Genomic DNA, 144,179 nt, shown 5'->3' with positions numbered 1-144,179 from the left:
TTGTTAAATTTAGAGGAATTCCATGACATCACAACTACCTAAAGTTCTACAGCAACCTCTGCTAGTCCCCCAAGGGTCAAGTTTCTCTCATTATCCAGCTGTTCTTTGATAGCATTAATATTTTAGGGAATGATTTGTTGGCACTTACCTCCCATTAATTACATTCTCTCTGCCACAGTGGGATTCTTTTCCTTAGGACACGAGCTATAATTAATTCCCTCATTCAAAGTCCTGTCTGTTTGACTCATTTAGAAGACATTTTACTCAAATTTAGTTGGATATTTACTAATGGAAAATAACCAAACCTCCAAAGTACTTGATACTCCTTAGATCTGATGTGTGTGAACATTAAAGCAACTGTACGCCATGCTTTCTTATCTAGGTCCTGATCTGAAGCAACTTTATACCATCAGAACAATCAGCTCTGGGGGCTTGCATGGGGTTGGGGCGGGGAGTGTGTCTGGTTCATTGTCATAGAAGATCTCCTCAAGTTCTACACCGACAGATTTATGCTGCAGAAGTGATGCTCTCAGAATGCTGTTTGCAAACAGGAAGAGAACATACCCTTCTTTTTAGGTTTATAAACATCCAAGGATGCTGTTATTGTGTTACTACTTTCATAGTAAAGGAAGATTAAAAAGTTCTTAGAGACCCCCCTCAAAGACTCTAGGGAGAGGACATGGAGATGGAAAATACAATCTGCACCATCTGGGGTATTATGCCGAGGTTTTAAGAAATTCTATATCTTCCCTTATCTCAGTAACACAAATTCCATATTTTGGTGAAGAACGCAATCATAAGAGATCATTTCCTCAGCTTACATTCTCTTGTGGCCCTCACGGCCTCCGGGAAATGCTATAGGAAATGAGTTAAATGATATGATGTCTGGGATTTGCTTTAATAAACACCAGAAAAAGAGAGAGAGTGGGGGGAGGGGAGAGGGGGAGAGAAAGAAGGAGGGGGAAGGAGGATATGGAGAAGAAAAGAGAGAGAAGGAGAGTGGAGGGAGGAAGAAAGAGAGGGAGGGAGGGAGGGAGGGAGGAAATGGAGATGTGAAGATAGGATAGAGAAACTGAAGCACAACTGACAATATGTTGATAATTGTCACTGGGTGAAGGGTACTGGCAAAATGGAAGTGCAATTCTTTCTATTTTTATACATGAATAAAAATTACATTTTTAAAAAAATTTTTAGTAGATGGGAATCGGTAGCAGGATAAAACTGGCACCGGACCGTATTTCTCAACCTTGTCCCATTCACTTCTCTTTGTTTTATGTTGTTTGGAGCAGAGTGAAAGACTTAAGAAAAGCAAATGCAGAGAAGTGAAGAAAAACAGGACCAAATGGATGTATCAGAAAGGGTGGGGAACTAAAATGCCCTAAGGAAAGGGGGAGAAAAGGCCAATGGAATGCAGTAGGGAATAAATAAGTAAAGAAAGGACAATTAACTTTGGCTATGGAAATCTCCTCCAGCCTATGTGCACTGGATCCAGAAATAAAATAAAAAACAAAAGTGTCTCAGCCCTCCCTCCAGTTTCTTCCTGGAGTGAAGTATTATCACTAACCTTCCTTTAATTACTTCGCCTGTGACGTAATAGAATCCTCTTGCTTGGATCACTCACTAGAAATCTCTTAATCCAGGAACCTGTCAATCGGAGTTACTGAAAAGGTATTTTTTCTCAAATTTGCTTTGGCACTTATTCAGCACTAGAGGATACAAGGTGCCCAGATGTGTACTCTCAGACCCCAGCAGCCCAGCCCCAAGCTGTGCCCCTCCCTCCGCCCTGTTCCTTAGCCCCAGACGCTTCGTTTGTGAAGAGGGGATTAGACATAGGGCCCTTAGAGCAGTGTTTCTCAAACCACAAGTGCACAAGGATCACCTGGCGTGTTAAGATGCAGATTTTGATTCCCAGCGTCTGGGGAGGGGCCTGAGATTCTGCATTTCCAACATGTTTCCAGGTGATGCAGAGGCTGCTGGTCTGAGGCCCATCCTCTGTACCCCTCCGGGCCTTCTCTGCCCTTGCCCTTACCCACAGGAGAATGAATGAATACAGCCAACGGGACTGGCCCACCCAAAGCCCGTTTCCTCCCTTTCTTTACCACTCTCTGGGCCTTAAGACCCCAGCACTCCCTACCCAAACAGACCCAAGCTGGCTTCTAGTGTTCGCAAAAGCTTGTTCCAGGTCATAAGTGGTTCTAGGGGGAGATGGTTAAAAACTTGTAAAGGCAGGCTAGGATGTCCAGACATGGACATGAGAGGCCCCTGCAGTGCAAGATGGAGTCTGGGATGGGATGAAGGAGGGGGTGGGCAGATTCAGGCTGGTGGCCTCCACCAGAGCCCCAGCTCACACATGAGAGAGTGGACCTGTTGCCTGGCACATCCCAGGGACTCAGAAAATAAATAGTCATAAAGGGAATAGTTGCATAAATGATGAAATGACTAATTTCCTTCAATAATTCTAAGCACTTACCATACCTCATGGTAATTCTGTGATAGGGCATCTGTCTTCTTCTCCATTGGTTTCTCCTTCTCCTTTTTCATTATTGTATCCTGGGACCTAGCAGAACACCTGATACATGGTGAGTGCTCAGTAAATGTTGAGTGTAACTGACTGTAGACAATAGACAACTGGCGGAGGACTTGTGACAATCGAGACACCCGCCTCACTACCATACAAAGCTGCAGCAAGTTGAGTATCTCGGAGCTGGGTCAGTGGCGAGCAGGGTGAATTTCCAGGGCAGGGGATATTTGTAGAGTGAACTCCTGGTGATTTAACTGCAAACGTAGCTCATCAAGAACGGTCCAGAGTATCAGCACTGCCTAGAATAGGGCAGTCGCCAGCCAGTCCCTCATGGAGACAGTGGTGAAACTTGTCCAAGAGACTAGAACTGTGATGTAGAGAAAATCAGCCAGCACAGTAGAAAGAACATTCCAGTTTTGAGTCAGACAAGTCTGGGCTTGCGTGTGCCTCTTTTTGATCACGTGACCTTCAGCAGGGTCATTTCCACTGCTGAAACCTCAGCTTCCCTGTCTCTAAAATGAGGGGAGTGGGAGGGAGTAACCCCTACCTTGCAGGATTTTTGGAAGGATTCAAAATAAAACATATAGCAAGTCTGGCTCAGAGCAAGGGCTTCAGAACCAGTAGATATTACCTACTACCAGCTGGTTTGAATCTATAGTGAAATAATCATGGCACGTTTCCTGCTAACGAGTATAGGCCTCTACCCTGATTAATTTGAGGGGGTAATTTACAGTTCTCCATCATCCATTGCCCATTCATAACCACCGGCAATTGAATATTGATTATTCATTTTTGGAGTCGTTCTCCTGAGACACGCACTAAAGCTAGGAGAAGAGGGAATAAGGGTGGTGTCAGATGATCACAGGGTAGGGACCGGCCCTGCTGGACAGACCTTATTGCAGCTAGATTTCTACAAGGTGTAGCCCCAAGCACAGGTGGGCATTTAATAAGTCTCCGATTAGTCTGTGATCCTATATTATGTCAGTAGAGATGTAATTTATTAACCTGGGCTCCTGGCCTCCTTTCCGTGCATGTATAATAGAATGATATTTTTCATGCAGAAATATAAATTAAATTAATTGGCGTCCGTATTTAACCGAAACTTACTTGACAGTAAATGGATTCCTCCCCCCACCAACGTGACCCCTTTCTCAGCAAGGGGCGTTTCCTTCCCAGTGCTTGCAGACTGAAGAGAGGCTAGCCCCAATTCCTGGGGCTCCCCAAGGAGCTGGCTTTCAGCAGGGTTTAGAGCAGCACGGAAAGCGAACTGATCCTGGAAAAAATGGTGAGTTGCTGCTTGGCGGCCATGTGCTCTTCTGGTGGGGGGAAGGTTTACAGAGGAGAAAGAAAACACAGAGGGTGCTTGTCTTCTTTTCTTACGCCTCTTCTTATCCTTACCAGCCACGCAGAATGTTTTGAAAAATTTTGTCACCCTTAAAGTTTGTAAATCATACGGAATTCTTTTGAGAGCTGCTATACAATGGCTGTCAAAGGTATCTTTTAAGTTTTCTCCTTTATTTAAATAGCCTGTAGTTTGTTAGCTCTGTGGGTAACATAAGGGTCAATGAGGCAAAGGTTCTAATTTCCAACCCTGTGGGTCAACTAGGTTTCCACTGTCTCAGGAATACAGAATGCACACTTGACCTTGGCTGGCAAACACCTGCTGTGAGTTGTTTGAGGGCACCAGCCAAAGCAATTGGATGTAACAGACACAATCCATATGCAGCATGGGAGATGAACTCAGTGTTACACGCTCCTACAGCAAATGGGTCAACACTGTCATCTCTGTAATGTGCCCTTCATCTTATCCTCAGAACTGTGCTTTGGAATTCTTTCTGCTTTGTCTGTCCCGCCATCTGATTTTATGCAACCATTCATTCTGTACAATCCCTCCACTTTATATTTCTTTAACATATTTTTTGTAATCAAGGACAAGAAGAAAACTCATCCTTGGCATCTTTTTTTGGCTTCTCCACATGAACTGGGCTTGAAGTAGAGACGACATTTGTAGCAGTCTGCATGGTTATTCCAGTTTAGTATTTAAAAAACTAAGGTTCAGTATTTCTTTAGTTTATGTGCCATTCTGCGTCTTCTATCTAGAACTTAGCTATTTGGCAACCTCAGCCCTCTTGAAGACAGGGGAAATCCAGGAAATAATCTTCACTGCTCCCACCCTGTTACACAGCAGTCTTGTCTTCCTAAGAAGACATAAAAATTTACGGGGCTTCCCTGGTGGCGCAGTGGTTGAGAGTCCGCCTGCGGATGCAGTGAACATGGGTTCGTGCCCCCGTCCGGGAAGATCCCACATGCCGCGGAGCGGCTGGGCCCGTGAGCCATGGCCGCTGAGCCTGCGTGTCCGGAGCCTGTGCTCCGCAGCGGGAGAGGCCACAGCAGTGAGAGGCCCGCGTACCGCAAAAGAAAAATTTACAGAGTCTGGTACTAAATTTAGCTTATTTTATTGATGAGAGTGGTTTACACCCTCACACAGGGCCTATCTTCCTATATGTACTCTATCTATCCTCTTGATTTTTCACTTTGCCTGAGTAGAATTCCTCCCCCTAGTCTAATAACGTAACCCACTTTCCCCCATTCCATGTGAGCCTGGAAGAACTGTCAATCATGGCACTCCACTCCTGGCTAAGGGTTGGGCATGAGACCTTAGTGAAGCAATAAGAATTCCTGTCTTCCTGGACTTTGTGATTGGTTCAGGGGTGTGCACTTGACTCAAGCATGGCCAATCAGAATCGTTCCATGAGATTTGCAGAGGGCTTCCCTTATTTGTAGAGGGTGAACACTGGAGATGTTTGCTTGAGGCAGTCGAAGACATGATCCTTATCTTGTAGAGAAGGCCTAACTGAGAATAAGGCCAACTCACAGAGGCAAGAGAAGAATCAAAGGGAGATACCTAAAATGTTTGAGTCCCGGATCCAGCTGTGCTTGAAACTTGCCATATCCTGATCTTCTCTGTTAACACGAGACAATACATTCACTTTTGGCTTAAGCCAGTTTGGGTTGGGTTTTGATCATATATAATTGAAAGCATCTTGACTACTACAATAAATATTATGGAGACAGCTTTAATAAATGACTGCTGCCTGCAATTAGGGGGGCGGTAAAATTATCAAAATAGAATGATATGAAAGCACAGCACCTGTGGCTATATCGTGAAGGGACAAATATTTTATTTACCTCATTAGGCCTTTAGGACTGTACATTCCAAGCTGTCTGTCACAACATATTGAGTGGATCATGAAATCAATTTACAGAGACATAAATGGCATTTGTTAAAAGATAGAATAGAGGGCTTCCCTGGTGGCGCAGTGGTTGAGAGTCCGCCTGCCGATGCAGGGGACACGGGTTCGTGCCCCGGTCCGGGAAGATCCCACATGCCGCGGAGCGGCTGGGCCCGTGAGCCATGGCCGCTGAGCCTGCGCGTCCGCAGCCTGTGCTCCGCAACGGGAGGGGCCACAACAGTGAGAGGCCCACGTACCACAAATAAATAAATAAATAAATAAATAAATAAATAAAAGAATAGAATACAAAATAGAGAGTATGTCACCATAGTAAAGGTAAGTTTGATTTCCCACCATTTTATTTCAGGCATCTGTGTTAAGTATATATGTTCTAGACAGGGATATAAATTTTTTTTTTTTACAGAGGGGTATGATCAAAACATTTGAAAGTCACCACTTAGAACAAAACTGCATCACAACGCTGAATAAAACAGAAGAATCAAAATATTTAGCACATTATTACTCCTGTGTTCTAAGTAAAGGTGGCTGCCCATTTTCCATAACTGCTCCTTCAGTCCTGACCTTGCTAGGAATGCATGCGGCGGGAGGATGGGTAGGAGTCATGCATGGATTTAAAGCAGTTAAGTAAAGGCATCAGGCTCTTCCAGTTTAAGACTGCTTCCTCTGAGTTATTTATTCAGTTGCAGTTCATCTCTTTCTCAGGGTTGTTTTGGCCCCTGGTCCTCCCCCTTACTGTAAGGGGTGGAGGAGAGAAGCAGCTTGCCTCAGCGCTCCAGGACAGGAGAGAGAGTCTGGAATGCACATAGTTCTCCAGATCTTCACTGTTACCTTTCGCCGGGGCGCTGGTCCACTGAAGAAGTGTGTAGTTGGGAAGCACATGAGGTATTCTCCCTTTCCTGGCCTTGGCTCTCACTGGGGCTATGAATATCCCCACCCTGCCCCCACCCCTGCTACCCCCTGCCTCAGGTCTAGCTTGTCTTGGGCCGTGGTGCACCCCTGGCCCTTGGCTACAGGGTAAATCACCCTCAACACAGAAAGCCCGCCAGCCAGCATCATCAACCATTTTCCATGTTGCTCCATTCAGTATGAGGGACCTTTTAGATCCCTCCACAATACACAGGCACCCAATAGAGTTTCCGGGATGCTGGCTCAATCTCTCTCTTTGCCTGTTCACCCTCACTGCCATTTTAACTGGCTTCGTCACATTGGAGCAAAACCACACATCATGGCTGTCTCTCCCAAGAGTCCCAAACAGAGAAAGGGGCAAACCCTACTCTGCTCTTGACCTTACTCTGAATTTTCTGACACCTTCCCATCTCTCTGTTTTCTCTGGGACTTGGGTTTGGAAAGGAGCAACCAGAACACACCTGTCTCACCAGTTGCTTCTTAAATGTGTACCCTGCTCTTACCCATACTCCACTGGGGCCCGATGGGGGATGCTTTCCCTTTTTCCCATGGGTCAAGGTCTTTCCTTACATGATTTACTGAGTTATTTCTACCAATGACTTACCATAAGCCTGAAGTCACACAGACATAGCTCTTAATGAGTAAAGGAGAGCTTAAGGAATTTTAAAAATCCTCAGGATTCTCAAGACCATTGTCTCTCTATGGACTTAAAAAGAAAAATGCCATATTGGTAGTCTAAACCAGGACATTGACCTTTGCTTTCTCTTTTTTTCCTGTTTTAACAAACTCTGAATACCCTGAGGAAAATGGATGCCCTTGGCTGGCTAGGGGAAAGGCTACAAAAATTGAGATATGTTGTTTAAATTACTGACATAATTTAATAAATATTATCCTTTTACAAGAACAATTTATGTTCATAATTATCATCACATGTGGTGGTCAGCTTGAAATACACTTAGGTATTTTAAATACTTAGTTTCTGTACACATAAACACACATATACATTCTTGGTATTTCCCCCCTGAGATTTTGGGATAATTCTTCATCATTATTTACAAGAGTGGGTGGGCTTTTATGAGTATGGAAAGCCCTACTTCTCTGTCCAATAAAAGAAATTTCTAGGCAGAAGACAAAGAAAATTTATTCTTCTAGACCAGTGGTCAGCAAACTTTTTCTGTAAAAAATGCCTGACAGTAAATATTTTAGGCTTTGTGGGCCATATGGTCTCTGTCATAACGATTCAACTCTGATGTTGTAGCACAAAAACAGCCATAGATGAACGTAAATGAGTGGACATGGCTGTGTTCCAATAAAACTTTATTTATGGACACTGGAATTTGAATTTCATGCAATTTTCAATTGTTATAAAATATTCTTCTTTTGACTTTTTTTCAACCATGAAAAACATAAAAATCATTCTTTAATTGTGGGTTACATACAACAGGTAGCAGGCTGGATTTGGCCTCCAAGCCATAGTTTGCCAGCCCCTGCCTTAGATCCCCTCTTTAAATTTAGATTTTTTCATTTCATCTCTCCTCCCATTTAGGATGCAAGTTCATGCAGCAATGGCAACAACCAAGGCCAGTTTTACTAACTTTACCACCCCCTCCTTACCTTTTGGCACGTAGAGGAGAAAAGCTATCACGCACCTTCACTGACAATGAGTTTGTGACCTGGACATTTTGAGGGACATCCTTCTGGATTTGCAAACTACAGTCAACTGACCCACAGAAACTGCTAAAGACAAGGGCCATGGTTCTCAATGCCTCCTCACGGGTCCCCTGAGTTCCTTTCCTGGTTGCCCACTGAATGACAGAGGCCAGATCACAGAGGACTCTGCAAAAATGCAAGAGGCGAAGGTGGTGCAAGATGAGTCTGCTGAGACCTTCATCTTTGCTGATCTGGAGAGTATCCCTGCCAAAAACAGTGTCCCTGTGGCTGGTCATTGGAATTTTTTATTTATTTATTTATTTATTTATTTTTGGCTGCATTGGGTTTTCGTTACTGCATGGGCTTTTCTCTAGTTGCGGGAGCGGGGACTACTCTCTGTTGCGGTGCACGGGTTTCTCATAGCAGTGGCTTCTCTTGTTGTGGAGCAGGGGCTCTAGGCACGCGGGCTTCAGTAGTTGTGGCACACAGGCTCAGTAGTTGTGTCATGCGGGCTCTAGAGCACAGGCTCAGTAGCTGTGGCGCACGGGCTTAGTTGCTCCACGGCATGTGGGATCTTCCCGGACCTGGGCTTGAACCCACGTCCCCTGCCTTAGCAGGCAGATTCTTAACCACTGCACCACTAGGGAAGTCCCTGGAATTATTATATCTTGTGCTTTTGGCCAATTCATAAGAAGAAAAGTGAATCCAGGAGTAACATGGAAGGAATCATTCAAATGCCAAGATCTGGATCTGATTCCTTAACATCCACGTCACAATGTGTCATGAAGAAAAGTTTGCATCATAATCCTTATGCAACCTGTTTAAGAAAAAAGTAAGTGTATGACACAATTAAAAAATCTTCCAATCCAAATAGTTGAAATGTTCACATCCAAATAGTTGAAATGTTCACTGTTTTGTTATTTTAAATCAGCTGTCTGGAATATTCAGCTGTCCAAAAGAAGTCATTCTGAGCAGGTTTGGGATAGCCCTACTTTACTGTAAAATTGCCTTCTGGGAGACTTGTCACTGTCTCTCAGAGTGTAGGATTTGCCAGAGTCATTTATGGCAGTGTGTGTGAGGTTAGATACAACTAATTTTTATATAACACTATTTTTATTACCCAAAGAAAATTCTAACTAAATAAACCAATGCGTGAAACATAATTCCTCACCAGAATTACACTGGCCATCAGCCTCCTGGCCATCATTCATTTTCACATTACATAATTTAATTGAATGAAAATATTCGAACATCTTGATGGCATAGCTAGACCTCAGAGGCTTCATTATAAGAAGGAAAAATAAGAAAAGGAATAAGAAAAGAAATAAGGAAAAATATTCACACAAGAAACACTCTGTTTAGGAGATTATATAAAATTGATGATAACTAGTGAATTTGGGGATTTTGATTCACTCAGGGTAACTTTGTGATCACCTTTTTGTCAATGAAACATTAACTTATTTGCATTAAGCTTTTGCTGTAGATTTTTTAAAATTCCCTTGAATATAAAGGTCACAAAGTGACAGTTAATTTTATAATACACTCTTTGGTGTGGAGGGTCTTTCTGAATAATGCTTAAGTTCCTATTTTGTGTTAGGTACTGTGGTACCTGTTTGCCATGTGCTACCTTGTTTAATGGTCACATCAACCCTATGAGAAGATTCAGGATTTAAGTAAGGTGCCCAATGTGCCATGTTCTCACCTACTCCAGAGTCTAAATTCATCCTCTGGGTGGTCTACTCACTATGAGTCTGCTGCAATGAGAATAGGGAATAATTTAATTAATTGGCTGTTCTATTTATGGGATACAAAAATTCAAGTTGATTCCTTTCTTCCAATAAATAGAATATCTCTTTTGTTTTTACTCAATTCACCCAACATAGTTTGAGAGTTAATATATTGATTAGCTTCTACTTGGGGAGCCCAGGCCCCCGCATAGTTCTTAAGTCACAGGGCAAATTTGCAGAAAGCTAAGAAATTAGACTTGTCAAACAGCCCCTTCACACCGAACATTATGCATACCTTAGGTTGGCTGACAGTCTAAAACGTATTAGTGTTGGAGGAGGTGTCTTTCCATAGTTTCATTTTTTAATTAAAAAGCTCAGATTTCAAGGATCAGAACTGAATTAAGTTTTCATCCTTGGATATTTCTTTCTGCAGTTAAAAACAATTTTTTTTCAGTAATAGATTGGTTATATAGTATATTAAAGTTGACTTTGGGAATTTCTTCTTTCATTCACACTTGTGTAATATTCAACTCTCACTAAATGTTGTGGGTTGAAAAATTATTGGCCTCTAGAGGAGAGTTGTTATGTAGGAAGAAGAAGAAATAGACTTCCAAATAAAAGGATCTGATAACTTATGTCTAGCTAGAGATGGTTTTTCCCCAAAAGAGGGCAGAGAACATTCTGTGGAAAGGCCATGAGCTTGGTCATGGAGGAGCAAGGGGTAAAGGGGCATCTGAGAAGCTGGAGAGAGAGATGGAGACAGGTGTACAAGGATAAGGAATTTCCATTTTATTCAGAACATGCTGGGAAGCCATTAAATGATGTTTATCAGGGAAAAGGCGTCTATGAGATTCACATTTTTAACAGGTCACTCTAGGCACTAAATCTAGTGATTCTGTAGGGGCTACAGTAGAAGGTATGGAGTTGGAGAAACAGAGACTGGGTGGGAGGTTCTGAGTAATCCAAGAGAAATTACTCAGGCCAGACCTGGAAAAACTGAGGGAGATATGTTTGAAAGTATATTTAGGGTAACAGCCAGGTCTATTTTAGTGGCATTTCCACTAAAAAGCAAATACAAGTCCATGTCTAGATGCTCTGCCAGGTCCTACACTATAAACCAAGAAGATCATGCATAAAACATAATTTTCAAAGCATTACTGGGATCTCAAGATGAGGGAAAATTTTTGAGAGAAAAAAAAGAAAGAAAACTGTAGCAGGAACACATGCAAATCTTGCCATCAAGTCCTGTCTTGGTGAGTCCAAGCCTTGGACTAGTAGCAAGGCTAGAGAGCTGAACTGCAAGCCCTCACATTAGGTTGGGAAAAACCAGATGGGGGCTAAAATTGCCACAGGTATTTTAGATCCCCTGGCAAATGAATATCCTCTCAGAAAAAAAATGTATATTCAAGCAAATATGACCTCACCATAAAGACAAAAAACACACTTAGGAGGGAAAATGCCATAAGTGAGAGTCAGCAGATACAACAAAATATAGATTTAGACCCCCTAATACTTCAGAACTTGGAATTATCTGATACAGAATATTTTTTAAATGTATATGTTGGATTTTAAAAAAGGAAGGTGGAATTAAAAATAAGCAGTCAAGAAGAGACAAGCATATTAAAATTAACAGGTAAACTTAAATAACCAAATATAATTTTTTCAAAGTAAAAATTATTATAATATAAAACATAATAGATGGGTGAAACAATAGATTAGACACAGGTAAAGAGAGAGAGAACTGGTAAACTGGAAGATATATTTTAAAACATTTTCCAGAATGCAGCAGAAGAGGGATATGAAATGATAATATGAACAAAGGATTAAGAGATATTAAAAATAGAACAAGAGGTCTCACATGCACCTATATTGAGTTCTGGAATTAAAAAAAAACCTAGAAATAATGAAGGAGAGGCAATATTTAAAGATATAAAGGCTGAGAATTTTCCAGAAAGATGATGAAAGATGCAAGTCCACATATATTGAAAGCACAACCTGTACCAAGCAGAATAATAAAAAGAAATTCACACCTGCTCACATAGTCATAGTGCTGCAGAACACCAAAGAAAAAGAGATGAGCTTAAAAGCAGGCAGTGAGAAAAGACAAATTACCTACAAAGAAATGACAATTAGAATATAGCCAACATCTCATAGCAATAATAGAAGTCAAAAGACAGTAACATAAAATCTCAAAGACACTGAGAGAAATGACTATCAGTCTAAAGTTGTATAGCCAACAAACTATATTTCAAGAACTGAGGAAAATAACATCTCCAGAAAAAGAAAAATTGAGTGACTGAAATTAAAATGTTCTAAAGTAATTTTTTGTTCAGGAGGTGGGTCCAAGACATGAACTTACTTACTTATTCATACTTTTAAAATATGAATAACGATGTTTCAAATGTACTGATGGAAGAATAGGAATAGCATCCATACATTCAATCCAGTAGGTGGAAGAAAGGAAATAAGAAACAATGATAAACACAATCAACTTTTAAAAGAAAAGGAGAAAAAAATTAATGATAGAAATGAGTTCCTATATGTCAGTAATCACAATAAATGTAAATTAAATAAAACAACTGAAGATTTTTTTGACTGGAAGAAAAGATAACTAATTATAGTCTCTTTACAAGAGACGCACTTAAAACAAGGACTTACAAATGTTGAAAATAAAAAGATTTTTTTTTAAAGGCGAGGCAAATATTAACTTTATAAAGCTGGTAAGGTTATAGTAATAGCAGACAAAGTAAACTTAGAGATGAAGGCATTAATAGGGAATGGGATGGTCACTCTATTTTGATAAATTCACCAAGGATATAGAATAATTCTAAACTTGTATGCACTCAATAATGAGACCTTCATGTACCTAGAAAAAAAATCAATAGGACCACAGAAGAATATTGACATATAACATATTAGATTTCAACACATCTATCTCAATTATTCAGAAGTAAAAATATAATAAATCTTTGTGAAAATCTGGAAAGTGACAACTTGAAAAATATACAATCAGTTTGATTTACCAGGCAGTTAAAAAAAACCTATCTTTAACAGTTAAAGAAAACACAAAATTAAAAAAAAATTACACCATCTTCCTCAATACATATAAAATATTTCAAAACTCGACCACATACTAATTCAAAACTCATCTCCGAACATTACATATTTCAAAGACTGAGTATTATATAGCCTATAGTCTATAAAAATTTTTTCATGAAATTCAATAAATGTTACTGGGACAACTGATTATCCATATAGGAAAAAAATTACATTGGATTTTTTACCTCACACCATACGTATTAATCAAAGACACCAGGAAATAAATGGTTATGCAGCAGGTCTGTAATTCAGTCTCTCCAGTTGGGGAATGAGGAGAAATGACTCCAGGAAAAAAGGAACAGGGTCTAAATCTCCTTGTAAACATACTCATGACAGACACCTTGGCAAACGAATTAATGGAATTTGTGAATGGAAAGGTCCTTATCCTGCTTTTTAGCAGGATATATCTGTTGTCTAGAATTGATCATGGTAAAGAAACTTGAGATCTGTGGATTGGTGGGGCATAGATGGAGACATTTTATTTTCAAAATGACCTCCCCCTGTATAAGTGATGTGAATCTCACACACTGCTTAGAGACTTCTTATATTAATCTGGGCCCAGGGTGCATCCAATGTGGTAAGAAAGGATGTGAAGAACGATGTTAATGGTCTCAGACCTCCCGCTGCTTCACCTATGCTTCAAAGTTACCTGTATCCTTTAAATTATCAGTAAAGCTTAACAGTGGATGAGATTTCGGATTCATATGAGTCTGATTTGAGAATCTGATCCTTTGTGTTATCTCAGACAGCATATAGAAGGGAGAGAGAGAAAGATTTGAAGGTGTTACCCTGCTGGCTTTGCAGATGCAAGAAGGGGCAATGAGACGAGGAATGCAGGCAGCCTCTGGAAGCTGGAAAAGGCAAGGGAACAGCTTTTCCCCTAGAGCCCCCAGAAGGAATGCAGCCCTGCTGATCCATTTTACACTTCTGATCTTCACAACTGCAAGACTTTTTTTAAGTTGTTTTGAGCTACTAAATTTGTGGTAATTTGTTACGGCAGCAATAGGAAATGAATACACTATAAGAAGGAGTCAAGAAGTTGGGACCGTGAAGTCCTACACAGATGCAACACTATTGGTTAATGTGTTAATTCCTAAGTTAAGCTTCATGAATATGTATTTTATAATTATGCTTCATAACTTACATAACTCATGTTCTTTTTTTTTTTTTTTTTGCAGTAAGCGGGCCTCTCACTGCTGTGGCCTCTCCCGTTGCGGAGCACAGGCTCCAGACGCGCAGGCTCAGCGGCCATGGCTCACGGGCCCAGCCGCTCCGTGGCATGTGGGATCTTCCCGGACCGGGGCACGAACCCGTGTCCCCTGCATCGGCAGGCAGACTCTCAACCACTGCGCCACCAGGGAAGCCCAACGCATGTTCTTTTTTAAAGTATCAAGTATTATACTGAAAAACTGAGACATACACAGAGGTGAATGCAGAAGGGCAGTAGGTTAAGGAAGAGAATAATGAGGTTTTTTTGTTTCCCTACATGTTGTCTTTGAGGTACTGAGGGAACATTCAAGAAGAGAGGTTCAGCAGGTGGAGAGAGGAATCAGGAGCTTGGGAGAGATCTGGAATCCTCATCCTCTGGGTGGTAATTGAGTCAGAGAGTGAGTTACAAAGCCCTGGGATGAGCCTCCATTTAAGGATGGAAGAAACCCACAAAGGCAACTGAGGAGCATGCTCAGATGGAAGAAAACACAGGGAGAATAATTGATGTGTCATTTAAATATTTAGTAATTCATGTGCATGTGTATATATGTATATATATATATATACATATATATATATATATATATTTTTTTTTTTGTGGTACGCGGGCCTCTCACTGTTGTGGCCTCTCCCGCTGCGGAGCACAGGCTCCGGACCCACAGGCCCAGCGGCCATGGCTCACAGGCCCAGCCGCTCTGCGGAACGTGGGATCTTCCCGGACCGGGGCACGAACCCGTGTCCCCTGCATCGGTAGGCGGACTCCCAACCACTGCACCACCAGGGAAACCCATCATGTGCATATATTTTTAAGTTCATAGTGGTGCTATTATCAAGAAACACAGTGATAACCCTCCTGGCAAAGTATTGGCCATTTTAGACATACCAGCACCTGAGTGGTTCTTACTGATATTCCAAGAGACCCAGACTACCCCTGCTTGGCCCTTCCTGAAACCTCAGCCAGCAGGCTCCCGGGGGAGAGGGGGCTGGCGGTGCTGGGCATTGCGGGCATCTGCTGTCCTGCTCCACTTACAGCAGAACCCAGTCACTTTGAAAGTACCCACTTTCTTACCTTTGACCCATCGCATTTCTCTGCAAGGATGTATGCACATCTGAGATAGAGATTTCTTGACGAAAAAGTAATTGTGGAAGTAGTCACTCTTCTCAAATTTTAAGCAAGTGACTTAACACTGTGAGATCATCCGTGCTGTGCTGCTGTCCCATCTGTCTTGTGTGTGAGCAGGACTCCAAGCTTCCAGGCTTGGCTTTTCACAACACTATTGTCTTAGGACACATCCATTCACTTCTCAGATCTGCGGGCGAAGGAATAGGCATAGGGAATTATGAAAATTACAAGCAATTCTACAGAAAATCAAAATAATTGTGGGTCATGATGGGAGCGCTGTTTCCATATGGCACTCAGATGAATATTTTACACTTTGGATATGCAGACCGTATGGGGTTAGGAGTTGTTTCATTTTGTTTTGTTTTTAAAGCACACTGTGTGTTTAGTCCTTGTCACTTTCAGTCTGAACACACTGGGACTGCAAAATGCAACATCTGCTCTCTAAAGCATCAGTGCCAGTGCTCCAAAAGGCTACAAAACATCCTGGGTTTCACTGCCATTGAAGGATATTCATCTCTGAGGGGGAATAAATTAGCAGCTTGACTTCTTAGCATTCACAAACATTTTAATAGTGATAGCCCGTGGATGTTTTCTTTCTCTTATCTACAAATCAATCTTATTTGCTTTTCTTTCAAGGTCTGACCTAAGGAAAGTGTCTAAGTTAGAGTAGGAACATAGACATTTGTAATAAATAAATACATATGAACATGTTTTAATAATTCAATTATAAAATTTGAAAGAGCAAAATACATTCCCCAGGGACTTCATTTTTCCCCCTTAACCAGCACTTGAGATTAAGAATTGAATGTCGTATTAACACTGTCTCTACATAAACTCATATAGGAAACAGCATGGGGCCATCTGTTGGCGAATTCTCGGGTATTGCTGGTCCCTTTAATATTTCAGGATATTGAGATTATCATTACTCATTCATTCAGTTATACTAACACTTACTATGAGCCAGAACCTACACTAAGTACTATGGAAATTAAGATAAGACATGATGACCAAAATTTAATACAAGTTCGGCATTTGTGTTCTATTCCAAAGTTAGAGAATTCCACACACTTCTACTGCAACACAGATGATGTCACGTATTATATTTTAGGGAACTGTGTACAGTCCATTATGTTAGTCATTTTAGTAACCCTAAACACAGATTTTGGTAACCCCTAGACCTTTTTGTTCACAATGATTCTGTGGGCCGAGCAAAACACGGGTACTCATTTAAAATTTTTAGCATTCCTCAACTCTGATTAAATAAAATTAGAATTATCCTGCTAGCTAATAGATATTTACAAGATGATTTATTTAGGTCAAAAGCTCAATAGAGAGTAAAAAACAAATAGCTGTTATAAAAATATATTTCCCATTAAATTAAAAAAATCCTTCCTTGAGCCCCCATTTCCAACATCTCAATTATTTTGCTTCTCTGCAAATCAAAATTTCTTGAAGGAGTAGTCTATAGTTGATTTTTAAATAATCTACTCCAGTCAGCTTTTTGTGCCCCCCTACACCCACCCCCCCCCCCCACACACACACACACACACAGAAACCATCAAGTTCACTAACAGTCTCCATGTTGCTAAATCCAACTGCCAATTCTCAGTCTACATTGTACCTAACAACCTCTCAGCAGCCTCTCATACAGTCACTTGCTCTCTCTTTCCTAACACATTTTTTTTCACTTGGTTTGTAGAACACTTCACTCTCCTGGTTGGTCTCCCTTTGAGGCTACTTGTTTTTGAGGCTTTTTCAAAGGATTATCCCTCTCTCCAGAACCTCTAAGTCATAAACTATTTCCAAGGGTTCAATCCCCGGACATTTCTTTTTTATTACACTCTCTCCTAGTCAATAGAAAGCAAATGCAAGGCACATATGTAATTTTTAATTTTCTAGTAGCCACATTGTTAAAAAAGCAAAAAGAAACAGGTGAACTTAATTTTCATGACATTTATTATGTCAGTATATCAGTATTATCATTTCAGCATGTAATCAATATTAAAACTGTTCAGTTATTTTATATTTTTGTACCAAGTCTTTGAAATATGGTATGTATTTTACATTTATAGTACATCTTAATTCAGATGCTACACTTTCATAAAAAATGTCTGGTCTCCACTTCATAGGAAATGCCCGATTTTATTAAATTTACAGTTAAAAATTATTGCTAAGTTTTTCTGAACATACTTAAAAGTTTTCCAATAACTGAATCAAGTGTTTATTTTTACATTTACATTTAAATTAATTAATACTAAATAAAATTCAGTTCCTTGGGCTTCCCTGGTGGTGCAGTGGTTGAGAGTCCACCTACCGATGCAGGGGACACGGGTTCGTGCCCCGGTCCGGGAAGATCCCACATGTCGCGGAGCGGCTGGGCCCGTGAGCCACGGCCGCTGAGCCTGCGCGTCCGGAGCCTGTGCTCCACAACGGGAGAGGCCACAACAGTGAGAGGCCTGCGTACTGCCAAAAAAAAAAATTCAGTTCCTTGGTTTCCTAGCTACATTCTAAGTGCTCAATTGCCACTGTGGCTACTAGTAGCTAGCATACTGGAAAGCACAGCTCTAGATACGATGTTTGTTTTATGGATTTAAATCACATCTACGTGCCCCAAATTAGATCTCCAGCATGGAACTCTCCCCTGTCCAAATGCTTATTCAACATTTTACTTAGATATCTAACAGGCAAACCAAATTTAATATTTGACTTTGTTTTGGCATCCCTCCCCACTTGTACCTACCCCTGACAGGGGAAATCTTTGATTTCTCTTTTTCTCTCACACTGCCGCAGTCAGTTCATCAATTCTACTTTTAAATTATATTCAGAATCTGACCATTTTTCACTCCTTCCATTGGGCCTCAGTCAAGCCATGTCATCTCTCTCCTAGACCAGTGCAGTCGTTCCTAATGTCTCCCAGCTTCTACTACCCTTGTCCTCCTACAAGCCATCCTCCACATGGCACTATAATGAAGGTATAAAATGAAAATCAAATAATCTCTTCCTGATTCAAAATCCATCACTGTCTCCCTGTCACTCTTTTAACAATATATTCAGGTCCTGCGTGATCTAGCTCCTGAATCCGTCTCCAATCTCACCTCTGGCCCCTCTGCCCCTAGCCCATCACTTTCCAGTCCCACTGGCTTTCCTGATCACGTCAAGCTCATATGAGGTTCCAAGAGCCTGGAACTCTCTGCCTCTGCTGTTTGTGTGGCTTACTCCATCATTCCAGGCTCTGCTCACCTGTCCCCTGGCCATCCTACCCAAGTAGCCACCCTCCTGCATCCCTCACCCCCAACCCACTTGGTCCTCTTCCTGCCACTTTATTTTTCTTGCCAATAGCCATCACTACCTGAGAGCCTAGCCTAGGTTTGGTTATTATCTGGGCTTCCCTCAAGCTCCTTGAGGGCAGAGCCTGAAATGTTTCCTTTGTTGCTCTGGAGATTTCTGGTTCCACATGTAAGGAGCTTAGAAGTTGCCATTGTGTCATAACAACAAGTAAAAAGCTGAACAGACTAAAAATCAACAACTCCTCTTGGACCCATAAGAGAGGGGAGCACCCAGGGTAAAACACTGTCCCCAAGACTGGAAAGACCAACAGGTGAATACAGGGAGTCACAGCTTAGTGGAGCAGAGACTCAGGAGTGGAAACCATCATGGAAACCAGGGCCAAGGTAGGAAAACTGGGACTGCAATTGATGAATTGCTGGCAGCTATATGCAGAGAACTCTACCAACTACCAACTCGGTGAGGGGCAGTAAGCGGCAGTCCCTGGGGAGGAGGGGCACAATAGACTGGATGGACAATGTCGAAATGCTTATAGCAATTATTTCTTGTTGATACTTAAAACCCTTTTTTAAGTATTTTTAAAAATTGGCATGGCATACATGATTTCTAAATCAGGGAGAAATATGATCAATAAATATATTATTCTTTTTAAAAGGGACAGCCTATTACAATGGCTCTCAACTGGGACAATATTGTTCCCTCACCCCACCCTAGGGCTCTGGGAAATGTGGGTGGGGATTGTCACATTGACTGGGATCCACATTGGCATTAGGGCCAGGATATTAAAGTCCTTCGGAACAAAGAATTATCCCACCCAAAATGCCAAGGCATTCCTATTGACAAAATTGCATCTAACTCATCTATTTTTACAATCAAGCATATTGAGGCCCAAAGAAGTGAGGTGTCCAAGGTAACACAGCAAGTTAGTTCTAAGTCAAAATTAAAGTCTAGCTCTTCTGGTTCCCAGTTCAGAGCTCTTTCCACTTTCCTACTTCATGGAAAAGGTGGGATTTGCGATGAGTTAGAAGAATGGGTAGTGCAGTAGGCAGGATAATGGCCACCCAAAGATATCAGGTCCTAATCCCTGGAACCTGTAAACGTTATAAGCGTGAAACTGAATAAAGGAAACCTCATTTAAAATGGAGTTGGGGACTTCCCTTATGGCGCAGTGGTTGGGAGTCCGCCTGCCGATGCAGGCGACGCGGGTTCGTGCCCCGGTCCGGGAGGATTCCACGTGCCGCAGAGTGGCTGGGCCCGTGAGCAATGGCCGCTGGGCCTGCGCGTCCGTAGCCTGTGCTCCGCGGCGGGAGAGGCCACAGCGGTGAGAGGCCCGCGTACCGCAAAAAATATAAATAAATAAAATAAAATGGAGTTGGGAGGCCAGAAGGGGGAGCTCTCACAGACTACCTCTCAATGTCAGTTACAGACTCCAACAGGAAGAGAGGTACCTGTCATTCCCAGCAGGAAGGTTCCTACGTTACTACCTGAGCAGGAGGAAGGAAGATGATTTGCTCACCCAGCAACAGCCCAGCCAATGAGAGACTGTCACAACTCAGCCAATGGAAAGCCACTATGCTTTGAACTCCCAGTTTTTTCCAATGGACTTTGTTTATAACAGCCCCTCCCAATGGTTGCTCTCCTTTATTCCTCCAGACTTGCCTGTAGTCTTTGCTATAGCATGCTTGTCCGGAACTGCAATTCTCTGCTAGTCCCAAATAAACCCATTTTGCTGGTCAATTAACTGGTAATAAAACTGGCTATTTTATTTTTAAGGTCAACCTGAGGAAAAAGGCCCGAATCCATTCACAAGCGTCCTTATAAGAGAGAGGCAGAAGGAGATGAAACACACAGAAGAGAGGCAATATGACCATGGGGCAGAGGTGGGACTGACATGGCCACAAGTCGAGAATGGCCAGCAGGGGAGAGATAAATTGGGAGATTGGGATTGACATATACACACAACTATAGATAACTAATAAGGACTTACTGTGTAGCACAGGGAACTCTTCTCAGTACTCTGTAATGACCTATATGGGAAAAGAATCTAAAAAAGAGTGGCTATGTGTGTATGTATAACTGATTCGTTTTGCTGTACAGCAGAAATTAACACAACATTGTAAGTCAACTATACTCCAATAAAAAGTTTTTTAAAAAAGCGACCAGCAGCTCCCAGAAGCTGAAAAAGCAAGGAATGAATTCTCCCCTAGAGTCTCCCAAGGGAGCATAGCCGTGCTGACATCTTGATTCAGCCTAAAGAAACTGATTTCAGATTTCTGGCCTCCAGAACTTCGAGAGAATACATTTCTGTCGTTTTGAGCCACCATGTTTGTAGTAATTTGTCACAGCAGCTTCAGGACACTAATATGGGTTAGATTTGACAAGACCCCAGGAAGCACATGGTGAGATGGAAATAGGTTCTGAAGAGATATCATGAGCAAAGAAATAATGGTTGGAATGACTGCTGTCAGGGAACAGTGAAAAGACCAGTTGACAGCTGAAACTGCTGTCCATGGAGTACAGTGAAGACACAGCCTTCCTGTAGTGTTTCATAATTCCTCGGCATTTGTAAAGGTTAACAAATGCAGGGCACTAAAACTATCAGAAAGCTTGATGCAATGTGCTGGTTTCTATTGCTTTCTTATATTTGCTTTCTGTGAAATATAAACTACACACACTAAATATGTAAAACATAACAAGTTGAAATCTTATGTATACATTTCTTCTCCACTGAAAGGCAATTTACATAAAATGCAAACATAAACATCTGTGTATATCTCCAGTAATATATTAAGTGACACTGATGTTCTCTTTAACCAAAAATGTACTTATGTATTCAAAATTACCATTTACATAGAATTTGGGGCAAAACACACATTTTTCCCATGGAAATTACCCTAATATGTCTTAAAATGTGTAAACATAACCTAGATATATCAGAGTGATATTTCTGAAATATCACACATGTTCAGTGCTTACCCAAGTAATTATGTCTTACAGCTTTTAAAATGGCATATATCTCTGAACGAACACACACACACACACACACACACACACACACACACACACACACATAGGTCAGAGTTCAGATTTGAATATAACGTTTTTCTGGTTCCTTCTTTGGATAATTAAGACACTGAGAATTTTAATCAACTTTTCCAAGCATAAAACTTGCATCTTTTGGTGGTAGAAAAGCGGTACAGGTTTTATCACATATCATTTGAATCCCAGGGACTAAATAGCTTACTCTTTCGGGTTCCTGTGACCCTTCTACAAGGATATAGAAGCAGTGTGCTCAGAGTCAGCAGCGCTACCATTCACAAAACCACCTTCATGCAATAAAACCCCACAATTATAGATGGTATCAAAACTTGAGGGTGGGGCTTCCCTGGTGGTGCAGTGGTTGAGAGTCCGCCTGCCAATGCAGGGGACACGGGTTCGTGCCCCGGTCCGGGAAGATCCCACATACCGCGGAGCGGCTGGGCCCGTGAGCCATGGCCGCTGAGCCTGCGCGTCCGGAGCCTGTGCTCCGCAACAGGAGGCCGCAACGGGAGGCCGCAACAGTGAGAGGCCCGCGTAGCGCAAAACGAAACAAAACAAAACAAAACAAAACAAAAAACTTGAGGGTGAGTATTTTCCTTACCTTTACTTTCTCCTCTTACTTAAAATTAATTTTCTCCATTCGCTTCCATCTCCTCCTCTCCTACCAAGTCCTGTGAATCACCAACAGTAGGAATTGTCCGAAGGCTGTCTTGGTAGAGTCAGGGTGATGTAATGGTTAAGCGCGTGGGCTCTGAGGTCACGTGGACCTATGCTTAGTTACTGACCTCCACACTTATTAGCAGTGTGACCCTTGGCAGATTATTCACCGTGTTTGTTTGAGCCTCGGTTTCCTCATCTATGAAATGCGGAGGATACTCTAGTGCCAAATGTACTGCGTTGTTGTGAGTCGTGAATAAGTCCTGAGCACATAGTGTGAGGGAAGGATCCAACTGTAGCCCATCACCTCCCCCGTGTTTCCAAGAAGAACCTGTGCTCTGTACAGGACGACCTGGCAAGCTCAAAAATCTCACTGCATGCAAAGATCTCAGGGCACAGTTGGAACACCCCTGTTCTCTCTATATTACACTCAGGCAAACTTTTCTCTGGACTGCTTAGCTCTGCGTGCATCCATGGCCCTCAGATATGCCCCCAGCTTTCTGTATTTCAGACCTCACAGGACAAGGGTTGGGGTTCTCTTTTGCAGCACCAAATGGTGTTTGTGTAGCCATATCACCCATCTGGACTACATCATATCTAAATGGCATCAATTGTAAGAAATGCCACTGTTTGGGTACCAATGAGAAAGTAAAAACACCTCCAATTAAATCATGACATGTCATGATTGTAAGATACGCACTGACTTCAGAGATAATAAGTGTAAAAATAATGTGCGGTCTAGAATCCATGAAATACGAAACTATTAGAAGGAAAATGGATGTGTGCGTAAGAAGGTCCTTGTGCCTTCTCTGATTAGATAGAGAAATGCTTTTTTATAGTTGCCAAAATGAATTTAAATGTCAGTATGCATGAGCTGATACATGACATCCAGTTCTTAAATCCCCTCTAAATTACCGCTACAAAGTCACTTCCCACCGTCACATCCTGTCATTTTTACATATTTCCATTTGGTATCTGACTTTTGGTGCCATCAGTGGTTAATTTCCTTTTGGACACTTTTTATTTAAATAAGCATTATTGCTCCCTTGCTCTCCTACCTGTACCTTCCTCCTATTTCGATGGTATTCAAAGACCAGAATCTCATTTTTTTAAAAATCCTTGCAGTAAAGATGAGTTATCAAATGCTCAGTTTGCTTTTTAATGCTGGAATTCGCTATACATGATTATTAATTCCAGGGCTTCAGCCTTAGTTTGAGCTCCTAAGCAGAGTGGACAATATCCCTATCTTTTCTTCCCTTTCCCTGGGGGGGGGGGGGGGTCCCTGCCAGCTTCTCTTGGGGCTGCTTCTTCTCAAAGGCCCTTCATTAATAGGGGCTTTTCTGGACAGTGGATTTGCCTGTGATTAATCATCATGAACCAAGTTGGACCTTTGGCTTTCTGGCTCTTAGCTGAGTAGCCAAGACATTTCTGTAGACTGAGATAGTTGGCTTCAGTTCTAATTAATGATCAGTTGTTATCAGCTTAGTTTAGACTTTTTGCTCTCTGACTTTTTGGCTGGGTAGCCTAAACACTTCCCAGATCCAAAGAGCTGGCTGAAATTTATGTTCCTTTTTTTGGCACTGTCTTGATCATTCTGATGCTTTCCCGGATCTGGAAAGAGATTTTAATTGTTTACAGTCTTGATTAATGGGTTTGCTGTTGCTGAGATAGTCCATCATTTATAACGATAAGAAACCAAAAAACAAATGAGCGTGTTATATTGCTCTTCTGGGATATTTTGGTCAATCCTTTTTAAGGAGTTACTGTTTTCTTTCCTTCTCTATTACTATTAACTTACTAATAATTTCATTATAATTGATCTTTAAACTATCATTATTTCTAACTCCTTTCTCCCTACGGTATTTATTAGGCTGTAGGATTTCTTACTGTTGTTTCAACAGAGTATTTCTTCAGAGCCTCCTGGCAGTCTATCTGAAGTTAACTGCTCACAAGAAAGTTTGGTATCAGTTTGCCTGCAGGCATTGGCCATCCTTATGCTTCTTTAGCATCTATCACAAAGCTCAGTGAAATTGGCTTCTTACTCTCTACCCAATAAACGGATCCCTTAGACCCCATAATCACTCTTTGGTTAATTACTACATTTAACCAAGTAAGTCATCCCCATTTAAAGTGGAACCCCAAGTTCATTTTCACTAACGAGCTTCACACTGCACTCCCAGCTTTTCATCTCAGTTCTAATTCATGGCAGGGGCCCGTTGACATCTAGCTATTATTTATGAAGCCTGTTGCTGTCGTGAATTAATACATTGTTAACGGAGCCTAGCTGTCCTCTGCTTTCCAAATACTTGGCTTAGATGAAAATATATGTTTTCTCTGCAGGAATTCTCTATAGCTGCTTTCTTTGTTTCCAAGGGAAAAAGAATGAAAAAAGAAAAAATACAGTGTATTTGAGGGAGGTGACGGTGTCTGATTTTCTATTTTTAAAATGATTTTTGTGCATCTAGTTTCATAAGACATTTTCTTGATAATGACCCTAGAAGCCAAAGTTGCTCTCAGTTATGTTTGGTGCCTTAAATCAATAGACCTCTGCCTCTACAGTTTATTGATATCTATATGATTTCACCTATCTTTATATCTTTTCTCTTGGACGTTAATAGAAATTTCACACATGATAGAAAGCACCTCTCTCTAAGTTGACCGATGACTGCCTTGGTCAGTCATTGGTCAGAGAAATTCTACGTTTCTTCCCCAGTCTCATTCTTTTTGACCTCTCTGCTGGGATAGATATGATTGACCCTTGAAACCCTTCCCTCCTTTGGTGTGAGTGACCCCACAAGGCCCTCACCCTCCTCCACCCTCTTTAATCATTCTTTCTCTGTCTTCATCACAGACCCCCACTAAGCCCCCCCCATCCTCTAATACTGGACCCCCAGGAACCTGTCATTATCTGTTTGCTTCTCTGTCCCTACACTTCTTCCTCGGGATTGTGCAGCCTCTTACAGCTTAACTATCACCTCTACACTAATTGATTCGTTATATTAAATTCAGTCCTCTCAGCTGAGTTCTGATTCACGTTTCTGTTTAGAGAATTTCCTCTTGGATATCCTGTTATCATCCCACTTTTCACTTATTCCTTTGTTTAACCAATATATGTCATGTGTCTGTGATGTGTCAAGTACGATGCTAGGCCCTGAAGCACAGGGACGATCAGAATACCACTTCTGTTCTCCAAGACATGATCGTTCAGTAGAACTTCAGGTAAGGACACTATCAATTACTTATAAATCAAATCAAAACACAACAAAAACCATGCTACTCTTCTTGTCACCCAGATCTGCTCTGTTTCTCTTTTCCAAGTCTCTATTTACAATCAGCCCCTCATTCTCCCAGTCATTCAAGCTGTAATTCTCTGCCCTACCCTTTGAACATTAGTCAGATCTCTTCTGTAATAATCGATGTAAGAAACATCCTCAAATTTCAGCAGCTTACAAGCATTTATTTCATAATTAGAGGTCCGCCAATGAGTTGCAGCTCAGCTGATCTCCCCTGGGCTTAGCTGGACTGGGCTGGACTTTGGGCTGAGGTCTGCTGTTCGCTCTTTGACGGGACTAAAGTAGTAACGGCTACCTGGGGCATGCTCTACTGGTGGCAGGGGATGGACGTTTCAGGACGGTGGGTGGAAACTTGCCAAACCTCTTTTCCCCCCACCTATATTGAGATATAACTGACATATAAACTGTGTAAGTTTTAGGTGTACAACATGTTGATTTGGTACAATTATATATTGTGAAATGATTACCACCACAGTATTAGCTAGCACCTCCATCCCCTCACATAATTCCCATTTCTTTTTTGGGGTGAGAACATTTAAGATCTACTCGCTTAGCAACTTGGAAGTATGTAATACAGTCTTGTTCACTATAATTACCATGCTGTACAGTGCTGTTGTCCTCACTGGTCAGTGAACTTTGGTAGCTATTGTTGCTGGATTACCCAAAGAATGCCAAACAGAATGCTTTCCTGGGACTGTAAAATGGGCATTAAAAGAGTAACGTTTCTTCCCAGTGGAGTTGCTGAGCTAAAAGGACCAAATGAAGGAGGAGAGAAGAAGGTCAACCCGTAGAAGGAAGCGATGACTTGGCCTGACAATAGACCACTCGCCCGGCTCTAGGGGTGGGCATGTGACCTGGTGTCACCCTAATGGCTGTAAGGCTGGGGAGATCTAGTCCATTAGCAGACAGTAGATCTTACTGTGAGATACTCAGGCTAAACACAAAATCCAGAAGATGGTGGAAGAGTTCTCAACTCTTCCCCTTGAGTCTAACCTTGTGTCTCCTCTCTGGTTTCCCTCTGGCCTCCCTTCTCCATAGTCCCTTGGGATTTGGGGGCTCTCCTCCTGCATCCCTGGCCTTGCTGTTATGGCTGCTGCTTCAGTTCTTACTTTGGCTTCCATTCTGGTTTCCCTGAGGGAGCTGGAGCAGGGAGCTACATAGCCTGTGCTTCTGAGGAAAGACTGGAGGGAAAAGCCCTCTCCTGGTCAGGCTTCAGAGTGAACCATCTACACACAAATCTAGAGACAGAAATAAATTTCACTCAGCAGCACATTACTTTAATAAATCAAATTAAATCTGACTCCCACACCACATGCTCTAAGGTGGTGAGAAATTTAATTAGAACACTTTAATTAAAACAGTGGAGGACAATGAAGTCTACGTTGGCAGCTTCTTGAGAATTTGGCTTGATTCAAGGGCATTTGGAAATTGTCAAGGTGGTCTTCAAATGTACTGGGTGACTGGACTCTGATGGCAAGACAGACTCCAGTTTGTTGCTGGTGGAAAAGGTACATAAAACAGGACTTGGGGAAGCCCTGATTCTCACCCTGATCACACTGCTCCTTCCTGAGCCCCACCATCTAATGTCTGCAACCACAGTGGAAACTGACTGTGGCAATTTCTTTCCTATATATGCATCTGGTTGATGAATAGCTGGGAGAGGATTACTGGAGAAGAAAGCCCTATTCTCCTTTCCTCCTGACCATTGGTGAAATCCTCCCCTCCCCTGCTCGGGCCTCCCATCTGCTCTGGCAATCTGAGCTTACCTCATTACAATCTCCAATGAGGACCCTGCTGTTTGTTTACAGAGTCAACATACCACATGATTGACATCTTGCCCGGGTCAGAGTAAAGAGATACCCTTTTCCTGATAGCTTTTCTTTTCTTCTATTGTTGTATTTAATTTGAAAACTCCTCTCTACACTTACGCCCATGTGAATAATCAGACTGCCCCATACACGGTCTTCTCAGGACTCTGTCTGAGGGGACATTATATGAAAAGACCCCCTCCCAGCCTCCCTTCCATGGAAAACAATTTTGTTGCTGGGATTTCAATGGAAGTTGACATGAAACGTATTTCTACGTGTGGAGGGAAGAAAAACAAGACAAAACAAAACAATAGATTAAGAGCTCATGATTGTGATTTACTTTGGATTTTTAATATGAATATTTTAATTGCTTAATTTTCTTAGCTTTAAGAAAATAAAATAATAAGATAAAGATTTGTAACTTTGAGTCTCCTTCAAAGGGCTGTGCTTTGTGATTTCTTCTAAGAAGCTATATTCCTGTTTCCAACTATTCTTTCCCGCCTTCTCTCCTCACCTCCAATTTTCTGTTCATCCTTTATCTTCCTCTTTTTAAATTAAAAATCACTAAAGGACCCCAACTTGCATCTATCTGCTTATCCCAAATAAACCCATCTCTGCTGGAGAAGTTTCTGGCAGCTGATTTGTTTCAAGGCAACAGCTGACATATATAAAGTCCAGAGGATGGTGAGAAATAATCCTTTTACTTATGAAGTCAACTTCCAGTCCATGAAGAGCCCCTGTTGGGTGGGCATCTGAGAATGACCGTTTCTCTGGTCTTACCTTCCTTGATCCCCCCACTGTCCTTTCCATCTTTTCTCCTCATCCCTTCCTTCAGGTCTGTGCCTCACCCTAGAGAATAACATCTCATCTTCACCATGTGTTGCTGGAGAAGGCTTTTAGCTCTTAATATTTTTCAGGGTAGTACTACCAAAGCAATTCAAAATACAGCTGATCCTTGAACACAGGTTTGAATTGCATGAGTCCGCGTACATGCGGATGTCTTTCAATAAATAGGTATTACAGTACTACATGGTCTGAGGTTGTTTGAACGTGTGGATGAGGAAACCCAGAGAAGGAGGGCCAGCTGTGAAATTAAATGCAGATTTTTGATTACTGGGTGTCTGTACCCCTAAACCTCTGCATTGTTCAAAGGTCAACTGTAATATAAAATGTATCAGGATTGGATTCAGCTGCATACAGCAGAAAACCACATGGCTTAAACAAGACAGAGATTTCTCTCCCTCTCTTCTAAAGAAGTTGAAGGAAGGCAGTTCAGGCTGATACGGTAGCATCTCGTCATCAGGGGCCAGCGCTCCTTCAATCTCTCTTCTCCACTTCCCTTAGTTTGTCACTTCCATCTTCAAAGTCACCTCATGGTCCAAGACAGCTGCTGGACTTCTAGTTCCGGGCAGAAAGTAGAAGGAAGGAAGCAAAAACAGCGAGGCTATTTCTGCCCATGGAGGCAGCCCCCTTTAATGAGGTTTCCAAGAAGCCTCATCTAAGGACTTCTGCTTACATTACATGGAGCGACCTTATCAGCAAGGATGATAAGGAATGTTACCTTTTAGCTGAACACACTGCTGCCCTGATTGTTCTATTATTATGGGGGAAAAAAAAAGAGAATGGATATTGTCTAACCCAGTGTCTCAGAGCAAGTGTCGGGATCATCTGGATGGCTTATTAAAATACAGACCATTGTATCCCCGGAGTTTCTGATTTAGAAGGCCTGAGGAGGATCCTGAGAATTTGCATTTCTAGCAAGCTCCCAGGTGATGCTAAAGCTGCTGGTTTGGGGAACACACTTGGGGAACTTGAAGAACTACTAACATTTTCTTCTAAGCAAGACAAACGTTTTTTTCCCTCCAAATATTGAGCATCTATTTATTTTAACCTCAAGACACTATTTTACGAACAATGTCCCAGACTCTTTACCAAAGAGAGCCTTCCCATCCGAGATAGGTAAGGGGAAAAGGAAGTCAAGTCTTGCCATAGGATCATGGCTGGAAATCTGCTCTTTCCCGCCTTTTGCAAACCAGAACATCTAAACTGTTGTGTGGAACTGAGGAAAAACTGAAAGGGATGGGATTTTAATGGCATCAATTATGAATGCTCAGCCAATGAAACAAGAGCTATAAATAGAAGCTAAAAAATAATTTGGTGCGAGGTCCCTGAGGCCTAGGGAACTTCCTAAAGGTCATATAACTGGTCTTTGCTATTGATGGTTCAGGTTTATTAAGTGGATTCATTTTAAGCAGGGAGATGGCAGTGTAGAACAGCGGCTGATGGGAGTAGGGAGAAAAGGATCATGGGTCTATGGCCTCGCCAGCAGTGCCTGCCAGCTTGGGGTAGGGGTTTAACCCCCCTGGAATCAGAGACCCATACACTGCATTCTCAGCCCAGTGATACTTCCTTCCTCTGCCCTCCCTTCTCTCTCTTGATTTCTCTTAGCTGTTTGTTTTCTTAATTTGCTGAGTGAAGGAAGGAAAAAAGAATTTTTGTCTCTGCCTCTGCCTAAAGAAATAATGGTCTACAAATCCTTGGAGACTGGTAGGAAGAGTGGAGGAAAACGTTAAAGAAACCCAAGGGTGAAGTGAAAAGTTGGGCCAAGAAAGTCAGAGGCCACTTGTACAGAAGTACAACAGCCCCTTCTGGGGCTGTTTACCACACAGGCTCTTTTTTCTTATCATTTGGGGAATTTTGTGTTTTGTTTTATTTTATGGTGTAATTCCCACACAAACCATTCTCCTAGTGAGGTCTGATTTGAACATGATGCTCTATGGTTCCAAGCTGGCTGTGTGTGTCTGCATTTCTTTAAAATTGTTCATTGTCGAAAGGATGGTGATGTAGGTTCCTATGCCTTCACCTCCTCTTAGGGATTTAGGCCCCCAGAAGGCAGTGACTAGCACTTCTAAATTCTATGTATTTGGAAAAGCTCTCCATGGAAAACAGAGACTCAAAATTCATGTTAAGTTCATTTTAATTGAGTTGCAGTGTAATTTAGACCTTGAACTTCCTCAGCCAGCCACGTAACTAAGGAGGCACTTCAAAAAGAGGAATCCTGCAGAACTCACCAAGAGCTTTAGGGAGGTAAAATGTTCACCATTGAGCAGACCTTTGCTAGATCAACACTTTCGGGGATAAAGAAGCTGAGGTTTGAAGCAGGGAAGTGAGTTGGCTGGAGGTCACCAGCAGTGACTTTCCAACATAGGCACTTAGCTATTCCCAAATTCGTAGCCATCCTTTTTCTACTCACACTTCACTAACCAGTGTTTTATGAGTCTTCACAAAGTTCTGAAACTTCATAAATATTTTGGTAGCTGGAGTTGTCAGTTTTAATTAATTAAAATAGTTCCGACTTTGTGTCAGACATTGAGCCAGAGGTTAGGTTAGAGGGACAATAAATGCAAACACCAGTTTCCCTGTCCACAGGGAGCTCTTAGTCTAGCATGAGAGAGAAAACATACCCACTAGCCAGCATACAGTGTAGATAGAGCCTGTGCCATAAGAGATGCAGAGAGAAATAGATGGGGGATTTATAGAATTGCTTCCTAGTGGGAGGAAGTGTTCATGGAGGAGGTGGCTTTTGGGCTGCCATGGGGAGTGACTGGAGATGTGACCGTGAAGTGGAGTGATGCAAGGAAGAGCCCACCACGTGGAGGAACAGAAGAGAGACCTGCTGTGACAGGGTACATGAAGGGCAACAGAGAATACAATGTGTGAAGGCAATTAATATGAGAGAAACACTCTTCCAGTGTCATTGAAAAGCAAATTTCTTAAAATATAGACCCATGTATTCATTTGTTGCTGCCATAACAAAATACTACAGACTGGGTGGCTTAAACAACAGAAATTCCTTTTCTCACAATTCTGGAGGCTGGAAGTCCAAGATCAAGGTGTGGGCAGACTTGGTTTCTCCTGAGGCTTCTCTCTTTGCCTTGCAGTTGGCCACCTTCTTGCTGTGCCCTCAGGTAGTCTTTTCTCTGTGTGCGGGCACCCCTGGTGTCTCTTCCTCTTCTTATAAGGACGCCAATCATATTCGATTAGGGCCACACTCTTATGACCTCATTAAACATTAATCACCTCTTTAAAGGCCCTATATCCATATACAGTCACATTCTGAAGTATTGGGGGTTAGGACTTCAACACATGTATTTTGGGAAGACACAATTCAGTCCATAAAAACCACTACTCTGTATAATTACATTACTTCAAGACAAGTTACCGGGTATTAAGAAACCTTATTAAAACAAGTTACCCATTAACTCTCCCACACATTTTCTATGAATCTTTTATTCAGATATAAAGGTTAAAAGTAGAGATTCAAATACTATCTAAAAACTAAAGAAAACAACCCTGCATTTCTACTCCCAGGAATTTACCCAAAAGAAATAAAGAATATATGTCTACATGGAGACTTGTACATGAATGCTCATAGCAACATTGCTCATAGTAGCTAAAATGTGGAAACAACCCAAATATCCATCAGCAGATGAACAGAGAAACAAAATGTGGTAAACCCATACAATGGAATATTATTTGGCCCTAAAAAGGAATGAAGTACTCATACATAATGCAACGTAGATGAACCTGGAAAACATTATGGTAAGTTAAACAAGCCATATGGAAAATACTACATACTATATGATTCTCTTTACAGGAAATGTCCAGAAAAGGCAAATTTATAGAGACAGAAAGCAGTGGTTGCTTGGGGCTGCAGGGGAGAGTGGAGAATGAAGCAGGTGGGCACAAAGGAATTTTTTAAGGTGAAGGAGAAGTTCTAAACCTGGATTGTGATGGTTGCAGAACTCTATAAATTTACTAAAAAGCAATGAATTATACACTTGCAATGGGTGAATTTTATGGTATGCAAAGTAAACTTCAGTAAAGCTGGAAAATGTTAATAGAAGAAGACATAGGAGAAATAGAAAAAATTACAAGAAAATAAACTGAACTTAAAAAACTTCCTGATTTAGGCAGGAAATCCATCTGTAGTCTGCAGAAGGAAAAATTCTCCCCCCTATCCCAAGTGAGTCCTCGGTTCTCCACTGTGTGGGGTAGAAGGAGGAGGAGAATTTTGCATCTCAGCTGTTTCTCATCCACTGACTAATTCCTGGTGAAGTCTGGCAAGTGATAAAATCCTGGAACATTCACCCTGGGAGGGCCCTCAAGGACCATCTTGTGCAAACCTCTCTTAATTAAAGCTGGAGTGGAGGCTCAGAGACCTTTGTATAACTGACTTACTCAAGACACCACATGTGGTAAATGGCCAGATGGGAATCTATCCCAGGTGCCCTAATTCCTTATCCAGAGTCCTCCTCCACTGGCTCTCCCCACATCTCTTAGCTTTCCTCAGCCCCAGTTATCTCACCTGCAGATGAGGACAGTAATATCTGCCCCTGCCTGTTTCACAGGACTGTGTGGACAGCAAATGAGGTCAATGATGTGAAATACATGCTCTCAAAAAGCAGAAAGCAAAGTGCTGCTGTAGTGGTATTAGCACGTCAATTGTGGGTCAATCTAGCTCAAAACCCAGACCAATGATCTCCAAAAATACGCTTCTAGGAAAGGCATTCGTCTGTCCTGATGTGAACATGAATTTCTGGTTAAGGCTGCTCCCCAGCATCACGAGGGGGTGGAGGTGGGGCAGTTTGGGCATCATTCCTTTAATTTTCCAGAACATTCTCACATTCCAAAGCATCATTATCTTTTTCTTGTCCATTCATGACACTTTAATGTATTAGATGACAATGAGATTTAGTCTGTGCGCATTCAACTATGATTCCTCAAGTAACAAAGATGAAAATGAAGACCAAGTTTAGATATCTATAACCTAAAACTTATTTATTTTACCCCCCTCCTTTGAAAATGAATCCATTCCTGTTGGGATAGCATAAAGGACCCTCCGTGTCTATAACACCTGAAAATCCCCAAGATGGTACACTAAGTGTATTTTGGGATGTATTAAATCTCTGATAAAGAATACCCTCAATCCACTCCCTTCCCTGAGCCTCTTCCCACCCCACAAAGGAGCAGATCTCACTAGGAACCCTCAGCGAAATGAGAGCCCAGCAAACCAGTCATCGCTGCTGGCCCAGGGAAAACACCAGGTGCAGAGTCCAGCACAGAATGTGATCTGGGAAAACACTTATAAATCAAAGAGGTCCCAGGGAGTGAAAGTACAAGTTAGCAAAAAATAACAACAAAGTGGACATGAAATGTTAAATCAGATCAACCCAATAGCAAGCTAAGTTCTGTGGCCTCTGTAGAAAACCCAGGGTGAAGACGGAAGGATAAGCCAGGGAAAAGCCTGAGAAGCATCCTCACTTCCCACATCCAGTTACTTTTCATGTATTAGGAAGATTGGCTCCTTAACTGTGATATATGTTTCAAATGTTTTCTCCCAGTTGTCTTAGGACTTTGTCATGATTTTTTTTATTTCCCATGCAAATATATTTTATTTTTAAGGAGTTCTAATTATCAGTCCTTTTTGTTGTTACATCTGGATTTTGAGTTGTATTTACAAAGCATCTCCTCACACCTACGTTATAGAGAAAGTCACCCACATTTTCCCCTAACACTGGTGGTATTAATTCTTGATCCATCTGGAGTTTATTCTTTTTTTTTTTTTTTTTTTTTTTTTTTTGGTACGCGGGCCTCTCACTGTTGTAGCCCCTCCTGTTGCAGAGCACAGGCTCCGGACGCGCAGGCTCAGCGGCCATGGCTCACGGGCCCAGCCGCTCCGCGGCATGTGGGATCTTCCCAGACCGGGGCACGAACCCGTGTCCCCTGCATCGGCAGGCAGACTCTCAACCACTGCGCCACCGGGGAAGCCCTGGAGTTTATTCTTGTATATGGCTATCCAGTGGCCCTCCCAACAGTTATTAAAAAGTTCAAGGTACCATCTTTATAAAGTACTAAATTTCCACATATATTTGGGTCTATTTCTTGACTTTCTATCCTACTCCATTGGTATGACTGTCTATCCAAATGCCGACATCACACTGGTTTAATCAGAGGCTTTGTAGTGTATGATTATATCTGGTAGAGAGCTCTTCCCCTGTGTTTTTCGCAATTATTCCTGCATACCTTGTTTTGTTTTTCTTTATGGACTTTAGTATCAACTTGCCTAGTTCCAGAAAAAAAGCTTATTGGTGTTTTTGTTGGGAATCACATTAACTTAAGAAGAGCTTATACCTCTGTGATACTTGTGATACTGAACCATCCTATCCAAGAACAGGGATTTCTTCCCATTTGTCCAAGTCTACTTTTATGTCTTTCAAGAGTGCTTTAAAGGTTTTTTCCATATAAAATCTGTACATTTATTTTTAGTTTATTCCGAAGTGTTGTATCTTTTTTGTTGCTACATCCCATTACTTTTTGAAGCCGAGCTTATCCAGGCACTTGATCTTGGGTTCTAAATAAGGATAATATATTCTTTTGCACCCCATTTTGTTTTCCCTTTCCCTAGTCTCATGACTTGAGGGTCTCTCTATCGACCATGTTGGGAGAATAAGAAACAATAGTAGGTCTAAGGTTTAAGACAAGACGACAGAAGACAGTGGTGAATAAGGTCTTCAGGTCTTAGCAAGAAAGAATTCACATCTGTCTGGGGGCAAAGATAAGAAGTTTCAGGACTCGCACATATTTAAAAATCTTAAATTGGATTTAACTGGTCTGTTTTACTCAGTCAGGTAAACTCTATCAATCTTTGTGACGTCTTAGACAGTCTTCTAAATCCTCTTTCCTCTTCTTGGTCTGATATAATACAGTATACTTATGAGTAATAGTATTGAGTAGATAAATCCCTACTATAAATTCTCCTTTCTTAATATTTCCCTAATACTTTCATAATCCAAACTCCATGTGGCCAGAGGAATCTCTGATAGATCGTTGTCTCCAGGGCTATCTGTAAAAGCAGGTCAGAGTTAGGCCCCATGAATCGTGGTACGCATCTCAGACTGGACATTTTTGTCAGATTTCAGACTCAGGGGTCTCTAGCTGTTTTCTCAAGTAGTTGGTACCTGCTCCTGCTGAGACCGAGATCAGTGGTTGGATTTTACAATTTTACTCTAGGCCAGCCAGTTCTCCTCTCTTCCAGTGCCTCTCTTCCAAAGGTACTTTAATCCCTTAGACCCAAAGAGGACTAAGTGAGAAATCTAGACAGGTCATAGGAAGTGCAATGTTGAAAAAGCAACTGGAGAATCTAAGCCTTGGCAGGAATGAGAAGAAAGACCCCTGCTGGGCCCTTCGCTGTAACACCTCTTCCTCCATCAGTTTAAATGTTGAACTCCTAAACACCTTTCAAGGTCAAGCTTAACCATCACCTTTGGTACATAATTTTTCATGACACCCCTCCACCTCTCAAAGATGTAATTGCTCCCTCATTTGTTTCCCCAATAAATTTTAAACATGCTTCTATTATCATTTTAGTCACATTTTACTACAATTCTTTCATTATTTATTTATACTCCTGTCTACCAACTAGGCTTTAGATTCCTGGAGGACAGAACTGTGTTTCATTCATCTCAGTATCCCCAAGATCTAACAATTGAATTGAATTAAATTGACCAGAGGAAGAGATTTTAACTGATTTTTTCTGTTCACTGTTTGAGATCTATTAGTTACAGTCTCAGCAGGAAACAGTGCTATGAGTATAACCCAGCTCTCATTTGTACCATGAGACCCAAGAGAGAGCTCTTTGATGAATGTATGCAATGGGCTCCAAAGCCTGGCTCACTTTCAGCCTACTGGTGAATTTTTAGTTGGCAAAATGTGAATTGTTATGAGGATTAAGTAAGATAATAGATCTACGATACTTATTAGTGAAATATTAATGAAAATATTAGTAATTTTTATACTGCAGACTGATGAGAAAAATCATAAGACAAGGAATAGAGCTGCTAAGTCAAAGGAATTCCCATAATAAATGGCTATGTGACCCAAGAATAGTCCGCCTCCCCTTTTTTTCTACCACTACACATAAGCTGAGTGATATCACATGTGGGACATATTCCCAGGGTAATTCCTATGGACTGGCATGCAGTTAAGGATACATGCAGATTACAGGTCATTTCAGTTACATTTGCTGGAACTCTCTATCTCCTTTCCCTGTGTCTCGAAAAAGCATACTGGAATGTTATGAATAAAATGGCATAATGATGAAAATAATGCATCCACTCATTAATTTTTAATGCACAAAACTCAGTTATTCATTATTACTAACACATTACTCCAGGATACATCTGTTTTGACGCACCAGAATTTTGTGAAACCCAGTTGCTAAGGGCCATTATTATAGGTCCTGAGGGCTTAAGGCTGACCACTGTCACAATGTGAGATGTTTGCAAACTCTTCTACAAATCATAGTAATTATGAAAAGTTGGCTCTGTCCAGTGTACCATCAGAATATTCTCATGTATAGTCATGACACAGAATGAAGTTGCACTGTCCCCTAAGATGTTTTTTGTTTTTTGTTTGTTTGTTTGTTTTTGTTTTTGTTTTGGCGGTACGCGGGCCTCTCACTGTTGTGGCCTCTCCTGTTGCGGAGCACAGGCTCCAGACGTGCAGCCTCAGTGGCCACGGTTCACGGGGCCAGCCGCTCCACGGCATGTGGGATCTTCCCAGACCGGGGCACGAACCCGTGTCCCCTGCATCGGCAGGCGGACTCTCAACCACTGCGCCACCCGGGAAGCCCCCCTAAGATGTTTTAAAGCTCAGGGTCCTGGCAGGAAAGAGATGGCAAATTCAAAAAGGGAGATTTAAAAGAGTTTGATGAAGGCACTGTTTAAAAGGCTTGAGCAGGTTTAAGGGAAAGCAGCAAAGATGGTACCACACCCAGGGGCTAGCACCAGCAGGAAGTTGATACTACCTACTTATTGAAGGAGTGAGCAATCAGCCACTGGAACCCAGAGAGATCTGTAGCTGTTGGAATAAGCTGTCCCAGGGGTAGGGAAAGGGAAGGTGCGGGGCAAGGGATGCAGCTGCTGACCCAGGGGAGCAAGTTCTTTAAGATCTTTGTCCTTCTCTTGCCTCTGACTCCCATTGGCCAAACCTAGGTGGAATTCAGAGGGTGCGGACCATCGATGCAGTCCTTCATGGTAGTCCTCTCAGACGGGGAGTGTGCTGAGAGATGCGAAGAATGTCTGGAGGGACACATGGAAGACATGCAGCACAGAAGCCAACAACTAGCTTTTTTCTTCTTGATTGTGCATTGTGATTTGGAGCCTATTTTTCAGATGTACTAGACAAGTTTGAGTCATTTTCTTCTTGGTCTAAAGGAGAAAGCCTCTTTCTCAATCCGCAAAACTAGAAACAACTAGACTCACAAGTGTGCCACTATACCCTAGAAACACACCACCTCATCTCAAACCTAAATGAAATCTCAGTCATACCTTTCCCAGGCTACTTTAATTAACCTTGTCAGGAAAATTCCCAACGTCTCAGTTCCTTTATTTCCATTTTCAGATTATCTGTTGAGCAGAATATAACAATAAAACTTCACAGAATTTATACTGAAGGGAAAGGAAAAAACCAGAAAAATAACAGAAATATTACCAGGGGATTTTTTTTCACCCTCTTCCTCTTTAATTCTTGTCATACTTACTCAATAGGATTTTGATGGTTGACGGAACTAAAAGGCCCGTGTGTTCCCTTTGATGACACATCTCCTGCTCCTGGAATCCTTCTCAGGAAGAGCAGAGGTCAGGCTGACCCTCCTTGTTGGGCAGGTGGAGGCTCCACTGTCAGCTCAAGCTGTCTCAGCTGTAAGTTTTGAGAGGATACCAAATATTTACTCTTTTTAATACTACATTTTTATTTATTGTTAAAATATTACTATATATTACTTACTTATATTTTGGAAAGTACAAAAATATTTTTAAAAGAAAATAGAAGCCGAAAAAATAAAAATTAAAAAAAATTAAAAAAAGAAAAGAAAATAGAAGCCTTGTATATCCTTACCTAACAGGGGTAACTATTGTTAACATTTTCTTATATTGTCTTTCACTTTTTTCTATACATAGATTTCCCAGATAGGCATTACACACTGGGTGCAGTTTTGCATCCTCCTTTATTATAATTAACATTATAGAATAATATTCCCCACATCATTAAGCAAATTTCAAAATAATAAAATTTAAAATATTTTCAAAATAATAAAATAACACGTGATATATGGATGGTGTTTTAGTTCATTTGGTCTGCTGTAATAGAATACCACAGACTGAATGACTGAAACAACAAACTTATTTCTCACAGTTCTGGAGGCTGGAAGTCCAAGGGCAGGATATAGGTCCCCCCTCTATCAGAAAGTAGACCATTCCTATGAAAACTTTTCATAAGCCAAAATGGCGTAAAGCGAAGAAGCGATCACCTTTTTTTCATAAAAGTGAAAAGCCTGTTAGGATTTCTTTTGGTTAGCAAAAAACAGGTACTAATGTAGGTCTTTTGTAAAAGTGAAGTGACCTAAAGTGAACTTTTGAGAAGCAGAGGATACCTATACCGGTATGGTTGGGTTCTGGTGAAGTCCCTCCTGGTTCACAGATTGCTGTCTTCTCCTGCATCCTCACATGGTGGAAAGGCAAGAGCTAACCCTCCTCCTCTCCTTGTAAGGGCACTAATATCATGGAGGCTCCACCCTCATGACCTAATTACCTCCCAAAGGCCCCACCTCCCAATACCATCCTACTGGGGGTTAGGGTTTCAAGACAAGAATGGAGAGACACGAACATGCAGGTCATAGCAGATGTCTATACCCCAGCATATGTAACTGTTCTCCTATTATTGAACATTCAGGTTTTTCCAGTTTCCCTCATTATGAATAAGATTGCAGTGAACTCCTCTATTCATAATTTTTAAGAAATCTATGATAAATTCCTTAGAACAAAGTTCTTGAAGCAGAATTGTGAAGTTAAAGTTTCACTTTAGATCTTGCCAAATTATAATCCAAAGAGATTGTACTAATTTACATTCCCAACCATAGTGTACCAGTGCCCATTTTTTATAGAACCTGGCTGACACTGGCTACTGGAAATTGTGTTTATCTCTGTCAATGGCATTTTTGTTGCTTTAACTGGCATTTCTTTCTTCAGTGAAGCTGAACATTTTTTTCACATGCTGTAGGCCATTTAACTCCCTTCTTTGTGAATTGTCTGTTCCTGAAGTTTGGCAGCTAAACTTACTTCCAAATTTTTGTTCCTCTCTGGAGGATCACAAAACTTTGTACATCTTTATTCCAATTCATTGAGTGTTTTCAGATGGCTGGTTGCTTTTAACAGAGTGAGTTGATTCCATATATGTCATTTCAGTTTGGTTTTTGACAGAGAAAGGCTATATGTTCCACTGAATGCTGCCCGGACTGTTTTCCAAAATCATAACTAAAGTTGAACAGTTTTGTCAAGCATAGGTCTTTGATGTGAGTTCTCACCTTGATAGGAAGCCCAGAAAAGTTACTACAAATGTGTTCTTGAGAGCCTGGGTGCTTCCCTACCATTTCTACGGTAGGTGATGATAAGATAATGTCTATGCTTGGGCACACCTGTCAGTGGCTACTAGAAGATAGTGATCCTAAAGGAGGGACCGAGAAAGCCCGTGGGAGTTAAGTGCATAGAATCATATTCCATTGCAAGTTGACCAGGAGTAGCAGGTAGTATTTGCTCACTGCTTTCTGTTTGACACGGCACTTTCTCACACACAATCTCATTTGATACTCACAACCACCACATGGGGTGTTTGATACCATCATCCTCATTTTGCAGGGATAAATAACTTGCTCAAAGTCACACAGCTAACAAGCGGTAGTCTGTGCTCAAACTCCTGGCTTCTGCCTGTGGACGTGATTCCAACTATAATCTCCTCCTGCTACTTTGTTTCCTCAGAATTCTATAGAAATGGAACAGGATCATCGAACAAGAAAAGGAAAATGAAAAACAAAAAAAAAAAACCCCACACACACGAGATACAGCTGTGGTCACCATCTTATTCAACGGTCTGGAGAGAAGAAATAAGAGAGAGTTGTGTAATCTTTTCAATGAGCAGTTACATTCTTGGTCTTTGCATATGCCTCTCGTTACATGATTATCATGAGAGTAATCATCTACTCTGTGTCCTGTTGAAGACCTTGACATTTCTTTCTTTACTCTGTCAATCGAGCTTGAACTTTTACAACGTTACGGTCATTATTAACTCTAAAAAATGCTGTAGGAGGGGCTTCCCTGGTGGCGCAGTGGTTGAGAATCTGCCTGCTAATGCAGGGGACACGGGTTTGAGCCCTGGTCTGGAAAGATCCCACATGCTGCGGAGCAACTAGGCCCATGAGCCACAACTACTGAGCCTGCGCGTCTGGAGGCTGTGCTCTGCAACGGGAGAGGCCACGATAGTGAGAGGCCCGCACACCGCGATGAAGAGCAGCCCCCACTTGCCGCAACTAGAGAAAGCCCTCGCACAGAAACGAAGACCCAACACAGCAAAAAATAAAAATATATTGATTAATAAACTCCCACCCTCAACATCTTAAAAAAAAAAAATGCTGTAGGATTTGCTTAAGCCAGAGCATGTGTGTATACAGCTAGATTAGAAAACTGGAGTAACCACATTGCAGTGAAATGTGCCATTTCTCCTGAAAGAGTCTAATTTCCCTCCTCATCAGCATCACACTTGCCAAATGTGAAGAATTTCTGAGGCAGAAAACAAATGTAAGAGGATAGTTTTGCTGGACTTTAGGCCAATGGTGGCCCCAATGGTGGATTTGGGAATCACCTCTCACAACTTTACCCTTTTCACTGGGAACTTAGATGTTTGATGGTGAATGAGGATGAGTGACATTATTTTTTAATATATATGTACGTGCCTACACAGATTTCCTAAGCGAGGTTGAACTTCCTGGAGAAAAGGAATTTAAACTCTGAATCCCTGTCCTTGTTCCCAGGAAGATGCAAAGCAATAGACTGGTCTCAGCCCTACCGAGACCAGACCATTGGAAGATACCATGTGGTTTCTATTCAGAAAGCCTCACTCAGAATGTCAGAGTTCCCACCAAAGCCTAGGTGAGTGGAGGCCTCTGAATAGCCTATACTGAAATCCACAACAGCCACCCAGGCATGGGCATTTGCCCTGGAGTGATTATCCGTGGGTGTGTAATTTTTGAAAGACTGGTCAGACTTTCGACAATGGCAGCTTTCCTCTGGTTACCCATTGGCTGAGTATAACATAGGAGTGAGAGAGTCTTGTTACTACTACCCTTAACAGGACTGCCGAATCACCTCAGTGCCGTGACGATCAAGCAAACACAAGCAGAGATGAGATGGAACCTTGGGCAGCTCTGCTGTGGATGTGGAATGGCATGATTCCCTCTTGCACCTCCTCCTATGCTTTCTGCCCTGGTGAATGGCATCACCATCCTTCTAGAAAAGCCTCCAAGGTGATGGAAGAATGGAGATTAGAACCAAGACTGTTGTGTTTCCTGGCTCCCATTCCTGCACTTCTTCCATGTCATGCCACTGTCTCCCACTAGCTAGTAAAATTTTTATCAACCCTGAGCAAAATATTTGCAAAATGGAGTCTTTAGAATGTAGCTTTTTTTAAAGTTCCATGATTCTAAAAAAAGAAAATATCTTTACTTGAGAAAGGCATTTCTTCCCCCTTCACACAGCAAGATTTACCTATTAACTCACGCCTCCCCATTTTTCAATCTACAGCATGGAAGTTAGGTCTTGCCCCAGCATGTAGGAATATGCGTATAAAACTCATATCACATTAATGGGACATTAAAGGTAAAACAGAGAAGAGGCATTCTCCTAAAAGCTGGACACTTTCAGGCACATGATGAAGGTCAAGTACTATCTGGGGATATACTGGATATTTTATTTGGAAGTGCTAGAGTTATTCAGTTAACTTGATACCCATTTCCCATTCTTCCTAACATTTAAAGATAAAATAACACCATCAAATTTGAATTTTTTCAAAATTAAAAATGCCTCTCTAGGCATTCAAAAGCAACCAACATATTTATGGTAATTAAAAAATTACATGAAATTGACAGTGTATCTTTAAGCTGCCATTCTTCCACTGACGTTGCGTGGTTTCAAACTCATAAAATCCAAAGATAATGTACAGAGAACTATGAAATTTAGGTTTACATTCACACCACATTTTTATTAGCAACAGGTGAGACTGGTTATTTAGGAGGTTCATATGTCTGTCTTTATTAAGTAACAGAGATTACACTAGAATTTTCAATTAGGTAACTTGATTAATCCCACTTCCTTCCTCCCCATGCACATTTTTTTAAGTTAGTTTGACTTAAACTTCTTAGACTTGCATACCATTAAGATCTGATTAATACAGTATCTCCCAAAATGTGTTGACCAAGAAAATTAGCAAATCATTTCTTAACTATCTATCAGGTATCTTTTTTTTTTTTTTTTTTGGCGGTACGCGGGCCTCTCACTGTGGTGGCCTCTCCCGTTGCGGAGCACAGGCTCTGGACGCGCAGGCTCAGCGGCCATGGCTCACGGGCCTAGACGCTCCACGGCATGTGGGATCTTCCAAGACCGGGGCACGAATCCGTGTCCCCTGCAGCGGCAGGCGGACTCTCAACCACTGCGCCACCAGGGAAGCCCTATCAGGTATCTTTTATACCTAATCAATGTATATACCAACTTTATGATTAAATTTTTCTTAGGTAATTCTCATTATGGGGTTTCTTAAGTTTTTAGAAAAAAACATATTCTGTACATTAATTAATGATGATTATACTTCTTATTCTGTATAAAATGTTTATGGGGAGAAAAGGGAGTGAAGAGGGCCATCTTCACCAATCCAAAAAGTGTGGTTATTTGATTTCGTGGGAACAGTCTTTCTTGCCGCTCCTATTTTTAATTTGTAAATGTCAGTGCTGTATGAACTAAAACCTTGCACCCTTCAATTTAGTTCCCGTCCTGCTAATCTGTAATCAGATAATGCCATTATCACTTTGCTTCATCCAGTAGGGAGAAAAAATCTATTTTAAATCTTCTGCCATTATTTAGCAAAAAAATAGAGCATACGTTACGTTTGCATATCTTTCAAAATTCTGAATAATTGTTACAAGTAATGCAACATTTCAACTTAGTGAGTCAGGCAACCTATAAGAAAACCACAATGAGCTAATGAACATGTTTTAAAGATTCATTAGTTATATGAAACTCAGAATATACTTTCCCAAACATCTGATCTTATTTTTGGTGGATAGATTCTTGGGCCAACCCCCTAAGACTCCTTTACCATACGGAATATGACAAATGGCTCTCAATCCTTCAGAGGTCCAGAAGCCAAGGTCCTGGCCCCCTTAGTATAGTAGTTAAAACTCAAGTCCCATCGCTAATCAGATGGGTGATCTCAGTTTACTATCTTGCAAAATGGATATATTGTTATCTACCTTTTCAGAAATAAATGAAATAATAGAAGTAAAGCACTCAATGCAGAGCTTGGCACAGAGTAAATAGTGATAATGACTATGATGACAGGGATGACAAAGACTTCCGAGTTCTAGGACCCTCTGAACCTAAGGTAAAGGCAGGTCTAAGAAGTTTCTTGTCCCAAGTATGTGTTTACATTATATTTATTGAGAAAATGCTTGGTAAGTGTGTCAGTTTCCTAGGACTGCCGTAACACAGTACTGGGTGGCTTAAACAACAGCAATTTATTGTTTCAGAGTTCTGGAGGCTGCAAGTCCAAAGTCAAGGTGTCAGCAGGGTTGATTCTTCTGAGGGCTGTGAGGGAGAATCTGTTTCATGCCTCTTTCTTAGCTTCTGGTAGCCTCAGGTGTTCCTTGGCTTGTAGATGGCTTGGCGTGTAGACTCCCTGTAACTTCACATTGTCATCCCTCTATGCGTGGCTGTCCCTCTGCCCAAATTTCCCCTTTTTATAAAGACATTGGATTAGGGCCTAACTTAATGACGTCATCTTTTTTTTTTTTTTTTTTTTTTTTTTTTTTTTTTGCGGTACGCGGGCCTCTCAGTGTTGTGGCCTCTCCCGTTGCGGAGCACAGGCTCCGGACACGCAGGCTCAGCGGCCATGGCTCACGGGCCCAGCCGCTCCGCGGCACGTGGGATCTTCCAGGACCGGGGCACAAACCCGTGTTCCCTGAATCGGCAGGCGGACTCTCAACCACTGCACCATCAGGGAAGCCCATGACGTCATCTTAACTTGATCATTTGCAAAGATCCAATTTCCAAATAAGGTCACATTCACAGGTAATGGGGCTTAGAAATTCAATATCTTTTTTAAGGGGCACAGTTCAACCCACAACAGTGAGTAAGTGAAAAAATTCACTGAGCCTCTCCCAGGAAACCTTGTGATTGGCTTCACGAAGGAGTGGGAGAAGTCTCAGCATCTCTAGGTCCATGGAAGGGGAAATGGGGGCCCCAGTGTCCCCATTGTCTTCAGCTGTGAACAGCAGCTCTGGGAATTATCCATGTGTAGTGTTGATAAACCCAGGAACTGTCTGTACTTCTCAAAGGTAAGGCAAATCCCCCACCGCTTTACCCAAATATTTTATCCAAATGTAAGCCTCAGATTTCTTTTTGCTTCAGTTTCCCTTATTGCAGATAATTAGATTGCCTCCCTCCCTGAGATACATAAGCATCTTAGGAAACTAGTTATTCTTTCTGGCTTTTAAGGTCCCGAATGAATCATTGCATTATTCAGTTCTTAGAAATGGTTTTGCAACAATTGGGGTTTCATCAGTTTCTCAAAAATCCTCAAAGTGAAGTGAATTTTATATCCAGTTAAATATTTAAAACAAGCACAAGCCTCAGAGCACTTGCAGAGCATGAGGTAACCGTGAACTCTAACAAATGACATTAGGACGTCCCAGATCTCCGCAAGTTGGGAATCTCCGTACTCAACAGCAAGCCTGACCTCTGGAAGGAAAACCAACTCCCCCTGGTGACTAGTTTACAACCAGGAAGTAATCTCTCCACCGGGAGCCTGTGGATCAACAAAGTTCGTTCTTGGTGTTCTCCCTGGGCTGCCGTGAACTAGGCAGGGGGTGACCTAGGTGCACCCTTCCTGGGGGCAGAGCACCCACCAGCCTCCAGCAGGGGGTCTGCAGAAGGGGATTCTTCTCTAAAACTGCTCAGTTACTCAGGAAAATGCTTTGAATCTCCAAATATCACAACTAGCAAGTTTCAAGCAGTATTTTAAGCGAGACAAAAATTCAGGTTTCCAATAATCCAGTGGACAAAGAAACCATGAGTGATCACTATCTAGGAATACTAAGATGAGGAAAGGGTCCCTTACTGGCTGACTTCTCCCCTCTGCCGCAGCTGGCCCCTTCTCATCCTTCAGGGTGAGCTGAGATGTCTTGTGACAGAGAAACTTTCCTTGACGTTCCCCATCTTCACTATTCCTTATTACATCACCCTAGTTGGTTCCTCCATAGTTCTACTACCTATCCATAATTGTTTGGTTTACTTGGTCCATCCTCTCCATACAAATACAAGACCAAGAGCCTGCCCACCCTTGTCTCTGCCTTAGCACAGGGTCTGATACTGTGCCTGGCACAGAGTAGATGTTCAATAAATACGTGTTGAATGACTAATGTTCTAAAAGACAGGCAGACAAACCTATACCCTCAGAGCCCCTGTTGACTGGTGTTCAAGGTGTAGTACATATTGTAGGCTGGAGCGAACAATAAAATATTGACCTGCAAAATATTACTTCCCTGAATATTCACTCTGGCCTAAATAAACAGAAGGAGTCCTGAGGAATTACCCTGCAAGGCTGATTTAGTAGCATCATTGGCGCTTGTGTAAAATTTTGGAGAATAATGTCCTAAGCACAGATGCTATTTTTAAGAACTTAACACCAGGCAAAACCTTCTGGGGCTAACTCCGTGGGAATGAGGCCCTTTTTATGTCATGGGTGATGTATGAACTGATGGCTCATGAAAGGTGAAGCTCTGACTAAGTTATCGGGCTTTTTCCTTCTGTGTTACAGCTCAGCAAGCACACTTGACCGATTACAGTCACCGACAAAAGCTGAGCAGTCTTTGGGCTTGTTTACATTACCAAAGAAAAGTGACAATATGGCCCGATGTAGTGCCTACAGCCCAGCATAACTAAACAACTTCTCTTTCCAGTCCACGTTGAGGTTCACCTAAGCTGGGCTAGATTTATGGGAAACAAATGCCAAAGAGAGCCAATCAGTCTGCAGTGCTTGTTCGGGACCCAATTGCTTTAAAAAGCCACAAATTAGGACCCTTTGGAAGCTGAATAAGATGAAATCTCTTTAAATGACGCAACTAGATTTCTGGCATCTGGAGCTCACGCGTGTTGGGCAAGGCTGTTTGTGGTAGTACGAGAAGTTCACAGAGTCACCCAGAGCCACCTAACCAGTAACCATCTGACAGAGGCAGAAAGACTCAATAACTCAGGGTCCAGGAGGGCTTCTGCTCGGCTGTGGACATTTTTTTTTTTTTTTTTTTTTTTTGCGGTACGCGGGCCTCTCACCGTTGTGGCCTCTCCCGCTGCGGAGCACAGGATCTGGACGCGCAGGCTCAGCGGCCATGGCTCACGGGCCCAGCCACTCCACGGCACGTGGGATCCTCCCGGACCGGGGCACGAACCCACTTCCCCTGCATCGGCAGGCGGACTCCCAACCACTGCGCCACCAGGGAAGCCCTTGGCTGTGGACTTTTAATGACAACATTCTTCACTGAGTTAAGGGTTACAAGGACAAAGATCTCCTAGAAAAGGCAAGTTTACCTGGCCTGTGGGCGAGTCCTGAGATGGGGGTACTCTGGGCCAGAGACACAGGACTTCCTCCCCTGAGGGCAAAAGTAAATACTAGGGGGGAAAGAAACTGCACAAAAGATTTAGATCTTTTTTACTGCTACAACTTCTGTGTTAAAGGGAGTGGGAAACGTTCCAGTGAAATCTGCCTCCCATCCTTTTGCAGAAATAAATGGTGTTTAGGTCCCAAATAGGGTAGCATTTCTGCATCCATCTTCCTTCAGGACAGTGTTTTTAGCCTTTGTCGGGAAGGGGTGTCATGGAGCCTCACGGAAGCTGTGGATCCTCTAACTGGAGAAATGTAAACCAGTTTCAGGGGTCCATGCACCCCGTTTCAAGCCCATTCATGGACCCACTAGAGATTCTTGTATTATTGGAACAGAAGTGCCCCACTTTGTTGTCAAGAAGTGATTTTATAGAGGAAAAGATAGGAGAGAAGGAAAGAGAGACATGCCTGGCTCTGTCCTCCCCAAAACCTGGGTCTCCCAGTCCTTATACAAAGGTTAAGCGTATGCCATCAACACATAGGAATGACTTTGACAAGAGGGAAACTGGAAAAATTCCCCCAATGTTTGGTCGCTAGAGTGGCCTCTGATGAGGTCTAGTCACTGTGTGTGATGCCCCTCCCTCCTTCTGCAATTATAAGGGGTTCAACAAGGTTTATGGCTAAAAATAATAGCCACGATAGGTACAATGAACACTGGGATAGGTGCTTTTCTGCTCTAAACATTCAGAGATGATATTATTAGTTATTTTACATGAAGCTATAGACCATAGGGTCTGAGAAAATTAGCATTTTTAACACCCTCTACATTCATTATTTCATAAAAGTTGACAGCCCTGAGAGGTGTGTATTAACATGCCAATTTTATTAATGAGAAAACTGAATTTAGAAAGTTTGGAAATTTTTCCAAGGTCACACAGTTAGCAAGTAGCAGAGAGCTAGGAGTTGAACCCAGAAGTGGCTGGCTCCCAGGTCTCTCCTCTCTCCTTCAACTGCACCACCCAGCCAGCGAACTCAGCTTCTGCTCTTAAGGGAACGTTCCCGTCCCAGAGTGCATCTCCAGATTCCCAGTCTTCTTATGGTACATCCTCTGGGAACATTACCTCTCCCAGTTGGCTGTCGCAGATCTGTTGGCAGATCAGCCATATATTACCTCATTCAGTCTGTTCAGACACACCTACTGACTCCATTCTGTGACAAGAAGACAAGGCTTACCGAGATAGGGTGACTTACTCAAGGTCACACAGCTGGGCCTCTATCTCCAAACTTTGTTCTTCTTATCACATCATTCGGCTCCTGCAAGAAACTGAAGTCTCCCTTTAGCAGTCAGTCTCTCTAATGAGCATTAATCAGGTATTTGCCACCTGGGGGTTGAGGGTCAGGCTTGTGCTAGCCTCCGCACCATTCAACCCCATACAGTCCTCCATCCCCAAGATGCTTGGCTGTTGGCTCCACCAGAGGCTGACCAGAGCAGAATATGCTGGCTCCGTTTTTCTCAGAAGGAGGACTTAGAGTGTGTCGAGCCTCAGAAAAGTAAGCCTTCAGTGCTGAAGCTGTGGCTGCTTTTGTAAATCCCAGTGGATGTGTCAGAGGGAACCAAATGTTGCAGCTCTTAAAGACAGAGCCACAGAAGGACTTCTGCCGGACTTTCCAAGTCTTCCTCCCCCTGTATTATAGCTGGTTGTCCAAAGGGAAGGGCAGTAGAGCATGGTGGCTAGGAGAATAAATTTGACATCAGGTTTACCTGGCAACACTTCTTACAAGCTGGGTCACCTTCAACAAGTTACTTAACCTCTCTGTGCCCCAGCTTCCTCACCTGTACAATGGGACAGATTCCTCATAAGGTTGTTAAGAGGATTATAAAAGTTAACATTCATAAAGCACTTGGGGAGTGCTAGGGAAGGGCTGGTTAAATAAAATATGCATGAACCCGGGGCAAGCCACTGCAGCAGTGTATCTTTTCCTCCCAGAGTCTGTCAATCTGTTGTCAAGAACTCTCCTTGGTCCTAGAGAGTCCTAAAGGGAAAGTCTAGAACTTGGCGCCCACAGAAGCAGAGGCTGTACGCCAACTTTCTCAGGCCTCCTGAAATGCAGCCCAGGTGAAGCCCACCTTCGCTGTGGACCAAGCAGTGGATGCAAATCTCAGCCCTGCTGGTCTCTTCCAAGGGGTCAGTTCACCCCAAGCACCCGCTCATGCTAAGCCCCACAAAACCCATCTTATCTTGAGGGAAAATTGAGGAGACTCAAAGCCCGGCAGCCTTTGAAGCCCTGGTTTCAGGGCCCACCTGAGAGATGCAGTAGGTTCTGGGCCCCCGCGTGCAGCCCCTAGGAAGGCTGAGTGAGGGTCCAACCTTCTCCAGGAGGCTGGCCTCCTTCCTCAGCACATCTGCTGTTTTCTCGCTGACAGACCTTCTCCAGAGCAGGGTCCTGACGACCTGGGGGAGAGCTCTGCTTCCACGTTTGGGTAGAAAATGAGCATTTCCACACTCGCACAGGGAAAGGTCACTGCCTCGGATTAACAGCTTCTCATCCCCCCACCCCAGCCCTCTTGACCCCACTGTGGAACCTGGCGTCTGCAGGCCCTGTACTGGTTCCACGTGCACTGAGATCCGGACGGAAGAGAGAACCATTCCTGCTTGTGGATGAGCCTAGGCCCCGAGGCCGAGTTTGACACCAAGCACACCAACCACGAGGGCGCTAACTGAATCTTCTCAGGTGTGACCCCAGGCTCATCCCTGCCCTGTGAGCAGCCCTCTGAGAACGGGGAAAGAGGGGGGTAGACTAACCCGTAACCCCTAGGTCTAAAGGGACGTCTCCCAGGGCTCTCCTTTTCTTTCTGGTTGTTGTTAAACGTGGCAAAATACACATAGCACATAATGTAGCATTGTAACCATTGCTATGGGACAGCTCGGTGGCATTAAGTACCTTCACATTGTTGTACAGCCGCCGCTTCCATCTCCAGAACTCTTTTCATCTTCTGCAGCTGAAATTCTGGGCATTAAATAATAACCCTCTATATTTCCCCTCCTCCCAGCCCCTGGCAACCTCTAGCCTCCTTTGAGTCTCCACGAGTTTAACTGCTCTAAGTACCTCCTATAAGTGGAAGCGTACGATGTTTGTCTTTTGGTCACTGGCTTATTTCACTTAGCGTAATATCCTCAGGGTTCATCCATGTTGTAGCATGTGTCAGAATTTCATTTCTTTTAGGCTGAATAATATTCCATTGTATGTACATAACATATAATGTTTACCCACTCAGTGGCTGATAGATATGTGGGTTGTTTCCGCCTTTTGGCTGTTGTGAATAATGCTGCTATGAACATGAGTGTACAAATATCTGTTAGAGTCCCTGCTTTCCATTCTTCTGGGTGTATATCCAGAAGTGGAATTGCTGGAGCATATGGCAATTCTTCTTTGTTTTTTTTTTGCGGTACGCGGGCCTCTCACTGTTGTGGCCTCTCCCACTGCGGAGCACAGGCTCCGGACGCGCAGGCTCAGCGGCCATGGCTCACGGGCCCAGCCGCTCCGCGGCATGTGGGATCTTCCCAGATCGGGGCACGAACCCGTGTCCCCTGCATCGGCAGGTGGACTCTCAACCACTGAGCCACCAGGGAAGCCCTCTTCTTTTTTTTTAATGCAGATTTTTATATTGCAGCTCTCTATTTTTATTTATTTATTTATTTGCTTACTTAATTTATTTTTTTTTTGGTCACGCCGCAGGGCATGTGGGATCTTAGTTCCCAGAACGGGGATTGAACCTGCGCCCCCTGCATTGGAATCGCAGAGTCTTAACCCCTGGACCGCCGGGGAAGTCCCCATATGGCAATTCTACGTTTAATTTTGGAGGAACCACTGTACTGGTCTCCACAGTGCTTGCACAATGTCACATCCCCACCAACAGCACACTCAAGGGCTTCTTTTCATTTTTATTTATTTTTTATTAATTTATTTATTTTTGGCTGCATTGGGTCTTCGTTGCTGCGCACAGGCTTTCTCTAGTTGCGGCGAGCAGGGGCTACTCTTCGTTGCGGTGCAGTGGCTTCTCTTGTTGCAGAGCACGGGCTCTAGGCACTCAGGCTTCAGTAGTTGCAGCACATGGGCTTCAGTAGTTGTGGCTCATGGGCTCAGTAGTTGTGGCGCACGGGCTTAGTTGCTCCGCAGCATGTGGGATCTTCCCGGACCAGGGCTCAAACCCGTGTCCCCTACATCGGCAGGTGGATTCTTAACCACTGCGCCACCAGGGAAGTCTCTGAAGATGGCAAATTCTGCCTGAGGAGTCTGAGGAAGGAGAAGGCAGAGCCCTTGAACGAGTCCCTTTTTAAAAAAGTTGCTCACTGAGCACGTTCTGTGCTAAATATTATGTGATATCTAATGCCCACAACAATCCTCTGCTTTTCTCATTCGCAAGTGAAAAAAATGGAGCTCAGAGAGGTCAAATAACTCTCCTCAAGTAACACAGCTGGTAAACAGCAGAGCTGGCATCTGAATCCACGCCAGGACCATCCCTTCACCTGTGCTCTGTGTGATGTTTCCCCACGTGAAGGCTGGATGGGGTGAGTTCTGTTGAACGTCGGAGGAAAGGCCAGGCACAGCAGGAGCAAAATCATGACACTTAACCAAAGGAAAGGGCTTGTATTGAAAAGCAGAGAAGGCTTAAGACTGTCCAGCTAGCAGGAGTCATCTGATTTGCATGGATCTTAGAGTCAAGTGGAATTTCAATATTTCTCTCTCCTTTCAGCCCCAAGCACTGCAATATGTTTGTAACAATACAATTCTGAAAGAGAAGAACAGACAAGAGTGGGTTACGAAGGGGAGAAATATTGCCGCTGTTATTGGCGGTGACAGCCAAGCTGTGAGCGCAGAGGGAAGGGTGGTGTGGACAGGTTTGGCAGACATCACACTGTCCCACGTGGCCCACCGACGCTGTTACACAGCTTGCCAACAGGATTTCACAGGAAGGTTTTACTACACCACTATCCCCCTCCCCGATGGATTCTTGGCTCAGGTTACAAAACACAAGCAGTGACAGGCTGGGCACCCCTAAGACGGCTACTTAGAACTCCCTCACTCATCCTTTTGGAAGGAAAACGTTTGAGAAAAAGAGAGAAAGTAGCATGGAAATCCACACAGGTATTTCATCAGCTCTTCCCTTTCAACAATTTCTCTTTGGTTCCATTTTTTTTTCTTTTATTACTCTTTTTCAGTTTATGGTGTCTTCCAAAGGCTAAGCATCACTTTGCTCCTATGAAGTCCAAATGCAAAGGTAAGCTTTTATTTTCCTAAGAAGACATACCAATGAAAATCTCGAAGGTTCAAATTAACTGTCTAGACAATGTTCCAAATCAGGACTTAATTCCTAGTCTCTATAGCTCTAACTTGGCAAGCCGCCCTTTAAGAAAGCACTCATTCCTGTATCTAGCCGTTTGCTTGGTCCATAAATATTTATTGAGCATCTACTGTGTGCCGGCACTGTCTGGGCTCTGGAGGCACAATGGTGACGTGACCCTGCTCTTCTGAAATTCAGTCTAATTGGTGAGAGAAAGAAACAGAAAACAATGACAAATGCTCTGGGAGGAAAATTTTAAGAGTTTTGCCAGCACATAGGAGAGATTCCTATTTTTATGCTGGAAGCAATGCCAGATGGAAGTCCTTAATTCTTTACCCCTCCCTGTATCCAGACTCTTGTCATGGTTTCATCATGGGTGTCCCTTGGCTTCAGGCTTGACCGTGTGACTTGCTTTGGTCAGCAGCAGGTGGGCAGAAGTGATGGTGTGCTAGTTCTGAGCCTAGGACTTAAGAAGTGTCGCATATTCCCACTTGCCTTCTTGCACATCTATCATTTTGATGAAAAGAACGGGGACCAGGGGTCAATGGTCCAAGGAAGATGTAAGACACATGGAGCCGAGCCTATCAGCTGAAGCCCAGTCACCCCACGGACATGTGAGCAATAATAAATATTATTGTTTTAGCACTAAGTTTGGAGTGGTTCGGTATGCAGTAATATCAAACCCTTGCAGACATTGGTGCCTCAATAAAATCCTAAAATACATGGTATTAGCTTTGGGCTTAGAAGACAGACAGAGGCTGAAAAAAATAGCAAGGAAACAGTTATAAAGGCTAGAAAAGTGTCACCTATATTATGCAGTGACAAAACATCTGGTAAAACTGTCACCTAAGTTAACTTAGAAATTGTATCTAATGAACTTGAGACTTGAGCAAGGAGACTGCCAGGCAGAAGATGACATCCAGTAGTTGGTTGCTTTCAGCTGTCTATGACACGGTACTGCTCAGAGAAGAACTGGTGAGATTGCAAGCAGAAGTTAGAGGGCTTGTCGAGAGCTCAGAATTACCTGGGTGGAAAATAAAACTGTTTTTCATTGCCAGACTTTTCAGCCAGTTAAAGATTCTCAAGTACCATACAGCCTGGAAACAAAGATCAAGTCGAGGATATGGTCGTCAACACAGATGTAGAGAACAAACGTATGGACGCTAAGGGGGGAAAGCGGCAGGGGGTGGTGGTGAGTGGTGGGATGAATTGGGCAATTGGGATTGACATGTATACACTGATGTGTATAACATGGATGACTAATAAGAACCTGCTGTATAAAAAAAGAAATAAAATTAAATTAAAAAAAAAAGGATAGGGTCATCACGATACATCTGGGAAACACAAACCAATCCTGGGCACTGCCAGTTAAGCCACGTCCTCAGGGTAATGACCAAACTCTAAAAGAAAGAAGCTGGCATCCTTACATGGTAGAGTGCGCACAAACTTCAGCAGGCTCCAGAGTCACCTAGAAGGTCTGTTAACACGGACACCTGGGCACCCCCCCCCCCCCCGGAGACTCTGAGTCAGTAGATCTGGGGAGGAGCTTAAGAACTTGTATTCTGGGGCTTCCCTGGTGGCGCAGTGGTTGAGAGTCCGCCTGCCGATGCAGGGGACGCGGGTTCGTGTCCCCGTCCGGGAGGATCCCACATGCCGCGGAGCGGCTGGGCCCGTGAGCCATGGCCGCTGAGCCTGCGCGTCCGGAGCCTGTGCTCCGCAACGGAAGAGGCCACAACAGTGAGAGGCCCGCGTACCGCAAAAAAAAAAAAAAAAAAAAAAAAGACAGAACTTGTATTTTGGACAGGCTGCAGATGGTGCTGATGCTGCATCTCTGAGTAGCCCTGGTCTAGGATGAGATCCTTTTGGCTGGACAATCAGGTTCCTAAAAATCTTAAGGACACGGCCCCACACGCAGCCTGATATGTCCAAATTAACAGCAACTATGGAGAGAGACAGACAGATACAGAGAAGATGTCCCCAATGAATTTTGACACATGGGTGGACTAGAATAAAATACATTTTAAAAACTTCATAATGTTTTTTCTCAATTTTATTCATTTTATTTTCTTCTTTGTTTATAACAGATATATGTGCTGAGAAATGGTGCCCTGAAATGTACATTAATGGGAATGGAAGGAATTTGGTTAGACCCATGTCATTCAATTCTTTGAACTTCTTCTGAAGTAAATGCTAATGGCTTACAGAGTAAGCCACTATCAAAGTTAAATTTAAAAGTTCTATCAATTGAAAACCCAATTAAACTCTATTATAATTTTCTTAAATGCAAAGAATTACAAACCATCAGATTTGCATAAAGATTGGACCCCAACATTAGTCGTTCACTTTCTCAGTGGTTATGACGTACTCTAAAAAGACTTTCTTAGGACTTACATGTTAACCACTAATTATACAAATTATACTAAACGTACAAATGCTTTCAATGAAGGACACCTTGTTTAATCTGACACACTTAGAAAGATTTGGGGAAATTAACATACCCATTTCAATACACTGCCACCAAGATATTTGCTATAAATTGTTTTATCAAATATATACTTTGGTCCAAATCTTGAATTGCTCATATCCCTAAAACTATGCATGGGGAAATACGTACAGAATAAAATCTTAGTTGGTCTTCCTGACCATATCTTCAACAGTCTTCTTTCATTTAGTCAATCAAGAAAATTCATTCCTGTATCTCATCTTTCTATGACAAAAATGGGTTTCCCTGCCACTTCTTTGTTTTCTGTTTGTTCGTGTTTATCTGTAAAACTCAGAAAAAAAATTTGAGCGAATCACTGGCGAAAGCATTCCTAGCCTTGATTTTGTGCTCAAGGAGGCTGACCCTGAAAACTGTATCTCAGGGGCTCCCTCAGCACAGGGTTGCAGTTGGGTTTGGCCAGTAGGAGGTGCCAAGAGGAGAAAGGAGAAGAGGAAGAGAAAAGGGTGGGTGTATCTACGGCCTCCCCGGGTCCAGTGCCGCATCACCTCAGCTATCCCACTCCTCAACCACAGCAGCTTCCTCGGGGCTCTCCCCGGGCTTTGGGAACACAGCGTCCTCCCATGGCCCCTTGGCCTAAGAGTGGTAATGGCATCCAACATTCCTGCTCCCCGGTACCTCTCTCCCTCGTTTGTGTCCTTAGCCCTGACCACACACCCAGAGATGGTCTCCCCATTAAAGTCTTTATTCAGACCATATGAGGTGAGCTTATTTTCCTATCCAACCCAATTGATACTGTTGCCTTAACTTAGGTAGTAGTGGTAGGAATAGACTAAAGGAAATCCCTGGAGAGATGCTTAGGGGATGAACTTGACAAGAGAACTTGGACACAGCAGGGACAGGGAGGGAAGTGCAGGTAGGAGAAAGTTGTGGGCAATGGCTAGATTTTTAGCCTAGACCCCTGGGTGGGTGGTGATGCCATTTTCTATCATTATCTTAGTGCTGCTTCTTGATGCTGTTGGATTTAGGACAAACCACAGTTAGAGTGACCATAACTTGAACAATTAGTAAAAATTGCTTTTTGCTGGCACGTTACAGTCTTAAAACATACAGTTCAATGATTCACTTCGCTTAAGAGTCGGTAACTCTCCAGGCCTATTTAAAAGGTTTCTGAAAACATCTGTCCTCGATTAAATAACAGATACCACTTACAGACCATGTCTGTTTTCAAGGGTTTCAGAGCAGTAATTAATCAGACAAATGAAAAAGCACAGACCTCATCTTTTTATCCAATTAGAGAAACCTCTGTAAGTCTAGGGCACCAAACTGTTTAGTTTTGTTGAAATGCATTGTGAGGAGTGACTGGTTTTATATCTTAGAAAATATCAATATTTACTTTAAACTTACAGCTAAATTAAAGAAAAACAGAATTTATTAGGTAACTGTCACAGGATATATGGAGACTGCCATTGGGTGGCTACCACAGGGCACCATGAATGAGAAGATGGACCCCCAAGCCCTTGGGCCTCCCTCCAGCTAGCGACATTTCAGGCTTCCTCCCTGGGGTTTTGCCTTTCTGTCTCCCATCCTTCATCCACACGTGATGGGCTTGATGCCACCACTACACTTTTACCCACAAGTCCTAGGCTGTCCTCCCTCGTCCATATCCATCCATGTCACCCACGACCTTAAAAATATCACTTCAAATACCAATTCCAGGAAACCCTGCCAGAGGGCCACCACCGGAGTTTACTTCCTTTACTCAGCAGTAAGAAGAGCTACTCTCATACTTAATTTGAACCACCAAATTCCCAGGTAATTAAATCGCTATAAGCTGACAAAGTCAGCTGTAGGCTAATGGTTGCTCTATTTCCCCATTGACTCCATAAGGCACCAAAGATTCACTGAAGCTTAGTCCTGGAAGGGGTAGTAGACTACTCGTACACAAGGAGGCTGAGGCCTCAGGGTTTGGTGGCATCAGAACTTGAACTCACCCTTGAGACTCCCAGTCCAAAGCTCTTTCCATTCAACTCTCAGATGAGAAGCTGGCTGGGTCTGTACTTTTGGTCATTAATCTACCTCCATCCCAGCTGGACAAATCTGCCATGGAGGAATTCTCCCAGGAGTAAAATGAAGTACAAACAAAAACATCATACCTACTCGAAATAAAAGTTGTCAGTACCCTACTGAAGGAGACAACGGATCTCAAAATTTTAAAATTTAAAAAAACACCCACACATACAAACCAATTCCTCTTCCTTTCCTATTACAAGAGCAGAACATGCTTACTGAGAATAGAAAAGAAAATTAACATAACCCTTAATCGCATCGCCCACAGACTTGTTAGCACTTTACTATTATTTTCTCCAAGTGTTTTTTAATCCATGCGTGACAAAAAACATTTTAACATCATATATAAAGGAGAAATGTCATTTTAATTTTGATAATCCCAAACATATTAAAAATAATACTGTATACACTCAAAAAGTTATAAAATAGAGTAACGGAAAAGAGAGAGAGCATCTCAGTGTCAGGGACATGGGTTAAATGGTTTTCTGGGAAGAAAGGAATACAAGGTACTTGCTAATTCGTGGTTGTTCATACGGGATTCTGTAAAACCGTCCTTTAAGGCTCAGGATGGTGGCTCTGGGGCTCCATGCACATGGGCGGTATCTGGTCATTGCTTTACATGTTCCCAGGGCCTTGGGATCTTCTGGAAGGCAGCCAGAGACCCCAGCCGATAGGCAGTCAACGGCCTTCTCTGATGGCCTGATGCCAGGGGACAATTACTCACTCCCTGGTCTCCTTCCAGTGCCCTGTGGAGCTCAAACCAGGTTACAGGAGAGGACAGGCTCAACGAGAGGCCACAGAGGGCACTGGTTTAGTTAAGAGCGTTTCCATGTTCTCACCAATCACCCATAACACTGAAAAGAGACCCCTCTCCTGAGCTGTAAGTGTGGGCCAGGTCCCAGGCAAATGTACAGTAAATCCAAAAACACAGAGGGTCCCTAGGCTGAGGGACGAGATGGGGTCACCTTAACACAGATGGCCAGATTTCAACGATTTTCCTGATCACCGGCTCATGCAGGAATTTACCTCCTCCCCACTCCAGGGCTCCCCAGGGGTAGGGGTGGGACCCTCACCAGGGCTCAGGAACTGAGCCAGTTTCCCTGATGAGGAGGCAATCTGGGGTAAGAGCTAAGAGCAGTGACTCTGGCATCTGACGGCCTGGATTCAGATACAGGTTTCCCCTGCTCTCCGAAAGCAGAGCATTCCTATGAATTCTTTCTTAAGCTGAAATGGTGTAAAGCGAAGAAGCAATTACCTTGGGATACGTCTTGCTAATGGATGCACAAAGTCAATCAAGATAAAGCACAGATGCTCACAGACACAGTCCAAAGCGATGGTGGTTTGATGCTGAGATGCTGAGCGTAGTTCCCGGAGAAGGAGGCTGGCGGCTGACGGTGCTGGGGTGCATGCTGTCTCTGTAACTGCTCAGTGCAAAATAAGCACTGGATGCTATTTTCACTGTTTGCCTTTTTTCTTATAAACGAAAATCCTCTTCAGATTTCTTTCGGTTAGTGAAAATGGGTACTAATGTAGGTTTTTGGTGAAAGCAAAGTGGTGTAAAGCAGCGATCCCCAAGGTGTCTGGCACCAGGGACTGGTTTTGTGGAAGACAATTTTTCCACGGACCAGGGAGGGGGCGGGGGGCGGGGAGGATGGCTCAGGCGGTGATGCGAGCGATGGGGAGCGATGGGGAGTGGTGGGGAGCGATGGGGAGCGATGGGGAGTGGTGGGGAGGGATGGGGAGCGGTGGGGAGCGATGGGGAGCGATGGGGAGCAGCAGATGCAGCTTTGCTCGCTCTCCCCGTCGCTCGCCTCCCACTGTGCTGCCCCATTCCTAACAGGCTGCAGCCCACCAACGGTCTGTGGCCCGGGGCTTGGGGACCCCTGGCTGAAAGCACACTTTCAAAATGCGGGGGAGTTCTGTACTGGCCCTGACAGTTACTCTCTGTGGCACCGGAGGAAGTTGTTTCATCCCTCTTTGCCTCTGTTTCCCACCTGCAAAACATGGATGATAAAAGTGCCAGTGGTTGTTGTCACAGGCTTGCTGTGACCACTAAACGTGAGCATGTGTGTAAAGTGTCGGCAGAGCGAGGGGGCCTGTGATGTCCAGCTGTTACAGTAGCTGGACGCACGGCCTCCACCCCACAACACTCACTCACTCCATGTCCCGCCCCCAACACACACCCCCCCAGGTCTTGAAACTTCCTGAGAATGCTGATCTCCAGGCACAGCCCTCTTCCATCGGGGACGCCAGGATCCAGGGCAGAATGCCACAGCAGAAGGGGGGTGGGACAGGGGCCTTAAAACAGCCCCCCTTGTGCCTAGAGTTGCACGATCCTTCACTTACTCAGGTCCTTCAGCCATTTGCTATCTCTTGCTACTGGATCTCAAGCCGGTGGCACGAGGCCTCTCTCATATGGCTCCCCCAAGCAGCTGTCAGGGCCCCTCTGTGTGAATTAGACAAGACACCCCTCCCCAAAACTGCCACAGCCCTGTGTCGGGGCGTGGATTTCCACCCCACCTGCCCCTTTAGCCAGGCCCACTTTACAGAGAACACCTGTGCCTTGTGGCCCGAATAGGAAGATGGTGTCCATGCCACCAACCTCTTCATTCTTCTCCTCTCCCTTCTTCCCCTCACCAGCACCCTACCCTAAACTACCCCTCCCCTCTCTCTGAGCCCCCTCATTGAGCAACATGAACAACAAAAGCTTCAATGCATATCAGCTCACGCCAATAGACATTTGGACGGGAGTAGGGAATATCACTTACACACTGGAATTATCTAGAATGCCAGGGCCCAGCCAGTTTACCCTATTAATATATATTATCTTATTTAATCCACTTATGAGTATATTTTATTATTATCTCCACTTCACAGATGAGGTCAGAGAGGTTAAGTGACTTACCAAATGTCACACAGTGGTAAGTAGCAGGGAATATCAGCCCCAGGCACGTTTTACTGCAAAATGTATGCTCATAACCACTAGTCAGATATATCATAGCTAATATGATCCAACTTCCCAATGGTTAAAACAAGAGCTACTCAAAGCAAGCACATATTAAGATGTAATCAGATATTATCAAAGCATGGTTATACAAAGAATTCTGTGAAGTCAATAAAATAGGAATCAATATATTTATCAAAAGTGATCAAAGTGTAGTTAGGATGGGTAATCAAATCAATTACATATTACTATGCATTAGTATTTTGAACATTTAATCACAGAGCACATAATCAAAATATAATGGCAACAGGAGTCATAAGTCACTCTTCAAAGTTTTTCACCTAAAAATCCAACATTCTTCTCCAACTAGAGCCAGCTCCAAACTCTAATAGACCCAGTGGGTACTGCTTGGGACCCTGCCCTGATCCCATAAAGATCCCTATAATTAGGGCGCCCTAGAATTTATACTTTAAGTTTGAGAGTGAGAGACGACTTTATTGATATTTACAAGATATCAATAGGTTCCAGGCAAAATGAATATATGGACACCCTCCCTATAATCAGCGCTGGTCCATTCTATTTAATTCAACTCATCCTAAAGTTTAAAAATAATTATTAAGTCCATTTTTTTGCAGAATGATGCTAGATATTAGAAATCTAATAGCAGAGTGGCATGGACATATATCCACTACCAAACGTAAAATCGATAGCTAGTGGGAAGCAGCCGCATAGCACAGGGAGATCAGCTCGGTGCTCTGTGACCACCTAGAGGGCTGGGATAGGGAGGGTGGGAGGGAGATGCTAGAGGGAGGAGATATGGGGATATATGTATATGTACAGCTGATTCACTTTGTTATAAAGCAGAAACTAACACACATTGTAAAGGAATTATACTCCAATAAAGATGTTAAAATAAGTAAATAAAATTTATAGTTTTAAAAAAAGAAATATAATAGCAAAACATCATTTCTGGCCTCATATTTTCTACTAGGAAAGACAGATAGGTAGCTACTGGGAAATTAAGCTACAGTATGGTGAACTCCACAGCGGGGATAAGATAGAAGGCTGTGGAAGCATAGAGAGAGAGAATTGTTGCAGCTATCTACTGCTACGTAACAAACCACCCCTAAACATAGTGCATTAAAACAACCACTGTTTTATTATAGCTCATGGTTTTGTGGTCACAAATGCACTCAGTTGCGTGATTCTGTTAATCATGGCGTCAGTGGAGGCCACTCACTGGTATACATTTGGTGGGTGGGCTCCTCTGGAGGGTACAAGACAGTCCAGTCACACGCCTGGCCCCTTGGCAAAGATGGCCAGGAGGCTGGGTCCCGCTGAAACTGTCCACTGAAGCACTCACATGTTACCTCTCCAGCACGGTGGCCTTGGATACTCGGATTTCGCACATGGCAGCTCAGGGCTCCAAAAGTGAGTGTTTCCAGCAAATAAGGTGGAAGTTACATCACCTTTTATGACCTAGCTTTAGAAGTCACTTGCACCCTATTCTATGGGCTGAATCAGTCACCAGCGCACCCAGACTCAAGGGGAGGTGACATCGTCTCATCCCTTCCATGGAACAAGTATCAAAGAATTTGTAGCCTTCTTTTAAAATTGCTTCAAGAACCAAAGCCAGTCTTTGCGGACAGAGGCGGGACCCTTTCCCTCAAAGAGAGAGGAGAGAGGGGTGAGTGAAGTCTGGCAAAGACCCCTAAGAAGAGAGACTGTGGATGGTGCAGGGAAGTGAAAGTAGTGAAGAAGGAAGAGTAAGGAGAGAATGGAGACGGAATTTGCACTGAAAGAGATGCGCACCTGAGGGTGATAGAGAGTTCAGAATCTGGCACATAAAAGGTGTTGAATAAACGGGAATGAATTAACAAGTAAATAAAAGAAAAAACAAACTTATCACAGAGTGGGAAGAGCGGTAGGATGGTCCAGTGCAGTGTTTTCAGACTTCTTCAAACAGACACCTCAGGAAGAAACATATGTGATATCACAACCTAGTACACATAAGCATATAGGGGTGTGTGTGTGTGTATGTGTGTGTGTGTGTGTGTACAGAACTGAAATGAGTTTCAAGAAACAATATCTACCCCTACTACAGGTAATAAACGCTGAAATCTTCTAATCTATTCTCTTCCATCCTATTTCGTTATTGTTCCAATGCAGGTCATAACCCACTGAATGGGTTTAAGGCTCACCAATGCCTTGGGACCCACAGCTTGAAAGACACTGGCCCAAAGCAAAGAGAAGAGTTTAGAGACAGAAGGTCACATCAAGGCCTGATTCCAGTACATAAGATTTGAGCAAGAAATACTTATCAACTTCTGTAATATGTACTTTACAAAGTTGTTGTGAGATAAACAAAAGGTGCAAAAAAATCACTGAGCTCTGTAAGGCGGAAAAGATAAAGGTGTCCTCTATTTCCTTTCTTCCTTTTTCCTCCCTAATCCTGCAAATCTACTCCTGCAGAGCATCATGATTTTCAAGCTGTGGGTGAGGCTGGGAGTCTCTAAGAACCAGTCAGGCCGGGGGATGCCAGCTATTCTCTCTGCCATCAGATCCATTCCCCACCCCGCTCTTCCCCTCACCATCTCTGGGCCCCGGGAGGTTGACCTGTATGGATGTGTCACCCAGCCTCCCCGGTCTCTGGCTTCCAGTTGGGTTTGCCCAAAGGATGGGACGGAAAAGCAATAGAATGATCTAGCCCTCTGCTGCCTCCCCGCCCAGCCAGAGTTTTGGCAGTGACTGCATTCCATTATGGCCACAGTTCCTGTAACATGGGCTCAGTAACATCATCCCACCCCAGCTTCTTCAAGCCTGGGGACGGTAATGGGTCCCACCATTGCCAGTTCTGGGGAGCGTCACCATCCATGTGGGCTCCCTTAAGTAACCTCAGTAAGTAGCCCCTTCACTAAACCCTCCCTAACTAGACCTTCTGAGTGTGCCATGCGTCCCCTGTTGATCCTGACTAATACAAGAGGTTTGTGAAAATGCGTTTAGGACCCCCTGCATTTGTGGACACGGAAACCAAGGGAGAGGATCAGAGGGCTGTGTGACACCGTAGCTGGGCATCCTAGACCTACCAAAGTGCATTTACCCCGTCGTCACCTTACATAAGCTATGATTTCAAAGCCAAGGGTGAGGCCCGCTCCTAAAACCCACACTCTCTCCCACCTCTGAGCTATTACCCGAAGTTACTTTCACCAAAGAGAGAGTGTGCGATGAGGTGATCGGACATTAAAAACTTAAAAACAGAGGAAACCTGTTGAAATGATCACAGTTTGGTTTCGGGTGGGGTCAGACTCGGAGGGTCAGCTCCCTTACACCCTGAGACGTTGAGAAGGAGGGGGGTGTGTGTCGGGGGGCGGTTAGGGGAGGAGAGGAAACAGCATCACCTCTGAGGATGAAAGAGACAGCAAAGCAGAACTGCACGAGGGGAAGACAAGCACAGCTCTGCTCCCTGCCCTGGGTAACCTTCTCACCCGTGAGGAATGCAACTCCACCTCTTCCTGGCCACCTGGGACCCCCTAAACCCCCAGGACTCTAAGTCCTTCTCACTAGCCCTGAGCCTAGCAGTGGGGACCCAAAGCTCCTCCAGGCCATGAGGCCCCCCGCTAGCCCTTGTTCTCTCCCATCCTGTTCCTCCTTCTCTCCTTCCCCCTCTCCTTCCTTCTTTCCAAGTTCTTATACTGACTGTTACCTTTTAGGCGCACACATCCTGAATATGCAGTACTAAACGAACTAAAATCAAGTCAATTTTCCAACAGCTGTTTGGCAGGGGCAACGCTGAGCTGGATCTCAAACATCAGTCATTTGCACACCATTTTTACAATTTTTCCTACGTCTGAATCATCAGTATTTTTTTTTCTTTAAATCCATTAATTCTTTAACTTCAACTTTGTTTCAGACTCATTCTAAACAGTGAAATCACGGATGTGGAGTGCCTGCAGTATTTTTTTTTCTTCTTAGACATTAAAATAAAAATATTTGTAAAACATTATACCATAACATAAATATATTAAGAGAAAAATCTTTGTTAGCGTCCTGCTTAAACTCGCTGCACTTACCAGCGATGGGACATACAGCATACTTGGAGACATGCCGCTAAAAGAGAGGTTTCCTTAGGAGTACGAGGCACAGCCCTCACAGTCACAAAGCTTTCCATCTGCTGAGAGATAAAAGGAGAGGAAGATTTCACAGGAAGCGGATAGATGGTGAACAAGGCAGACTGTAATTAAATCCCAAAGCATGTGGCCAAGGCAGGGAAGAAATGGAGAGGTCAGAGAAACAGAGAAGCCGGTGGGAGAGAGGGGCTGACTGGTGAGGAAGCATTAAGCCACACTGAATATATTGACTTGGGGGTGATATTTAAAATCCTCCAAAGGCCCCCAAAGCTGCAGGACAAATGACAAACTCCTCAGCACACCCACCCCTTCATGAGCAGCCTCTGTCCATCCTGTGGTCTAGTGTCCCAGAATTCTCCCAACTGTTTGTTGTTCCTCCGATACACCGTCTTCTCTCCATCCCCACTACATCTGCACTCACTGCTCCCTCTGCCAGGAAAGGTCTCCTGCGCATCTGTCTTCTGGCCAATTTCTATCCAATCTTTTTTTTTCAAGGTAAATTTTCTTTATTGGAATATAGTTGATTTACAATGTTGTGTTAGTTTCAGGTGTACAGCAAAGTGAAACAGTTATACATATACATATATCTACTCTTTTTCAGATTCTTTTCCCATATAGGTCATTACAGAATATTGAGTAGAGCTCCCTGCTCTATACAGTAGGTCCTTATTAGTTATCTGTTTTATATATAGTAGTGTGTATATGTCAATCCCAATCTCCCACTTTATCCCTCCCCCCCTTCCCCCTTGGTAACCATAAGTTTGTTTTCTACATCTGTGACTCTATTCAATCTTTTAAACTCAGTTCAAACGTCCTTTCTTCTCTCAGAATTGCGTGGAAATCATGATTGTGCAAATTAGAAAGGAGTTACTTCCTCTGGGTGTATGCAGCCCCTTGTTTGCATAAAAATACAACCGTTAGGGCTTCCCTGGTGGCGCAGTGGTTGAGAGTCCGCCTGCCGATGCAGGGGACACGGGTTCGTGCCCCGGTCCGGGAGGATCCCCCATGCCGCGGAGCGGCTGGGCCCGTGAGCCATGGCCGCTGAGCCTGCGCGTCCGGAGCCTGTGCTCCGCAACGGGAGAGGCCACAACAGTGAGAGGCCCGCATACCGCAAAACAAAAAAAAAAAAACAAAAAAACAACCCTTAGCTGGGTGTATGCAGCCCCGTACCAGGGTCCTCGGACTGACTTTCTGTCCCCCTGGCTTGGCACCCTTGTGCAGTGCACATCCTGCACAACATAAATGGCAGACCTGCCTTCTCCCCACCACACAACTCAGGCAGAGGTAGCTGCATTCCCATTTCCATGTTTATTGATTTGTTCATGTCCCCCAATAGACAGTCAAAGACTGAAGGTGGAAAGGGCCTCATCTACAGCTGTATCTCTGGCAACTGAGCACCTATAAAGTGGGGCAGAACAAATATTTGCTGGGCAAGTAATGATCAATCAACAAATACATGTTGGAATGATTCAGAAAGCATGAATTCCAACAAATTCGTGTTGGAATGAATTTTAAACTGGAGTTTTAACTCTGCCTTCCCACATTGCCCAATATATAAATTGTACTACTTTCTAATATAGTGTGGTCAGAAAATACCTCCAAGTGGCCTCAGTGTGCAAAGAACAATGACAAATCTTCACCCAGATAGAAGAATGACCTGCCCCGCCCTCTGTTCCAAACCAGTTACTTAGGGAAAGGACTATCCCTGTGCCATCTGGTTCTACAAGCATGAAGTCACTAGCCACTGCAGTCACCGATCTTCAATGCACCCTGAAAGGAGTTCAAGGGGAAGATCAGGAATGAGGCTCTCTGTGCTCTGGGGAAAAATTGGCAGAATGGGCCTTCAGATAGTTAGATATTTTCAGGAGAAAGTTTTATGAGCCCAAATTCTTGCATATTCTCATACCTAGAAAAGCGTTAAAATCATTAACAGAGACATCTGTTCCTTGTGACTAGCAGTAGCCTTCTGAAATTGCGGAACGCGTCTCAGGACTTAGTAAAGCATAGGTTCTTCTGTCTGGGTGCAGAAAGAATTCAGCGAGAGGCAGAGTGACAGGTAAGGAAAGAGTTTACTAGTATAGGATGCTTGCGAGAGATGCAAACAGGTGGGCAAGGGAGTGCCACCACCCCAAGAACTTAGTGGGCTATAGTTTTATAATCAAAGGAAAAGTGGGGAGGGAGAGAAGACCACCTTCTTCCTCGTTCTTGAGTAGACATCAAGCTTCCATTATCAGTTCCTCCTCCACATCGTCAGGCAGGGGAGTTTTCTTGTCCCTATAGGGTCAGACTAGGACTGTCATGGCACTATTAAAATCAGCAGAAGGGTGGTAATATACACTAAAAAATGGTAAATCATCTCAGGTTTCAGTATAATGTCATCTTTTCTCTATGTTTTTGTTTTTAATGTGCACAGAGGAGCATGTCCTAGGAATTATTAACTGACTGACCTCACTGGGCAGGATGTGGGTCTCACTCCACCATTGTTTTATTGTTTTGGGGGCATGTCTCATGCTTCTGTTGCTTGGTTTTGTTGTTAAGCAAAGCCTGCTTTCTTGAGTAATCATTAATTTACAGGAGTCTCCCATAGTTTTTCCCTACTTACAATCCCCTAGTGGGGTTAACTATTTAATCACCTACTTTGTCCCTTTACAAAGTAAAGGTTGCATGTACCCCCTTCACCAAAATCACATATATACTGACCTACCCCCCCACCCCACCCCCCACCATCTCTTTGGAGCAATTCCTCAGAGCTAGCTGAGAGGCTGTCTCCTGAGTCAGTGAGCCCCAAATAAAACTGAACTCACAGCTCTCACACTGTACTTTTTTTTTCGGTTGACACCTGTCTCATTCCATGCTATGCTCCTACAGGCAGCACATAGTACTTGTTCAACAAAGATTGATTGAAAAAAGAAGTCAGAGTACACACTCCTTGCCTAACCCAGTATGTATATTTAAATAATGATGGGTAGAAGGATTTGGGTTTAGTAGACCCAACACTCTAATAAAAGCAAAGTTTACAGGGTGACTCAGTGAAAAAAAATAATCTGTTTTGTCTCTTTTACTGTTCATATCGTGATCTTGAGCCCCTTTCCTATTGATTGTAGAAAAGAAACTTGCAAATTAAAAATAACTCAATCCCGGGGCTTCCCTGGTGGTGCAGTGGTTGAGAGTCCGCCTGCCGATGCGGGGAACATGGGTTCGTGCCCCGGTCCGGGAAGATGCCACATGCCGTGGAGCGGCTGGGCCCGTGAGCCATGGCCGCTGAGCCTGCGTCCGGAGCCTGTGCTCCGCAACGGGAGAGGCCACAACAGTGAGAGGCCCGCGAACTGGAAAAATAAATAAATAAAAATAAAATAAAACTCTCTGTTCAGATCACCAGTTCGAATGCATCCCCTTTTCTACTCTTGATATGTAAAAGAAGCTTTTGTAATTGACAAATCCCTTTTTTCTCTCAACAAAGCCTGCCTTTCAAGACTATTGTTTGATTATGGAATTCAAGATCTTGTTTTAAAGTCAAAGCTGAACACTGATTCCTTCTTTATATGTAGATTCCGCTAGGGTGCGTCTGGCCAAATACAGGGGAAGGCCCGTTCAAGGGGGTGAAGAGGAAACAAGACATTCATATATTCTAACAAGTAGAATCCCTGTTACGTCAGCAAATTTGACTATTCAAGTCATAAAACCTTCACACTCTGCTGTCTTCTGCAACCATTGCTGGGAGGGTAAAGGTCAGGTGACCCTAAACCCCTGAAAGATAGGATTGGACCAAATCCCTTTCCAGCCAGCTTCTACTGGCTGGTCACTGACTAATCAAAGTTTCTCATGAATATGAACCAAAGACATGGAGATGAGAGCCAGACCACAGTAGATACTGGTCCCCAGATGTCGGGTAAAGTCAGGTCCAATGTCAGCATCCTAGCAAGATGCAACTTCAGGCACTTGCCCCAGAACCACAGGAAGTGGAGAAGGAATGGAACACATGCTGCAAGAAAAGCAAAGCCCAAAGACCACGTGCTCCTGGTGGGTGACACATGGCCGGCACGGCTCTTTCGTAACTTTCCAGGTCCATGAAGGCTGGCTGTCCTTGGTTTGCAAGAGGTTCCCCTACCCCATACTTTCCATAAAGCTATGTGGATGAATTATTGCCCCTTACTAAGATCTCTAACTGGAACATTTAAAAAATTGCAGGTATAGTAAGCTAGTGAGTAAGTAGAGAACACGCTTCTGAAGGTGACAGAGACCATACACCCTTGGCTTCACCAGATTATTATTTCCTGAGCCATCCCTTGGGAGCTCTAGGTTCAGAACTCAAATGCCCAAATCCAGCCACACTGCTTTTCAGAAGCTCAATAGGGCTCGTTATCCTTTCTTAAGGGGTAAGCACCCAACCCTCCCGATTACAGAGGTTTGCCCAAAGCTGGCTCCCCAGACATCACTAACACAACCTGTCAATAAGACAAAGCTGAGTTTGTCACTTCCACACGAAGGGAGAATGTCATCTTGCGACCGTTTGACAGTATTTCTGAGGGAGGAAGGCGCGGTAATCATTTATTGAGAAGTAGAACTGGGAGGCGGGTCTCCCAAAGCAGGGAGCTTGTTAGGATTGGATAAGGATCACGACACAACAGTCCAGAATTGGTGGAAACAGCAAGGCAAGAGTTTTGAGGCAAGGGATACAAAGACTCTCAGGGCACTACCTGTCTGTTGATGTTTTCCACTGAAGAGTTGGAAGACCTTTTGGGGAAGTTCCTGTGGTGAACAATCAATATATTTGCCTGGACAGGAGACTCCTGGAAAAATAAAGTCATGCTAAGAAAGGCAGAGGAGTAGTACAAAGCCATGTTCATGGAGATAGGAAAGAGTGGCTCCAGTTCTCAGAGTCCGGGCTGAGTGCAGGGGTAGAGAGTTTTGGTTCGGAGGTAGCTAAGAAGACTGTCTGAACTTTGCTCTGGAAAGGTTTGAATATTCAGAGAGCATTATGAGGCATCCTCGCAGAAGCCCTTTCAGCTTCTGCGGGCAAACCCTATATCCACAGTGTTAAGGATAGAACAGAACGCAAAGATAACAAAGGAAGCGGTATCCAACCCAGTCTTCGAGAGTCAGTAATGTTAGGGAACCGTTGACCAAAACTGCCCGCCTTGGCCAGACACAATGATAGCCACTTGCATGAGTTGTCTCACAACAGGAGGTCCCGATAAGGAAGATGGTGCTGCTACTGAAAACTAACCGGGAGAATTCGGGAGGGACCAAAAGGAGAAAGGATATGCCAGCCCATAATATGTCCTGCCAACCTCCCAGAATGCTTCATGCTGAAATCCATCTTGGCTGAGAGATGTGCGTGCCACCAGGAAGGACCCTGAGTCAGACCAAATACAGGCCAAGCAAGATGACTGGCCAGAGACAATCCGGAAACTAACCCCATTACCATAAAACCTGAGACTGCGAGCCTCGAGGCAGAGCAGGTCTCCTGGGTTCCCTTACCCTGCTGCTCTCTGCCCGGGTACCCCTTCCCAATAAAGTCTCTTGCTTTATCAGTACGTGTGTCTCCTTGGACAATTCATTTCTGAGTGTTAGATAAGAGCCCACTCTTGGACCCTGGAAGGGGTCCCCCTTCCTGCAACAGTAAGGCTTCTTAGAGGAAGAAGCACCCAAGCTGAGACCTAAAGCATGGAAAACATCGGCCAAGCTAAGGAGCGTGTATGTTGCGGGGGGGGGGGGGGGGGGCGGGCTGTGGGGCGGGAGGGTTACGTTCCAGGTGGAAGGGACAGCACGGACCCGGAAGAGAGAGAGAGAACAGTGCACTGGAGAGCTGCCCGTCATTCGAGAGGAAGGGCTGAGGTTGTAGATCATGAAGATTCTTGACAATGGTGTGTGCTAGGGAGTTTGGGCTTTTTCATGAAGGCAGTATGGAGCCACTGAAGAACTTTAGGCAGAAAAGAAAAGCACGATCCGTATACATTTTTTTTTTTTTTTGCGGTACGCGGGCCTCTCACTGCTGTGGCCTCTCCCGTTGCGGAGCACAGGCTCCGGATGTGCAGGCTCAGCGGCCATGGCTCACAGGCCTAGCCGCTCCGCGGCATGTGGGATCTTCCCGGAGCGGGGCACGAACCCGGGTCCCCTGCATCGGCAGGCGGACTCTCAACCACTGCGCCACCAGGGAAGCCCCCGTATACATTTTTAAAGGCTCATCCTTGTTGCTGGAGAATGGTTTTGGGAGAGGCCTGACTAGAGGCTAGGAAAATAGTCATACCATTTATAATGTTGAGGTCACCCTGACGCATTTGTATGTTCTCCTCAGTTCAGAGTCTGCAAATTCATGGAGCCATAGACCTGAAGGGTTGAAAAGAACCCTTCAAAACCATCCAGACCAAAACTTCCCTTGCAAATTATACTGCAGACCCACAGTGACTCACCCCTGTCCCTGACCCTGAAGGGCAGGGGGCAGAGGGGATGGAGGAGCTGAGCAGGCACCCTATCCCTGGGGAAGCTGAGAGGCAGAGCAGGTCTCGGGAAACAACATTCTTGTCCATCCACCCGCCCAAGCCGTGACTGACTCCCCTCGACACTGATCTGATCCAAGGAAAACACACGCCTTTCAAAACACGGAGAAATGCGCACCCAGAATGTGCTTCAACAACTCAAAAGCCAATTACGGTCCATCTAATCTAACCAAAGCTGATTTCCTCAGGTGGCCAAGTGAGAGGTCAAAGGGCAATTCCTGAGGCTTTCCACAGAGCTCTGCCAGAACTTGAAGTTCCCCGCGTGTCCCCAGGGCTGACAGCTCAACTGCTGAAGAGTTAAGCAGTTGAATCTTTCAATTTCCCTCCCTCTCCTGATAATTATAAATATGACACAGCAGTGAACTACAGCAAACTCCCTTAGAGGTGAGGATTCGGTATTCTTTCACAAAGGAAACCAAAAGAAATTGTCCATATTTTACATTCCCACACGTGCATGATTTTCACTGATGCCGATCTGAAAAAGACAAAGAGGTATTATTTGCTAATCAAAAAAAAAAGAAAAAAATCTGCACAACCACGTTCATCTGTTTATATGAATCTCGTTTTGCAGTCTGTGCCCGTTCTGTAAAACTGCGATTTCGAGAGCTCTCGATTCATGGAGAAGCTGTGAGTGCCCTCTAGAGGAAGTTTGTCTCCATTGCCGCTACACACAGGAGAACTGGGTACATTAGAGACGCTCTTGTCCGGCCTAATTTCCAGAGAGCATCAATTTCTCACGATATGTGTGCAAAGTTTAGGTCCATTTTCGGCTTCTTTTTTTTTTTTTTTTGTAATTCAAAGCTGAATCCAGTACAGCTGATCATAGTAAGACCTGGTCTGTATGAAGTTTAATGAGCATTAATAACCATTGTGAAGATGCTTCTCTCTCCTGGGACGACCCCAGAGCAGAGGACAGCTCAGCCCCTGCGGAGGAATTCAACCAGGAAAAAGCCTTGCAAACCCACGGTGTGGCTGGTCCTCACTTCCGTGTTGGTAAGAACCATTATTGCCCAATAGGTGAATCTCTGTAACCCCCACAAGACCACCTCACTCCCCTTACTCCGAGGTTGCACAAACCATGGCAGAGAACCAATCAATGCCATTTAGGACCAATGCCACCAGCAACCCGCAGGACCCTGGGCAAATCAGGTAACTTTTTAAAATGAAGGCTGAGGATATCCTGGAAATGTTGCACCAGCAGCTTGGGGGTTGGGGGGCATAAGCCAATAAAATCCTGTTATGAATGACTTTTGAACTCTTCCTTGCGCTTGAATATGATGCTGAATTTTGAGAACAATTGAATGACACTAAAGTGTGAAAATTCACTTCAAATAGATGAATCATTCTTATGTGAGAAGCCCTGATGTATGGTGTGATTGGAAACTATGTTTTATCTTGAAGTTATTCATGTCTTCATGGGAAAAAAATATTTTTTACTCATAGAGAGTACCTCTTTTTGTATAACACACTAAAAATATTTTAAGAGAGATTCCTGGTGATTTGCCTCTATAAAATACTGAGTAAAATCTCATTAAGTTGAATGGAAATGTGGACTTCCCTGGCAGTCCAGTGGTTAAGACTCTGAGCTTCCATTGCCAGGGATGTGGGTTCAATCCCTGGTCGGGGAAATAAAATCCCACATGCCCCACGGTGTGGCCAAAAATTAATAAACAAAAATTAAGTTGAATGGAAATGATGTGGGGAAAATGAACCTTGGATTGACTTAGTTTGAACTGTGGAATATTTTAAAAATAATATTAGGCATCTAGATAATTCAGAGATAGCAGTTGGTTCTGATTATGTCAAATCCTGGATCTGTCAATGCTGCTTCCTGCTTGAAATGACCCGTTCTCGTAGTCAGAAAACCCTGGGTTCGATGCTGCTTGAGGGTACAGATCCCAGTCCACAAACAGGAAACGAACTTTTTAGTTGCTCTAATTTAGCTTAATTTCTGTAATGAGCTCCGGTTCCACCAGGGGGCAGAAACGTGATCTGAGTAAATTACAGCTCCTCCACGTTGGCACCTGATGGGGACGGAAAGGGGATTGTGTGGTGTCACAGCATGGCAAGCTGGTGGCTGGTCTTGATCGTTACCTCTGCCCTCTGGCACATCCACTGAGCCTTCCCCTTCCCGTCCAGTGTTCAGTTGCGTCACTACACAGTCACTGCTGAACATCCTCTCTGTTCTCGGAGACTCCTTCCGGTCTGGTCCTCCCCTGCAGGACCCGTGCCTGTCCTGAGCCCGGGAGGTCACCGCTGCTGAGGAATCCAGCGAGGCTGCCCCAGGCCCAGATGCCAAGGCACACCACAGCCATGCTCCTGGGGGTCTCACCCCTATCTGGAAAGGGGATCACAGATCGCTCTGCACTTGGACCCTGCCCCTCTGATTGGGCTAGGGGATGCCCAGAAAGCTAGTGAAGCATTATTTCTGGGTGTGTCTGCGAGTGTCTCCTAAAGAGACTAGCATTTGAATCAGTAGACTGAGTAAAGAAGATCATCCTCACCAGGATGGGTGGGCACCACCCAATCCCTATCTATCTATCTGTCTATCATCTATCTATCCTCTGTCTATCTATCCTGTTTCTCTGGACAACCTTGGCTAATATACCCAGAGAATCTCTACATAGCCTGAGAGGACTGGCGCAAGGGTTTCACCTTGCCCTGAGTCATCAAGTTTTTCGATGCTCTGAGACCCTGTCCAATTCCTGTAAAACCCTTTCCCGAGATCATGAATGTTCATGATGCCAGGGAATCTCGGTGCCGCAGGAATTGGTGTAAGGATCAAGAAACATTGAGAGGAAAAAAAACACGTTACAGCTTCAAACCTTACTGTGGACCATAGGCAAGCTCCTTATTCTCTCCGAGCTGCAGTGTCATCAGTCAAAAGGGAAAATGGGATCTATCACAGAGGGTTGTGAGAAGGGTGGACATGAAACTCCTAGCTCAGCACCGGACACACTAACTCCCCCATCCTCTGCTCATTCTATTAGCACTTTTGGACAGCAAAGAGAATAGAGGTCCAAGTGTCCAGAGCAACTGCTCTCCAGTAAAGAGAAAAGGCTGGAGGGAAACTACATAGATATGCCCAGGGGACCACATGGCTGGCAGAAGAATCTTGGGAAATGGAACAGTGGGAGAAAGAGGAACGTGGCTTACATTTGGGAAAAGGCAAGAACAAAGGTGCAGAATGACCAGGCCCGATAAGAGCTGTTCCAGCCTGACACATGACGTTCATTATCTTAGGAAGATGGCTCCAGAGGCTTGCTCAGCCAGACCCCACCGCCTGGATAATGCATCTGCAGCCACAGGGACAACGTTCAGAAGACAGATCCTGGCCCAGCAGCACACACACCTGGTCCTGAAGTCTCACTTCTGCCACCTGCTGGGCAAAGTCCTAAGATGGGGATTCTCTGATATTCTACTCTGGTCCAATTGACCACCTTCACGAAACTCTGCCATACATTTCACAGTTTCCCTACCCAAGCTTGTTTCATTTTTAAATGAGAGCTCTTTGATTTCATGTACCTTTGGCCACACTATCTCATCCAGCCAATTAGATGGTAATTAAAGAATTTCCCAAAACTCTGGTTCCTTGATGTCAGAAAGCCATTGGTTTTTCTCTGATGCCTCTATTAGCCTATTATTTCCATTTAGCTTATTTGTACACAGTATTCTACTTCTCCGGACTCTCAAATTACTGATTTTTATGTTTTTTCCTTAGCACTTAATGCAGTTCATAAATTTTACTCTTAAAGTTTAGGCATAAATCATGCTAAAAGCCCAAGTTGCTGAAGAAAAGTAGCAGCAAATCAAGCTTGGAATATCAAGCCACCAGCATCAGTTATCAATTCTATATTCACACACCTCAAATTAAAGGTTGTTTCCCTGTTGTTTAAATATCATTTAAAGTTTTCTTAAAACTTTCCCTGACTTTATATCAAGCCCCAAACTTTAAAAAAAAAAAAAGGAAACTCAAAATATTCACTTGTTTTTTGTTGTTGTTCTTTTTGCTGTTATCCAATACTGGACTTTCTGAGGTATATGCATAAAAACCACCTCAGAATAGAGATAAATGAAAAAATGAATTAGAACACTGGTTCTCAACCACTGTCCTGTAGTGACCTAGGGAGGTTTAAAAAATACTGATGCCTGAGTTCCGCCCCAGAGATTCTTATCTAATTGGTTTTGGGGTTTGGTGAGAATTTAAAGAATAAGTAACCAAGATGAGAACTGCATTAGAAGTTAAATATAGTAGAAGGATATAACCTTAAAGTGCTAATTAATTAGTGGTCCATAGAAATAATGTTATCTTTGAGAGGTAAAAAATTTTAAAACTCAAGTTTGCAATTTCTGTTTTCATCATCTCAGTATCTGTAAATAGTCACCTCTACATCTAACTAAACTATTACATGATAGCTCTTTTTTTTTTACATGATAGCTCTTAAACATAAAGTAAATAAAAATAAAATGTAATAAAATTTTTAAAAAGAGAAGAAAAAAGATGTCCCTGAGAAACCACTATTCACTCCTGGCCAAGGTGAAAGGTTGTATGTTCAAAGTGAGAAAAAGTAAGTTCAAAGTGAGAAAAAGTAAGTTCAAAGGTTGTAAGTTCAAAGTGAGGTTGTAAGTTCAAAGTGAGAAAAAGTAAGAAAAATTATATATACATCTCTGAGACCCTATATATGATTTAGGTTGATGTCAGTAGCATTTGAGGTGGCAGGTAGCTGACAAAAGGCAAAGCATCAGTGCCTCTGGATAAGATGGCAAACCCCTTGCTGACAACAGCTTGGACGTTGACCTTAACCAAGTCGCCCCAATGACATTCCACAATGGCAATTTGGTCGCGTCTTTTAAAAACAGATGAACAAGCTTCAGGGAGCTATTCTATGTGGAGATATTTTTCTCTATTGATAAATAAATATTCCACGTGTGAGATGCAGAGCATTCAAATGAAACGTCAGTGACCATTCTGCAGCTCCCTTTAAAAGGCAGAGAATTTCTCTTAGACAACATAATAATAACAATAATCGGCACTTTTCATCCTCAGAGCAATTTTTGCACATTAACTAATCAATCTGTCCAACATTTGTTTGAGATGGATGAATAAGGATCATTATTTCCATCAGGGAGAGAGAAATGAGGAAAAAAGTTGAGTGGGGGAGGACCACCTGAGGTCAGGAAAATCCTGGGCTGAAAATCAGGGGACCCCACTTCAAGACCAGTCTGGCTTTGGGAGTGTAAGGGAATAGAGTCTGTAGGAGGATATTGCAACATTCCACTGAGACTTCTGCTCTCCCACGTGACGGGAATGGTGGTAGAAATTAAAAAGAGAAGCCAGAATGCTCTGGGAGACCATCAGACCTTACCAAGAAAGCAGACTTTCATTTAGTAACTCACCCACTGATTCATTATCTGACTCATCCTCTCAGTACCTTGCTGAGGATGTGTTGTTTAAACAATGGAATTTATCCATTTACCATGTATTGGGTATCTGCCAGGAACTGTGTTAGGTTTGGGAGATACTTCATGTAAAAGACACAACCCCCTGATCTTAATTTCTTAATCTATGACACTGAGATAAAAAGAGCTGTCCTCTCCATCACAGAGATCACTAATTCCTATCAACCCCGCCTCTCCGGCCTCCTCAGCGGTCCACCCCATCCTCTTTATCATCGTCTCTGCAATGACCCTTGCTCGGATCCTTGTCATCTCTAGCTACAGGTCTCGGTCCTCAGATTCTGTTTCTGTTTTGTTTCTAGAGTATTTTTCTAAACTTCAAAAGTGATGCCAACACTCTCTTGCTTAAAGGCCTTCAGGTATGGTCCGTGTCTTCCAGAATAAAGTCCAAACAAAGCCCTTTTCATTCAGATTGATGCCACTTTTTCCAGTCTCATTTTCCTTTTACCTTACCCTTCAGCAATATGGAAATATTTTCAGTTCCCTGAACACAGTATGATGGGTTTGGGGTTTGGTTTTTTTTTTTTTTTTATCCTTTCTGACTTTGTTCATGTCTTTCTGTCTAAAATGCCTTGCCCTGGACCTCTCCACCTGGCCTGTGTGCTGAACAGCCATCCTGCAGCTCTTCCTTGGCCCTGCTTCCCTTTGGAGCAGCCCTCCCTGACCCTCCCAGGCAGAGCCCATCACTCTCCTCTATGTGACCATGTTACCTTATACTCACCCCTCTTGAAATTACAGGTATGCCTTGTTATCTGAGGACTCATCATATGAACGTTTGCGGTAATGACTTGCAAAAATGTTCACCCATAGGTCTCTACCCAAATCAGAAACCCATCACAATAAATCTGCATATTTAGCTTGCATGGAAATGCAGGCAAAAGGGAACACAGTGCCCTGTGGTCATAGGTCCACTGTTCTCCCAAAACAACCTTATCACGACCTTCCAATGCTCTGTACTATGCATTGTTGTTCTCAGGTATCCCCCAGTCTTAAGTGAAAATGTCACCAAAGACGTATCAGAGAGAGTAGATAAATGTAAGATGCCTGGAAAAGTCCATACATTAGAAGTGACAAAGAACATTGAGAGAGGGTAAACACAGAGGACCCAGGTTTGGCCATGAATACATCCCCATCTACTATGCATACTATTCTTTCTATGCATGAAAAATACAGAAAAAAATTTTCCCTTTTATTTTTTTATTGAAGTATACTTGATATGCAATGATACCATACAAAGATATTACAATATTACTGACTATATTCCTTATGCTGTACATTATATCCCCGTGGTGACTTATTTATTCTATAGCTGGAATTTTTTACATCTTCATCCCGTCACCTATTTCATCCAATCCCCCCACCCTTCTCCCCTCTGGCAACTACCTGCTTGTATGTATTTATGAGTCTGTTTCTGTTTTGTTTGCTCGGATTTTGTTTGTTTGTTTTCAGTTTTCTTGTTTGTTTGCTTGGGGTTTTTTTTGTTTTTAGATTCCACATATGACAGAAACCATATGGTATTTGTGTTTTTCTCTGACTTATTTCACTTAGCATAATACCCTCTTGGTCCATCTGTGTTGTTGCAAACGTCAAGATTTCTTTTTTTTATGGCTGAGTAATATTCCATTGTCTACATATACAACATCTTCTTTATCCATTTATCTATAGATGAAAATGTAGATCGCTTCCATGTGTTAGCTATTGTAAGTAATGTTGCGGTGAACATAGCAGTGCATATATCTTTTCCAATGAGTGTTTTCATTTTCTTCAGACACATACCCAGAGGTGGAATTGCTGGATCTTATGGCAATTCTATTTTTTATTTTTTTAGGAACCTCTATACTATTTTCTATAGTAACTGCACTAATTTGCATTTTCATCAACAGTGCACAAATGTTCCCTTTATTCCACATCCTCACCAACACTTGTTATTTGTTGTTTTTTTGACAATAGCCATTCGGACAGGTGTGAGGTGATATCTCATTGTGGTTTTGATTTGCATTTCCCTGATGATGAGTAATGTTGAGCATCTTTTCACGTGTCTGTAGGCCATCTGTATGTCTTCTTTGGAAAAATGTCTATTCATGTCCTCTGCCCATTTTTTAATCAGATTCTTTTTATATTGACTTGTGTGAGTTCTTTTTTGTTGTTGTTAGTTCTTTATATATTTTGGATATTAACCCCTTATTGCACATATTATTTGCAAATATCTTCTCCCATTTGGTAGGAGGCCTTTTCATTTTGTTGATGGTTTCCTTCACTGTGCCAAAGCTTTTATCTTTATGTTGTCCCATTTGTTTATTTTTGTTTTTTTCCCCCTGGCCTGAGGAGACAGATCCCACCAAAATATTCCTAAGACCAATGTCAAAGAGCATACTGCCTATGTTTTCTTCTAGAAGTTTTATAGTTTCAGGTCTTACATTTAACTCTTTAATCTATTTTGAGTTTGTTTTTGTATATGGTGTAAGAAAGTGGTCCAGTTTCATTCTTTTGCATGTAGTTGTCCAGTTTTCCCAACACAATTTATTGAAGAGACTGTCTTTTTTCCACTGTATACTTTTGGCTCCTTTGTCATAAATTAATTGAACATATAAGCATGGGTTTATTTCTGTGTTCTCTATTCTGTTCCACTGATCTATGTGTCTGTATTTGTGCCAGTACCATACAGTTTTGATTACAATAGCTTTGTAGTATAGTTTAAAATAAGTGTGCATGATACCTCCAGGTTTGTTCCTCTTTCTTAAGATTTGCTTAAGCTTTGGCTATATGGGGTCTTTTGTGGTTCCATACAAATTTTAAGATTATTTGTTCCAGTTCTGTGAAAAGTGCCATTGTTATTTTGATAAGGATTGCACTGAATCTGTAGATTACTTTGGGTAGTATGGACATTTAAACAATATTAATTTTTCCAATCCACGGTCACAGCCTATCTTTCCATTTATTTGTGTAGTCTTCAGTTTCTTTCATCAATATCTGATAGTTTTCAGAGCATAGGTCTTTTCCTTACTTGGTTAAATTTATTCCTAGTTATTTTATTCCTGTTGATACTGTAAATGAGATTGTTTTATTAACTTCTCTTTCTGGTAGTTTGTTATTAGCGTACAGAAATGCCAAAGATTTCTGTATGTTGATTTTGTATCCTGTAACTTTACCGAATTCATTTATTAGTTCTAATAGTTTTTTGGTGGAGTTTTTAGGGGTGTCATGATCCTACAGCCTCTATTCCCTTATAGTCCCAAAGCCAGACTGGTCTTGAAGTGGGGTCCCCTGATTTTCAGCCCAGGATTTTCCTGACCTCAGCTGGTCCTCTACCTTTACTATATATTTGCCTTTACAAAGTGAGAATGTTTTCTTTCATAATTTTCTTGCTTCTAGTGATGGCTTCTTCTTTTCCATTTAAAGAAGTCCCTTTAACATTTCTTGTAAGGCCAGTTTAGTGATGATGAACTCCTTTAACTTTTGCTCATCTATTAGACTCTTTCTCTCCCCTTCAATTCTGAATGTTAACCTTGCCAGGTAGAATATTCTTGGCTGTAAGTTCTTCTTTTCAGCAGTTTGAATATATCATGCCAGTCCCTTCCAGTCTGTAAAGTTTCTGCTGAAAAATAAGCTGATAGTCTTATGGGGATTCCCTTGTCATAAATAGTTGTTTTTCTCTTACTGCTTTTAAGGTTTTCTCTTTAACTTTTGACACTTTAATTACAATGTGTGTTGGTGTGGGTCTCTTTGGGCTCATCTTGTTTGGGACTCTCTGTGCTTCCTGGACTTGAATATCTGTTTCCTTGGTCAAAGTTAGGGAAGTTTTCAGCCATTATTTCTTCAAATAGGTTTTCCGTCCCTTTCTCTTTCTCTTCTCCTTCTGGGACCCCTATAACATGAATATTAGAGCACTTGATGTTGTCTCAGAGGTCCCTTAAACTATCCTCATTTTTTAAAATTCTTCTTTCTTTTTGTTGTTCCAGTTAGGTGATTTCTACTACCCTGACTTCCAGATCACTGATCCATTCTTCTGCATCCTCTAATCTGCTGTTGATTCCCTCTAGTGTATTTTTCATTTCAGTTATTGTTTCTTCACTTCTGGTTGGTTCTTTTGTATGTTTTCTGTCTTTTTGTTGAAGTTCTCACTGAGTTCATCCATTCTTCTCCCAAGTTCAGTTGGCATCTTTATGACTATTACTTTGAACTCTTTATCTGGTACATTACTTATCTCTATTTCATTTACTTTTCTTCCTGAGGTTTTGTCTGGTTGTTTTGTTTGGAAAGTATTCCTTTGTCTCCTCATTTTGCCCCTCTGGGTTTGTTTCTATGTATTAGGTATATCAGTGATGTCTTTGGTTTGAAAAACTGGTCTTATGCAGAGGCATCATGTGGGGCTCAAGGGTACAATCCCCCTGGTCACCAGAGCCAGGTGCTCTGGGGGCTATGTGTGGGCTATGTGTACCCTCCTGTTGTGGTTGGGCTGCAATTGCTGCAGGTGTGTGGATGTGCAGGACTGGCCCTCAACATGACTAATTACAAGGCCCAGCTGCAACTGTTGTGGGTGTGCTCATATGTGGGGCTAGGCTCCCAGAGTGCCCACTTTGGAAGGGCAACATTGTCAGCCAGGGCAGCCCACCATGTGGAGTAGGGCAGGAGTGTTTGTAGGGGCCAGCTAGGGTGGGCAGGTTGGAGAGGGTGGGTCCTCAGGGGAACACTAGGATGGGGCACACAGTGTTATCTAGGTTGATGGAGAGTGTTAGAAATGGCATTCACCAGCACCAGGACAAGTAGGTGGAAGGAGAGTGAAAAGAAAATGGTGACTGCCAGCACTTCTATCCCTGGAGAAAGTTCCACCAGATCCCTGCCCCTCCAGCACATGCACTAAAATTAACTAATGAATTTCCTTTTTGTACGACCCAGGTACTTTTCAAGCTACTGCCTCTGTGATGGGACTTGGAGTGAGTGAGTTTGTGCAAGAGTCCTTCAAGAGCGGAATCTCAGTTGCCCACAGCCCTCGGCTCTCCCAGATATAAGCCCTACTGGTTTTATAAAGCCAGACATAATGGGGTTCATCTTCCCAGTGCAGGTCCCCCAGGATGGGGACCCCAACGTGGGGCTCAGACAACTCACATCTCAGGGGGCACCTCCGAGGTTGTGATAGCCCTCCTGCTTATGGGTCACTGCACTGGGAATGTGGGTTCTGATGAGACTGAGTCTCAGCCCCTCCTACCCATCTCAGTGTGGCCTTTTCTTTATATCCTTAGTTGCAGAAGATCTGTTCTGCGAGTCTTCAGGTTGTTCTCACAGATAGTTGTTCTGTACGTAGTTGTAGTTTTGGTGTGTCCATGCGAAGAGGGGAGCTCAGAATCTTTCTCCTCCACCATCATAATCCCGACCAGTGCAGAAAAATTTTGCAAGTGTTGTTGTTTCTGGAATGCTTCACTGGACATGGCAAGATTCTTTTAAATCTAGAGAAAGACCACATACAATGGCCTGATGGCCACAATCTGAATGGGATGCACTGAGGATCTGTCCTTTGCAATAGAAGTAAAACATGATTCATACCCAGCGCTCTTCCATGTCACTGTATACTACACAAAACCATAGGGAGTTCATTAAGTACTAAAAAATTAGATGATTGGTGTTTAGATGTTTTATATTAAATCAGAAATCTTTAGTGCATAGTTGTATAGGTGTTTGCAAGTGTTTTAAGAGATTTTTGGAGAAATTAATTGTTTTTTTGGTTTTTTTGCGGTACGCGGGCCTCTCACTGTTGTGGCCTCTCCCGTTGCGGAGCACAGGCTCCGGATGCGCAGGCTCAGCGGCCATGGCTCACGGGCCCAGCCGCTCCGCAGCATGTGAGATCTTCCCAGACCGGGGCACGAACCCGGTCGTGCAGGCGGACTCTCAACCACTGCACCACCAGGGAAGCCCTAATTGGGGTTTTTGAACAGGATGGGGACACGTCATTTTTCCAATTTAAAACAATAGCATATATTGAAATATACCTTACGTGAAAATATGCAATCCAACACTTTTTTAAAAAATTAAATTTGGATAAGGAGGATGCCTACATTTGCTTACACAGTTGTCTTCCCTTCTTCCCTACGAGAGTGTGAGCTCCCAAGCCAGGGCTTTGTGTTTTGTTTATCTATGTATCTCCAGATATAAACACAATGTCTGGTAAATGTATAATGGATGCACAGATGAATGGATGGATGGACAGACAGATAAATGGATGTTCCAACTGCAATATTACTAAGTGTCCCTTCCCTTGGAATCCATCGAGGGACTCTCAGCCTCATTCTGCTCTCTTACATAGCCAAGAATATGATTTTTCCGTCTGCCTCATGGCATGATGGTGACGGAAAAAAAAGAAGGAAGATCTTGGAAGGCTATTTTGAGAGTGCCAGACATTAAATAAATGCAAGTGACTTAACAATTGTGTGTGACTGAGTAGAAAGAGAAGCAGAATCCCAGACATATCACATTCACTCTTGATCCTGGTTTTTGCACTCGATCCAGTTTAGAGTGAGGTAGATTCTTCCAGGAAGAATCCCCCTCCTTCAGGAAGAAAAAATCAACAGGGTTCCTTTCCAATAGGCACTCCCATTAGGAGAATTCCTTTCTGCATTATCAGTTTCCCAAAAGGGAAGCATGTTTGCTCTCTGCTCAGGATCGCCTCTGTAGCCACCTATCGGTTTTGAGGCTCTGTTAATTAGGCCTGTAAATCAATAACCACAAAGCCACAGGCCACGCTGCATCCTCCATCAATTGAGTATTTATAAACAAAAATCAAAAGATCCCCCAAGGGTTTATTGGGTTTAGAAAAAACTATTCTGTAGCCTTAATTATAAGTAACCCTTCCCACCTATTATATGAGCTAAGAATCCAAGCTACCAGGAATCAATAAGTACTCAAATTGGTCCATCGATATGCACGATCATTTATTCCCTTCAAGGTTATCTCAGCTCCTTCAGGGCAGATGCTCATTTTCTCCATTATAGCCAAGCCTTTTAGGTTAGGTGACACAAGTGGAAGGAGGAAGCCTCTCGTACAAGGACATCAGCTTGTGTACTTGCAGCCCTGGGAATCAGACAGATTTCACCTGTAAGAGTAGTGGGAGCACATGGCCAGTATCTCCAGTTGCTTTTCTTGTTTCTCCAGGGAACTTGTCTTCCTAAACAGAGCGTCTCTAGGATCTCCCCAGATAGACATCAAGGTCACCAACCACACAGGTAAGGTAAGAGCACAACCATCTTAACCTGTTTTGTATCAGAGCTTGGCACTTATGCACATAATAAATGTTCATTGCGTGAAAAAAGCATGCTATGCGGAGAGACAGTCTGGGTTCAAAATGAACCTGTGCTGCTTACTAAATTCATGTTATTTAATTTCCTGCAGAAGTTTCTGTTTGTGGGTTCCTGCTCTGGTAAGTTGTGATTCTCCGCATCTGCCTGTGTCTCAAATTTTGGGGACTGTGGCTTGCTCTGTGACCTCACTTCTCTGACAGCCCTAAGAAGAGTTGTTAATTTCCAGTTTGTTTAGTTTTTTACTTGTTAGGATGGAGTGGTAACTTCTAAGCTCCTCCATGCCAAGAGGAAACTGGAAGTTGGAGGCATAATTTTTACTTCATAAATTTGCACAGGCAAGAAACATCCCCCCAATATATATCCATATATTTAATGCTTACTACATGCAGGACACTGTTTTAAGTGCCTTATAATCATAAACTCATTTTCTTTTCAAAAGAACCCCAAACAACCTTCAAAGGCAGGTTTCTTATTCATCCTCGTTTTATAGGTGGAGAAGCTGAGGTTGAAAAAATTAACCAAGAGGACACAGGATTCTGGCTCCAGACACTACGCAGGCAGCCCTTTTTAACTCAATCTAATTTGATCTAAGCCCTCATCCTGCTAAGCTGGAGGTTCCTGTTCCTCCTGCTTGAGGTGTAGGGAGTCATATTCTGAGCAGACGTGGGAAGCGGGTGAGGGGAGGGAGGCCACCAGCACGTCCCTGAAGACGAGCTTCCTGTCTAACTCCCTGGGGACGAGCATCTCTGCTCGTGTGTGTCCCTGCGTGGGCCTGGAGTTTGTTAAGGACTCTTAGTAGTGGGATAAACATGAATCCATTTCATTTCTTCCCATCATTACTCCAGCTGTGCTATGTCAAATCACCTTCCTTTTTCTTCTGCCAGTGACGTCCTGGGCAGATTTTTATAACTTGCAATCCTTTTTGATTATAAAAGCCCAGCTCAGTTTCGGGCTTATCTGAAAGGTGCTTTAAATCCCACTTCTTGCCCTTTCTTCCAGCGCTGGCAGGGGGAGAGCATCAGGGTGCTGGCCTGGTGTCATTCTGAAACATTTCCAGCCTCCTCTCCCTCAAAGCTGTCTTCTCTGGTGGGAGAGTGGTACCACTGTAGGGCGGCTCTCAGACCTCATTCTGATTTGATTTTATACGGTGGTTTCCTTATAGACGATGGAAGTAGATTTCTTGGGGTGCTGCTCAGTTTCACCCCAGCTCCTCTGTCCCCAGGACTATCTCAAAGAGGCGGTCGTGACCTGGCCCAACCAGGAATCCATGCCTCCAGCCAGTTCTCTGAGTAAAGGCACTGACTGGCTGGCCCCAGAAGCCACCGGGGCCCCTCCTCTACTTCCCGCCCCTTCCTGGGGGCCGTGGGCAACGGCGTGGTCCTGTTCCATCTCCTCCAAACCCTCTAGAGGCCCCTGGGAATGCGAGTGGGCTTGCATTCATCCTTTCCCTCCCAGGTTTACTCGCAACTCTTCCTACTTCGTGAAGAGAGTGGCACTAATTTCCATGTTTGAATACATCCCTCACCTTCAGGTTCCCCTGAGGACTCCTTCAAACACCCCATTCTGCCCCAGTAGTAGCTCCAGGGCAGGCAATGACAGCTCAGCTGGGCAGCGAGATGCCTTCCTACCTGTGGTGCTGACACCCCCAATCTAAACAAGAGTTTCTCAAAGCCCCCTGCCCTCCAATTAGGCTTAGGGGTGGGCGAAGGCCCCCTCTTCCTATTTCCACGGAGAAGAGAGGAAATCTTCTTGTCGCCAACACCACTCTCTATAGACTGAAGAGTCTGGCCACTCTTTCTCTCACCCCCAACCAGTGCTGCCTTCGGCTGACTGTGTCGGGGCTGGCGCTGGTGTCACCTGTAACCCTGGGGAAGGCGTGGCAGGCACCTGGATCGTTGGGAACTTGCTTTAGCACAGGCTGTACTTAGTTCGTCTAGAAACTAGAAGAAGAAAGAGAACAGGAATTGAGAGTTTTCTACCACCACTTCTACCTGCTTTTCCACGTTTACTCTTCCCAATATTTCTATGCACACTAGATACAAGTGAAGCAACTGAAGCCAGTAACTTGCCCCTGTTTTCGAACACCAGCTTATGTCTGAAACCCCTGTCTCTCTAGCACAGCCTGGCTTGCTGTGAGGGTGAACCCCGAAAGCCAGGGAGAGCCAGGAGGGATGGGACTTAATCGTAGGATGTTTGTTATGTTATAAGTTCCTGTTGCTATTAAACTTCAGTGTTGATGTTAAGCATGTTACATCTGTGTATTTTATCTCCCAAGCTAAACTGGAATTTTTCTGAAATCAGGAACATATTGACCTCCCCTGTCCCTACCACCATGGCATTTACAGCAGTGTCTGATGAACTCATGCGAAAGTGTGACAATGTTTGTGGAATTGAGAAATGAAGGATTCAAAAACAGAAAATATTGTATACAAATATCCAGTCTCTGTGATCTTATCGCAGTAATGGCACAGTGTGAGTAGAAAGTATTCAATACACTTTGTGGAACTGAGTAAGTTGCATGGCGCCTTCTCTGTGCAGCAGGTTTATGTCAATGACGAGAGTCTCCAAGGACACGGGTGTAGATTTCACTGAGAAACAGAATTTGAAAGTTAGGACATAGGAATAAACCAGGTAAAGTTATGATAGAAATGAAATTAAATCCTATTTGAAAATCTTTGCCAGCCTGATTCTTCCCAACAATTGTAATTGAAACTAGTAAGTTTTATACTAAGCAAAGTTATGATTCTTGAAGCATGTGTTCAAATCTGAGTGCAACTCAATCATTTCAAATTTTCTTAGTCACTTACAAAGGATGATTATAAAATAATGAGACTGATATTTATGTGTGGCTTGTAGAATCAGTTTTGTTGTTTTACAGCTGCATATCATATTTTCAAAAGACCTTTCCTTAAAATATGAAGCAATGGCAAGGGATCGATATTCAATCAGTTTCTGCAGAATATGATGGATTTGAGATCACTAGGGTCTGGAATGGTTTGATGCCCCCCAAAGTCAATAAATCTCATTCATTCATTCAACAAACACCTACTGCATATTTACTGGACACTAGGCATCGAAATATAAAGATAAAAGATGTAATTCCTCTTTTCAAGATGTCGTAGTTATTGGGAACTCAGATGGGTGGGCAGTCAGCCTAGAAAGGCAGTGGGTTGAGCGTCACGGCAGAGGCAGGCAGGGCTGTCACAGGAGCATGCAGGCTGGGACCAAATCCAGACTTCAGGGGTGTCAGAAGAGGCTTTCTTGAAGAGGTGATAGATGGGGAGTATTTTGAAGGATGAAGAATTAGCTAGATGAAGAAGGGGACAAAGCGTACCCCAGGCAGAGGAGAAAGACACAGGAGAGAAAGCTAGTATGCAGTATGAGGACACGCTTTTCCCCCTGGAATCCAGGCAGAGTGATAGGGAAAGTTTCAAGTGAGTGGCACCTGTTGCTCATTGTCAGGAGAAGAAGCAAGGATCCGAAAGAATCACACTGCTTCTCGGCACTTTTTATTAAACAGTGTGTAACTATAATAGGTATATTAAAAAGTCCGGTTTTGGGCTTCCCTGGTGGCACAGTGGTTGAGAGTCCGCCTGCCGATGCAGGGCACACGGGTTCGTGTCCCGGTCCGGGAGGATCCCACGTGCCGCGGAGCGGCTGGGCCCGTGAGCCATGGCCACTGAGCCTGTGCGTCCGGAGCCTGTGCTCTGCAACGGGAGAGGCCACAGCAGTGAGAGGCCCGCGTACCGCAAAAAAGTCCGGTTTTGAACTATAAGACAGGTGCACACACTACGTGTAATCACAGGAACCACGAGAACAGGAGTGCTGGATATCCGCAGAGTTTTTGTTTCTGTCCCTCCTACCTGAACCACTTGGGGACCAGGAAAGCACCATCACCACCATCACGGCTCACCAGCTCCCAGGGGGCATCACCCATGGCTCCGGGCCCATGCCCACCCTCAGCCCTCGGCACCCTGGGCAGGTGGCTCCTCCCCGGGCTCGGTCCTCCTGTGCCCGCGTACGTGCCTGTTCTTGTCCACGTAGACCTCAGGAAGGTAAAGCCTGGGTCTAGGTGGTCTTGCGTCACCTTTCTCAGTGCGCAGCCCCCGGGCTGTGTGTGAGGAGAGCAGTTAGGGAATCCGCCAGGAAGCCCATGACAACACACTCATTCTTGACACCAGGGATCCCGCGACCTCAACAGTGCCCGGTGAGGAAGAGAAGGGCAGCGCCCGAGTTTGGAGGCAAGCTCAGTCATAGGTCTGCTTTCTATAGGGAGGCAAAAGGCGCCACTTGATCTTAGTGCCCGAGGGTGCAGAGACCTCGGCTCCATCTGTTCTGGAAGGATCTGGAGGTTAAGGTGAGCTAAAAGAGTTGCCGCACAAGAGGGTGATAGTTTTCTAAAGTCCAGGCTGTGCATTCAGGAGGGAACAGGACCCCAGTCAGGGACTGGAAAATGGATAGTAGGATCCAGCCCTGACAGGGAGAGAATTGGCAGGTCTGGGCCAAAGGGTTCAGGGCATAACAGTAGTACCAGGGGTGGGAGGTGATTCAGCATGAGAGCCCTCCTGACAGCTTCCCTCTCTTGCTTGAGTCTGCATCAAGGTCCCAGGTACAATCCCTGTTGACAGGCTGTCTCCATCTCCAAGTTGCCACAAGCTCTGATTCCCCTTTATTGAGAAGCTACAAAGAAAAGGGACTTGAAGGATGCCTTTTATTGCACCATTGTGCAAATCGGTGTCAAAGTTAGGTGCCAACCCATTGGTAAAGTTCTCTTGGCCAGTGAGCAGGTCTGGGGAAGGGAGCTAGTCTTAACAGCTGTTGGTACCATTCACAAGCAGCCAGCTGAATGCTGTGAAACCCAAACACTGGTACTTGGCCCCAAGTCTGGAAACAAATGGATAAAAAGGTCCATCTAAAATTAGAAGGCCACTTGACCCTTTTCCAACTCTACCTGCACTGTGCTGGCTCACTTAGTGTCAGACACAAAGTCCAGGTTCAGGGGTAGAATTTTAAGAGAAACCTGTCCGGGACTTCCCCGGTGGCACAGTGGTTAAGACTCCGTGCTCCCAGTGCAGGGGGCCCAGGTTCAATCCCCGGTCAGGGAACTAGGTCCCACATGCATGCCGCAATGAAGAGTTCACATGCCACAGCTAAGGAGCCTGTGAGCCACAACTAAGGAGCCCGCCTGTGGCAACTAAGATCCAGCACAGCCAAATAAATAAATAAATATTAAAAAAAATAGAGAGAGAGAAAAACCTGTCCTAGAGCATCCAGACCTGGTAGATTGTGGCTAGTGCAGGAAAAACAAGATTTAAAATATAGCTAGTCTGTGGAAAAGCTTTCTAATTGTCAGACATGTCTAATTTAAGCAGGGCATTCAGTTCTCAACAGTGCCTAGTCAAAATGGGAGTCCCATTCTGTTAGACATATGCTCAATAATGCAGTATATGCAATTATAAACACAACATACATAGTTCTATCTTTTGATGGGATCTCATTAAACAGAAGTTAATAGAATTCCCGTGTTCGCAGGGTACAAGCTTATAGTGGTACGATAAGCAGTGAGTACACCTGTGTGTGAAGTCACATGTTGCACGTACCCCAGTGTCTACCGGATCAGATCTTACCATACCTGATACATCCTGTCCCCATGAGGTCTGGCAGCTCCATATGAAGTGGCACACAAATCTGCCTCTAGCACAGCAAAACGGCAGAACAAGTGCTCCAGTGACAAAATTCTTAAATTACTACATGTAATAAGAATAATTTGGTCACACAATTATGTAGCTCAAAACAACATAGCAGGGCTTCCCTGGTGGCGCAGTGGTTGAAAGTCCGCCTGCCGATGCAGGGGACACGGGTTCGTGCCCCGGTCCGGGAAGATCCCACATGCCGCGGAGCGGCTGGGCCTGTGAGCCATGGCCGCTGAGCCTGCGCGTCCGGAGCCTGTGCTCCGCAACGGGAGAGGCCACAACGGTGAGAGGCCCGTGTACCGCAAAAACAAAAAACAAAAAACATAGCAGCCTTCTAAAAAATGCATTTGTGTTCCGGTTTTGTGTGCCTTCATTTCAGATTCATTTTTTATATTTCGTAGATTATTGATAAATATGATGAAATGAAACATTCTGGTGGGAGCCAAAAACATATTTTAGAAATTCATTGTCATTGTCTATCATGTTAAATATTATAATTTGTAGTAATTTATTTTCTTATTCTAAATAGACATTCACTCTCATGGCTAATTTTATATGTATGATTTTGTATTCTTTCTTTTAAAGAGGGACCCCCTAATTGGATAAGCTTCAGATTCCATAAAACTGGATCTGACCACTACTTAAATATTGTGATGTTAACTTGTCATACCCAATTTGCTTGCTCTTGTCTATAAGTATTAAATGAGTTCTTATTATGTGCCAAGCACTGTGTGAAATACTTGGAAATTTTTATTTGCTTTTCAGGACTAGTCTATAGGAAACTATCAGAATATTTTCCTGGTACATGTGAGAAATAATGCAAACATCTTAAATTTAGTACGTTAGAAATATTTTTCAAATGTGTGGATTCCTTGGAAACACTTTTAACTATAGGAAAGTATAAAGTGGAGCTGTATGGAGTTTGTGTTTTCTTCAAAGTTGGAATTTTCCTAGGTCATATATGCTAAATTTGCTTTTTTGCAGATCAGTTTTAATTTGGTTGATCATGTATAACAGCCTACAATTCTCTTGAAAAACTAGATGAACAGAATTCTGGGATTGTGTGATAGTTAAATATTACATTTTTTAAAAGAAGCACGTGCAATTCCATGGCATAACCTGTATTAGTCAAATATAACTTCCATGAAAAAGAAATTTTAATTAGAAGTTTGACTGTATTTACATGACATCCAGTAGTACTTAACAGTGGCAATACAAAGGGTAAATAAAGTCTGTGTTGCTTTTTTACAAAGTCAATCCAGCTTTCACACAACGATATTTTTATCTCACTCTCTGTGGCTTTGCTGGACCCTTAGCCCTATGATTCATCTTTTTCACTAGTGTATTTCTCACGCCTGGAATGGTGCCTGGCACATACACACACTCAATAAATATTTGTTGGACAAATGAATGAACCATTTCATAACTTTCTATTCAGGAAATAGGAGTGTTTTCCACCGCCCCGGCCAGAAACCTTTGCTTGTTCCAAAACACTAACTACCAGATCTTTTAGACTATTTGCTTCTTTTCTTCATGCCTAATGTCAGATTTATAAGCGTTATCCCAACACGGGGGGCCTAGATAATGTATGTACATTACGATGTTTTTTTACTCTCTGTTGACATTCAATTCGGAAATGTCAGCCTTACAGTTTTGTAAACATCCAGCCAATTTGTCCTTCCAAATTTGTGAAGTCCAGCAGGCCTCATTGTGCAGTATGATACGTTCTGATTGTGAAGTTCCAGCCATACAAACAATGATGGAAGTGATCAATTGCTTTAACAATGCCTAATAGCTCTTTCCTAGTGCTCAGTAGTTTCTAGCTGAAGTACATAGAGTTTGATTATAGTAAGTGATTATTACCTTATCAAGAATCGTCTTATGTCTGCAATGGTTTTCTTCTGGACAGAAAAAAGGCCCGATTAATCTTCAAATCACCCACACTTCATTTTTCTTTCATTTCCATTCACTGTGACTCCTTCTTGGCTCCATTCTTTCTGGTCCAGAACACTCATATGGTGACCATATTTACAACAAGCCCCAAGTTTGAGTTCATGTTCTGACAAATCATGCTTTTTATTTGTAAATTTATTTTTAGAAAGTCTCAAAAATTAGAAAAATTAAATTTTGTAAGTTATATATTTAACCAGTCACCTTTTACTGACAAGAGTAAATGTACATGAGAATGAATACAAAATTCTGCCAAAAATTACAGTTGGGTTAATACAATTTTTGTCATTTTCATCATCCCTGTTGAAGCTGATTGACAGAGTTTTCCATTTTTACGCTCATTTGTAGAATTCAACTTGTGAAGTTGGAATTTATTCTTTACCTTTTCAAACATCTCTTGGAAAGTCTGAGTAATTCACTTGGATTATCAAGAGAGATTTTATATCAATTACTTTAGTAATTCCCAAAAGTTGTTAGCAACAATGATCTGATGAACTGGAGTCATACCAGGTAGTGTGAAATCTTGAAGTATTAATATGTTTTTCCATGAAAATATTTCTGAGGAATTTTGTTTTCTTCTGCTTCTACTCAGCAAACAAGTATTCAAGCAATAATTTAAGATAAGGATCTCATTTTGAAAAGTGTTCATAATAATAGAAAATAAAATATTCTAGAAATTATTCCGTGCTTTCTTCAGATCATTCTTTTTACAAGTTTTTGTTGTTTTCTCCAAATAAAACAAAATTGTTAAAGGCTTTTCAATATATCTCCTCTAAAGGTAGGTAATTTAATTCCTATTCCCTTATCAGTCTCACTAAATCCACATCACGATGATTATTTAACATTACTAGTAATTTTCTTATAAAATTCTTTTATTTTTAGAATTAAACCATTCACTTTTTTTTTTTTTTTTTTTTTTTTGCGGTACACGGGCCTCTCACCGTTGTGGCCTCTCCCGTTGTGGAGTACAGGCTCCGGACGTGCAGGCTCAGGGGCCATGGCTCACGGGCCCAGCCACTCCACAGCATGTGGGATCTTCCCGGACCGGGGCATGAACCCTTGTCCCCTGCATCTGCAGGCGGACTCTCAACCACTGTGCCACCAGGGAAGCCCAACCATTCACTTTTTATCTTTCTCTTCAGTTCTGATTAAAATGCAAAAATTCACATGGAGAAATATTCTGCCTCTTCATTTTGAAAAAAGTGTCACGGAAAATTGCAATGGCATTGTTTTGATTTAGGGTCTTTGGAAAATGTCTTGACAATGGAACTCTTTCAACTGATAAAAACTAAGCCTCTGGTAGTTGAAACATTATTAGTATTCTTCTGAGAACAGGCATCTCTATCAGAAATCTTATGTTTGAATAGAACCAAATTTGTCTTTGATAAAATCACATGGTTATTTCAGTATCTTCACTCGTATTATAGAAATGTAACAAATTTTGAATAATTTTACAATAAAAACTTCTACATCAATTGAAAAAATCTGATGAATTATTAATACAATTGTGGCAAATGTGTGCCACGTAACTGATCCTTACTGAGATTCTGATATTGGCATTATTGGAAAAGCATCTCAAAGCTGGCGTTAGAAATATTGGATGACATGCTGACAAGCTAATCAACAAGCCTGCTGAAGCTTAGACAAGAGGGAAGATGGTCATTTAATTGGCCACTTCAGTCACCTGGCAGGATGTCACCTTCAAGAACTTTCACACTAATTTCAGTATTTTCATTAAAATATCTTATTAATTATTTGTATGCCACGAATTACATCAGCATATTCCAGAAACATTTAAAAATTATTATTATATGCTGGAGAAGTAGCATAGGATAGTAGTTGAGAGAACAGACTGTGGAATGAAATTGCTGGGGTTCAAATCCCAGGGCAGCCACTTACTAAGCAGGAGATATTGGTCAAGTTACTACTTAACTGTGCTCTGTGCCTCTCTTTCCTTATCAAGGATAATGACAATAATAATACTGTCTTCAAAGGGTTAGTGTGAGGCTTAAATAAAGTAATATCTGTACCATGCTTAGAACAGTGCCTGGCACACAGTAAGCACCTTATAAACATTTGATAAGTACATTTGTGGTTACACCAGGATATCATGATTCTAAGATGTAATGTTTCCCACAGTACTATTATAGTTTTCTTGAGCTTCTGCAGCAAGAATGTTTTTCACATCCTTAATCTTTTGGTTTGTGCAGATGAAAATTTAGATTTGAACAATATGAAAATTAGCCTAGATGTACAACCCAACTATCTGAAACTATAATTGTGCCTTGTGATGTGAAGAGCAAATGATTGTTTCCTATGCCATAAATTCCATTTCAGCAGAATTACATTTTCAGCAACACTAAAAAGCATGCTGCTCTTTGATTGACTGTGTGAAGCTGTAGTAGCCCCACAGAGGATTCGATCGGGCACTTGAACAGAAAAATGCAAAGAAGCTATAGTTTGCATGGATAAGCACAAAGGAGACACCTTCATAAAGCAACTGGGCGATATGGGGCTTCGGGGTGTTTGGTAGCCCAGCTTCTCAGGTTTCCTCATGTCCTCATATGGGATGTGCACTTAGGGCAGTGGCTCTGGTCTTTGGTCTGTTCAGGCGTAGATCTTTCCAAGTCACAGGAAGAACAACCTCTGAGAGAAGGGATCCAGCATTTTATAACCCAGCAGGTCACCCTTAAACTCCAGCATTGCTCCCACACATTGCAAAGCCATACCCTCTAGATCCAGCATCTGGTTCTAGAAACCATTTCTTAACCAAGCTACCAGGGCTATCTTACTCCATTTTACAGATTAATATCAGAGGATGGCCAACTATAGCCCACAGGCCAAATCCAGCCAGCTACCTGTTTATTGGCTTTTATTTTTTCTAGCCCACAAAAATGGTTTTTACTGTTTTTAAGGGTCGAAAAAAATAATCAAAAAATATTATTTTTGTGACAGAATATCAGAAATATTATTTTCTGATATTCACATTTCAGTGTCCATAGGCTGTTTTACATTATTTTTGTTTGTTTGTTTGTTTGCGGTACACGGGCCTCTCACTGCTGTAGCCTCTCCCGCCGCGGAGCACAGGCTCCTGACGCGCAGCCTCTGCGGCCATGGCTCACGGGCCCAGCCGCTCCGTGGCACGTGGGATCCTCCCGGACCGGGGCATGAACCCACGTCCCCTGCATTGGCAGGCGGACTCCCAACCACTGCGCCACCAGGGAAGCCCCCATAGGCTGTTTTATTTGACCACAGATGTGGTAGACAGAATTCTAGGATGGCCCCCAATATTCCCAACCCCCTATCATATACATGCCTTGTGGAAATCTCTCCTCCCCTCAAGTGTGGGTGGGACCTGTGGATATGATGAGGTATCATTCCTATGATTATATTACTTTAGATAGCAAAGATAAAAGGATTTTGCAGACGTAACTAAGGCCTTTAATCAGCTGATTTCAAGGTAACCAAGGAAAGATCACTCTGGGTGGGCCTGTCCTAATCAGGTGAACACTTAAAAGATGGTATAGGCCTTTCCTAAGCCTCCTGCTGAGATGAGTTAGATGAGATAGATAGCTTGTCTATCATTAGTAAGCTGCCATGAATTAGACAGCTGCAAGTAAATGAATTCTGCCAACAAACACTTGAACTTGGAAGAGGATCCCAAGCCTCAGATGAGACTGCAGTCCTTACCAACACCTTGACTGTAACCTTGTGAGACCCTGAGCACAGGACCCAGCTAAGCTGAATCCTGACCTATGGAAACTGTAAGATAATAAATGTCTACCGCTTTAAGCCGCTAAGCTTGTGGTAATTTATTACACAGCAATAAAAGCAATACAACAGCCATGCTCATTTTTTAAGTATTGTCCATGGCTGCTTTGGGGCTACAGCAGTGGAGCTGAGTAGTTACGACAGAGACTGTATAGCCCACAAAACATTAAGTATTTATAAATAAAATTTGCAGATCCCTGGGTTATATAATGATGCCCCAGCAGCACACATCCCAACCACCCTGCAACTAGATAAAAGGGGTGGGGCTGTGGAGGCACACTGCTGGATGAAAGCTGAAGAAATAACAGATGTGTTGCTATAAGCAGTTTATCTTTACCAATTTAGGTACAAAAACTTACATGTGGATTCTGATGCTTCCTCAGGGAGTTATATTCTTTCGAATAGTCTCATGAAACAGCTCCTTTTTTCTAGTCCCTGTACTCCTCTGGAAACAAACCAGAATTTTTAATTGAGTAATCTTGAACCTCAAACAACTTTAAACTACAGACAAAATAACTCTGCTTGATTATATAAGAAATGCTCAATATTGTTTTCACCTTATACTGCAATCAACTTTGCCCAGCAGCTATAATTACACGGGCTTTTACGTTAACGCTGTTTGGGTGAGTTCTAGCTACATCGAGAGACACGGAGCGCCCACACAGCTCCCACACAGCCGTGGCCAGACACAATCAGAGCCCACCTGGGCAGTTTCCCGAGTCACCACAGTGCTCCTTCTACCTGTGCCCTCTCCTGCCGTCTTATGGTCTGATTGATGCTTCTGTTCAGAAAACATTATGGAATGTTCGCTCTCTGCCAGCTGAGGGTTCCGCAGGAAATAGGACAGAGGGGTCGCTGCTACATGCTTACAGTCCAGTGAGGAAGATATGCATTAAGTTAGAAATTAAAAGTGAAAGAAGCTCCTAATTTATCCCTCACACTCATGCTTCCCCTTTGGTAACCATAAGTTTGTTTTCAAAATCTGTGAGTCTGTTTCTGTTTTGTAAATAAGTTCATTTATATCTTTTTTTTTTTTTTTGCGGTACACGGGCCTCTCGTTGTGGCCTCTCCCGTTGCGGAGCACAGGCTCCAGACGCGCAGGCTCAGCGGCCATGGTTCATGGGCCCAACCACTCCGCGGCATGTGGGATCTTCCCGGACGGGGGCACGAACGCGTGTCCCTTGCATCGGCAGGCGGACTCTCAACCACTGCGCCACCAGGGAAGCCCTGGACATTCTTAACGTATGTGAACGTTTAGTTGTCCTCCTTCCTGGGCACATAGAAGACAACATCTTACAGCCCTCTTTGCAGTTAGGGAAAGTCATGTGACTATCTCTGCACAATGGACTGTGAACACACGTGAATGTTACTTCCGGGCTGAGGCAGTGAACGCCTGCTCTCTCTTCCCCTGCAATCTAGAAATCACCTGGAAATCTGGAAGTCATGGGGAGACCACAGAGCGGCTTTCTTTCAGTGCTTGGAGGGGAGTCACTCTAGCAAGCTGACAAATGCACAGCAGACATGGTGTGAGCACGAACTAAAACTTTGCTGAGGTGAGCCGCTGAGAATTTTGTGATTAATTTATTATCGGAGAATAACTTAGCTCATCCCGAATGCAAGTCATCTGATCTCTCTTCCTCCTCCCATTTCCAACATGTTCCTCTTTCTAGCGTTCTCTCTCCACTCAACTGATAAGGCTAGAAACTCAGTGTTAGCAATGAGTAGATATGCTCATCTATTTCTCACGTTTTCTTAGAGAGGAGGAGTCATGCACTGTACACTCCAGGAGGGAGCAGTGCTGGAGAACTCTTCAACTCGGTTTCTCCACCATCTCCTAGAAGGTGAGTGGGAAGAATGAGTTACCTACCTTATTCGTGAGATTCACTGAACCACCATTACTGTCACTTATTTTACATGTCCTGACACTGTACTTTAATCCTAATCTAGTTCTCAGGTCTGGGCTCAGTTGACATAAGACTGAGAGGGAAGGAAGAAAGAACTGACTGCATCCTTAAATCTATAATACAGAGACCACAGCTGCCTTGTTTTCCTCTGTATTCTCATCACATATAATATGGAAGACAAATACTTGTTGATTCATCGACCAACTTCATTTAATTGCTGTTTGCTGAGATAGTAGAATTTCCATGATACTTCAACTATTTGCAAGAAAATAGTACAGGACCATAGCATAAAAGCTGGCTCCCAGGCCTCCTTTACCACCAATGCTTCTCCATGCTCAACTCATACTTAATTTTTCAGGAACATGAGAAGTAGAACGTGGCTCACAATACTCCTTCCTGTTCCTCATCTCCTTTTTTCAGTTTTTCAGGCTGGTTTTCCATGCTTGGGGTGGTTAAGGGCACAATCCATGCTTGTCTTTGTCTCATGTCAGTCTAAATGTTGTTATTTCCATATTTGTGAAAATTTCTGAATCTTATTACATGGGGAGTTACTCTAGAATTCCTCTGCTCTTATTCTTTAAGAATTTAGTGGAGAAAAGGGAACGCTCTTGCACTGTTGGTGGGAATGTAAATTGATACAGCCACTATGGAGAACAGTACGGAGGTTCCTTAAAAAACTAAAAATAGAACTACCATACGACCCAGCAATCCCACTACTGGGCATATAACCTGAGAAAACCATAATTCAAAAAGAGTCATGTACCACCATGTTCACTGCAGCACTATTTACAATAGCCAGGACGTGGAAGCAACCTAAGTGTCCACTGACAGATGAATGGATAAAGAAGATGTGGCACATATATACAATGGAATATTACTCAGCCATAAAAAGAAACAAAATTGAGTTATTTGTAGTGAGGTGGATGGACCTGGAGACTGTCATACAGAGTGAAGTAAGTCAGAAAGAGAAAAACAAATACTGCATGCTAACACATATATGTGGAATCTAAAAAACAAAAATGGTTCTGAAGAACCTAGGGGCAGGGCAGGAATAAAGACACAGACGTAGAGAATGGACTTGAGGACATGGGGAGGGGGAAGGGTAAGCTGGGATGAAGTGAGAGAGTGGCATGGACATATATACACTACCACATGTAAAACAGATAGCTAGTGGGAAGAAGCTGCATAACACAAGGAGATCAGCTCAGTGCTTTGTGTCCACTTAGAGGGGTGGGATAGGGAGGGTGGGAGGGAGATGCAAGAGGGAGGATATATGGGGATATATGTATATGTATAGCTGATTCACTTTGTTATAAAGCAGAAACTAACACACTATTGTAAAGCAATTATACTCCAATAAAGACATTTAAAAAAAAGAATTTAAATTAAACTAAAAGTTGGCCTTGCGGCACTTTCTTCCTGGTTTTAAATTCCCTTCATTCTGATTTTTTAGGGTCTCGTACAATAACTGCATATTTACTTACTTCAGTTATTTATTAAAAAATATTTCATGACGGTCAGCAAGGTGCTAGGCATTGGGCTAGGTATAGGGGACAAAATGGTGAACAAAAACAAATGCAGTGTCTGCCCTGAAAGAATTTAAAGTCTAGCTGGGACAGTAGACAGGTTAATTAATTTATTGCCCTATGAAAGCAAAATTACAGAGATAAGAGCTTTGGAAGAAAAAAAAAAAGCAACATGATTCTATGACGGCATTTTAACAAACTCATCTGACAGAGACTGGAAGCCACCAGAAAAGGCTTCCTGAGGAAGATATAAAGAGGGAGGAAGTACAAACAGGGATGCCAGAGGAAGTACCAATGGGGGTTCCGGAGGGAAGGGCTCAGCAAGTATCTGGCCAGTCCAAGGAACAGAACAAAGGTTAGTGGCTGAAGCACAGAGAGGCAGGAATACGGTACAGGGAAGGCTCAGGGGTAATGGAGCGAGGAAATGATCAGATACATATTTTGAAAGGATTTCTTGGTCAGTATGAAGAGTAGACGGCCGAGGGCTGTGGCTAGTGAATACGGGGAGGCCAAGTTAGGAAGCTCATCCACCTTTTTTGGCAAAGATGATGATGATAAGTTGGTCTAAGGCATGTCAGTGGAGAAGGAGAGAAGTGAGTGACTTGAAAAATATTTGGAAGGTAAAATAATCAGTAACCTTTGAGTAACACTTACTATGTGCCTGGCACTGTTCTAAGTGCTCTGCAGCTGCACTGTCCCTTCCGAGAGCCACTGGTCACGCATGGGCATTAAGCACGTGGAATGAGGCTGGTCCAAACTGAACGTGCTACAGGTGTAAAATATACACCAGATTCCAAAGACTCTGAACAAAAAATAACAAATGTAAAATATCTCATTAATAATTTTAATTACACATTGAAATGATATCGTTTGGGACATATCGGGTTAAGTAAAATATATTATTCCAATTAACTTCACCTGTTCCTTCTCCCCCCTTTTTAATGAGGCTACTAAAAAATTTAAAATTAAATAGATGGCTCACATGCTATTCTATGTGACAGTGCTGCTGTAGACATACCAACTCTCTTAACTCTGCCAGTAACCTTTTAGGCTAAATACCACTTACTGGAAACTGAGACACAGGGACCCCAGCTGTAAATGGCCACCCAGTTAGTAAAAAGGAAAGCCAAGATTTGAACTTATATAATCTGGTTCTAGAATCTGTGTGCTTAACCACTACACTTGTGCTGCTCTTGGGAGGATATGATGCTAAACACCTTAAATTTCTAGATTTTGCGACAGTGCCCTAAAAACTGTTTTTGTAATTGGCACACATAGAATGCTAATTACAAAAATCAGCTCAGTATCTTTTTTTAAGTTAATTAATTTATTTATTTGGTTGCACCAGGTCTTAGTTGCGGCCCACGGGCTCGTTAGTTGTGTCTCTCCAGCTCCTTAGTTGTCGCATGCGAACTCTTAGTTGAGGCATGCATGTGGGATCCAGTTCCGTGACCAGGGATCAAACCTGGGCCCCCTGCATTGGGAATGCGATGTCTTAACCACTACACCACCAGGGAAGTCCCCAGCTCAATATCTTTTTAATACACTTGCTGCCTGTGCATTCACTTGTGTCTAAGTACAGATCATCTCTCCATGCCTCCATTTTCTTATCTATAAAATGCTAATAATAAAAGAACTTATAGCATTGTTGCCAGGGTTAAATGAGATGATACATGTCAATTTAGAACAGTGCTTGACACATAGTAAGCCATTATGATGATGATGATGATGATGATGATGATTTTAAAAAGTTATAGGGCTTCCCTGGTGGCGTAGTGGTTGAGAGTCCGCCTGCCGATGCAGGGGACACGGGTTTGTGCCCCGGTCCAGGAAGATCCCACATACCGCGGAGCAGCTAGGCCTGTGAGCCATGGCCTCTGAGCCTGCGCGTCTGGAGCCTGTGCTCCGCAACGGGAGAGGCCACAACAGTGAGAGGCCCGTGTACCGCAAAAAAAAAAAAAGTTATATTTGTACTAAACATTTTGCTTTATACTTTGAATTTGTTTCATTTTATTTATTTACCTTTTGCCTCTTATTTTAGTTCTTAGCTTGTACTCTTTGTTAAGTTTAAAGGTAAGTGTAGTTTGGCTGTAAATAAAGAGTTAGAATGCTCATCTGAAGCCTATGCAAAAATACACTAGAATTTTTCTTGGGCTTCCCTGGTGGCACAGTGGTAAAGAATCTGCCAGCCAATGCAAGGGACATGGGTTCAAGCCCTGGTCCGGGAATATCCCACATGCCGCAGAGCAACTAAGCCCGTGCGCCACAACTACTGAGCCTGCACTCTAGAGCCCGCGAGACACAACTACTGAGCCCACGTGCCACAACTACAGAAGCCCGTGCACCTAGAGCCCGTGCGCCACAGCAAGAGAAGCCACCTCAATGAGAAGCCCGTGCACCGCAACAAAAACCCAACACAGCCAAAAATTAATTAATTAACTAATTTTTAAAAATTCACTAGAGGGCTTCCCTGGTGGCGCGGTGGTTGCGAGTCCACCTGCCGATGCAGGGGACATGGGTTCGTGCCGCGGTCTGGGAAGATCCCACATGCCGCAGAGTGGCTGGGCCCGTGAGCCATGGCCGCTGAGCCTGCACGTCCGGAGCCTGTGCTCCGCAACGGGAGAGGCCACAACAGTGAGAGTCCCGCATACCGCAAAAAAAAAAAAAAAAAAAAAAAAATTCACTAGAACTTTTCTTAACTGTCCTAGAACTGGAGCTAAGGCCCAATAGACCACATTGTCCATATGCCGTTATTTAGGGATGGTCTCCTCTCTTCAGGGCTTACAAGAATCGCCAAGAAGTATCTTGGGACTGGCTCCACCCCCGACTGCCTCCCTCCACATCACCCTAGTCCATATAAAGGGGGGATTTTAAGAGTGAGGAGGTGGCACTAGGGAGAGGGAAGTATTTGACACTGTTCCCGCCATTCGTCCTAACAGGGGCCTCAAGAGACTCACTGGCCGAGAAAAGGGCTCCTGAAGGAAGCGGAGACCAAGCTTTCATTTCCTAGTTAGATGACTGCTTAGCTAGGGGACTTGTGATTTGACCCCAGTGCTTGTGACCATGAGAAAGAGAATTATGGAAATGCGACATGGCAGGGAGGGAGAGGCAGGCATGAGACTGCCAGGAGAGAGGAAGCCAGGACCACCCCCTTGAGACCCTGGAGGAGAAAGGTACAGAGGGTAGAACTTGCACTGCTAAAGAGCTCTAGCTCTGGTAGCAGAGCCTGGGGACTGTCACAGCATGAAGGATAATGAGGTGCAGACATGGGGGAAATGCAGTGGAATGCCACGAGCCAGGGGTCTGCTGTAAGATGCAGCTGTGTCTTGAAAGGATTTGCTAATTCTTAGGGAACGGCTTGGGAGTGAGCCCGTGGTCAGTAGAGGATGAAACTTGCCCAGGATGGCAGGAAGATGTTTGGCCTTTTCCTTCCCTTGCCCCCAGCACCTTGGAGAAGTGAGTTCTTGGATGAAGAGATGTCCAAGCCTTTACACACTCACACACTTATACAAACTTACACAAGTTTACACAGTCGTGCACACGTCCACCCTTACCTATACTCCAAGTCACTAGCCAGAGCTCTAGGCTATGCTGGAGAGAGGGGAGGGCATAAGATCTGAATCACATGCGAGCCTGACTTTTTTAAACGAAGAGCCCTGAGTCTTGAATAAAACAATAGGAACTATTCTAGTAACCAAACGTGGCTCATAAGTTATGGAATCAGGCCGAGAAGTCCTATGGGAGACACTACTGAACAGGAAAAGGAGGTTCCAAATACAGAGTTGAGAGCATCCAATGAGCCAGGTTTAGAGTGAACTGAATAATTGAACTGCTCCAGGTTTAGAGTGAACTGAATAATTGAACTGCTATCACTGATTCCATGGGCACCACAGCTGTGTGGGAACAGTGACGCCCATCCTTTGGTGGCATTAGGAGCCAACAGTTCAATCATCCAACAGATGTTTATGAAGCACCTACTACTGTAGTACTCGATTCGCTGTAGATGCAGAAAAGATTAGGACCTGGTTCCTGTCTTCAAGGAGCCCAAACGAGACAGTTAAAGCTCTTGGCCGGGACTTAAGTGACTCCCCGGACCTCACCTGAAGTGAATGGTCCAGCATGAACCCTCACTCTCCAACTGTCTAATCACTTGAATCTTTCTAGAATTCTAAGATCACTTCCTGCTCTAAATTATTTAATGCCACACAGATTTCAGTAATGACAGTTAAAGAGTCTTTCCAGCTATATTCTGTGCATTGTGACTTACAGCTTCTTTGCAGCCCCGCAAGGTTTTTAAGAACGAACTGGCTCCCTTTCTTTTCCTCCGTCTTTGTTTCTCTTCCTGCTATCTGTCCGGTAGAGACAAACAGGGCAGGCATCAGGATGGGAGAAAATAAGAGAAGAATGTATCTAGACATACATTTTAAGTTCCACTTAAAAAAAAAAAAAAAACTGGATTGAGATCTCCACATTACCTGCTGGCGGTTTGAAATTATTCATGTAAACATGCTAATGATTTTCTAGTGGAATTGGCTCAAGGGAACCTGAGAAAATCCAAGAAAAGGCCTATTTTCAGTAAGCCAATGACTTTTCATGCTATCAAATTTCAACCATTTTGGGACTTCCCTGGTGGCACAGTGGTTACGAATCTGCCTGCCAATGCAGGGGACATGGGTTTGATCCCTGGCCTGGGAAGATCCCACGTGCCGCGGAGCAACTAAGCCCGTGTGTCACAACTACTGAAGCCCGCGTGCTTAGAGCCCGTGCTCCTCAACAAGAGAAGCCACCACAATGAGAAGCCCGCACACTGCAACGAAGAGTAGCCCATGCTCGCCGCAACTAGAGAAAGCCTGCGTGCAGCAATGAAGACCCAATGCAGCCTAAGGTAAATAAAATTAAAGAAAAAACATTTCAACCATTTTAACCTTGCACAGTCAAAAGGCATCCATAACCCACCTATGAAATCCCTTAAGGCAATTCCATGATCCTCACTAGAATCTTAATAAATTAGCAACTCTATTCTGAGATTCAGCTCCTCTGTGACTAGTGATTTTTAATGATATGTCCCATAGTCAGTGCATGTCAGTATAGGCATAACAGTTTTGCCTTGAGGAGAATGCATAGTAAAATTATAAAAGTACTCAGTGCTTTTCTAGCTATAAAACCCCCAAACCCAGAGTCTGCTCACTGAAGCAACCAAGTTGGTTGACAAGAATCTAAAATGCTAATAAGAAAGGATATGGAAGTACATGCTGGTTTAAATGGCAATATGTGACCTAAAGAAGGAAGAGAATTAACATCTATACTGCTTCTACGTATTAACTTAAATAAAAGAGATGCCTGGCATCAAGTAAAAGTTTATTGATGATAGAGGTTACCAATTTGTTTTTGTCTTGTTATGATTTTTTCTAAAGCAAATAATGGAAAACAGAGGGAAATGTTATCCACTGTTTTAAACCAAAGCCCTTTGGGACGAGCTGTAAATGTGACATTTTCAGTAGGTCACATTATCCGAAGGTTACGTGTGAGACTGAAGTTTTCAAAGGAAGAGAACAGACAACTAAAATAGTTTATTTTAATTCTCTATGGAGACTGTTTAATAACCACTGGGGGTGGGTCAAAGGAGGTAGCCTTATCTGCTGCAACAGGATTCAGGTCAGCACACGGGAGGGGTGCACTGCAGTGAGTGACAGTTCACTTGACCTGAGTTCAAAACCGACCTTAACTCACCGCTTATGCAGCTTGAGAAAGTCCAAGCCTCAGTGCTCCTGTCTGTAAAATGGACAGTCCGGCCGTTGAGAGGATTAAGTGAGGTAATAAAAACAAAAATTTAGAAAAATGATGCTTCATGCACAGTTAGGTGCTCAATAAATGTTAACTGTTACTATTATTATAAAGGTTATTGAGCAAATGATCCCCAAAGGCTACCTGCTCCCCTGCTCCTTTCTCTGCTGATGAAACATGGTTGCAGCCATCCATTTTTCTAAATCAAATGGAAATCAGAGAATTCTAATCTTCTAAAAACAAAGTTGTTTGCACTATAAACCCCTTCGTGATGAATAATAAGTCCTCAAGAAGCAGGTTGTCATCCAAAGGAGGCTCGCAGATCTCCTGGAGGCTACACTGGAAGCCACTCTGTGACACAGACACTCTGTGGCGCACAGTGGGGGGGGGGGGGGCACAGTCAAGCCTGCCCCCCACAGGTCGTGGATGTAAGTGGAAAATGCCCAGACTCTGCAGCCGAGGCCCCAGAACCCAGACCCCAGGCCTGGGAGACGAGCTTGCTGACTGGCAGAATTACAGCCTTAGGAGGCAGCATAAATTGTTTCTGGGCATAAAAGACAACGGGTTATTCTGAGTGACCTGGGGTTGTCTTCCTCCACATGGCTGCCAAGGCCACCAAACTGAAGTAGTGCTCTATGAGAAAGACAAGGGTGGCAGAGAGAAGCCATTTCCTCCCACTTATACCCTGACCAAGAGTAAAGCCTTTAGACTGCTTTTTATTTTTTTATTTTTTTTGCGGTACGCGGGCTTCTCACCGTTGCGGCCTCTCCCGCTGCGGAGCACAGGCTCCGGACGCGCAGGTAGACTGCTTTTTAATACCTTTGGTTAAAGGTCATAATAAAAGCAACCTTGAACTACATCCAAGCTGTCCTTTTTAGCCATCCTCACACCTGGTTATGCCTGGCCCACATATGTGCCACCCCACCTCCTCCCTCTCCAGTGGCAGACATTGCTAGTGGATCATAGCACGCTTTCCAGCCATGCACCCCCATCATTCTTCTCAACTCTGTACTTCAGGCAGCTACTGCCATCCAACCAGAGCTAGCAAGTAAGTTGGACCCAACTCGCCAACTCTGACCAAGACTGCATTTTATTCAGAAGACAGGAATTCTAAATAACTCCAAGTTAAAGAAATTAGGAAACCAAAATCAGTGTGTGCTGCCAGTATTTTTCAAACCAGAGAGGGCGTACAATAAAGAGTATTGCTGTGAATAGGCAATCTTACTTTAGATTTTTATTGCTTTCATGGCTTTCCAATCTCACACCTATTTTAAAGTTTCCTCTCCATTTCCAAGGTATTTCTGACTCATTCCGTTCTCATCTCTTCTTAAATGTGGTAGCCATTCAGTGGCTAGATCTGGCCTCTCCACCTGAGAAGCACTTCTCCATTTTAGACCTTTCAGCACTTAATACCCTCTCAGTGTCACTATCAATAGAGCTATGAGTGAGCTCAACCTTTCACTGGAAGTGGTGATTTAATGTGTGAATTATATGGTTATTAGGATGGGTGTCAGGGAAACAGTGTAATATATGTAATGTGGAGGCTGATGGGGCTGGAGGAGCTGAAACGGTCTGGATGATTTCTGGCGCTTCTTCTAATGCTATGTCAATTATTCTTATGACCAATCATTCAAAGCTGTCTATTACCTTCTAATAATAATAATATTTTTCACTTAACATTGCACCTTTCACCAGAGGATTTCAAAGAGCTTTGCAAACATTCATTAGCACTTGATGAAGTGGGCAGGTAACATATAAATACCAAGTCACATGTCCCTGAAGAGCAGTCATTAATAGTTCCCTTGACACCACATTCAGGTTAGGGCAGAAACAAAAAGAGAAAATGAATGAAAATCATTTATATATGAAAAGCCGGGTGTCATCATTGTCAGCATTTTCTGGGCGTCCATAGAATCGTAGCAGAGATGAGCCTCATTTTCTTGTCTCTCAGCGTGGCAGGAAAGGTGGTCTGTTTCCCTGCTCTTGCCATCTCTCCTCACACACATAAACACCTCTTCCTGAGACACAGTACAGACCAACGTACAAACTATCCAGATACTGGATTCTTTCAGCCTCAGAACTCTTAGAATCCCTGCTAAGAGGCGACGTCCTGATGGGAAAATTCTGACTGTGCTAAAGATGATCCTGGGCTTCCCTGGTGGTGCAGTGGTTAAGAATCCACCTGCCAATGCAGGGGACACGGTCCGTGAAGATCCCACATGCCGTGGAGCAACTAAGCCCCTGCACCACAACCACCAAGAGCCTGTGCTCTAGACCCATGAGCCACAACTACTGAGCCCACGAGCCACAACTCCTGATCCCACGTGCCACAACTCCTGAAGCCTGTGCACCTACAGCCCGTGCTCCTCAACAAGAGAAGGCACTGCAATGAGAAGCCCGCACACCACAACGAAGAGTAGCCCCCTCTCCACACCTAGAGAAAGCCCGTGCACAGCAACAAAGACCCAATGCAGCCAAAAATAAATAAATAAATTTACTAAAAAAAAAAAAAAGATGATCCTTACACAAGAATCCTAAGTACCTTCTGTTTTATCCTCAGGACAAAATGGAATGACTGAAATGCACACCAGAGGCGAGAAGGAGAAGCTGCCAGACCTTGGGTGAGGGGAGTTAGAACAAAGAGTTTGGGTGCAAGCAATGATCACCTGAGAAGTCAGCACAGGAGGTGGCCCTAAGAGCTGAGGTTACAGGTAGCCCAGCTGAGTAGTGGATGGCAAAAGGCAGAGGAGAGGATTCCCACCTGAAACCCCGTCATCTGTGCAATCTGTCTGAATTAGAAGATATAATTAGACACAGAACCGATGGTGTGTTTTATTCTTCTTGACTTGTGTGTGTGTGTATGTTAGTCAGGATAGGCTAGGTTAGGCTGTGGTAACAAGCATCGCCCCAAATCTCCAGGCATTAACACAACAAAAGTTTACTTTGGGTTCCCACTAAATCCACTGCAGACCCAGGTGTCTCTTCAGCACATTTGTCCTCCACGTAGTGGCTCACCCTTTCAGACTTCAATCTTGGGCACCTCCATCTCCACATGATGCTTCCTGGTTCACCATGCTAGGAGAAGGAAGATGGAAAATAACACGCCAGGGTTTAATGCTTTTCCCAGAAGGGACAAACGTCATTTTTATTCCTAGCCTATTGGCTAGAACTAGTCACACCGTTCCACCCAGCTTACGGAGGGGCAGGGAAACATAGTCTTCCCTATGTCCAAGGAGGGGAGGAAACTGGAAATATCGGTAGGCATTAGTGAAGTCTACTAGTAAGTATAGTGCTGTTTTAGTTTGTTACCAGGGCAGTGGAATCTTCTCTAAACCTCAAAGACCTCAAAATGTGATTGAGCATGGGACAAGAGAGTTATCATACACGGGCTAGCTTGTCTGGCCCCATGTCCTGTCAGTCTGAAGGTTAAACATCTTCAGCATGATATGGTCCAGATAGAGCTAGGGGTGGCTTCGTGTTTCTTCCTGAACAAACTTTTCTGTCAACAATTATTCCTCTCATGCTCTCTTTCCTATTTTTACCCAGTAATAAAGAAAGATCTTGGATTAGCATAGTCCTCTCCTGCCCCAACCCCAAATTTCCTTTACACAGAGGGTATCCTCTGTGTAAAAACAGCATGCAGTAGGGAGAACCCTTTGAGCCAATATTCCCATGTTTTCTAAGAAAGTACTCTGTCCTTGAAATTCCAGAAATAATGATCAGGGCTTCCCTGGTGGCACAGCGGTTAAGAATCTGCCTGCCAATGCAGGGGACATGGGTTCAAGCCCTGGTCCGGGAAGATCCCACATGCCACAGAGTAACTAAGCCCGCGAGCCACAACTACTGAGCCCATGTGCCACAGCTACTGAAGCCCGCACGCCTAGAGCCCATGCTCCATGACAAGAGAAGCCACCGCAATGAGAAGCCCGCGCACCGCAACAGAGTAGCCCCCGCTCACTGCAACTAGAGAAAGCCTGCGTTCAGCAACGAAGACCCAACGCAGCCAAAAATAAATAAATAAAAATAAATTTATTAAAAAAAAAGAAATGATGATCATTACACTGACTTGTGCAATATTCACTCTTGATTACCCACCAGTGCATTATCCATATTGCTTTCTAATCATTGTTGATATTATTAGGTTAGGAAGATATTTTTCACACAAACTCACTCTCTCTTATTTCCTAAGGAAGATTTTTTTCTTAAACCAAGACAGATTTTGTGTTCACCATATGAGAGTGTGAAACACAAATGAACCAACTCCTTTCCTCCCACCCCTTTTGGGCTCAGTGGCCCCATCAATCCTTCCTTCTCACCAGTAGCTCATTCAGAACAGAGTCTTCTGTGTCAGAGAAACGCCAAGACAAATGGGAAGAAAAGGAGAACTCCTCCATGTCACAAGTGAGTTCCCAGCAACCTTCCATTCTAATTCTCTCTAGCAGTAGAAAGAACGGACTTGGGAGGTACAAGACTAAAGGCAGGGGACTGTTTCCACAACTGCCCAGCTATGTGACTTTGGAGATTTACTTATTCTCTTGGTTAATTTGTTTATCTCTCTATAGAAAAGAAACAATCATACTGCTGACATCATAAAATTGTCATTAGGAATAAATAAGATCATATATGTGAAATGTCACAAAGAAGACATTAAAATGTATCTCCCCTTCTTAAAAAGGCTGTTCCACAACAGAGGGGATAGAGCCGATATTATATAACAACTCTAACCCTTAAAAATTATGAGTCACTCTATTGTACACCTGTAACTTACATAATATTGTACATCAAATATACTCCAATAAAAAAATAGGCTGTTAACATCTACCACTGCCTCTCCTTTTCCCAATCTCCCCCCCTCTCTCTCCCTCTCTCCCTCTCCCTCCCTCTCTCCCCCTCTCCCCCCTCTCTCCCTCTCCCTCTCTCCCTCTCCCTCTCTCCCCCTCTCTCTCCCCGTCTCTCTCTCCCTTTCTCCCTCTCTCCCTCTCTTTCTGCCTCTCCCTCTCTCTCTCTCTCTCTCCCCCTGCCTCTCTCTCTCTTTCTCCCTCTCTCCCTCTCTCTCTCTCCCTCTCTCCCTCTCTCTCTTTCTCCCTCTCCCTCTGTCTCTCTCTCTCTTCCTCCCACCCCCCAACCTCTCCTGATACAAAAACTGAGAAGCCCACAGGGAACCGTTCTTTCCCCAAGGACTAATCCCATTAGGCTTCTGCCCATGACAAAGCTTGGCCACGTAAAATCCCATTAGATCTTAAACAAAGGAATAAGTCTTTCACTAATGATATTAAGAGGCATCAAGAGAGGAGAATTCCTAATAACAAATCCACTTATGTCATTTATTCTTCCTTAATACAAGCGCATACACCGTGATCCGTGGCACCTCTTCTTAAGAAAAAGAGTTTTCATGTTGATACTCTCTCTTCTGACTTGAAGCAAGAAGGGTTGCACAAAAGGCAGCTAAGGGGTTTCAGGTGCCACCTCCAGAGGTTAATATGATGAGTTAAGTCCTTCCCGGGACCCGCACCCTCAGGTTTGCACATTCCTGTTAAAGTACCCACCTTCCTGGAGACCCCAGCCTCTCCTCTCAGAGACTGGCCTCAGTCCCCAGTCAATCCCCTCCCACATCCGATCGAGGCGTATCTCTCCAAGTCGAGGAGGTAAGTGCACGGCAGCACCTCGACCGGGGCTTCAGCAGGAGGGTTGGAAGAGGCAGGCTCCCAGCTGCCCAGCACTGCCCAGCACGCAGAGGGCACAGACCTACCAAAGGGAGTCCAGTCATGACCTCCTGCCCCATCAGTGTGAACTGAGGCACATCTCATCATTCTCTCCTCTGTTACTGACTCCTCAGAACGCTCATGGGCCACACTGTCCAGGAGCCGGGGCCATTCCCGGGAGTGGGGCTAGCCTTGGCGTCCCCTTCTCACTTGCACTCGGCCTCTCAGACCTGCACGTGCTCAGCAAGATGGGCAGCTCCTTCCTCTCCCAACTAGTCGGCGGACACATTGAGCCTAGCCAGGTCTCAACCTTTCCAATACGAGCTGAGTATGAATAGGTCAGGGCTGGGATAGTATCAAAGACTCTGCTTTGGAGAGGGAGGTATCCTCCAGCTTTACTAGTAAAAAAGCTGATCAGCATTTTACTCCTTGTGTTAAGGACCTGTAGGAGGGGCAGGGGGATTAATTAGCACCCTCAGACTTCCAGCACAATGAAATTCTCCTGATAACAAGGCATCTTGGCCAAGTCCCTAAGATATTTAAGCATTCAAACGCATCAGCATTATTTCTAGTGATAAAGACCAGAAGGATGAATCTACAACCATTTTTCTAAGAAACGGTGGCAAGTCTTATGGCTCTAATGTTTCACGTATTAAGATTTTCAAGGAGATTTTTCCAACTAAGAAATACTCCGGAGTCTTCATTTGAACGAATAAGAAGTAAAACTATTAAAAATATTTTTTAATGCCAATGAAAATTTTCAAACTGACACTGCATAGCCCCTGTGATGAGGCACTGACAAGGACACAGCCTCCCTTCAGGGGTATTCCTGACAAAAATGAAACAGATCATATAGAAACAATCAGACGGGGACTTCCCTGGTGCTCCAGTGGTTAAGGCTCTGCGCTCCCTATGCAAGGGGCCCGGCTTTGATCCCTGGTCAGGGAACTAGATCCCACATGCATGCCACAACTAAGAGTTTGCATGCCACAACTAAGGAGCCGGTGAGCCACAACGAAGGAGCCCACGAGCCACAATTAAGGAGTCCGCCTGCCGCAACTAAGACCCAGCGTAACCAAATAAATAAATAAATATTTTTTTAAAAAAAGAAACAATCAGACAAACCCACATTGGGGGACATTTTACAAAATGAGGAGCCAGTACACTTAAAAAAATGTCCATGTCAGGAAATAAAAAAGAAAGTCCAAGGAAAGTTGCACATTAACAGAGGCTAAAAAAACATGATGCCTAAATGAAATGTGTGACCCTGGAGCAGAAAAACAGTTGCTAGAAAGGACACTTTTAGGACATGTAGAAAAATGTGAATATGGACAGTGTAATAGATAATAGCCTTGGATCAATGTGAAATCCCCTAGATGATGGGTTCATAATATTGACACACTTAATGTTCTTAGGAAACATTCGCTGCCACAATCATGACCTCTGCAAATTACTCTCAAAGGGTTCAGCAAGAAACAAATATATAAAATAAATTACATATCATATATCATATAGATATGCATAGACAGAGCAAATGTGGGACCATAATAACAACAGGTTGACCCAGGTGAAGACATGTGGCAGTTCACTGCATCACTCCTGAACTCTGCAGTAGATGAAACTTTGCAAATTAAAAGGTGAAATTTTTTTACAAAGATATTCCCAACAAGATATAATAATTCTTATGTATTCTTCAAACTTTGAGAGGGGATTAAGTAAATCTTGAGGATTCCATAAGAGATAGAAGATAATTTTGTAACAAATTCCCCGTGTCTCAGTGTACGGAAGCTATAATTCAGATCACCTCACAAGGGGATCTAACGACCGGAGCCACTGTTCTCCGATCTGCAAGTCAAAAACAGAGCTATCTGACTGCAGGGTAGAAAGGGGTGCCCCATAAATATTGAGGCTTGCTCTGAATGGTTCCATTTGGGGTCCATTTGTCAGCCCTCCTCACCTTTCGTCCCTCCATGGGCTTGATCCACTCCATCTCCATCCCTATTTCAGTCTTTCACTATATCAAAAACACAGCTGCACCTTCATAAGGGCTTTGAAAAAAATCACAAAATTATGTTATGCAACACTCAGATTCAGCTATATCACAGATTGTGGTTTTTTTTTTTTTTTTTTTTTCCTTTTCCTTTCCTTTGCGGTACTCGGGCCTCTCACTGTTGTGGCCTCTCTCGTTGCAGAGCACAGGCTCCGGACGCGCAGGCTCAGTGGCCATGGCTCACGGGCCCAGCCACTCCGCGGCATGTGGGATATTCCTGGACTGGGCCACGAACCCGTGTCCCCTGCATCTGCAGGCGGACTCTCAACCACCGCGCCACCAGGGAAGCCCCCAGATTGTGTTTTTAAAATATATTCACACTGCCCTCAGGCCTTTGCCACGGAAATAGACATGCATAAATCCACTGCATGACAGGCCGTTTTGTTATACCAGTTTTTAAAAATTTCCTTAAAAAGGGTCCAAGGCAGACATGCCTTATGTCAAACAGTGTTAAGGTGAGGTTTCAGTGTATGATTATGACCATTTCATATAATTCATTTCTGTCATAAATACCAGGTAATTTGCAAATTCTAGTTTGGTTACACCGCCACAATGCCTTCATCTCCTCTCCATGAGCACATCTGCAAGGCAGTGCAGTATTTACAGACTCTCACTATGTGTCAGGCACTGTGCTCTACACACATTACCTTATTGGATAATCTCGTTATTAGGAATATGGTATTACCTCTATTTCACAGGCAAGAAAATTGAGGCTCACATGGTCATTTGCCCAAGAACACACAGCTTGTTAACAGCAGAGCCAGCACCAGATCTACCTGACTGCAAGGTCCAGATCTTAGCACTACTACAAATCCGTCTCCCATGGTCTGCAAAGCACCATCTTGGCTTACCTCAGACCAACATGAGCCCATGCAGAGACTCCAGAATATTGAGAAAACCCAAGGAGACACCAGATAGGAAAACAAGGACATCTCCTACCACAGGAAGAGTGAAAGACTTCTATTAAGTCTCGCTTTTTTTTGCCTGAATCTAAACTTCACACTCATAGGGGGGAAAAAAAGCCAATATATTGTATTGCCATTTGTTCTCTTCCTGAGATTTTCCTGGACGATTTAGGATGGCCTTTTGAACCTGAATCAAGTTCTTCTGCCACCCATCCACAACTTCAAAATGCCTAATTTGTACAGGCTGCACCAAAAGCTCAGGATATAACTCATAGCATTGTACATTTCATATACAATACTGAATATGGAAATCTGAAATACACTCTGCATAAGTAACGGCAGTCAAAAGCCAATGATAATTTAAAGATATTTTAAAGATTTAGTATTTATCACTGTAACACAACTTTTATGTTTGATGTTGTACGAAGTTATGAGCTCACTTCTGAATCAACGCTGTTTTATTGCTTGCTGTTATATTTATGGAATATGACTGTGAGCAAAGCAGAGCAGGCCAAGTCTGTTCCCAACATAACCTATAAATAATGTAAGTAAATAAACTAAGCAAATCTTCATGAAGCAATGCATTATTTACTATTCCTTCTTGCTGAAATAACGAGTTTAAATTTTGGTTACATATGAATGTAAGACCTTAGCCATTTCTAGGTCTCCCTAGGGAGTCAAATCCTGACATTAACTCAGAATTCACCTTGCATGCCTTCCCAACTCGGTAACTGAAAGCCATACTCTTCTCCAAAGTCAGAAGCAACCTCTCCAATAATCTACAATTTATCCCAAGAAATTCTACATCAGCATCATAGTGTAACTAACCCAAGTGAGTGTTCTAGAGTCTTTGGCCAGTTGGATATTGCAAGACAAAATCACTGACTATCTCACTGATCAAGGCTATTTAAATTTTTAAATATTATACTCAGAGTGAGAGTAACTCAAACTTTCTTCATGTTTTAGAGTGTCTTTAGTGATTCATCTATTCATTCCAAAATATTAGTTAAGTCCTACCTGTTCACATTAGAATATCACAGTGAACAAGAAAGGTAAGTATCTCTTTACAGAGATCACAGTCGTGGGGAAGTAGAGAATTAGACGGCAAACAAGTAAACAAATGAACAAGATAATTTTGGTAGTAACAAAGAAAACAGAAGAGAGTAATATAATAGAAAATGATGGTGTCACTTTAGAAAGGGAGGTTACAGAATGTTTCAATAAGAAAGTAACATTTGAACTAAAGCACCCTCAAGACAGAGTAGCACCCTTTATCAGTTTCTCCTTCTTCTTCTCACCCCCTCCTCCTTCTCCTTTTTGTCTGTTTGGTGCCAGCTAAGGGTCATTGATAGATGAGGAAGGGACAGTACAAGCCCCAGTGAAGAAACATTCCAAGGTAAGCTGGGGTGGAGTCCTCTTGGAGAAAAGAGGTGAGCATACGTTAGGCAAGTCAAGTGCTAAGTGGATGGCCATCCCTCACAGACAGGAGCCACTCAAAATGATGCCTGGGACACAGTTCAGTGGTGAGAGATGGATTCGTGCAGAATGAGTACCAGGAGATCTCAACAGAAGTAGGGGTTAAATAAGATCTGCAAACAAACCAAAGGTGAGTGTGGCCATGGCAGCTTGGGGTGGACTCAGGAGGAAAGGGCTCGGGTAGGCGCTGAAGCGACGCTATGAGCTGAAGGCAAGATGTCCTGACCTAGCAGCCAACCAGATTTCATCACCGCCTTCATTCACGCCTATGTGGTTCCTGCCTGGGACCACCCACAGCAGAAGCGGTCCACTCATGGCCCTGGGATACTGGAGGTCTTAACTTTTATGAGAGGGTTATCCTCACCTCCTGACCTTGCTCGAAAGATTCCACAGCTTTACCATTCATGATTATTGCCCCTGATAGACTCATTATCTGAAAGAAAAAGCAGAAAAGATCTTCAGAGGGTTCCCAGTCAATGCCGTGCCTCTACAGAGAATAAATGAACAAACTACCCAGAGCAAAGATTAAGAGCTTCGTTAGGTGACCAGGCCCTAGGCAATTTGTGAACAGGATGAAAGCTGCCTCTCTATCTACAGTTCCAGCACCCTTCACTGTGTGAAGCTAATGGGTCTTATTTTCCTCATGCCTAACATTTATTTCAAGCTGTCTGCACCTGTTCTCTCTATTATTAGGCTGCCCCCTCAGTAAAATATAAGGTGGAAAAGATTGTAATAAATGAACTCATTCTTAGTCAACGACTCAAAACAGTTTATAAGTCATCCCTCGGTATCCGCAGGGGATTGGTTCCAGGACTCCTACGGATACCAAAAGCCAAGAATGCTCAAGTCCTGGTACATAAAATGGTGTAAAATTTGCATAGAACCTGTGCACATCCCGAACACTTTATTTTTTTAATTAATTAATTTATTTTATTTTTTGGCTGTGTTGGTCTTCGTTGCTGCACGCAGGCTTTCTCTAGTTGCGGTGAGCAGAGGCTACTCTTCCTTGTGGTGCGCGGTCTTCTCATTGAAGTGGCTTCTCTTGTTGCGGAGCACAGGCTCTAGGTGAGCGGGCTTCAGTAGTTGTTGCACGCGGGCTCAGTAGCTGTAGCTCACAGGCTCTAGAGTGCAGGCTCAGTAGTTGTGGCGCACAGGCTTAGCTGCTCCGCGGCATGTGGGATCTTCCCGGACCAGGGATGGAACCCGTGTCCCCTGCATTGGCAGGTGGATTCTTAACCACTGCGCCACCAGGGAAGTCCCCCCGAACCCCGAATACTTTAAATCATCTCTAGATTACTTATAATACCTACTGCAATGTAAATGCTATGTAAATAGCTGATTATGTAAATACTATGTAAATAGTTGCTGGTATGGGGCAAATTCAAGTTTTGCTTTTTGGAACTTCCTGGAATTTTTTTCCCAAATGTATTTACTCCGACATTGGTTGACTCCTCGGATGCAGAGGATACAGAAGGCCGACCATAATACTAGTCAATCGTAGCCCTTATTAAAGATTTACCCATAGGATGGGAGCGTCATGGGGAAAGAAGAACAGTTGCCATCTACCAAGGACGCTGAGTAGGCCAGCTAAAGGAAGGGCAGGTAAGAAAGGCACATGAGATTGATTTTTCTTTTTACTCTTTACTGACATACATATAAGAAAAATATACTCATCAGAAGCATACAGGTCGATGAAATTTTCAGAAACTGAACACACTCCTATCGAGAAACTGGGACCAGCACGCCCCTCACGCCCCTTCCTGTCATCCCTGCCCCCAGGGACAGTCACATTCCTGACTTCCAACACCACTGATGAGTTTTTGAATTTTATTTAAATGGAATCATAGCGTGTACTCGTTTGTGTCTGGCTTCTTGTGGCTGACATTATGTTTGTGCGATTTGTTCATAATATTGCATGTAGCTGGGGCGAGGGCAGGGGGCTCCTGGAACCAATCCCCCGTGGATACGGAGGGATGACTGTACTTACAGTTATTCATTCCCAGTGCTGTATAATACAAGAAGTCATCTTGTAAATGCCAATATTTGACCCTCAGGACTGAATTCCAAGCCTGCTTAAAGAGGAGAAATAGAAACTCATCCCCAGAATAAAATTAACTCCCTTGGCCAAGGGAGTTTTTCTATTTTGTTCATTGAGCACTGAGCTCATAAGGCATGCTCTCAGACTTTCTTATTTAATTTGAAATTTACATCTGAGCTACTCTTAACATCAGGATACAGGCAGATGAGTTTGAGTCAGAACCCCTTCCCGCCGCTAAAGGAACGAAGCCAAGCTGTTCTCTTGATCCAATTTTATTTCTTTTCTCACAAGTAACTATGCTGGAAGGTACACCAAGAACAGCTGCCAGTGGCCCATCCTCTGGGACACTCATCTAGCCCAGCCAGTCAGTCAATTGTTGGCATCTGTCCACAGGTTGCAAACATCAGGAAGTGCTTGTAATCATTATCGAGGCAATTCTAAGCCTTGCAAACACACACACACACACACACACACACACACACACACACACACACACACACACACACACACACACACACACAAGCCTAGGCTGCCGTGCTCTCTAATTCCCGGGCATGTGTTTCATCCATTCCACCAGCCTGCCTCTCCTAGCTAACTTGGCCCACGTCAGAAACCTAGGGAATTGTGGTGTTGGACCAAGAGGCTCCCACTTCTCACCAGGTTGCAAACCGTCTCTAACCTTCCCTGGGTCGGCAGTAAAATGAACAAGACAGACAGAAGTGGGCATCGATTTGACTGTAGCTGTCATGCCAGGTCTGGAAGGAAATGGTCAGGGCCAGCCTGTGAAAATTTCTATTTACTCAGTGTCTCAAAAACCAAAGAGTTCAAAAAAGCTGACCGTTCTCAGAGCTGTGTGATACTTATGGTTCAAAGGTCTTCTAAAATTGGTGGGAGATAAAAACATTTCCATTTGGAATAGGTTTGGTGCCCTTTGTGCAGTCTGAGAGGCAGCGTGGAGCTGTGGAAAGAACACCATATTCTAAGTCAGGCGTGAGGGGGGCCAGCATTACGGCCCGGGACACCAGCATCCTTTCAGAGCTCCGCAGGCCCTAGGACTCATCCCTTTGGAGACTGACCCCACAACATTTTCCAACCAAAGGGCTTTTAAACCTTTTATAAATTGTTCTTATTGTCCAGTGTACTTTTTTTTAACATTAGTAATTTGAGTCTGAAGGGAAGTAATCGGGATTTGAGGATCTGAGATTTAAGGACTCTTTGGGAAGTCTTACTTCATAGAGTGTGTTTGGAAAAATATAACCTAATTAGAGGAGAATTGGCCCATTCTCAATAGGTTGATTTTCTATTCTTGGGGGAAAAAAATTAGGCAGAGGCAAGAAATAATGTCAGTCAGACAGGGCACTTTGCATCCACTATCTCATTTGGTCATTTAAATACTTTAAATCAGTTTTTAAATTTTGAAATGAACATGTGCTCATTGTAACAAATGATACAATCTAACAATGTATAAAGAAAAAATTATGCATCTCTTTACATTCTCCTCCATTCTCACTCTCTTCCTAGAGAAAACCAATATTAACAACCAGCTATACACTTTTAAACCTTTTTGTATGTATATAATATATAGATATAAAAATTGAATCATACCCTTCACATAATTTTGCAGTTTGCTTTTCTCCTTTAATTACATTGTAGACATCCCTCCAAGCCAACAGTTAGAAGTGGAACTCATTCTTTTAAATGAGTGTGTCAAAATCCAATGTATGGATTTTCTTATTCAATAGTTCTGTTGATGGAAAGTGAGGTTGTTTCCAGTTTTTCGTTTGTTTGCCAATAAAAGCACTGCTATAATAAATATTAGTACACGTCCTTACATACTGGTGCTTTAATTCTATTGGCTAGAATCCCACTCACTCTGCAAGGTCAGAGCTTAGGTACATTACTCATTTTAATAGATATTGACTTATTACTTTCTTTAATCTATCTGGATTTTACCTTTTGTATGAGGAGGTAGGGATTACAAATTCTGCTTTCTGCCACATGTTTAGCCAATTTTGCCAGCATCATTTATTAAATAAACCACCCTTTTCATAGGTTGCAATGCCACTTTTGACATATGGGAAGTTCTCATAAACACCTGGATCTTTTTCTGGAATTTCTACTCTGTTTCACTAATCAATTTATCTGATTTGATGCCAATAACAAGCCATTTTGATTACAACGGCTCTAAAGTTAGTTTGAATATCTAGTGAGGTAAGTATGTCTCACTATTCTTTTGCATTTTGTACTTTAAGATACCTATTCTTCCATTTGAAGTTAAATTATTTTATTCAAAAAAACCCATTAAAGTTCTGAATGAAATTGCAAATATATGTTTATTGAATTTGAAAGAACAGAAAATTGTACAGCGTTAAGTATTCCATAGGGATGATTGTACATCTCTCCATTTATTTAAATAGTTGTTTTAGGTTTTTTTAATGGGGGGTCCAAATCTTATAAAATTACCCATATGTATTTCAAATTTTGTGGCTCTTATAAATGGGTTTTTTTTCAAAGTCTGTTTCTAGCTGACTGACACTAGTAAAAAGAAAAATTACAGATTTTGTATATTTATCAAATATCCAAACACCTTATCAAAAGCTCTGATCAAATCTAGTATTTTTTTAGTCTCCTGGGTTTGTTAACCAATCATATCACCCCCAAATACAACAATTTTATCTCTCCTAATATTTGTATCCATTATTTACTTTTCTCATCTTATTACATTAGCTAGTACCTCCAAATCGATGTCAATAATTGTGTTTATAGAGGGGAGCCCCATTTTGTTCCTGATTTGAAACAAAATAACTGCAACATTGGACTGCTTATTATATGTGCTAAAATGATTTGACAGTCTTTTCATGTTTAAGTAAATATCCTTATATTCCATTTTGCTTATAGTTTTGTCAAGAATAATTATTTAATTTTATAAAATTATATTATAGTATCTAATGATTTAATCCTATGATTTTTCTCCTCTTTTAATTTGTTGATTTAAAGAACTTTCATGTAGATTTTCTGATACTAAAACACCTTTACATTACAGAAATAAACCCTACTTAGTCATGGTGTGTTATTCATTTTATACAGGGCTAGATTTGGTAAACCAATGTTTTAGTTAGACTTTTTGCATCCATATTTATAAGTGAAATCAATATATAATTATCAGATTACATTAGTTTATAAAATGAATTCAGGAACTGCCCATTTTTTTTCCTATGGCCTGAAATTATTTAAATACCATAGGAATTTTCATTTTACTTCATAATTTTACTTTATAAACTAAGAAAGGTATTGTCAGATATTATGATAGAGGGTATTTTTTGTTTGTTTGCTTTTTGGAGGGAGGGTATTATTGTTATACAACTTTTAAACATGGCAAGGAGTAGGTGTTCAGAAAAGTATACAGGTTGACTGAAGTCAAGTAACTATTATGGTACGAAGCTGGGAATGGAACACCAGTCTTCTGATTCCAGGCCTGGACCTTGGTCTACCGTGTACCACATCATCTCTCGAGGGATGAGCCTGAAATCCTGACCTAAACAAAAGAGAGCAGAAATCCTACAGCAGGACCAACAAAAGAAAGTCACCCTTTGGAGAACACCCAATGGAACAGCCACAAGCCTTACAAACAAGAGCTATGAATTGCTGGGAAGCCACAACCACAGAATGATCTCCTTGGTGTTTGGTCCTTTGAAATGGGATCATCCAGATGGAGCAAATGGACCACGTGAACAGTGATTCAAGATGGCAGATCCATGAGGGGTAACTGTGTAGGGTTGTATATAACTATGTAAAGTAATGATAATTCATGTACACATCTTCTTTAATAATTTACAAAGAGTAAGTTTAAAGCGGTTAATCATTTGTCAAAGATTATACTCTATATCTTAAAGGTGATGGAACACCCCATACTCCTTAAATCATGCTCTTTGTATGTTTCCTTCATAGCATTTATCACTCTTATTGCAATTATTTTATTTATTTGTGCTACTAGTTCTTTCCCTACCCACTGCCTTACCCAATTACAATGGAGGTAAGATAAGAGAAGAGGCCATATTGTATTATTGCTTTATCCACAGGCCTGAACACAGTGAAAAGACATTCAAAATATGTTTGTTATGTGATTGAAAAAATAAATTCCATACACCATTTATACCCGGAGTGATCCCTGCTTGGATCCTACATAGAAAGGACACCAGCTTTCCCTCCAGAAATGGTGGTCCCACTGCACACACAGTTAGGAAGAATACTGTTTGCTGCTGCCTTTCTAAATATAAAATGTGCTATACATCCAAGTCAGAGCTCTCCATATCAATCTTATACCATCACCTTATTTGACAGTGACATTCTTTTAAAGGCAAATCAGTGTGAACTCGCAATATCCCAAATTAGATCATGCACCCAGGTTCAGATGAGTTGGCCATTAATTACTCTCCACCACTGGCCTAAGTTTGAGACCACCAGATCTCATTTTTCATTGGGCTGACATCCTGAAAGGCACCATTTGTCAGGAGCCCTCCCTTGTATTTTTTTCTTTTCCTTCCATTGTTTCACTGAATTAACCAAAGCAATATTAAATAAGTTGCTAAATACAGATATTAGCTCATTTGTAGCTAATATTATAGGTAAATGGTGCAGTAAATGAAGCACCCTTCACCCTCCCCTGGCCTTTCTTTTCTTTTTTTTTGTTTTTGAAGCTTTTGTGATGTTCTCCAGGTAAATCCCATGCATAATGTAAGAGTGGCAATGTTGTTTGCATAATAAGCTATTTTCTACCACAGAAGCAGAAACATTTTATGGCTATAGAGAAAGCTCAAATTATGAATACATTTTCATATAAGTTGATTTATGTGAAAATTACAAATAAATGCAGAGCTGAGCTGCAAGTGAATTGTTTGTTCCCAGTTCAAGGAGTGGTGTTATTTGAAATTAAAAAAGAAAACAACCCACCACATCCTGCTAAGAGAAATATTTTTAATGTTATTCAGACTGAAGCACATATCATATGACCCAAGAAGAAAAGCATCACCTGGTCCAGAAGTAGGACCTGAGGTTGCAAAAGCTAAGATACATTTGTCTGCTGATTTCTGAAGCCATCTTATCATGGATAACATAAATGTTATATATATATATATATATATATATATATATATATATATATATATATATATATAAAATTCATGATATATGTATTTTTACTTGCACTTGGGCTGCAAAGATTCTCAGCAAACTCTGTAACTACTTCTTTCAATAGTCAAAGGAAGTTGAAAGAATAAATGGAAGCCCATTATCACTTCTGCACAAGTAAGAGATAAACGTGTGTGTTAAAGACATGAAGACGGTTTTGTTTTTGTTTTTTGCGGTACGCGGGCCTCTCACTGCTGTGGCCTCTCCCGTTGCGGAGCACAGGCTCCGGACGCGCAGGCTCAGCGGCAATGGCTCACGGGCCCCGCTGCTCCGCGGCACATGGGATCTTCCTGGACCAGGGCACGAACCCGCGTCCCCTGCATCGACAGGCGAACTCTCAGCCACTGCGCCACCAGGGAAGCCCATGAAGATGGTTTTGTGTAAGACCCAAAGCTTCTCAGACAACTGCAGGGCTCTCAAAGTGGGATGCACATTTATAATTCCAGGCAGAATCGTGGCAGGTAGAGAACCTATCTTGCTAGAACACCCCTCCCCCATTAAACTAATACACTGTTTGGCGTCCAGGTGGTTGATCCATAACAGAGGTGTGAGGCTGGCCGCAAAACCGTGGCTAAGGTTTCAGATGTGGAGGAGGCAGGTATCAGGGAAAGGACACGGTGACGTGGTACCTTGGACAATAATCAAATAAATAACAAGTAAAATAAACGCAACCTGTTTAGCAATTCGGGCACTTATATGCCTGTACTTTTCCTAGCCCTTTACGCTGGCCTGGATTACCCTCATCATGGGCCATGGTCACAGGAATCACCCCACCCTCGATGTTGCCCCAGACCTCAGCTCACTTGTGCTTTAACTGTTGCTTATAAACCCTCACCTTTCAAGTTCTTGCTTCTGACAATGATCTCTGACCCCCTTCGCATTTTGCAACCCTTCAGACCTCCGAAACCGGCTTACTGGACTTTGGTGTCTTACTCAGCTCTTTGTTCCATGTGTCCCCGAGAATCTCATGATGTTCAAGGCCGCAGAGGAGACTCCTGTTTCCAGCCCCAGCCCATGGAGTACTGAGACCACCAACCACTCCCTCTCCTCCACTCCTCCCAGCACCACAGAAAGGGCAATTTGAGTAATACAGACAGCTAACCTAAACATGGGTCTCAATTCACTGTCCTGTCAAGAGATGTTGCATGTGTAGATTTGACCTTCGGCAAACCCTTTCTGCCATCTCCAAACCGTCAAGATTTTTTCGGTAAGTATATTCCAGTCAAAGCATAAACTGGAATCGTGTAACTTGCCCAGCCTTGTTCGAGCAAAGAGACTAGAGCCCGTACCTTCACTGTCCCCCAGATTCAGGTATTAAACAACCGCCCAAGGATCTCTGCCACATTCATTCTGTCTTTATTTCTTATTTGCATTTCTTAGGCTGACTCTGTGCTCTCCCTCCAATACTATGCTGGACGTCTGAGTAAGATGTGAAAATAAGCAGTGTAGGGGAAACACTGTTTTAATTACACTGCCTTGGATTTTCACATTCAGTAGGTTGACATTCAGGGAGGAAATACTTGGTCTATTCCTGCACCACTTGAATTTTAGTCCAGCAACAAACCTTATGCCTGAGGTTTCAAAGCCAGGAGCCTGAAGAAGGCTCTTCCTCTCTATTATTCTCTGACTCTAGCAATATAAGCAGGCCAAGAAGAAGCATATTTCTCTTTAAATTAGATGGAAAACGACTCACTCCCACAAACACCACCACGTAGTTTGTGTCCCTTTTGCTAACTCAGGATGATAAAAGTAAAAAGGTCTTCAAAGGACAAATACTGGAAGAGTCCACTTGTATGAGGTACCTAGAGTACCTTGTATTCCTCGAGGCAAAAAGTACAATGGTGGATGCCAGGAGCTGGGAGGAGGAGAAAATGAGGAGTTACTGTTTAATAGGTACAGAGATTCAGTTTTGCAAGATAGGAGTTCTGTGGATGGATTTCGTGTGGTAGGACAAGATTGTGAATGTACTTAATGCCACTGATCTGTACGCTTAAAATGGTTAAGATGGTATATTTTATGGTATGTGTATTTTACCACAAAAAATAATAAAAGATACTTATTGAGCCACATTTTTTAAAGTAAAAAGAACTTTTAAAAATATCATATTTCAAAATTCTAATAGAACAACTATTGAGTCATTGATTTAACACCTACTCTATGCCTTGTACTCTGCTAGGTCCTGGGGGTACGGTATTTACTGTGAGAGACACATGCTCCGTGCCCATGGAGCTGAGAGCTAGTGGGGAGAGATGAATATTTTTAAAAATTACAATTTGATGAGGACTTTGAAGGAAAACTGAAAAGCTGTGCAGGACCATTTGGCGGACACCATCCCCCTGACCTGGACTGCAGGAACAGAAAAGCCTTTCCTGACTGAGGAAGAGATGTTTAGTGAAACTTGAGGAATGAAGGAGAGTTCATAGGAAAAAAACATCTGAGGGATGCTTGATCCCACATTTCTCAGTGTACCATCTCCCCACTAAGGACCCTTGGGCTCTGGATTTCTGTAATACTTGTCACCCAGCATTTTTCTGGAGACGAGATTCACACCGAAAACAAGTATCTTTCTCTTAGTTCAGTGTCAAATACCAAAAGAGAGTGGGACCTAGACACTAGGCCAAGGTCAGTGATAACAGAGATGGCATTTTAATCTCCTCTTTCACCTTTCCTTTCCAAAGCTCTCATCGACATACACTGAATAACAGAATTCTTTAAGGGCCCAACAAGGTTCTTTACAAGGTTGGAATAAATTCTAAAAAGGCAAAATATTTGGCTAAAAGTTTATCATTAATACTCAATAGTATGTTACATATCTTAATATATGTTTCCATACTCTCATGTCTTCTGGTCATCCAGTTGACCTTAGATTTAGAGCAATTTTCCAACATCTTTGATATCTGCATTATCCCAATGGTACAAGTTTGTAAGCAATGTCCCCATACTCTCCCCACTTCAACAAACACACACACACAGCAATGTCCCCATACTCTGCCCGCTTCAACACACACACACACACACACACACACACACACACACTCACACACACGCTTTCCCATCCCTGCTATAAACCTCACAAAGGCAGGTCTCAGGTCTATTTTATTGCCTAATGAATAGTCTCTGTAGTTCCTAAAACATCATAGGTGCTCAATAAAAATTTCTTAACTGAATCCCCTTCTTGGTCCCAGCTTCTGAAATTCCTTTCACATATTGTATTAGAGCCCTCGTCACATCTAGATATGAAATAGCTCGGGGAGTCACACAGAACCTAGGTTTAAATCCCGGCTCTGCCACTTAGTAAAACTATGAATTTACGCCAACTACGTTAACATTCCAAACATTAATGTCCCCATCTATGAAATGGGAACAGCAATATATTTCTCAGAAGAGGAGCATGTGCGGCACATAAAAATGCTATATGAGGAGGGAGCGGTTGTCAGTCCCTCTGACAGGGTGGCCCACTAGGCTGAAATAACTTCCCTGAGGGTGCAACTTCGTCAGCTTCATGTGCTTGATCGTAAGGAAATTAAAAGGGGCAAATAGTGGAATTACTGAGACTTGGGCTTAATCCTGGTTAAGGGGACAACCTAACGTCTTGTACCTCTGAGAAGGGTCTAAAAGTCAAGTCATAGATGTAGTATAATATGAAATAAACCCAGCAGCGCTTCTCAAACCTTAACGTGCATACGAATCACGTGGGGATTTTGTCAAAATGCAGGTTCAGACTCACTGGGGTGGAGACTGAGATTCTACATTTCTCACAAGCTCCCAGATGCTCCCCAGGCTCCTGTTGTCTGCACACCACACTTGGAGTAGCAAGGTTTTGAAGCACTACGCAAAATATTGGGTATTATCACTGCAAGGGCCATACCATTATAATGATGACATAGAACCATCTCATTTCTGTGCTTCACGCAAAGGTTTCCCCGACGTATTGTCATTTTCCCTTGTTGTCTTTTAAATGCCATAAAATCATACTTTGACCCTGACAATGATCATGATAAACACATCTGCATAAAGGCCCCCAAGCTCCTGCAAGGCGATACCTTTAAGCTTAGTGCTATATCGCTTGTAGTTGCCTTAGCTCTTCTCCTCTTTAATCTGCCATCAAGTCAGAGAACCAGACTCACATCAAAGTCAGTTTGAATTCATTTCGTACAATTTCAACAGATACTATTTCAAAGGGCTCTGCTAACTTCAAAAATAATATTCATTACCTGGTCGCTGAAGGAAACTGCTCTCAGGATATTGCACACCGCCCTCCCCTAATTTGGCAATTCCATCAGGAAAAGCAATTAAATTTGTCTGACATGACTTGTTTTTATAAATCCATGATGTTTACTGCTCTTAATTTAATTCTCCTCTTACCACTTATAATTTCATTCTCATCTGACAGTTCATATTTTCTCTCTGAGTGATTTTTTTTCCCCCTTTATATTACTAATCACAGAAAACTCAGGGAATACCATCACCTTTTGGGTAGGAAAGAGACTGGAAAATGATGGGCAATGTGCAGACTCCCCTCAGGGAGGGCAGGAATTTTGTTCCTTATGATACCCCCAGCCCCTAGACTAGCAGTGCTTGGCATACAGATGGTGTTCAATAAATACCTGCTATCAGGTGCCATGCCAGGCACTGCAAAGGCAGAGAAGACTCTGACCCAGGCCTTTCCCCATATTTCACGTTAGTCAGGAGGCAGACATTTAAAAAGATAATTATAAAGCAACCTGGAAAAAAAATGGTACTGTGACAGAATTGCCGGTAAGGACTGGACCTTACAATTTTATGTTATTTTCAATGCTGGAAAAACGACCATCTAAAATGCTGTCAGCAGTTACTATCTTATTGATTGGAGACCTGAATTGCTGTGATAATGTGCAAGTTACAGTAGCACAAATGAGGGGATGATCAGCCATTCTGGAAAACCTGAGGTCAGGGAAGGCAACAGGTAGAAGTCACCTGGTGAGTCTCAAAGGATGGACTGTGGTCATAGGACAAGGGGTAAGAACATGTTTTATGTATAGGGAGGAGTGTGTGCAAAGCCACAGACTCATGCACCTGGGTGGTATGTTCAGAGGAACAAAGGCATTTGCTCTGGGCTTCCCTGGTGGCGCGGTGGTTGAGAGTCCGCCTGCCGATGCAGGGGACGCGGGTTCGTTCCCCGGTCTGGGAAGATCCCACATGCCGCGGAGCGGCTGGGCCCGTGAACCATGGCCGCTGAGCCTGCACATCCGGAGCCTGTGCTCCGCAATGGGAGAGGCCACAACAGTGAGAGGCCCGCGTACCGCAAAAAAAAAAAAAAAAAAAAAAAAAAGGCATTTGCTCTGGAACATGAGGCTCAGTGAGGAAGCAGCCAAAGATGGATTCAACTGAGCCAGGAGCCAGATCCTGGAGGACCTTGTGTGCTGAGCTTAGAAACGTAATCAATGGGCAATAGGGAGCCACTAAGGTGTTTTGGGCAGAGAAGTGAGATGATAAGATCGTGCTGTGAGAAAAATCCATACTGATTGAAAGTATTTAAGGAATGGATTTGATGGGAACCAGACTGGCGAGAGAACAGGAGATGATTGCCACAGTCCACGTAAATGGTAACAAGGGTTTGAAGCAACTCCTACCAACAGGAATAGCTACCGTGTATGACATGCTACAGACGGCCAGGAATGGAGCCAACACACTGCAAGCCTTATCGTACTGAATTCAGAGACAGAGGGCAAGACCAGAGGGGAGAACTGAACGATATACAGGAGACAGGATCAACAGTGACTTACCAGATGTGGGGAGGTGAGGGCTAGAGAGAAGGCAGGATGATACCCCTGTTTTGTGACTTTAGATGACAATGTCTTTCATCAATTTAGGGAAGACTTGAGAAGACATACTATTGGGGGAAATATCATGAGTTCAATTTTAGACATGTTGAGTTTGAAGTGCTTAGGGAACCTTCAAGTAGAAATGGACAATGGGATAAATGAAACTGGAGCTCAGAGTTTTAGGCAGGAGACAGGTTTGAGAATTCTCCATATATAAATGGAGGTTAAAATGGTGGGTGTGGGGGCTTCCCTGGTGGCGCAGTGGTTGAGAGTCTGCCTGCCGATGCAGGGGATGTGGGTTCGTGCCCCGGTCCGGGAAGATCCCACATGCCGTGGAGCGGCTGGGCCCGTGAGCCATGGCCGCTGAGCCTGTGTGTCCCGAGCCTGTGCTCTGCAACAGGAAAAGGCCACGACAGTGAGAGGCCCGCGTACCGCAAAAAAAAAAAAAAAAAAAATGGTGGGTGTGGGAGAAAGATGATGCAGATGAAAAGAGCACCAAAGCAGAAATGGAAAACACCATTTGTAATGGATGGACAAAGGATGAGGAAAGAATGAGACTCAGAAAGTATATTGGAGAGGTAGGATGAGAACCAGGGAGAATGGTGTCAGGACAGCCAAAGGAGAAGAAAGGTTTAAAAAGGACAAAGTGGTCAGGACTTCCCTGGTGGTCCAGTGGTTAAGAATCCGCCTTCCAATGCAGGGGATTCGATCTCTGGTCGGGGAACTAAGATCCCACGTGCCGTGGGACAACTAAGCCCGCGCACTCTAGAGCCCTCACGCCACAACTAGAGAGAAGTCCACGCGCCACAACTAAGATCCCACGTGCTGCAACTAAGATCCTGTGTGCTGCAACTGAGACCCTATGCAGCCAAATAAATATATATTAAAATAAAAAAAGAACAAAGTGGTCAACATTGTCAAGGGCTGCTCGAGGTATACTCATTAAATTGCTTTTGAGAAGGCATCATGAGTTCATTCAACACGTGGGGTCTACTTTCACACTGTAATCCCTACCAAAAGCTTTCTTGCTCATCAGACTATGGCAACATGATGGAAGAAAAAGCACCCTCTGAAACTGAAGGTAGAAAAGATCAACATCTAGTATTTGAGATTGGACATCTATCACACGTAACTCACAAGTAACAAGTCCAGAAATGTGCTGATTAGGAAGATACGGACGTATCATGAAAATATAAAGGAAATTACTGGTGTATTATATTATGACTTGCCTAGTATGAATTTATGAAATGTTAGAGTTGAGTGGGAGCATGTGCTTTTCATAAATAATAAAAAAATGGGTATTAGAGAACAAATGGCTAAAAAGCATATGAAATGATGCTCAATGTCACCAACAATTAGCGAAACTGAAATCAAAACCACAGTGAGACACCAATTCACACCCATTAGGATGACTGTTATTTAAAAACAATCACAACAACAACAACACACAAAAAAACCCAGAAACTAAAAAGTGTTGACAACGGTGTGGAGAAATCGGTAATCCTTGTGCATTACTGGTGGGAATATAAAAGGGTGTGGCCACTGTGAAAAACAGTATGTGGTTCCTCAAAAAAATTAAACACAGGATTAACATATGATTCAAGAATTCCACTTCTGGGTATATAGCAAAATAACTGAAAGCAAGGACTCGAACAGATATTTTTACACTCATGTTCTTAGCAAGCATTATTCACAACAGCTAAAAGGTGGGAGCAACCCATTGACGGATGAATGGGTACACACAACATAGTATATACGTACAATGGAATATTATTCAACCTTAAAAGGGAAGAAAATTCTGACACATGCTACCACACGAACAGATTTTGAAAGCATCATGCTAATAAGTCAGTCACGAAAGGACAAATATTGTATGATTTCAATTATATAAGATACCTACAGTAGTCAAATTCATAACAACAGAAAGCAGAACGGTGGTTGCCAGGAACAGGAGCAAAGAGGACTGGGGAGTTATTGTCTAATAGGTACAGAGTTCCTGTTTGGGAAGATGAAAAATGTTCTGGAGATGGATGGTGGTGACAGTTCCATAACAGTGTGAATGTATATAGTGCCAGTGAACTGTAGACTTTAAAATGATTAAAATGGTAAATTTTATGTTTTGTACATTTTACTATAATAAAAAAAAGTACGTATTGGAGAAAAAGGAGTCTGTTTTCTCTCAAGACTGCTCAAAAGAGAAAAAGTTCTGATTGTAGAGGGCTAGAGATGAACGGTTTTTCAAAAAAGAAATATATCTAAAGAGAGAAGATACTTCATGGTGCCACAGCTAATACCACCACTAGTAGTACTACTACTATTACTACCAGTTATTGAGTATTTATTATTTTTCCACGCTAAGTATTTTATATACGTTTTGTAACATCTTTATTGGAGTATAATTACTTTACAATGGTGTGTTAGTTTCTCCTGTATAACAAAGTGAATCAGCTATACATATACATATATCCCCATATCTCTTCCCTCTTGCGTCTCCCTCCCTCCCACCCTCCCTATCCCACCCCTCTAGGTGGTCACAGAGCACCGAGCTGATCTCCCTGTGCTCTACATTTTTTCACTTTCAAAATGTTGTAAAAGTAAAAATGACTATCCCTAATTTACAGAGAAGAAAACCAGGGCTCAGAGATGTTATGTAACTTGTTAAAGTTGCAAGAAATAAGATGCAGAGCAAGGCTTCAAATCCATGGCCTCTGGCTCCAGAACCCATGCTCTCAACCTCTCCACCGTGGGTTAGGATTCTGCACCCAACTACTATGCAAGGCTTCCATTAGGAATATGTGTGGACTTACCCAGAGAACTATTTACCTAGGAAATTTTCCTTAACAGGACACAAGGTGGGAATAATCCCCACTGAAAATAACCAACAGGTATTTCTTTCCCTGCTGAATTTCTCAGCAGAAACAGTGGAAAGCAATGGTTATAATACAAGCTCTGCAACCAGGCTGCCGGGGTTCCCATCCTGGTTTTGCCCTTCTAGTTGGTTAACTTTAGGTAAGTTACTTAACCTGTTGGAGACTTAATTTCCTCACCTGAAAATGGAAATGATAACACCTTACAAGATTGTTATTAGGATTCGATGAATTACTAAATGTAAAAACATAGAATTGCCTGGCCAATAGAAAATTAAATTAGCATTAGCTATGTGGTTTTTTGTTTGTTTTGTTTTTTGCGCTACGCGGGCCTCTCACTGTTGTGGCCTCTCCTGTTGCGGAGCACAGGCTCTGGACGCGCAGGCTCAGCGGCCACGGCTCACGGGCCCAGCCGCTCCGCGGCATGTGGGATCTTCCCGGACCGGGGCACGAACCCGTGTCCCCTGCATTGGCAGGCGGACTCTCAACCACTGCGCCACCAGGGAAGCCCAGCTCTGTGGTTTTTATTAGTTTAACTCATTTTGTGCTTCTGGATGCTGATACTATCCTTCAACTGGATCGTCAACACTGAGCAACCAATTTGGAATATCTGGAGTTGCTCTAAAAGTTTTAATATATTGTCAGGGTCAATCATATATTATATGATTCCATTTATAAAATCTAGAAGAGGCAAAACTAATCTATGCATTAGAAGTCAGGAGAGTGGTTTACCTCTGGACAGGAAGAAGGAGGAAGTGATTGGGAAAGGGAAGTAAGAAATCTAGGGCTTCCGTGGTGGTGCAGTGGTTGGGAGTCTGCCTGCCGATGCAGGGGACACGGGTTCGTGCCCCGGTCCGGGAAGATCCCACATGTCGTGGAGCTGCTGGGCCCGTGAGCCATGGCCGCTGAGCCTGCGCGTCCGGAGCCTGTGCTCCGCAACGGGAGAGGCCACAGCAGTGAGAGGCCCGCGTACCGCAAAAAAAAAAGAAAAAGAAATCTTCTGGATTCCTGGTAATAGTCTATTTATTGACTTGTATGTTCATTTTGTAATAATTCATTGAGGTGTACATTTATTATCGGTGCACTTTTATTTATACATACTCCAAATATAAATGGCTCATTGAGAGAGAAGAGAATCTGCAAGAAAGAATCTTAACCCAAAGCGAAATAAAAGTGCACAACTGGATTGCGTTGCTTGCCTTCTCAAACACTTGTAATGGTCCCCATTGCCCATAGAATCAAGTTTAAGCTCCTTAGCATGGAATATCAGAAGGTCCTTTAAGTTTGCAAGGAGTAACATGCCTTCTCTCCACCTAACTAGCATTCGTACTCAGTGCCCTCCCTCAAGGTAAGGAGACAGATGCTACCATCCATGTGGCAGAATTTTGTCACCTCAGAAACAGCTGCTCTCCCTGTATTCAACCACGGTTTCTGCCTTTGACTCACACAATAATCACTGGCCCAGTCGTTTGTAGCCAGGGGAGCAGGCTTTGTTTGAAACAAGTTAAGCCACTTAAAGGCTAAAATAAGCTTAGGTTTCATTTAAAGGCTACAAGAAGCTTCATAGGAGCCAATGGCATGATGAAGACACCAGATGTGTTGCCTTAATAGTATCTCTGTCTAGAGAGGTGAAGGTTCCTGGGAGTCTCCTTTGTGGATTAGACTGCACCTGGAGTTCAGGTCTGGGCATCATGCTGTGAAAAGGATGGAAATCAGCCTGACATAACCATCAGAGAGAGGCCACGATGACGAAAGAACTTGAATCTACATCATGGAATCAATGGCTGAAAGGCTCTCTTCCCAATCCATGTGCCTTGGCGTCCCAGTGTGCTCCGAATCGTTTAAAGCCGTACCTGGACACGAATCACTCAACCCTTGAGCAGGACTTGGGACAGCAAAAAACCCCATGCCAGCCAGCTGTGGTCAAGACGGCCCTGGTAAGGGCTCTGTATTGTTCAAGCACAGTGGGCCTGAGGATGCCTTTCACGGTCCCCCAGGGGAAAGCACAAAAAGTGACTCTTGGCACTGGCTCTCAGCCTGGATATACTGAGCATAGACAAGAAGGTGCTGTACCACCTGAGACATCTACCTTGGCAGACAGAGGCAGAGCGCATTATTGCCCATCCTGAAAGAGGGACCGAGGACCTCCTGCTGAAGTAGTTCATATTCCAGATGCCCAAAGAGCACAGTGTGTGACCCTAGGTGCTGCCAGCTGGAGGTGGGGGAGGGAGGCTGGCAGGGGCCCTATGGATGTGGTTCTGGTGCTGTTCAGAGCCTTTCTTCACCTACAACAACTTCTTCCCTCCCTGGGTAGCTTAAGTACCCCTGAAGGAGACATCCGTAGCGCTGGCTGGGCGCCCTAACAATGCGCCTGCATTCTGCAAAGTAGAGCTTCAGCATATTTTGAAATACTTAAAAAGTTCAATTGGATTAGAAGTCCTTTCTCACCAGCATTAGAAACTTCAACATTATATTTGTCAATGAAAGTAAAGGAAAAGCTATGAGAGTCTTTAACTATAACTTCAACTATTACACATTTTTGAAGGTTGTAAAAAGGGTATTAAATTTTAAATCACAGCTTCTTGTCCATCATGACTACCAAAAATTTGAAGAAACCGTCATTAAAAAGTCTTGATCAGGAATTACCTGTAGCCATTTCAAACGTAAAACATGATATTGAAGGTTACATTCATGGAATTAAGCTAAGTTTTGCTGTCAAACCTTCAAAAAGATTTTATTTGGAAGCTAGGTACAAATTCAATATTTAACATCCTCCCTAATATTTTATATTTTATTTTCGTATCATAATTATGTACTGCTATAAAGAAAATGTAATGAATTTTTCATTAATCCCCAGACAGACATCCCTAATTTGCTTCGGGTTCACCCCAGGGTGTCATGCAAATATCATTTTCGACATCTGCCTTGGAATTCAAAAGCCTAGGAAACATTGGTAGAAAAACGTCGCTCATATAGGAGACACATCACGGATACACCAGGTCAGAAGAGCAGCCCTGGGGGCCAAAAATTCAGTTGTTCTGAGTGTCCCCAGGGGGGTAGACTTGTACCTCAAGTGAAGGCTCCAGGCAGATGAATTTCAGTCAGATCTTAAGAGTCAGCTCTGCCCAAAGAGAGAGGCCATGAATGCTCCAACGGCACCTGGCTCACCAGTTGGTAGAAAGTCATAGATGGAGATTCAAACTTCGTAGCATGACTGGCCTGAGGAACATGTAAAGCCTCTTCTGACCTTTAGATTCTATGATTCTGTACCAGCCAGTTCAGGAAGCCTTCCAGCCTCTGCTTCCTTGACATTTCTTAAGTTTTCTGTGTGGAAAGACAGGCAGTCATCAAGGAACGTAAATAAAAATCCATTGTCATGCCATACCTGGCAGAAAGATGTTGAAATAAGATTGACATGATGCACACAGAAGCATCTCTACGTCTACTGTCTTTACCCTTGAGAAAGACATGTGGGGAGACAGACAGTGATCATGGCTCAGGGTTCTAGACTTTACTAAACCACCCCCTAACTACTAGATACTGGGAAAGTCAACTCCCTTTTAATTTAATTTTCTTATCAACACAAACAGTGGAGATGAGATTGGGAGGCTTGGTTCATTTCTAAGGGTTTTCCCAGCTGTAAGTTTTTATCTAAGATTGTTGATATAACTTCTCTTGGTTTAATTGTCCCTCATATGTACAATGAATATGGAAGGGCCTCTCTCTCACAGGGTAGTAGTTGCATTCATTTCAACGTTTACTAAATAAACATATATTGTATGTCAGGCCCTGTGCTGGGCACAAATACATCAAACTTTAGTAGAAAGGACAGACTACAAAAAGCAGGTTAAAGGATGGTGTTAAGACCTTGAAGGACTTACAGGCACTGAAATAACTCTCAAGCTATATGGGAAAATGATGTGGAAGGACGCAGCCAAGATGGTGACCATCAGGGAAATGAAATAAATTCTCCCACCCAATCCTGTCCCCCATAGCAACACAGCAACCACTATGTGTTCCTCGAACAAAAAGCATGCTGGACAGGCAATAGCTACTTCATGACCCAGGGCTTCCTAGAGGGACAGGATATAAAACACTGGATGATGGGCAACAAATAGGCATGGGTAGCACCAACAGGAGAGGTCCCATCTGGTTCACCTGAGACAAAACTGAGAAGAATTCCTGAAAACTTACTGATGGAGTTCTAGGACACCAGGAGGTTGAACAGAGATGCACACATGTTCACCAAGACCTTGCTAGAGTACCTGAGAAAGGGAATACAGTGACAGTTGCTGTGGATGAGTTTTGCAGACTGAGGTCATCCAGGAATTCCGTGTGCAAATTCAATCCACCCGTGTTTATGTGACATGGTATTTTCTGCTCATTTATCAACTTAATTTAATCATATGACATAATTTTGTCATAACAGTATTTGTTCTGTATGCCAGGTAATCCCAAAAATTCTGGGAAAGAGAGATTTTCCACCTGGCCATGTTCTTTGAAACAAATTACCTATACGTGAAAAATTAAACGGAAAGAGGAGGATTTTCATAAAATGAATAAGACCCAGTTCCTGCAGTCGTGGAATTCAAACGCTAACTGGGTGCACAGACATGGATTCAACTATCAATGTGAAAATATCGCGAGGATTAAACAGGATGACAAATATCAAGGGTGCACTAAACACTAAATCACAATACATATCACATATAAGGCGTATAGGTAGTAGTAGCAGCAATAGTGGTATTATCACAGAGAGGTTCCTGTTTAGACTAACTTCTCTACAAGGAAGGGGCATAATCTTTCTCCCTGATCATTTGAGTAGCATCTAAACAGGGTCTGTTTCTAAAAATCATTATTCTAGGCAAGGCTATGTTTGTCACTCAGCTGTGCTCTGTTCTTTTAACCAAGATTTCTAACACCACTTCAGTCCGTTATATAATCCCCAGTTTTCCCCCGTTTTGAAGGTGTCTTTGTTGTTGGTGTCTCTGCTTTCACACAAGACTTGTCTGAAAGGTCTGGGTGCTTTCACTTGGGCCCTATCAGAGATCATGGTTAGTGGAACTATCGGTATTTTATAGCTTTCATCTCATTAATGCCAGCACTAATTTGTGGTCTAATCCAATACCACCCCCATAAGATCTGCATGAATACACACTGGATTTCAATCTGCCATTCAACAAGCATGAAGTCCTTTATGTTCATTATTAGCCAATCAAACAGCCCCAGTTTCTTTTCTCTGCATTTTTCCATAGTGAAATCATTTTGTTATTATCCCAAAGCAGTGGCTTGGTAGGAAATATTAGAAAAAACAATCACAAGAACAGCCCTGCCTCCTCTTCCTTTTCTCCAGCGAATGCAACTGTTTTAACCTGGAAACTCCAGTTCAGACTGAGTCGCCAGTTTGTCTGTGAAAATGCTCCTTCCCTAAGGTAGCTCTTACCCTGAGGTATCTTGCAGTATATTATAAAATGGGCCTGTGTTTTATCCTCAAAGGAGCAGAAGGACTGTTGAGATAAAAACTAACTCATGCTCTGGCAGAGAATAAACCAGGTTGCCAAATGCACATGGACTAATGGATCCAAAATGCCACATGTGCCAGGGTGACCTTATTCTGATGCCTACCATTTTCTTTTCCTGAAAACTGAGGCCTGGAATCATTATCATGGAATTCTCCTTTGTTCAATTTCCATGGTTAAATGATTTCCCTTTCACATCATTTCAACCCCATGCATCATCACCAAAAGTATTCCAGTCTGCTATTATGTTCTGTGTTTCCTGTTCCAACTAATGCCTTGTCCTTTACGTTCCTCTTGTAATTCTCTGTTCTGCAAAAATTTCAGTGGTGAAATTGGTTCAAGTTGGCTTGGCTATTTGTATTTTGAGTTAAATTAAAACTAGAGTGAATGTTCATAAATAAAAAGAGACAACAAACGGCCGTGTCTAGTGCAACCAAAAGACCTGGTAAATTTCAAGAGGGGTCATTTTTTTTTTTGCTTTTGCTTTTAATGAACAAAGACAGGAAATCTCAGAAGTGGGTATTTTCTCATACAATAAGGACCTTTCACAGCAAGCTTTCAGCCAACCCCACAGGAAATCTAGAGCAGGAATGGCCCTTCAGAGCTGTCCCCAGTCAGGGGAAGGGGACGGGGCTTTTATATCAGCATCACGGGATGCAGACTGCCCCCAAAGCGGGAGTGGGGCTCTCTCCCCACCTGATGGCAATTCCCAGAGAGAGACATTAGCCAACAACCTTCCCAGTAGCTAAGGGACTAAGCCCTTCCGTCCTGAAGAGGGGATCTGGGTGATGCAGCACACCAGCCAAAGCACAAGGTAATCCCATATAACATGAAATACCTGATTATCCACCCTAAGCTGAAACAGGTTCCATGAGACGTTTTGCCAAAGCTCTTCAAATCCTATTTTGACTGTGGGCACCAACGGCTGCCAGGCATTTTACTCTTTATGGGTTCAAAAATAGATATTCACCCCTATCTTCACAAAGTGCAAGAAGAAAGTGAAGAACCGGGTTTTATGTCTCAGGTCTGCTACCTCTGTGCCTTAAAGTGACACAAACATTCTAAGACTCTGCTTCTTCACCAATAAAACAAGGATAACCCCATTGACTGCATCTTCCTCATCAGATTACTAAAAGAGGCAATGAATGTGAAAGCGCTTGATCAATAATAAAATGCTATATAGACACAGCTTCTAATATTTGGCACAGAGCAAGTGCTCAAAAATATATATGTTGAATGGATAAAGGAGTATGATTCTAATTCTCCCACATCCCGCCAAGAGCCTGGCTTCCTCCCGGCACGTGGCAGGTCTGGTCCCTCAGTCTAGCAGCTTGTGTAAGGAACAGGGAGGACTCGGTGTGAAGTGGAAGGACACCCTCCACCCTGTGACAAACAGCACAGCATGGAGACAAGTATCCTCTCTACCCTGAGGGCATAGCTTTCATCTGGCAAACCAGGAGCAGTCTCCAGAAGCAACTCATATCAGTGCTGAGTCCAGAAAAATAGCTCTTTATCAATTATGCCTAAACAAAAATTATTTTTATGATAGACATGCTCCAGTGTTCATGTGGAAAATATTAAACAAGCTCACCCAGCCAGCCAACTTGTTTTGGGGGAATCTTGAAAACATTATCGTGTGATGTGGGTCTGCAATTCCTTAACCACAATTCCAAAATCTAAAGAGCTCTGAAAACCAAGTCTTTCCTGAACTCATATGGTGGCAAAAACTGACCTGAACTAATAGGTTGTGGTCTTTATTTACTCCTCTTAGTGGATTTCACTGCAGAAATATGAGAGAATTTGATTATGAGGGGCCACCCAGCCCCTGCTGGTGGTGTTATGGAACACACAGTATACATTCTGTAGGCTTCAGATATGGGACTACAGTGGACCTGTAATAATTGCCAAAACTTATTAAGAAGTTGCAACGTATCAGAACCCGTTATAAATGCTTTGCATCTATTATCTCAGTTAATCCTCACAGAACCTTGCAAGGTACATCCAAACATCTGTCCCATTTTACAGATGAGAAAATTGAGGCACAGGGAGAGTGCAGAAGCTGTCAAGTCACACAGTAAGGTAAGTGGTGGGTCTGGGGACTGAAACCTGCCTGAAGCGGTCTGAATCCAGAGCCTGCCTGTTCCCTTTGCAGCAAACTCATCTTGGCAAATCCTACAGGAGTCAGCAACAGGCAAAATTAGTTGCCCCTTAGGAGATACATTGAAAATCTGTGGTGACTGAGGTGTTCAGTAATTGCTACTTGAATTAGGGTGTGTGTGTGTGTGTGTGTGTGTGTGTGTGTGTGTGTACACATATATATGGGGAATTTTAAGAAATTGGCTTAAGCAATAGTGGGGACTGGCAAACCCAAAACTGTGAAATCTGAAGGACAGGACAGCAGGCTGGAGACATAGGGGATGGCTGATGTTGAAGCTTGAGTCTGAAGACCGTCTGGAGGCAGAGTTCCCTCTTTCCCATGGGACCTCAGTCTTTTTTCTCTTAAGGCCTTCAACTGATTAGATAAGGCCCACCCACATCAAGGAGGAGGATTTGCTTTACTCAAAGCCTGCTGATTTAAATGTTAATCACATTTCTAAAATACCTTCAAAGAGACATCAAGACTGATAACTTCACCAAATATTGGGCTATCATGGCCTAAGCAAGTTGACACGTAAAATTAACAGTCAAGCTACTCTTAAAATGATCCAGTCTAAACTGGGTCTGTTAATGCTTAACATTATAGTTTTATGTGATTGCAAACTGAGTATTTAAGCAAACAACCCAATGTTGCCCCTGGAGAAAGAGATGCTCCTGGTCATAGGCTCCCTATGACCCACCTCTGAGCAGAAAAGGGTAGAGAGTTGATAAGATACAAGTTGGGTCTCTCATTGTTGACCAGAAGGCTGCCTCCTGCGTCTATGGCACTCCATGTGTTAGTAGAGTTTGGCTCACAAGTGACAGAAATCCAACTTGAATCAGATTAAGCGAATAGGGGGTATATTATCAGGGTGCTGGAACCAATGAAGATGGACAGACTTTCCCCCTTCAATCCTTAAAGTCAAACAATTAGCAGAAATTTCACCGATATCAACCAAACAAGGGGAGGGCAGCTAATGAATGAAGCAGAAGTTTCTGACCTAGCATAGCTCCCAAATATGACCTTTGGCCCCCAACCCCTCCAGCCATACCATCACCCACCCCTGGCCCACCACCAGATGCAGTAACAGGGAATCCAAAAAATCGTAAACTGCAACTCCTTTATTCTCAATCAGGAGAGAAGTGAATTGAGGGTACACCTTCATATTTTCCCTCTTCTTATCGGGAGGGAATAGAAATGTCTCCCAATAAAAATGGGAGAGAATAGAAAATAGATGGATGAATGAAATAGGAAGAGACACCCAGGGGCCATTTTCTCTGCCAGAAATGAAGGCTTTAGGACCACTCAGTGGATCTAGGACCTGTGCGGGTGGAATAATCTGGAGCTCAGGGACCACAGCACATGAGAATGTGATCTACCCCAACTAGTTGGGGTGAATTCTCATAAAGTACACTTGACAAAATTAGAATACAAAACAAAGCATGGGTTTTCTGGTGGAGATTTCCCACATCTTCAGCCCCATCTGCCCTCTTTTTTTTTTTGTCCACTCCCAAGGCTTAAAAAAAAAAAAAAAAAAAAAAAGGTGGAAAGAAAACAAAACACCCAGCCTTCAAACAACACAGAATGGGAAATGATAAGGTTTCAGACACACTAGAAGGGAAGGGTCCAGGGGAATTCATCCACATGACACGAGAGCAGATACCGGTTGGAAAAGCTTCTCAGATTAATCATAAGTAAAATGAAAAGAGATGACAAGAAAGCTTCGACGCGCGTTACAGCAAAGGAGGAGGGAGAAATGCGAGGGACGAAGGGAGAAAAGGAGGAAGGAAGAGGGAAGAAAGAAGGAAGGGAGGGATGGTCCAGTGAGGGGGGGGGTTCTGCGGTGCATCCCAACCCGATGCTCACATGGCGGGACCTCAGCCGAGTCTGCTCACTGCTCAGCCTCCCTTAGTTCCTGCCCAGCTCTGAGCAGGATTCCCCAGCCTCCCCACCTGTGAGTCACCCAACATCCTTCTGATCAATTCCTTTTCTGCTTAAATTAACAAAAGTTGGTCTTTGTTGTTTGAAACCAAGAATGTAAATTGATACAGATGGTGAGCAGTTAATCCATTTAAATAGAAAGCTAAGATTAAGTAACTGAGGGAATTCGAGATACAAAGCAGGTGTAAATGTTACCAACTTTGCCAATATATAATAAAATAATATAACTAACAAAAACGGGAGGTGGGTGAGGAAAGTGGAAAGAAGTGGGAGTGCTAATTTCCTCACCTTTCCTAGCAGGGAATTAATAGGTACTAATTAAAATGGAAACATGTCGTCTTAAAAACATAATGACTCATAAAGTTTCTCATAATCATTTTATAAATCTTAGGGTGATACTTTAGGGCATGCAGGTGAAGAAGCTTAAGTTCAGAACTGATAACTGACTTAACCAAAATCTAACAGCTGATTCATTCAAAACTTCAACAAATGTGTCTCCTAGGTGCTAAGCATTATGCTAAGTGTTGGGCTCACTATGGAGGACGACCCCACACGGTTCCTGCCTTCACAGGGCTGACAGTCTAGTGGGAGAGCCAGACATAGACAAGAACAAAGACGTAAATATGAAATTACCATCGTGATCAATGCTGTGAAGGCAAAGAAGAGCTCGCTGTGAGAGAGAGGAAGAGAGGTGGAGGCACGCTTGACAAAGAGTGGAAAAGACCTTCTTGCCCACCAGCGGGTGGACATGTACGAAGAGACTTCGAAGTTGGGAAGGCATCAGCCTAACAAAGATTGAAGGGAAGATAATTCCAGACGGAGGAACAGGATGTATCAGAGCCCCAGGGAAGGCGTCTTAGTCCATTCCGCCTGTTATTACAGAATACCATATCTGGGTAGCTTATAAACAACAGAAATTTATTTCTCACAGTTCTGGAGACCGAAGTCCAGGAGCAAGGTGCTGACAGATTTGGTGTCTAGTGCGAGCCTGCTTCCTGGCTCACAGATGACTGTCTTCTCCCTGTGTCCTCGCATGGCAGAAAGGGTGAGGGAGCTCTCCTAGTACCATCACAGCGGGGGGTTAGAGTTTCAACATATGAACTTGGAGGGACACAAATGTTCAGACTAGAGCAGTTCACCTCTGGCCCCCCAAAAATTCTTGTTCTTCTCACATGAAAATACATTCATTACATCTCAACAGCCCCAAAAGTCTTAACTCGTTCCAGCAACACCTCTAAAGTCTAAAGTTCAAAGTCTCAATCTAAATATCATCTAAGTCAGATATGGGTGAGATTGGAGGTATGACTCATCCGGAGGCAGATGACTCTTCATGTGCCAACCTGTGAAACCAAGCAAGTTGTGTGCTTCCGCCATATAACGGTGGGACAGGCATAGGACAGACCTTTTCATTCCAAAAGGGTGAAATAGGAAAGAAGAAAGGGTTAATGAGTCCCAAATACGTCCAAACTACAAGGCAAACTCCATGAGATCTTAGAGCTCAAGAACAATCCTCTTTCGCTCAGTTCTCTGTGCTCCAGGCCCACTGGCACAGAAGTGTCGCCTTTCAAACCCACTGGGGCAGGAGTCCCACTTCCTGGACCCACTGGAGTAGTGATCCTGTCCCTGAAACTTTGTCAGGCAGGGGTTGGGCCTCCCAGGTTCAGGATGGCCCTGCCCCCATAGCTTTGGGAAGAGGTCACCTGGCCTGTTGAAAGCAAGGCGATGGTCCCCCCTTTTGAAACCAAGGAAGCAGTCCTAATGATCTCTGAGTCGCCTTTGGGGTCATTTCCCCCTCGCCTTGAAGAATAACACCTGGCTTCTATCGATTAGGCTGATTAGGTCCGTGGTTCCAACACTTACTAATCCAGTGGTCACTTGGCCGCACAGTGTTCTTTCCTGAACACGCTTTCTCACTTTTTGTGATATGGAGAGGCTGAGAATTTTCCAAATCTGTAAGTCTAGTTCATTTTTGCTTAACAATTCCATCTTCCACTCATTTCTCTCTTCTGGCATTTACTATCAGCAGTCAGGAGGGGTCGAGCCACACCTTCAACACATTGCTTAGAAACTGCTTCAGCTAAATATCCAATTTCATCACTTTCAAGTTCAGCCTTCCACAAAACACTAGAACAGGAACACAATTCTGCCAAGTTCTTTGCCACTTTACAACAAGGATTGCCTTTCCTCCAGTTTCCAATAACATGTTCCTCATTTCCATCTGAGGCCTCATCAAAAAGGCCTTTATTGTCCATATTTCTATCAACATTCTGTTCATGACTACTTAGGTATTCTCTAGGAGGATTGATGCTTTCTCTACAGCTCTCCTCTTTTCTTTCTGAATCCTCATCAGAATCAGATGTATTTCTAGCGTGCATCTCCGCACTCTTCCAGCCTCTTTCCATTACCCACTTCCGAAGCTTCTTCCACACTTTTAGGCCTCCGTTACAACAGCAACCTCTCTCTCAGCACCAATTTCTGTCTTAGTCTGTTTGGGTTGCTATAACAGAATGCCATCATGGTTTATAAACAACAGAAACATGTAAACACAGTGGCTTAGAAACAACAGAAATTTCTCTCTCACAGTTCCGGAGGCTGGGGAGTCTAAGATCAAAGCACTGGCAGATTCAGTGTCTGCAGGTGAGAGCCTGCTTCCTGGTTCAGAAAGAAAGGACGCATGTTGAAGAAAAGTGAAAGGTGATGTGAGTGCGTGAGGGGAAAGGGGGCATGAAGTGAGGGTGATAAATATGGCAGGAGCTAAACCATGCAGGGAAGGCTTGTGTGGACATGGAATGGCATTCAGCTTTTATTCCAAAAGCAACAGAAAGTCTCTAAATAGTCTTCATCAGAGAAATGGAAGGATGAAATTCACATTGTATAACATCCACTGTGGCTGCTGGGTGGGAAGTGGTTTGGAGAGCTGCAAGAATATAATTGGGAAGATAGGTTAAGAGCTGTGGTCCAGGTGCAGCTAAGTGGTTGCACTTAGCTGATGGTAGTAGAAATGGAGAGATGTCGACTAACTGGAAAGATACTTTGGAGATAAAGCCCAAAATCTTAGTGATGGATTAGATATGGAAGGTAAGGGAGACAGAAAAATCAAGAATGACTCCCAGGTTTCTGGGCTGGTAGCTGCAATGGAATGGAGATGAAAGTCACTGGCTCAGGTGTTGGATGGATCAACTCTTAGAAGTGGAAGTCATCAGTGCTGACAAGCATAGGGGTGACTAGAAAGACCGTTGGACAAAAGTCTTCAAGGAGTGAGTAGGAATGGTGGAACTAAGCTGAAAGGGCAGACTCTTTAGCACCTGTCCAGCATCACTTCCTCTTCACCCATTGCTTCCTTGTTTAGCTACTGCTCCCCAGAGCTCACCTGCTTTTTCCTGCTAAGGGGCTCCTTTTTGATTTCCTCAAGTTTCACGCTCACAGATTGGCTTGAGGAGATGAGGAGGCAGTGGGATAAAGAGAAACATAGGGTAGAAATATCAACCCTGACTCTGGGTATGTGTGGAGGCAGGAAAACTCAAGTGACATTTGCTCCCAACGGAGACTCCTCGTTAGGGGGTCGTACAACCCCATTCAGGATGACAACTACTCAGGTAAGGCTGCAAGATCTGCAGATGCCTGGGAGGAAGAAAGGAAGACCGAGACAAGAGACAGAGGGAAGAAGAGGAAATATGCGTTAAATCAGCACCTATGTGCCAGCCTTGTGGGAGGCTCCCCAAGTTGCACTCTGCACAAAGGCACCCCATTCAAAGTGTAGATACCATAGATTTGCATATTTATTCTGACAATTTTCTGCTAGACCATAGTGTTATGGCATGAACTGTGTCCCCTGCAAATGCATATATTGAAGACCTAACCCCCCCGATATAACTGTATTTGGAGATAGGGCCTTTAGCAAGGTAATTAAAGTAAAATAAAGTCATAAGGATGGAACCCTAATCCAATAGGACCGGTGTCCTTATAAGAGGAGGAAGAGACAGCAATGATGTGAGCACACAGAGAGGCCATGTGAGGACAGAGTGAGAAGGCGGCAGTCTGCAAGCCAAGGAGAGAGGTCTCAGGAGAAACCAACCCTGTCGGCACCTTGATCGTGACCTTCCAGGCTCCAGAACTGTGAGAAATAAACCTCTGTTGTTTAAGTCACCCAGCTTGTGGTATTCTGCTACGGCTCTAGAAAATTACTGTAAGCCGTAAAGTGTTTTGTTCTAATTATCAGTATATTAGGAAGACTTTCTAATAGGCAGAAGTCAAATCACTTGGGGAAGGGGTTGATTTTTGCAGTTCACATAAAGATGTCATACAGGCCAGCAGTGACCCTGAGAGTCACTATGCCAAATGCTTTCTTTTATGTTGTCTCATTTAATCAATACACAACTTTACAAAATAAGAGTGGTAAGATGAAGAAAAAGAGACTCAGAGAAG

Source organism: Leucopleurus acutus (assembly GCF_964270905.1).
Source record: "Leucopleurus acutus genome assembly, chromosome: 4".
NCBI classification, from domain to species: Eukaryota; Metazoa; Chordata; class Mammalia; order Artiodactyla; family Delphinidae; genus Leucopleurus; species Leucopleurus acutus.
This window is presented reverse-complemented; position numbering follows the sequence as displayed.